The 144,179-nt window shown below is 37.8% G+C and overlaps 3 protein-coding genes across 16 annotated transcripts in view; 2 read left to right on the top strand and 1 right to left on the bottom strand.

Moving 5' to 3' along the window:
* Positions 1-21,630: 21,630 nt before the first annotated feature.
* On the top strand, positions 21,631-107,250 carry LOC127948646 (protocadherin Fat 1). Of its 10 annotated transcripts, XR_008152142.1 has the most exons (31): positions 21,680-21,917; positions 25,040-28,323; positions 46,169-46,483; positions 59,512-59,573; positions 66,893-67,222; positions 67,747-67,957; positions 68,351-68,419; positions 69,776-69,915; positions 78,067-78,342; positions 78,606-78,816; positions 79,515-83,585; positions 84,251-84,447; positions 84,897-85,050; positions 88,624-88,857; positions 89,962-90,351; positions 90,821-91,035; positions 91,422-91,559; positions 91,650-91,793; positions 92,793-92,990; positions 95,123-95,945; positions 96,036-96,167; positions 96,455-96,612; positions 97,196-97,652; positions 97,746-97,899; positions 98,776-98,886; positions 99,452-100,098; positions 100,216-100,353; positions 102,478-102,538; positions 104,040-104,099; positions 104,533-104,568; positions 105,571-105,619. XR_008152142.1 is itself a non-coding variant. In XM_052545231.1 (30 exons), the coding sequence occupies exons 2-30, from the start codon at positions 25,065-25,067 to the stop codon at positions 106,242-106,244; spliced, it is 14,004 nt and encodes a 4,667-aa protein (XP_052401191.1). In that variant the 5' UTR covers positions 21,681-21,917; positions 25,040-25,064; the 3' UTR covers positions 106,245-107,250. The 10 variants fall into 10 exon arrangements, 8 of the variants coding, with proteins under 8 accessions (XP_052401185.1, XP_052401190.1, XP_052401191.1 ...); XR_008152143.1 differs by lacking the exon at positions 104,040-104,099 and having other exon boundaries at positions 105,571-105,665; XM_052545231.1 differs by lacking the exon at positions 102,478-102,538 and having other exon boundaries at positions 21,681-21,917; positions 105,571-107,250.
* An 8,552-nt stretch (positions 107,251-115,802) lies between these two features.
* On the top strand, positions 115,803-123,236 carry LOC127949347 (caspase-3). Of its 2 annotated transcripts, none has more exons than XM_052546450.1 (7): positions 115,803-115,951; positions 116,510-116,728; positions 117,544-117,686; positions 118,390-118,518; positions 121,126-121,301; positions 121,440-121,548; positions 122,003-123,236. In XM_052546450.1, the coding sequence occupies exons 2-7, from the start codon at positions 116,685-116,687 to the stop codon at positions 122,230-122,232; spliced, it is 831 nt and encodes a 276-aa protein (XP_052402410.1). In that variant the 5' UTR covers positions 115,803-115,951; positions 116,510-116,684; the 3' UTR covers positions 122,233-123,236. The 2 variants fall into 2 exon arrangements, with proteins under 2 accessions (XP_052402410.1, XP_052402409.1); XM_052546449.1 differs by lacking the exon at positions 115,803-115,951 and adding an exon at positions 116,261-116,373.
* A 1,417-nt stretch (positions 123,237-124,653) lies between these two features.
* The window catches only part of LOC127949366 (long-chain-fatty-acid--CoA ligase 1), a 25,638-nt gene continuing 6,112 nt past the window's right edge, over positions 124,654-144,179 (bottom strand). For 2 of the 4 annotated variants that reach the window (XM_052546480.1, XM_052546479.1), the window contains 20 exons: positions 138,507-138,728; positions 136,155-136,269; positions 135,972-136,036; positions 135,708-135,809; positions 135,379-135,478; positions 134,457-134,632; positions 134,312-134,344; positions 134,121-134,172; positions 133,736-133,809; positions 133,236-133,313; positions 132,503-132,637; positions 132,266-132,400; positions 128,030-128,125; positions 127,837-127,909; positions 127,621-127,709; positions 127,423-127,539; positions 126,657-126,800; positions 126,323-126,424; positions 126,168-126,239; positions 124,654-125,654 (listed from right to left, as the gene is read on the bottom strand). In XM_052546480.1, coding sequence (XP_052402440.1) covers positions 125,514-125,654; positions 126,168-126,239; positions 126,323-126,424; positions 126,657-126,800; positions 127,423-127,539; positions 127,621-127,709; positions 127,837-127,909; positions 128,030-128,125; positions 132,266-132,400; positions 132,503-132,637; positions 133,236-133,313; positions 133,736-133,809; positions 134,121-134,172; positions 134,312-134,344; positions 134,457-134,632; positions 135,379-135,478; positions 135,708-135,809; positions 135,972-136,036; positions 136,155-136,269; positions 138,507-138,701 — 2,094 coding nt within the window. In that variant the 5' untranslated portion in view covers positions 138,702-138,728 and the 3' untranslated portion in view covers positions 124,654-125,513. Of the gene's footprint in view, positions 125,655-126,167; positions 126,240-126,322; positions 126,425-126,656; positions 126,801-127,422; positions 127,540-127,620; positions 127,710-127,836; positions 127,910-128,029; positions 128,126-132,265; positions 132,401-132,502; positions 132,638-133,235; positions 133,314-133,355; positions 133,434-133,735; positions 133,810-134,120; positions 134,173-134,311; positions 134,345-134,456; positions 134,633-135,378; positions 135,479-135,707; positions 135,810-135,971; positions 136,037-136,154; positions 136,270-138,317; positions 138,353-138,506; positions 138,729-144,179 lie in introns of those variants that run through there. The other 2 variants (XM_052546481.1, XM_052546482.1) reach the window with 2 other exon arrangements.

Below are 144,179 nucleotides of genomic sequence, written 5' to 3' on the forward strand. Positions count from 1 at the left end.
TGAAGAGCTAAAGTACCTATGGACTACTTCCATACTCATAAGAAATAAAATCCTCCTATATTTTATAGTGGTGGTCCCTTAGATCGTTTTATTGGAAAAATAATTTGTTAATGTCGTTAGCTATCCTACCCCTTTAGTTCAACCATCTGTTTGTTGATAGGGCTGACAGAAATTTGTATTTTTAAAGTGATGTAACCTAATATTAAAAAAGACTTACAAATTAATCTTGGTGAAAGTGAGTGTACAGAAACTAGCTTCATTTCCTAATATTTTTCACCATTGTCACATTTAAATAGAACTAATCAGGTTTTAACTGCATTAAAGATGCTTATTTAATGTCTCTAGTAATTCTGTGACTGATGCATCGTTAGATCAGGCAGCAACTTTTTCATTAGTGGCTGATTAATTTAAAGGACTAGTTCTGGAGCTTGCTATTAGAGACAATTAGAATAGACTATAGAGATGTGTCATTACAGACAATTCATCAGCAGGAAGAGCAAACACAACTGTGCTCTTGCAGTTTAGTTTAGTTTTTCACCAAAACAGAAAATACAGTTTATTTAACAATCAGTTATTTAAACCAATTATTTAACAATCAACCCTCAAAAATTGCACATACGACCTAAGTTTTAAGTTATAATGATAGTTACATTTATAATTTGTAATACTCCGATTTGTTGTTAATATATTTTTGCATTAAATAATGAACACAACAGGTTAATGAATATGCAATTTATTTTATTTATTGACATATAGTACATTTACTAAGGAAATATGGACAGTGAACACTGAGGGCCCTATTTGAACAATCTAAATGCAAAATTAAAACACACGGCGCAGGTGCACTCAGGGCGTGTCCAAATCTGCTTTTGCTATTTTAACGACGGAAAAACAATTGGCGCGCCTGGGCGCATGGTCTAAACGGGTTGTCCCTATTCTCTTAATGAGTAATGGGTGTTTTTTGGGCGTAACGTGCAATAAACCAATCAGAGTCTCATATTCCATTCCCTTTAAGGGCCTTTTGGTCATGTGCGAGCAAAGATAGCCTAATTCTTATACATGCGATGACTATTCATAATGACATGTAGGCATTTTTATATTTAATTAACCTACCAAAAAAATCTTATGCATTGCAATACTTTTTTTGTTTTTGTTTAATAAGCAGTGTGTATGCACGTTGCGGACCTGCCTATACTAACACACTCTTCAAATAACAAAGAAAAAACATTGTGCCAGACTTTAGACCAGGTTTGAGTTGGTCTATGGCGCAGTCTATTTTCAACTCCTTAAAATAGCAATGCACCTGAATACACCTCTTTTTTAGACCAGCACACCCATGGGTGCACAAATTGGCGCAAATGCAAATGCAATGAATTTGGCAAGTGCAAAGACAGAACATGTCTCCGAGATTGAAACGGAGCTGCTCGTGTGCGAGCAAAGATAGCCTAATTCTTATACATGCGATGACTATTCATAATGACATGTAGGCATTTTTATATTTAATTAACCTACAAAAAAAATCTTATGCATTGCAATACTTTTTTTGTTTTTGTTTAATAAGCAGTGTGTATGCGCGTTGCGGACCCGCCTATACTAACACACTCTTCAAATAACAAAGAAAAAACATTGTGCCAGACTTTAGACCAGCTTTGAGTTGGTCTATGGCGCAGTCTATTTTCAGCTCCTTAAAATAGCAATGCACCTGAATACACCTCTTTTTTAGACCAGCACACCTATGGGTGCACAAATTGGCACAAATGCATTTGCTAATTAAACGACGTGACGCTGGATGGGAAAATGCGAACAGCGCCGGACTGAAACTAGCAAACACACTTGCGCTGCGCCTTGTGACGTAATTACGCCGGATGTATGATAGGGCTCTGAATGTCTGAATTTGCGCAATCTGCCAATTGTGAATGAAATTTAAAAGCCCCAATATCCAATACCTTTTTTTAAGCTCAATTGAATAAAATACTAATAAAAAAGTCTCTTTTTCATGATGCTATCACAAACCAGACATGTTACAGATAATTTGTTTGTTTGTGAACTCCAATTTTATCCTTACACACAGAGGCATAAATACAATACCCACATCTGTCAGTTCATCTCAATGTTTCTTTACAGTAGCTAAGTGAGAATAAACAGATATGCCCTAGTTTTGTTTGTTCATCATCACAAATGACATATCATTGCTAACAAGGTCAGTGAACTGAAGCCCAGTGACCCCATCAGCACATGCTGTGAACCACAACAGGCTGCTGAGATTTCCAAGGAAGTGAATGCAAATTGACCAGTGTTTCAAAATTACTAAAGGATTAGTTGATGGAATCCTTAAGGAATGTTTCTGTGGAATCAGAACCAGAATGATTATGTTCGGATTCCCATTGTTATCGACAGAGCCCTTACTGAGGTGCATTTGGGGTGGTCTGCCATCCTAATTAAGGTTTAAACACCCCCCAAAGAGCTGAAACAAACGATTTTTAAAATTTGCATATTAAAAGTTTAAATTAACATTCCAAAAGTGTTTACAGTAACCAGAAAAAGGGTGGGCTAACCTGTAATCCATGAATTTGGAAACAGGGACCATGTTGTAGAAAAACAGAATATCACCCAAATGTATTCAAGGGTCTCTTTATGAACTCTTGACCTTCTCACCTCTGTGTTCTGTTTGTCGTCCTGTGGTCAGCTGTGTGAGAGTAAGGTCAGTCCAGTGGACACTGACTGTTTGTAAAAGGGCAGGAAGTGAGGTCAAATTTCCCCTGTTCGCATTAACTCAATGTCAATATATGCTAAAGAGTTCAAGTCTGGTGTGCAGAGCTACAGAGAATATTTTGTAGCTGAATTACATTATTGACTGAAATATGCATTCAGGTTTTGAGTACAAACACTGAATAATTCTCACATTTTATTTCTTTGCGTTGCTTAAAAATGTTTCCTGTGCATTTATTAAATACTGCATGTCCAAATCTTTGCATTACATAAACTTGATAATGTGCACCTTGGAGCAAACATGATCATGAAAGAAAAAATGTAAATAATAATACTTTTTTTTTTTTTTTTAGCATTTTCATCAGCTTCCTATATTGACATTCAGTTATTTAACTTTAATGGCATAGAAATGGACCTATACATTACCATTAAATTGAAATGCATGAACCTAAACATAGGAGCCATATAAAAATTATAATTTTAGAAGTAATTTTCAGATGCCACTTAGAGGCTTTTATGTTTTTGAAACTTTTTTATATTTTCATCTTTTTTCTGTTAAGTTGGCTACAGATCTATTGTATTAGCTATTCAATCTTCACAGTTCAGTTCCTGACCCATTTTCTCAATGTTGATTCAATTCAACAGCATTTGCTCATTGGCCTGTTATCTTAGCAACACCGACTAACACTCTGTTATTGGATGCTTATCCCACTCTTTCTCGTCTACATGTTTGCAGTAAAGAAACCTTCTCCCTCTTTTCTGTTCTGTAGTTCAACCTCTGTATTGGTAACACAAAGGTTCTGTGTGATAAACATACAGCCCACAAAGACAATAGTGCAATTTATTTTTCAGTCCACTGTCATGTTTTTCATGTTTATCTTATCAGCCGAGGGAGGATTTGTGAGCACTCAGGCAGGTTGTAGCTATGTGTGATGAGGAGGAGTCTCTATTCCCTGGGCATTTGATGTTGAATTGTCTTCACCCAGCATGCAGTGCCAAAGTCAATCACTTTACATCTTGACAAAACCACCCCCTACCTACTGACTGACCCCTACCTTTCTTCTCGTTGAGGCACTGGCTGATGACCTCCTGACCCAGCACTCAGTACAATGATGCTTTAGCCAATCAGAGATCAGACAGTTGAAACTATCATTGGTATAATGTGCTCCTAAACCTGAAATTCAAGATACACAAATGGCCTACATATTTCACACATATACACGCACACACACACACAGAGAGAGAGAGAGAGAGAAAGAGCATTAATATTAGTGCCGTTTTTAAAGGACATTTTAAAATGCACATGAACATCTTGTTCTTTCATTATTTTTTGGAATATCATATCAAATTTTCTGAGAGATTATCTTGTGAGTGATATTTTTATGAAGATTTTAAAATAGAAATTGAAATAGCACTTTTTTTGAGTTGTAGCCTAATTCATTGTACCTGCACCACCCGTTTAATATTAAAATACTCATAAATGATAACTGCTAACCAAATGCAGTCGAATGATGTGCTCACACTAATCAGTTATATCTAATTTGAGCTGTTGCTGTAAACAAACGTTTGTAAGCATAGTAACGCAACAGAATATTTCATGATGTTCCAGTGATGTTCACACTGTGGAGCCATAAAAGTTCATGCAGGACATAGAATTCATAATTTACTCACACTCATGTCGTTTCACACTGTGACTTTCTTCTTTGAAAAAAAGACGATAGAATATCAGAGCTGCTCTGTTGTAAATGTTGAATTTGAATGGTATGTATACAGTGTTGGGGAGTGACTACTGTAATTATGTAATGGAATTATGTAACTGACTTACAAAATAAATGTAACTGTAGCCTACATAATTTTTTTTATTGCTGTTACTTAACAGAATAAAATTTAAAAAGGGGGGGGGGGGGTAGTTACATCTCAATATTTTCACACACATACAGATTTGATTGATTTGTTGAGTGCTGAGTACTACTGTAAGGTTTAAAGGAAAATTCACCCAAGTATGAAAATTAATCCATGTTCTACTCACCCTCGAAGCATCCTCGGTGTATGTGACTTTCTTCTTTCAGGATAATCCAGTCAGAGACTTAAAAAATTGTTCTTGCTCTTCCAAGCCTTTCAATAGGGGTAAACGAGTGTTTGTTGTCAACAGTTCAGAGGACGTGAAATAAAGTGCTCGCATCTTTAATAAAACGTCACTCACAGAGCTACGGGGGGTGAATAAAGTCCCCCTGTAGCAAATCCATGTATTTTTGTAAGATAAATATCCAGATTTCAAACGTAAAAAACACTTTTTTTCTCACTTCTGCTGACTGTGAGGAAACGGAAGACATGCAGGCAGATTTCGTAGTTCGTCAGCGCTGCGTGGTTAGTGACGAGCGCGGAGAGAGAACAAAACAAAACACTGGTCATGAATTAGAAGCACAAAATGAGGATTTGTAAAGTAAAACGTTAGAGGATTTCGAAGTAAGCCATGAGGAGACTGGTTTTTCTTTGCTAAAGTATGGAGGCTTAGTTTCCTTTGCTCCTACATTTCACAGAGGAGTGACGCATACGTCTTCCATCGTCCGCGTCCCACAGTCAGCAGATGTCAGGAAAAAAAAGTGTTTATTACGTTTGAAATGTTGAACTTTTTTTAAATTTAGATTTTTTTCAAAAACGCATGCATTCACTACAGGGGGCTTTTATTCACATCCCCCCACCCCCCTCAAGACCGTGTGAGGGACTATTTATTACAGATGCGATAACTTTATTTCACATCCTCTGAACTGTTAAAAACAAACAACCACTTACTTCATTGAAAGGCTTGGAAGAGCAGGAACAATTTTTTATATAACTCTGAGTGTATTATTCTGAAAGAAGAAAATCACATACACCTAGGATGCTTCGAGGGTGAGCAGAACATGGACACATTTTCATTTTTGGGTGAACTAACCCTTTAACCCTGCCTACTTTAATGTTTCAAAATGATTAACAGTTGAAAACATTCATTAGAAATGTAGAAAAGTAATCAAATGTAATCGGTTACATTAATAAAGTAACTGAAACAGTTACACTACTTACAATTTAAATAGGGTACCTTGTAATCTGTAACCTATTACATTTCCAAAGTTACCTTCCCAACACTTCATATTTATTTTAAGGCTGTGCGATTAATTTAACCTTAGTTGATTCTTTACTATTTGATTCTCAGTAAAACCACTGACTTTTTGCATTGAAAAATTGCATTTGGAGCGGAGTGAATGAGACTAAATGATGAATATGTGTGTTTATGTGTGATCAAGCTATGCGTGTTCCAGATGTCTGCCCATTAAATACATCCTATTTATGTAAATGAATTAATATGGGAGTGTATGGATTAAAGGGCTCTTTATTGGTAAATTGCCACTCCATTTTCTTTAAGTATCATTGATTCATAAGAAAAGCAGTGGATTGTGCGTTTTATTGAACACTAAATTGCTGTTTTTTTTTTTTTTTTAAAAGCTGGTGGCAGGACTGTTCCTCAGAGAGCAGCTATGGGATTACTGCCCTGGAGCTGTGGGACTATCAAAACACACACACACACACACACACAGTGACAGAATTTATGACAGTTACTTCTGACCTCTGCTCTGTCTTCTCTCAGCCTGAGGTGGCGGAAGTGCCATGCTTATTTACCCTAAGACAGATCACTCACGCTCATTGATAATGCATCACCTGTGTGTGTGTGTTTTTGTATGTGCACCAGGAGACATTAAAAGAAGAGCAAGAGGAAGGCCATCTGGGTGGTCTACCACATCAATCTGACAACAGTGCATTTAACTTCTTCTATATTTAAACACAGACTAACAAATGAAGACCATGACAGTCACATCTTTCTTTCTTTCTCTCTGTCCTCTCTATGTTATTGAACGGTTTGGTTTCTTTTGACTTTCCATGCTGATACAGATGGGGTAGGGGACAAAGTGACTAAAGCCCCTTTCACTCTGAGATCTGTGTGTGCGTTCACACACAACCCAAAAGGTCTCGTAATGAAACGTGACATTAGGATATGACATATAATGTACGAGTCAAAAATCAATTCCCCGAACATGTTTGCGTTCACACAAAAAAGGCAGTCCAACAATTTTCTGGGACCAACGTGCAGTGTGAAAGAGGCTTAAGACTAAAAAAAAGAATACAAAATATTCAGGTCAAGTGTGGATTGTTGACACTTAGGTATTTCTTTAGACTGAGAGAGCACAGCAGGACTGAGAGTACTCAGTGTGTATTTGGAAATAACATGACTTGATAACAATGATTCAGTGAAACAGCATAAGCTAAAAGATGATAGCATTTCAATTCCATGTGATCAGCTACACCCATTACTAACAGGTACATCAAATCAAGCATAAAGCCATTCAATCTCTCACTAGAATGGGGCGTGCTAAAGAGCTCGGTGATTTTTAGTTTGTCATTGTCAAAATGATTTACGGAGTCTGGGGTGGAAGAACTTCCTGATCTCATTGGTATATTTACATGTATATGTTTCTCTATAAGCTGAAATGTACAATATAGGCATATTAACAGCATCTAAAACATAAAAGCATTTAAATATGCATACAAATTAAAAAATCTTTAAAAAATCTTTATGAAAGTTTATTTATGTAAGTTATTTACAATTCAGCTTCCCCGTGCAGTGTCTCCACATATCATATTCCATGTAATTAAAATATCACAAAATTAATATTATTAGGAATAGTGGTCTGAATCTTGTTAACATAATCTGAAAATATTAAACCTTTTATTCCGAGTTTATTTAAAAATCTAAATTCATTTTGATGGCTTTAATACAATCTGCTTTGCTTTTCATAGAAACTGTGATTTCTTTTTTCTTTTTCTTTTTTTTTCTGAATTAAAGTTCAAAAGATTTTCTTCTTTTTTTTTTTAATTTTTTTTTTTTTACTGACACTGCTGAATAAAAGCATGAACAAATATTAATAAAAATGTTACTGACCGCAAACTATTCAGTGGAAGTGTACAAACTAAACCTTAAACTACTCACTAAGAAATACTTGTTTATTGAACTGAACTGCTGTATAAAAGACACCAAAATGATACTGTGATTTCTCAGTTATTGTTTTATAGAAGGCAAAGTGCATATCACTTTCTGATAAAATATAATTGGTTGGAGGTGCTAGCGGACAATTTTTAAATGGGTACAAACTAGAGTAATCTCTGGGAGTGGACTGAGGAGAAAAGACCAGTTCTGAGAAGGCGGCAGTTTTAATTTCAGATTGTTATCAGTTCTGTTGGAACGTGATCATAATAGCCTGCTTTCTCTCTAACACAGAAGACAAAGTGGCCTGAACATGTAAGGGAAGAAATCTAGATTGACCTTGCCCTGTAAATAGATGACCAACAACAGCAGCAAATGAAGCTGTTTGTAGACGATGGGTCTGGAATGACTGGTCCATTTACTATAGTTGTACAAAGCTTCATATTGGTTTGATTTATTTGCTTCTTCATTTGTCTTCATAAGGTCAGTGGCAATTATTGAAGACAAGCTAACAGTAACCTTTATCATTTCCTGCCCCAGATATGCTGCACACACTGTATGTCAATGATAGAATAGTCTGATCCTCAGACGGCATATACCATCACAATCCATTTAGTGGTGATGCATACTGCACACAAAACCGCAATGCATTTTTATGATCTGGCAACCTGTAATCTGACTGGCTGGCGTTGGTCTATTTTATATGCCACTAAATGGCACTACTAATTTATACATTATTTTTGCAACTTATAGAAGTAGTATATACTTTTAATATAGGGTCTATCCACTGTATAGTCAAGAAACCTTTTCTAAATCTTACTTTGTGACATGGCATCATGGGAAAAAGGCTCTTTACCCAAATACTGATCTCAGACACACGCCAGCAGTCAGAGTGACAGGTACAAGGGAAAGAGGAGAGCAGCAAGCCCACTGACCTGCAGACTGGGGTCATGGAATCCTATTACTATCACACAGAGCTAAAGTGAGTATCAGAGCAATGCTGCAGTGGAGGCACATCATGCCAGTCAAGGTATTGTCATCTACACACAACAAAAGGGGTATGTTTGGTATTTAAATGCTCTTTTTAATAGTACCGCCAACAGGCAACCAGTTGAGGCACAGGGCCCACAGCCAATCTAAAGCGTCCAGATAGAAATTTGTCTATCTAAAGTATGCATAGTATGTTATATCTGATATCGTAAATATCTGATTGTGATTCATCAGATCAATACATTTTGGTATGTCAGTTAAAAAGACAAATGAAACAAACAAATAAGTACCAACCATATTACATTACACTGAACAAAATTATAAACACAACACTTTGGTTTTTGCCCCATTTTTCATGAGCTGAACTCCAAATATCTAATACTTTTTTCTAAGTACACAAAAGGCCTATTTCTATAAAATATTGTTCACAAATCTGTCTAAATCTGTGTCAGTGAGCACTTCTCCTTTGCCGAGATAATCCATCCACCTCACAGGGTGGCATATCAAGATGCAGATCCTTGCAACACACACCAATAGGCCTCAGGGTCTCATCATGATATCTCCGAGCATTCAGAATGGCATCAATAAAATGCACCTGTGTTCGTTGTCCATAACATACACCTGCCCATACTACATCCCCACCGCCACCATGGGCCACAATGTTGACATCAGCAAACCACTCACCCACACAAGCATGTCTGCCATCTGCCCTGTACATTGAAAACCAGGATTCATCCATGAAGACAACACCTCTCCAATGTGCCAGGCGTCATCGAATATGAGCATTTGCCCACTCAAGTCGGTTACGATAACGAACTGCAGTCAGGTCGAGACCCCAAACAAAAATGCATAAATTCGCTGCAAAAGGCCTTTATTCAATCTTTATTTAACAACTTTTGGACTGTTGAACAAAAACACCCACCCACTGCCATGATTATGCTTGGACAAGCCAGGACAATTTTTAATAAAACTCAGATTGGATTCATCTGAAAGAAGTCATATACATCTAGGATGCATCCAAGGTGAGTAAAACAAAGGTTAATTTTCAGTTTGGGTGAACTATCCCTGGATTCTCATGAATTCCATGTGCTTCACAAAACACTCAAAAAAAAAAAAAAAAGTTAAAAAGCTGTTACTGGGGCAATACTCTTTCAAAAGACACACATTTGTTTGCTTTATTTACCCATAAAGAGTGCATATAAGTACCTTAATAAAGGTGCATATTGCTTCATCAGTGGTCTCAAACTCTGTTTAGCGCTAACCAGCTCCAAATCACACCTGCTTGGAAGTTTCTAGTAATCCTGAAGACCTTGATTAGCTGGATCAGGTGTGTTTGATTAGGGTTGGAGCTAAACTGTGCAGAGCTGTAGCCCTCCAGGAATTTAGCTTGAGACCAATGACCTAAAGTGTATATATTAGTACCATAAAGATTCTACCCCAGGGACAGCGTTTGTACCTTTTTTCTGAGAATGAATAAATGTTTATTTATTTGTATATTTTATTTGTGTGTGTGTGTGTGTTTATGGAATGGCTTCACATGAACAGTGTTCCAAATCAAACTAAGTTTTATCTCAGTAAAATGTTGCCTTAGAAGTCAGCTGCTATATGTAGACAGCTTAGCTTTGGAACAGAGCCCATAACCTGCCTGTCAACTGACGGTTTCTCTGAGGAGTGACAGACAGCTGATGATTTCTGAGTCAGAATCTACATGTTTTGTTACAGCTCACCTCCAGAAAACAGTAACATCAGCAGAGATTCTGCTGAGACACAGTGACTTTTCCCTCTGCTTCTACTGGGAAATTTACAGCTGCACTGTCATTTACTACTTACTCCCTCTGTCTTTCTCAGAAACTCCTGTAAATAAATACACCGTTCTGTGCCGCTTTGGTCTGGGTTTTATGTCCCTCTGTTGACATTTCCTTTCTTTTAGGAAGCACTCAAAGTTACACCTGAGAGTAGAGCACAGGCAGTAGATTCATCACTGTTATCTGCTGCTGCCTGGAGGAGAAAAACAAAGAGATGTTTTGTCACAAGAACAAAAAAGCCTGCATATGTGTCTCCATATGTCTGTGCGTGTGTCTCACAGCATCTTAATGTGTACAGCATGCAGCCCTAAGAAAGGATTTACTCTCAAAACACAGGGATGCAAATATACAAAGCAGATATGAAAGTAAAAGAACTGCAGTTGCTAAACTGTATCTTGACGGAAAGGACTGCCCTGGCCCTGGATCAACATGAAGGACGCCTAGGACAGTTGATGGAATTGTCTCTTGTACCAGTGTTGCCCCATTACTATAGTTAATCATTTGCATATGTTTTTAATTATTGCCAACTTAAACACTCTATTGATTTTTAGCATTCAAGCGCAAGAGGATATGAAAGAGAATTTGTTCAATTCAGTACTGTACCCAATCACTGTATGATAGACGGTTTCCATATACTGACATTAAAATGCTTTTTCATTCTTTGTTAAGGGATAAAAAGAAGTTTGGAATATCTAAGCAGCAGTATTCTGTTTGCGAACATCTCAGCATCACCCATACATTTGGGAGTGGCATTTAGATGAATATGTAAATATGTGCTGCACGCTTTCCTCTCAATAACTAAATAACTAAAATGACAGTGGTGAGAAAACAGCAGTTTAAAAAGCATCTGATCATAGCGATGTGTATACGTTTTGCACAAGCTCTGCAATTCAACCCTCCAGCGAAATCATGTAATGTTTATTTATACAGCACTTTATTCAATAGATTGTTTTTAAGCAAGCAGATATACATTAAGCATGAAAAACTGTCCATATATATTTCAATACTGTTCTCCAGTGTGTTCATGTTTTTACAAAAGTGTTAACATCAATGAAAGCGATGCCCCAGAGCACACCTACTCAATTGCCATGGACCAATGGTGGTTCTAAAGAAATTAAACTCTAAGAAACGTCCAGGATTATATTTACAGCAGAAGATACTAAGCATTTGATCACACTGCACACAAATCTGATTTGTTTTCAGATCTGTTTTATAGAGATCATGTCACAAATCCTGAAATCTAATCTCTGTATTAGAAAGTGCAGTCAAATATCCAGTGGTGATCTAAGTCTTAGCCTGATGCCACAAGACGTTCACATACAACAGCTTTGACAAGAAAAGACTGAAATCTGCTGAGATGAATGTCATGAGAAATGTTACCCATTCATGCATAAAATGTGTTCAAACTTACTGATTTGATGATTTGATCACTCATATTATATGTATTGAATATAAATATATAAGAAAAAAAGAATGTAAAGTTGGTAAAATGAGTGTATTTGGACACTTCTTTAGACACTTGTGTGACGTTATATTCATATAATATGCTAAGACAGATACAAAGCATTTCCAAACCATTCTAGTTTGATTACAAAAGGTTCAAAGCCTCTCTCTCGCACTTTCCCACACATCTGTGCCATTTAAAGTGTTAAATACTTTCATCACTTTCATCTCTCCATCTCCTCAATGGCTGTTGCTGTTTTCCTTCTATGTTTTGGACACATTCTCTGTAAAACCAGAGCCAGGAGGAATTTCGCTTTGTAGAGACATGTTTGAACTCACTCCTGTCCTCTACAGGTCTTTGAATTCATGAGAGCAAGGGACTTTGAACTCCTGTTGGTTAAACACAGCAAAAGGCAAAGCAGGATTAGGACATTTGAGCTCAGGCATTAGAATGATGCATGCAAACAGGCCTTTGGGGAATTTTTTTATCTAATGGCATAAAGAGGGCCCAGCATAGTGTGATAGATTGTAGTAATCTGCTACATCCTCCACAACCAAGCACTGAGAACCGGCCTGCAAGTTTGGGAACTGCACCATGCAAATTATATTTAACACACATTTCGTGGGCCCATTTCTATTACTGGGCACTAAAACTAATGCTGTGGGAGTGTGCAAATACTGTAAATGGCACTAGATTCTGAGTGAATGCTCCCCTTAAAGGTGCAATTGGTTTTATGTAATAAAATATATAATAGCTTTATTCATATTTTTAGAAGGGGACTGCAAGGAGATCATCTCATTTTTGAATGACCTGAGGTTAAATATCAAGTGTTCAATGTTACAATGGCAATGACTTAAGTATCACCTCATGCAGGGTTAAAAGGTTTTTCACAGACATGCTAATAGGAATGTAATTATTACGGGACTCTTCCTTAAACCACTTTCCATCAATGCATAATGCATTATTTCTCACTATGTGGCATAGCTGTGCATGAAGTTACAAATCTGCAAAACTCCTTATGACAGTTAAATTGATTCTCATTTTTAACATCAACGAGTCCTTTTGAACCTGTCCACTTGTGACATGTGTGGTCTGAGTGACCTTTTAAAACATGCAATGATGATGGTCCATCATAAAGCAGACAGTGGTTTGTTACATTGTTGTGATGGAGTGATATTGATTGAGTTCATTTGACAAGGGCATAGCACCGGGAGACTGGAAACCTTGTAAAACCACTGAAGAGGATAGGTAGGATATTTTAATTTCACTCTGTCCTTTTTACACTTTCTCCCCACTCACTCGACCTCAATCACTCTTTTCTTATTGGTACCTTGCTATCCTTGTGTTTCGGACACAGCTCGGTGTCAGAAATAACAGACCTCCTAACATTCTTTGTGTGTTTGTCTTTTATTCAAGCAAATAGCTTTTCTGTTCAGCTGTCAGTCAAACTGCCTTGAAGATCCTGAGAGGACACACCATTTAAGTGCATCAAATCAGAGACAGATATAGAAATACAAAGCACTAGAGATAGTCCTGCTTGGACGGTTTTCTTGTTTGCAGTCCTAAATATAACAATCTATCTTCTGGGAAATGGGAAATAAGTTGGAAATGAACACTGTATCTAAAATATAAAATGAGCATAGCCTACATTTGCTGTCTTTGTTCACAGGTATTTACTCATTTAGAGCACTAAATTCAGTTTGAAGTATGACTGTATGTAATTTAGGTTGAAGAACAAAACGTGAAAGTGTCTTTAAGTAATGTAAACCACAGACCTTATGTACTTATGGATTGAAAACCACTATTTTAAAAAATATATATTCCCCAACGGGAGAACATGGTAAATTACTCTTCAAGGTTGACCTACAAATTGACATTATAATTAAACAGCTCTTTTTCACCAGTGGTAGAAAAATGCCTTATTACAGAAATAACACATTGATAAAGAGATATTTTTTCTTCTAAAAAATACACACATATATATAACCCCTAAAATATACATCCCAGGCATTTTTAACTGTTTATTTTATTTAATTGTTTTTTTGTAGAGGATAGTATTTTATCCTTTCATGTCCTTTCATTCACTGAAAAACAGTCACAGACAGCATTCACCTCATTCACAATTGTTAAAAAAGGATAACAAATAAAACTAAATAACAAAAACAAATGTGAAATGTACCATATCTTGTATAATTGTAATGCAAGTGTATTAAGAACACTTGTAAGCAAGTTTGTTAAACAAATGATTAAACTTTATATGTTGCATATTTGACAGTTATAAATGAAAAAGGTAAGAAGAATGTAAGATTTTTGTAATAGTACTAAATATATATACACAATTACCAGATTGATATATTTATAAATCCAATAAATCCAATTTGTTTGAGTTGATCTAACACATTTTAACTATTGCTTGCTCCACAGCTAGCCATATTTTAAACATGTTCATACTTTTAAACTTAATAATAGTGTTGTCGAACGATTAATCGGGATTAATCACATCCAAAATAAAAGTTTTTGTTTTTGTTTACATATATGTTTTTGTGCTGTGTATATTTATTATGTATATATAAATACACACAAATACAGCATTTATTTTGAAAACATTTTTTTTGACTAACAAATATGCATTACATTAGATTAATTAGTTTATGATACACTTTCTAATATAAATGGAAAATGCCATTAAAAAAAAAAATCCTACATTTAAGCCAAAGGATAAATGTTTTTTGAAGGCATAAATATATAGCAGTGGAAAACAACATATATTGATCTAAAACTGATCAAAATCTCTGCATATTGAAGAACAGGCGTTTTATGAAAGAAAACATTATGCCAGATCTAATATTGAGCATACAGTCTTTTGATGAGCTGTAGCAACTGACTGGTTCTTATTTGACTCAGTGCGCTGACATACTAATGGCTGCACATTCACGCTGATCTTCACTGCTCCCTGAATCTTCTACAGCAGGAACACTCAAATTACACTGCTCCAGGGCACTTTTAGAAAGCGCAGGGTGATCAGAGCTAGTGAATGAAATGACCTGGTCATCCTGCTAATATTTTTGATTTGTCTTTAAAATGTGCAGTGACCAAACTATGTCTTATAAGAGCCGCTAATGCTGCACCAGTTTTTTGGAAGACTTTTCTTATTCTCCAGTGAAACAAATGCAGTCTTGAAATTCATATGTTGCCTTTTTATAACCATCATCCCTATGCCAACAGCACCGGTGTGACATAATGGCGCAGAGTAAAAGTCGCTAGTGTGATGTTTGGTTGAGAGAGTGTGTTGGTGTGTGTATGTAACAGAAGGACAGGAGCTGTTCAGAGTTGAAGGATTTGAGCCCCAGTGGAAGCTTCTAGAATAGCTGAGAAGCATTTTATGTAAATAGATAAATACTTTGGTCTCTTAAGTGTCCCTGTGTTATTGCCCCTGAAGGTTAGCAAAAGATTTCTGAAAGGAAGAGCAACAGAGAGAGACTGAAGAGAGACTAAAGAAAGGGGTCAAAGGAGAGACACATTAGGAAAATTTTACAAGTGACTCTTGGTTAGCAGAGTAAAAGTGATGGACACAGTGGATTGTCATTATTCTGCCATAACAATGCAACTAGTTGAGAGGAATGCAAATGAGAGTAGTGTCAATGTGCATATTCTTCAGAATGTTAACAGGAACCTCAATGTCAAACAAAAAAGACAAAAGTGTCGTCTAGGTCCTCCACAGGGAAGTTGAGTCATCCTTTTTCCTTCTTTTGTATGATCTCAAATACATTAGCTGATTAACTAACAAGACTTAATGCTTTTGCTGTTGTTTATTATGTTGGCTTGTACTTGTGGCAACAATGTAAACAACAGTAAACTTTCTAATGCCATATTTCCATTAAGACGTTTCAATTAAAAATTTGTGCGAAGCAAAACATAAATTTAGTTTTAAATGATACAATACAATCAAAAGGATAGGTCACATCCAAATGAGAAAGAATTTGTAGAGTCATTGTTGAAGTGAAGTCCGTTTTATCAATAATTTTTATTTCAAATTAGCTTCAAAGAAAATGGTGCCTTTTAAAACTCAGGAATCAAGCTTAATTAATTATGATGTTAATATATATAAATATCTTTGTTCTATTGTTTCATTTTTTTCTATCACTTGTAATTTGTTTATTTTGTCCTTATTTTACTACTGTTTATTTTAAGTAATATTATATTTGTTTATTTAAGAGTACATTCTGTTGATTTACTTTTTATTTATTGAAGAGTGTGTTTAATATCATACAACTGTATACAGGACAATCATTTTATATAAAAGCAAAACTGACATCAGTTTATTCTGTGGTATATAGAATGATTGTATTTACTTATTTATTTTTAAGAGTGTTTTCAGTAACATATTCGTGTTTGCTGAGGTATATAGAAATTATATTTTTTATTATATTGATACTGACTTATATGTTCATATATTGTTGTGTTGATACACCTCTACTGTGGATGCATACAGTGACAAGAAGCTATTAATCTCCAATACAAAAATAGATCAATAAAAAAAGAAATAATAATAAGTTTTCATAAAAATAGTCAATTCCACTTGTGCACTTCAAGAGCCATATAGCAACTTTGTGGCTTTCATACTTAAGCATCTTCAGACCTGCCACTTCAAGACATGTTGCACCAGGTTTTACACCAGTGACGTCAGTCCCCATTGAATGTGGGAAGTATCCTTGCTGCTCTGGATGTGCCAGGTTTGAATGCACTCAAGTGTGAATGGGATTTGAGAGCTTCTGGGCCTATTTACAGCAAAATAATGAAATAATAACACACAAAGCTATCGTATGACTTTAACAGAACTGGAATTTAGCATGCTTCATGCTTTTTGGAGCATAAAAAAACCACTGGTCACTGCCTGCTTTTGATAGAGTAAATAGCAGAGGCATAAGGGTAGTATGGCATGTACTATTTCCATGGGATGCAAATATCTGAAATGTAGTAACTACCAGTTCTCCACATTTATATTTTATGGCAGTAACCTTGGCTCAAATTTACTACAATGACCCTAAGACCTTGAAAACACCTTGAATGATTCCCATGTGTTTGTAGGCCAAACACGTGGGCTTTGTACAATAATGCTTTGGTGAAACTCAACTCAGATGGGTATGCACAAAAATCCAGGGAGGTCACAGGGACCATAAGATCAATCATGAGTTCAATCCCACAAAATCTTAGACTGGGTATGTTTGCCTCTGATCCATTTCCTGTTCGCTATAAAAGCTTTGAGCTCTTTCCATGGCAGGGGTACGAGGAAATAGGCTCTTTGAGAATGCATCAGAGAAAACAACCAATACACACTTAAGGATAATTAAGAGCATAACTTCAGAGTGACAGACAGACAGTGATGGTTTACAAAGAATCTCCACATGGTTTTAATGTGTGTGTGTGTGTGGAAAACATATGCCTCAAGTACATGACTATACTAATCCAAGCATGCAAATCCAGGCAGAAAATGCTTATTTGGTGTGTAATCCAACACTATTTCCATGAGATTAGGGGCAATGCAGCTGGTGGAGAATAGAGAAAATAAGGGGTAAAACCAGCATGACAAGGGAAACACAAGCCTTTCAAAATAAGACTCTGACTCACATACCCTTCAGAGAATTTATCCCATAAATGTGCACCAGTTCAGATGCACACTCATATACCTTTACATTTATAAAAAATGTGTAGAGGATTTACTGCAGGGAACCGGAGTGGGTGATTGAGGATACATGCAAAACTGTAGATTTGATTTTTCATTATTATTATTATTATTTATGACATGAGAGTGAGTTAGTAAATTTCCACATAATTTTACATTTGTGGTCACACATTCTCTTCACACATTCTTTGTCAGAAATTTAGATTTAAAAAAGTATAAAATTAATGCAATAAATATTAAGACAACATAACATGTGACATAAAACTCTACCATACATAAATTATTACAAAATTCAACACAAATAAATTAAAATAAAAATAAAAATTACATACCATGGAAGTTAATGGCTACACACATTCTTTAAATATATATATATAGGTCTGAAAAAACATGAGAGAAAATAAAGATAGATTACATTTTCATGTAAACTATTTGGGTAGTTTTTACCGTAGCTTTCTTAGGCTGATGATACACGGGGCAACGTTTTGAGCAATTTTGCTGAGTAATTTTTGTTAATGTTGCCGTCAATCGGCAACCAGGTGCGACACAGGGCCCACGACTGATCTAAAGTATCCAGAAAGAAATATGTTACCCATTCTCATTAGAGAAGTGTCTAAGCAACATTGCTCAAAAGGTTGTCCTGTGTAGTCTTGTACCATTAAAACTGCAATTACAGTTTGCACAATTCTTTTCTTTTAAACCATATGCACTTTCCCTGACTATTTTCTTCCTGTGGTGTAATATTATGTTTTCACTTTTCATCAGAAATGCTTTCATGCTTACATAAATAATTGTACGTTGACAAGCTGCTGTTACATTAAATGAAACTCAACTCATAGCTGTTTAGTTTACACCCAGCTGTGTGGAAAATACGTGACACTTATTTTTTAAAAACAAACCAGCCTATTCAGATCATAGACACCATTCCTGTCATAAACAGCAAGACAAAAATCACAATATTTCTGAGACATTCATACAGGAAAACATGTCATTTTTGAATATGTCAATTACAATCATAATTACAGTGTGTCCGCTGTGGAAAAAGACTTGCAGTGCTGTGAAAACTATTGAGAAAGAGTTGATGTTACAAGGTATTACATCAGTTTTGGAAAGGACGCTCACTCACAAGATCTTTTAAATCAAATGATAGAGATTAGAGTAAACATCTCTTTGGTCTGTTTTATAGCTCCTAAAATGATCCTTGTATCTTAATCCCATACCTTGATAATCTGACCTAGATATTCGGAATGACGTCTGTTGTAGAGCTCAACTAGACATTCAGTCCTCATAATGTGAGCATGCATTCTGTGTTGTCTTTGAGGTTGTATCCATGTGTAATTCTCTCTGCAGCATTTATATATTTTGACATGGTCTATTGTCTCACTTTTCTTGCAGTACATCCTAAAAGCCTCTCGCACCATTACCCCCTCTCCGCCGACAGGGTGCTGATGCTCCAAACCAGGACCTGCACACCATGAGTGGCCTGAAGGATGGGATAATGTCCTCAAGTAAATGTTTCAGAAAAGCAGGAACTCAAAACAAAGGTAGATCGCTTCGGTTATAACCAACTAAACAGTCAACACTGCAAGTGCCTGACGTGGCACAATTAGTCATGGGACTAAGCTATTCCAGACACTTGAGTTTGTCTCTCTATCCTAAAACAGTTTGCAAATGTTTATTTATATATTTCATAGTCTATTGATTTTCTTATTCAACATGCTCTTCAAAACTGATATTATTAACAATGGAGTAAATAGTGTGACATAGTAGTGAGCAACATTTATGAGTGAAATAAAAATGCTAAATGTCAATCAGTTGGATCATGATGCATTCTATATTAGAATATAGGCAGACTATATGTGAAATTACAGAAAGAATGTGTAGATTAAAATATTGTCATTTAAGTATTGATCCACACATGCATCATATGAGCTTTTGCCGGACTATAGCTCTGAAGTCCAATGTAAGACAATTTAGTACTTGTACCACTGCGAGAACTAGCACAAGTAGCTAAAAATGCTTATAATATTGAGTGAGAAAGAGCTCTCTATTGCTGTAAAAATAAATAAATAAATAAATAAAACATCTTTAACCCTCTGAAAAGTGCCATGCTCAGGATGGCAAAACAGCAAATAAAACCAAGTGTAGTAAAAATCATCCATAATCTTCAAGGGTGTATTTAGTGAATAGATATCAAGTATGGGGTGTGGTACTGCAGTGGCAATTATACTGAGACTTTTAGCTTGAAGGATTTATGAAGCTGGCAGTCATTTTTATCTATGTGACTTTTGTGTCACATAAGTGTAACTGCATGTGTCCACTTGTATTTTAAGAGCAACTTCAATTAAAGATTTCTGTTTGTATGTTTTTTTTTTAAATATATAAATCGTTTAGATTACATTTAGTGATCAAATATTGCTGTGATCAAAATCTTTTTGGAATAAAGACACTGATATGAAGAAATTGGTAGAAAGTATGTGTCATACTCAATATCTTTAAAGGGATAGTCCAACTGAAAAAGACATTTCTGTCATTATTTACTCATCATCGTGTCATTAAAAACCTTGCAACCCTTCCATTCATTAATCGTTACTGAAGCGCAGGCCCCCTATCAAAAAAAAAGTGTCAACATAATTAAATCTTTTATATTCCCCATATTTTGAAAGTCAAAGCTCAAAACACACCAGATAGCTAAAATATGGTTCTCAGGTTGTTATATTGTAATCTCAGTTGGCATACAAGGATTTATCAGAAATATACAGAGGCACAATGATTTATTATTATATTATATTATTTATTTATTTATTAATTAATTTTTTACTAGGGCACCTTAGAAGGGAAACAAGTCCAATAGAATTTACAAATGGCCATGTCCATTTTTATGGGAAGAATAAGTTGGATACAATGGAAGTCAATAGAAACTGTTTGGTTACAAACATTCTTCAAAATATATTATTTTGTGTTCAACAGAAAGAAAGTCATACAGGTAAGGAACAATATAAGGATGGGTTTGATGACAGAATTTTCATTATTTATTTTTGGATAGACTAGCCTATCCCTTCGATCATTGCTGATGGTTATTTGATATTGCACTACATAAACCAATTAGTCTATATCTGTCCCAAAAGCTGAAATGAAAAATCCGCAGAAATCTAAAAGCCCTTCATGACCACTAATATGAAATGTCAAGTTAAAAAAATTGCTGAGACTTCCAGTAGCGTTTATTCTGTGCGCATACACACTTGGATGCATCTTCTCCATGCCGACTGTTCTCTCTCAGGGCCAGCACTCAACAAACTCCAGACCAGCAACTGAATGTCTCAGTGCTGGCACCTTCAAAAGCACCAGCCGGCTCTCTCACGTCACCTGATTGGAATCCAATTAAACCTTTATGGGGGGATCAGAGTGATGCAGTGTCTGCATGAGTGTGTAAAGAGGCACAAAGTTGGGGGTGACTGAATGATTTTGCATCTTGATAAATGGTCAGGGAAGGAGTGGGGCAACAAACACACACACACACACACACACACACACACACACACACACAAACACACACACACAAGGGACCTGATGTATCTCATTCACAGAGTCCCCAGGGCAAATGTTTTATGAGTCCAAACTTAATGAACATCAGGTGTTCTTATTTAAGCAGCATTCCACGTTTCGGCTATAATAAAGCTTCAAACACAAAGGTCAATAAATTAACTTTATACAATCAAGATGTTTACAATTCTGAGATTGGGCAGAAAACTAAACTATTAAACTGAATAAAAAGTCTAACTGTGGGGCAGGATGCTCTACTTCATTGATCCTAATGTAATGGATCGCCACTGACAGCTGGAGTCTAAAGTTACAAAGTTCCATTATGCTGATAATTCGATAAACAGCCTTCAATGTCAGTGCAAAACGTCAAAGCGTAAGGTAGAGGTGAGATCACAGACTCAAATGATCGACTCCCCCGGGAGAGCGGTGACGTCACAGCGGTGGAAAGCCAGCCAGGCATCCCGGAGGATCCGCGCGCCTCCTCTACTGCTTGAGCGCACGAGCGCTTAGTGAGTGTTGTGGATAGTCTCTGCCGCGTGGAATCCTGCTCACGAGGATTTTTGGATACGTAAGGAAATGTAGGAGCTACTACACCGTGAGCCGGATTTATTACGAGTTTTGACTTAATCTCCATGCGAAGATATGCTCACATACTCTTTTTGCCAACCCATCCTGGAGATCATTTAGACGCAACTTTGGAGCGGAGGCTGTTGCCCGCTGAATCTGGTGAGCCTCTTTCACAATAGCTTTTCAACGAATGCAACTACTTTTAGCACAAAATGCATTGTAGAAAAAAGGTAAAACAGCATTACTGCATCTACAACTGTTACTACAACCACTACTCCTTTACTTGTGCTACTTAACCAGCAATAAATATCACTGTTATTAACAACGTCATTATGCATAATAGGCGATTATATGGTCATGCATAGGCAATGGACACAAGCAACTGGATGTAAGCATTAAGAAGTGAGTTGCACAGATTGAGGTTTAGAGCACACAGCCTCGTGGATCGCTCGCCCTCTGGCACAGCAGTGAGACAGCGCCATCATTCGCGAGCAACAGAGTGCATGTGTGTGCTTGGGGCCACGCTTTAAAAAAGATTTTCCGTCTGGCGATACAACTTTTCCCCGGTTTCCATGTGGTATGAAACATTGCTTTAGAATTGTTTTTATTTTTATTTTTTTTTATTTATTAAATAATTACACCTCAACATGTAAAGAATGTATGGAGTATACCAGCACGGAAAGTGATACGATTCGCAACACAACAGCGAATATTAGCAATAACCAACTTCTTAATTAAGCAAATATTGTCTGACGTTCTGAAATAAATAAAGACATTGTGAACCAATAATAGAATAAGAAAAATGACAAGAAGTAGCAGAAAAAAAGACAATAGAACTAGGATTTCTTGATTTTAGTTTTTCAGGGTTCTTATAGCAATAGGCTTAATAATCAAGAAAATGGTAATTAAATGTTACTTTGATTTGAATAAGATATAGCATATGAGTTATTCGATTAAAAATTATGCTGACATGGTTTTCTCTTTTTTGTGTTTGGTACCGTCTGCAATTACACTGGACGATCGAATCTATAAATGTGAGGTTTTGACACATATTCACCTTTTATAATTATTAATAATTAATAATGGCGAAGTTTGAATGAGTTGTGTGTAGCTGTTTATTTGCGAATGACTTTAACAGAGTAGGCTACCCAGTCGCGTGAGTCGAAAAAAAAAAAAAAAACACTGCCATTGATGTATCTTTTTAATTTTTCTGTTGACTTGGTATGCTACCGAGATACCGTTGTTACTTTGATATCCTTATTGATAGGTCATGTATATGTACCTTGCGTGTAGGACTTTATCATCATGAGGATCTCAAATGCTAAAAGATATGGAGATAATTTATCTGCTTTGTTTTAAAAACGCGTGATTCAGCATATTTCTTCATTAGAGACACAGGTTTGGCACATAAAATATAACATCAAAGACTTCTCCCGTCCTACTGTGAGGGGAGAGCGACGGCCGTTTCATCTTCATGCCAATAGGAAGTAGATCCGTGCGCTGGGCAAGGAGCGCGGAGAGATACTAAGAGCGCTTTGTGTGTGTATGCGGATCTGATAGTTCAGTGAGCAGAGAGAGCGACTGAGAGTGTCGGTACCATGCAGAGATTCGGAACTTATAAACTTCATGAAAAGCCGCCAAACAAAGGACGTTAGGACTGAAATAGGTATGTAAGATTTCGAAAGTCTTAAAATTGCGCGAGGGCTTTTTGGACTTGTTCTAGTTTTTGGATATTTCAGAAATGCGTAAAAGTTTCAAGTCAGCTCGCGGTGTTAAGTTGCTGTTGGGAGTCCTTCACTGCTGTCCGTAGTGGAAATAGGGCAGCTTTGAAGTTGACCGTAGCTTGGCAAAGCTGTTGGAATATTCAGTGTGTTCAGTTGCAGTTGAATTATTTAAGATAAGCGGTCTAGAGTGGTCAGCTAATTGTTTTCAAATGGGAACAGTTCATACATCTGGCCAACGCATGTAGGCATCAGTGTGGCGACGTGAAATGAATAGGAACTGACGGACTGGGGGATGGGGATACACTTTAACAACGGAGCAGAAGCCCGTCTTTTGTTACTTTGGTATTTTGTTTCCATTCCATAGGCTAACTTGCCGTATATCTAGGAGAGTTAACACTGAGGTTCTTGTGATGTAAACAATTCATTTAGTAGGTTGTTTAGTATGGTCCTTTGGTGTCGCTGATAAAATTCAGTCATATTTATTTCATTTCTTAACTAAACGTCATTTTAACGACTGTGAGCGTATTGCTGTTTTTTATATGCTGGAGGGCACGAATAGTCGCGAGGAGATTTGGAAATCTCGAGCACGCTCTCGCGGAGTGTGAAGTCCTCTGTTGTAAAAAGCTTTGCACACAAACCCGCTTATTAAATGTTAAATGTTGTATGTTAGGAATTTAAACATTATTGCGTCGTCTTTCGTCGTCAAGCCAGAAGAAAACGTGCGTATTTTAGCAAATGCGAATCGATAAAACGAACGCTGAAAGTTTTCTAGAGATTTGTATAACATGGTTAGCCATGCAAATTGCACGTTCCTGATATGCAGCATAGCAGAAGATAGGATAAACAATATTACGAATGCTACGAACCACTATATTATGCCTGATGCATTTATTACCACTAATACATATGATTAAATAGGTAATAAGCATTTATTTATAATGTTTCAGGGAGTTCTGATAAATAATGCAGGTAAAAGCAGAGATAAAAATATTTTTTTGCGATTGATAAGCTTTTCATATTCATTGACTTACTTGTTAATGTTTTTCTACTTATGTTATGAACACTATTGAATACATAGCTCTGTACACATTGTATTGTTCTTTGCTGAATAAGTTGTATCACAGGATGGGAGGCTGTGAGAATAATGTATAATTTATTCAGGAGGCAGTGTAATGTGATTTGATGTGTATACACAAAAGGCACTTCCATCCTCACAGTGTTCACAACAATTCATCATTTGGCCTATCTGCTGTCATGGTGTCTATGGTGAAGTTGGAAATATAGACAAATAGTCAGCGGCTGTGTCTGTGGATGCAGATGCACTAATCATATTTGTTTTGAGTGATGATATGCCTTAAACGGATATTTAAAAGTTGTCTGTCAGTTTCTTATCTGCTTCCACCCATGAATACCTTCTTAATGATAATATAAGTAGTGCTAGATACAAAGTTGTCTAATGAATGATTCAGATCATTTAAATGTGTCCCAAATGTGCTAAATCTATTAAAAGTGGAGCAGTGTTATCTTAACTTTTTCTCTCTTTTTTTTTCTCTGCAGTTTCGGTGAGGAGTGTGCTGCAATCATGCAGAACCACGTGACTTCACTGCTGGTGGTTCTGCTGCTCCTGTGCAGCTGCATTGGGATCCAAAGCCTCGACACTGCCCCCGTCCCTCTGTTTACCCAGTCTGTTTACAATGCTACCATTTATGAGAACTCTGCTGCTAAGACCTATGTGGAAAGTCCTGTCAAAATGGGAATCTACATCACAGATCCTACCTGGGAAATACGGTACAAAATCGTGTCGGGAGACAATGAGAACCTGTTCAAAGCTGAGGACTATCAATTGGGAGACTTTAGTTTTTTGCGAATAAGGACCAAAGGAGGTAGCAGTGCCATTCTTAACCGGGAGGTTAGAGACCATTATATTCTCACAGTCAAAGCCATGGAAAAGAATTCAGATGCTGAGGCACGAACACGAGTCAGGATTCAGGTACTGGACACAAATGATCTTCGGCCACTGTTCTCCCCAACCGCTTACAGCATATCTTTACCAGAAAACACAGCTATCCGCACAAGTGTAGCCAAGGTGATGGCGACGGATGCTGATATCGGTACAAACGGAGAGTACTACTACAGCTTCAGAGAATGGACGGACATGTTTTCGGTTCACCCCACAAGTGGTGTAGTTACACTAACCGGAAAGCTGGACTACTCTGAGACAAAGCAGTATGAATTAGAGATTTTAGCAGTGGACCGAGGCATGAAACTGTATGGTAGCAGTGGATTTAGCAGCATGGCTAAGTTAACGGTACGAGTGGAGCAGGCCAATGAGCATGCTCCGGTCATCACTGCTGTAACCCTAGCACACTCAGACACTGACAAGGACCCTACTTATGCTGTTGTGACTGTGGAAGACAGTGACCAAGGTGCTAATGGTGAGATAGCTTCTCTCAGTGTGGTTGCGGGCGACCCTCTTCAGCAGTTTAAAGCCATGCGAACAAGTCCAGGGAGTAAAGAATATAAAATCAAAGCAGTTAAGCAAGTCGACTGGGATAGTCAGCCCTTTGGATACAATCTAACACTGCAAGCCAAAGACAAAGGAAGTCCACCCCAGTTTTCATCCGCAAAGGTCATCCATGTCATGTCCCCCCACTTTAAAACAGGGCCTCCTAAGTTCAGTCAAACTACTTACAGAGTCAATGTGAGTGAATTTGCACCACTGAACACACCTGTTGTAATGGTAACAGCTGTGCCAAAGTATCCTCAACTTAAGTATGCATTTAGACACAAATTGGATAAAAATCATTTTGCCATCAATGCAGATTCAGGCTTGATTACAACAGCTGGGCCCCTTCATGCAGACTCTGTGAACAGATATGAATTAGAAGTTATGACCAGCGACAAAAAAGCATCCGCAAAAGTAATTATCAATGTGATCGACGTGAACAACAACGGCCCAGAGTTCAAACAGACATCTTACAAAGGAAGCATTGATGAAAATATGCCCATAGGTACTAGTGTACTGACAGTGAAGGCCACTGATTTAGACAGTGGGGAAAATGGATATGTCACTTACAGCATTGCCAATGTGAATCCCCAGCCATTTGTCATTGACTACTTCTCTGGTGTCATCAGTAGTTCAGAGATTTTGAATTATGAACTGATGCCAAGGATTTATACCTTGAAAGTGCGGGCGTCAGATTGGGGTGCCCCTTTTCGACGTGAGGTGGAAACTCAGGTTACAGTCACACTTAACAACTTGAACGACAACAAGCCACTTTTTGAGAATGTGGATTGTGACGTAACTGTGCCAAGAGACCATGGTGTTAGTGAGCATATCACAACTGTGTCTGCTATCGATGCTGATGAGTTGCAGTTGGTGAGATACAGAATAAAAGCTGGGAATGACTTGAATTTGTTTGAAATAAATCCAAACTCAGGCGTTCTGTCCTTAAAGCAGACTTTGAGTGAGGGTGAGGCAGCAAAAGTGTCCTATCACAGTTTGCAGATCATAGCCAGTGATGGAGAACATGAAACGCAGCCCATGTTTTTGAACATTACTGTCGTTACGGCGCGTAAACCAGTCCAAGTGAAATGTGTTGATACTGGAGTTGCCAGCATGCTGGCAGAAAAGCTTCTGCAAGGAAGCAAGATCCACAGCCAAAACGAACCCGAAGACCACTTCCAAGACTTTCACTCTGTGAACCGCGCTGCGCCCCAGTTTGCAGAAACTTTTCCCAGTGTGATTGAGGTCAAGGAAGACTTGCCTGTTGGAGCAAGGATTGTCCATCTTAGTGCCACGGATTCTGACAGCAGTTTTAATGGAAAACTGGTTTATGTTGTCTCTGGGGGTGACGTTGAAAGTCGTTTTGTGATTGACATGGACAGCGGATGGCTCAAAGTGTACGCACCTCTTGATAGAGAAACAACTGATCACTATACATTGAACATTACTGTGTATGACCTTGGAATACCCCAGAAGTCATCTTCACGTCTGCTGGATGTAAAGATCCTGGATGCTAACGACATCAGCCCACAGTTTTTACAGGACACATACTCGGTGGACATCAGTGAGAGCACTCTGGTGGGCACAGAGATCATTCAAGTTGAAGCAAAAGATAAAGATCTTGGTGATAATGGTGTGGTCAGATACTCCATATTGGCAGACACAGATCAATTTGCTATTGATATTGAAACAGGGATCGTTACGGTGAAGAAGCCTCTAGACCGTGAAGTGCAATCCAGTTTTATTCTCAAGATAGCAGCTCGCGACCAGGCCACTGGTGAACCTCAACTTGTCTCGACTGTGCTGCTTAAAATCACACTGGAGGATGTAAACGACAACCCTCCCAAATTTATTCCACCGAATTATCAGGTGAGAGTACGTGAGGATCTGCCCATTGGTACTGTTATAATGTGGCTAGAAGCTCACGACCCAGATGTTGGGCCATCTAGCCAGGTACGATACAGCCTCGCTGACAACGGGGATGGGAAATTTGAAGTAGACAAATTGAGTGGTGCCGTACGAATCGTGCAGAATCTGGATTACGAGAAAAAGCAAGTGTACAGTCTCACAGCAAGGGCAAAGGACAAAGGGAAGCCGATATCTTTGTCCTCAAGTTGTCACATTGAGGTGGAGGTTGTGGACGTAAACGAGAATCTCTACAGGCCATTGTTCCCATCATTTGTGGATAAGGGATTTATCAAAGAGGATGTGCCCACTGGAACATCAGTGATGAAAATCACAGCTCAGGATGAGGATAAAGGAAGAGATGGAGAAATCCGTTACTCCATTCGGGATGGCTCGGGTCTGGGGATCTTTACTATTGATGAAGAAACTGGTAAGTTATCTTCCTTTTCCTTTTATCCGTTCATGACCGGGGCGGGCTAGCGGGGGATGTTTTGTCAGGTCATGAATTATTCAAGAAACAAATCTCCTATGCATAAAAGTGGCCAGTGATATGAACAGTGCAAATGTGAAAGGACTGCTGTATTAGAGGTGTTTTTTTGGGTGTACAGAAGGAGGGGTTCATATTATTTTGTGTGGCATCAGTTGGATACTTCAGTTTTGAGAGAGCTGATGAAGAGAATCCTGATTCTTTTCATTTTTGCACCGGAGGAGAGAGAACTGATGGGAGGAACAGATGGAGCAGCTGTCTCTCGGACCTGCTGTAGACATTCCACACTAGTTGCCGTGGTATTAAGAGGATTGCTCCCCACCCCGTACTTCAATGCACACATATTTTTGTACTTGATTCTTTCTCTCTGTCTATTTTTCTTTATAAATAATCAAATCAAGCTCCGGCTATTTCTCATTTATGGATTATTTTGTTATGTAGGCCATAGGGTACTTAACGTCTATGAATATGTGCCGCTGAGAGCCAGGGAATGGTGCTTTTTGAAGCAAACACATTTCAAAAGTCAACATCTGGCCTCATTATCTTTATACAAAGAATGTATTAATACCTCTCCCAGCTGCCCTGACCCCTCAAAGCACCTGTGCCAAAAGCTTAAAATAAGCAGACTGGAATTCTGGAAGTCTTTGACACAGTGCAACTATTGGCCACCCAGTAAAAAATGAAGGCCTCATATACCCAAAGCTCACAAGACTGTGAATATTAAGCGTTTTTCTTGAATTAAAGGGTTACTTAGGGCTGTGATGGTAAATGGACCAACTACCGCTGGTGGCACTTTCAGTTCAGATGTACTGTGTAGACACTCGGCAGACTTGACCTGTTGCGACACAGTGATGTTGCTTCTGGTGTAGACAGGGTTCACTGTTCCACCGCCATGCAAGCGGGTGAATTAACTCTCTTTGAAATAGGAATCGTTCCCACATTTCTTGTTAACATCTACCATTTATCGCTGTCTCGTTTGTATTTAGCCAGTTTGGAGAAAGCCTCACGAAACCTGACAAGCCAGGTGTTTGCGATCACGGGAAATTGAAGACACTTGAACAAACGCAGAAGAGTGACTTGAAAGGAGATGGCTCCAGATCGCCAATGTATTATTTGGTTTCCCAACAAGGCCCATCGTCCAACACAAAATTAATTTGCTGAAAGCAGAATAAACTGTATTTTCCTGCGCTCAAACCTGCCAATCTAAAGAAAACACTGTGTAATTTGCAACTATTACTGTTATTACACTTGCATACAAAACTTTGTATTATGCTTGTTATAGAGTGCATGACCTGCACTACTGCTGGTGGCAACCGACCACCACGGGCGGTGACCATCACAGCCCTAGGGTTACTCCACCCCAAAATGTACATTTTGTCATTAATTAATTACCCTTATGTTCTTCCAAACCCGTAATTCCTCCGTTCATCTTTGGAACACAAATTAAATATATTTTTGATGCATGCTGAGAGCTCCCTGACTCTCCCATAGACAGCAACATAAGTAGCACGATCAACAACCAGAAACGTAGCAACGAGATCTGTAAAATAAACCATGTGACATCAGAGGATCAACCGTAATTTTACAAATCTAAAATAATACTTTTTATATGCAAAGAAAATAAAAATATCAACTTCATTCAAAAATATGTCTCCTCCGAGTCAACGTAGCGCACTCTGTTTGCGTTCAGTGGATACTCTCCAAAATGGCGCTACGTTGACGTAACAGCAGCTCTCTTTGGAATGGAAAGATTAGAAGAGGGATGGGTAGGATGTGTTCAGGTTTGAGGTCACTACATGTGGGACGAATATCTCATTTTAAGGAAGGAGTCATTCTTTAAAGCAAGGCTAGAGGATAGTTATAAAGACCCATTTGTTGTTTTGCACTAAATAGGTATTTCAAGATTGTGGGGTCACCATTGGCCATGGGTGTACCTTTAGTCATGTTTTATGAGAATGAGCACCAAAAGAAAGCCTGAGATACATCTGTGCCATATTTGTTGCTTTGCACTATATTTACAATGTGTTTGTGTTGTCTGCAAATTTTATTCTCTACTTTTGCAGACTCCACAGGGGGGCAAGGAATGTGCAAATTAAATGTTTTCTGTTGTTCATTTCGCCTCAGCCCTACATGTTTGACTCCAGTAGTTCCGTCTTGTAGGAATATGAGGCTTCCGTCATATATCCCGTCTTCCCATAGATGTATTTTTGTTTGTCTGAGCGGAGCAAAATCTTCCCTCAAAAACCTCAGTTCTGAGAAACACAGTATGAATTAAACTATTACTGACACAATAAAACTCAAACACGATCCGATTAGTGATTTAAAATAGAACGGTTACTTGAGGTTGTGTGTCTTTTTTGGTGTGATTTGGTCTGCTTTTCCATCTCAGCAGTAAATAGCAAAGCTAGAACTCGGTCTGTAGAACCTCCTGCAGTGTTTACATGTGTGATTCTCACAAACATGTCAAGAGCAAAGGGCTATAATGGGCTCTGGTGAGTCCTTAATGCTCAAGTCAGGGACATTCTGCCATGTGTGTGTTTGTAAAGATGACACACACACACAAGCACAGATGCACAATTCATTGTGGTATGCGCTCAATTGATTGGTGTCACCAGAGCTGCTCAAAGAACCTTGTGCCTTTCTACCAAATTCTACCAAATCAACCAAAACATAAATAAACCAATCCATAAATATATTTTTACCTTGAAATGAAAGTCTGGTTTTGCTATTTTTAATGGGATCAATCAAAAACTTCTTTCAGGAAGCAGCTTATTAAAGGTGGTGCAAAGGAGCTCAAATTTTGAGCAGCTCTTAAATTCTGAGCATTGTATGCTCAATTAGGTTTAACCTTTCATTTTAATCCTAACACCTCCTGCTAAAGCACATTTTAAAGGAACACATCTTCCATGCAGTTTTCTCATTTGCGTTCTGAGAATTGTACAGTTCTGTTTTATATTATTAATTTGCTCCGTAACGAAAGCAGCTCAGATTGTTTGCCCAGCTGACCATGCAAGATGTGATATAGCAATTTACACCTCTTGCGAAAGTTTGCAGGGGTCACCTACATTGAGATGCCGAGTAGCCACATTTTTCAGATCATTAAATTTAAGAAAATGCCTCTGTACTTGATAAACAGTAGCCCGCATTGAATTTATTTCAGTATTATTATTATAACCTGTAATATCTGTATCTGTGCAGTTCCTTGTCATTAATACAGTTTACAAAAGGTAATGGGGGAGCAATCAGTTTCTCATCTGCTGTAAAGTTTTCTCGCCGTTCACCGCTCATCACACCACAGCTGTTTCCTCCAGCGAAAATCTAGCCCTTAACACATATGAATTCCTACTTTAATTATACTTATTTAAATATACTTAATCTAATTATACATACTTTATACATGCACTACTGTGCAAAAGTTTTAGGCACATTAGTATTTTCACCCAAAAGAATGGTGTTCAGCCAGTTATTTATATATTTTGCTGTAGTGTGTCAGTAGAAAATATCAGTTTACATTTCCAAACATTTATTTTGCCATTTATTTTAATAATCATCTAGCAATATTTTTGAATGCACAAGCAGTCTGACAACAGCCGGTGCTCCACAAAGAAATCTGCTTGTGCTTTCAAAAATATCACTAGATGATTATTGAAATTAATGGCAAAATGAATGTTTGGAAATGTAAACTGATATTTTCTACTGACACACTACGGTCATGCACAAAACTGCTTAAAGTCAATGACAGACAGCACTCATTTTAACTAAATATCAGAGTTATTGACAAAAATACAGTAGAAACATTGTGTGTGGTTTTGTATTAAACAATGACCCAGATCATGAAATACATTTATTTGCCTTAGCGTAAGGGAAGCTTGGGAAATGAGGGCATCCAAGGAGTGTGTGAAAGCTATGGATTTATTTAAAATATTTTGTAATGTTCTTTAATGTTATCCATAGTTTTTTGTGGCTTTTTTTCTCTCTCTAAGTGTCAGTTCAGGCACCGTTTAGGCACCGGTACCATTTAAGTATCGAAATGGCACCGGTATCGTAAAAAACCCAATCTATACCCAACCCTAGTTATTATTTAATATCCCAAAGTATAAGCCAAATAACCATCAAACAACTGGATCCACTTTTTGTTAAAATCACAGAGATCACCGTTTCTCAACTATGTGGAAAAAAAAAACAATAAAAACGTTTTTTTATTTTACATCCACATGCTGATGCCATGATCGGTAAAAAGTGTCCCAAATGATATACTCTACATTTTCAGTTATAAAAAGGTGCATCATCCAGACATTTGAAGTGTACTTCTTATTTGGATTTTTCAGTGTGAACAGACTGCTGACACTAGGGCTGCACGATATTGGGAAAAATTTACATTGCGATATTTAATTTTTCTGCGATATATATTGCGATATGAAATAAAAAAATATTCTTACAAACAAAAATGGGGTGAGCAAACTTACGTTCTCATTTTAAATGATTTAAACATCGACACCATCGTGTCAATTGATTAATATGCGCGAGGGAGAGAGAGCAAGTCAGCGCTCGTGTTGTTTGAAGACATTGAGCGTGCAGCCGGGGCTTTGCGCGCGCGCTCTCTCTCTCAGGCCGGTGACAGGTGCAATATAAATAGGCGTTAATGAATAACGGATCAACTACGACAGCCTACATCGCACATCCTGCGATGTGACTATCGTGGATTTGTACATCGCGATATCGATGCTTAAACAACACATCGTGCAGCCCTAGCTCACACTACTATAAAATAGCATGGAGTAGTACGAAAATTGGGACGTACCTACTCAGACATCGGGATACAGACATACCTGCTTGAGCCAGACACCATTAGGTCAGAGAGTGCCCCATAATGCTGAGCATGCAACCATGTCTAATCCCCCTGACTCGCTGCACAAAAATATCTGTTTGTGCATGAAGCAGCATAGAAAGCCAGTGACCATGTGACTGATGATCAGAAAATGTAGCCTGACTTGTAATACAACAATACTTTTATAAGATAGAACATTTACAACTTCTAGTTAGTTGTTTCAGAGATTGATTATTCACTAGTGAAAGCCAAAATCTTCAAACACTCAAGACTCTAAATGCATTTTAATTTATGTTCTTGGCCCCTCATTTTATTAACATAACTGTTAACATCTTTCACTCTTTTAAGTCCATATGCTCTGGCAAGCCTTTTTTGAATTCTCTTTGAAGACTCACAACCCCACTATCTTTTTAGTACATTTCAAAATGCACTTTTGTAGTAGCAAGTGCAGCATTTTTGAAAACTCTGTCCACTTGATACTTGCTAATGCAAATGAAGTACTCTGTTCATTAACTATACTTTTAGCACTTTTGGAGAAGAAATATTTGCAGAACAGAATTGCACTTCTAAGAACTGGCTCATAAGTGTCATTAGGTCAGGAATAAGACTTCAGTGGTTGGGCCGTATGTTTTGGCTTTTCCTGAAAAGACCCTGTAAGATTCATTGATTTTAGAATCCAACTACACTGCTCTGCCTGTTTTTAATTTCCCTAAAAAGAACCAGATCATAATTCATTGGTTTACGATTTGAACCTTAGTGGTCTTGTTGTATGCTTTGTAGATTCAGTAGTGGTTTTGTGGCTTCACTAAATAGTAATATAGGGCCCTATGATTTCCACCATGCAGAAAATGCGGACAGAATCACAGAATCCAGTCATAGAAACAAATTTAACCATTTAACACGGAATTAGAAAAATTTGGGATGTATACATCAAAAGTGGGTCAATACACTTAAATCAAAACATGATATGGACTAGTGTCTGTGAATATTAAGCCCCAAAATACATTTAAATATTAATTCTGCACGTTCTGCATGTCTCTGTGTGAATGAATGGTGCAGACACCATTTTCGTTTAACACACACATACTGAAGTATGCGTGATACTCGTGGAGTTTTCAGCCTCTGCTGTCTAAATATATTGTGTTTGAGTACACCAACACATGAACAAAATATCTACAACTATTCAGAGAATCACTTCATTTGACCATTTCTATCATCATATCATACACAAACAAAAACATGAAGGATTTTAAAGCAACTCATCAAAATAAAAGTTTGGTGGCAGAAATTTAATGATAGCACTACTGCTAATAATACAGTTTTTATTAAAACATTATTTTTAAAGGAACATTTAACAGATTTTTTTTTTAACCAAAATGTATTTATCAGAAAAATAAAACACATTTTGCAGGGCCTTAAAATGTATTTTTTGTTAAACTTTTAATAAATTGCTGTTAAATATTGTAAATTTCATGATTTCAATTAATTAGTCATACTTTTTGATGAATAAAAGTTAATTTAACTATTAAAACAGATGGCCCTATTTTAACGATCTAAACGCAAAGTGTAAAGCGCACGGCGCAGGTGCACTTAGGGCATTTCCAAATCCACTTTTGGTATTTTAAGTACGGAAAAACGGTCCGTGAGCCGGGGCGCATTTCTGGAATGGGTTGTCCCTGTTCTCTTAATATGTAATGGGCATAACGTTCAATAAACCAATCAGAGTGTCATCTTCCATTCCCTTTAAGAGTGAGATGCGCTCATGCCATGGCCGATCGCTATTTACATGGTGGAATTTTTTTGTGGAAAAGCTGAACGCTTTTTAAGTGAAGAAACTGATCTGATCATGTGCAAAGTTAAAGCTTGCAAGCAGATCATCTACAGGACAAGCAGGAATCCACAAAAGCTTCCTGAGGTGAAGAAAGCGTGGGATGAAGTAGCAGTGATTGTGTCCTCGTCTTCTGGCATCAGAAGAATGGCTTTACAATGCCGAAAAAGGTACAATGACGTCAGGAGACGGGGGAAACAAAAGCTCGCTGCTAATAAAAAAAAGCAGGTGGCCACGTGAGGAGGGCCATCTTCAGCCACCCCAGACCTAACGCCAGCGGAGGACATTGCTGCCTCTACCCTCAGTGCTCCATTTGGCTGAACAATTCGAAAATAAGTAACATTATAAAATACACTGACTTATTAAAAATTCAACGAGTGATGTTTTGCTGAAATTATCTGTTAAGTGGCCAGTCAATCTTTCAGTCATCTCCGTTGGATGCAGGCTTTCAAATAGCTCCGTGCGATGAGTCAGTTTTAATATATGTGTGTGTATTGGCATGATTGTTCAATTAATTTGCCAATTTCATTCATCATTCTAAGTAATTCTAATACACGCAATGACTAACCATCATTAAATTTGTATATTTATGTAGCCTTCAACGTGCACTGTGGAGCCGCCCAGAGGCACATTTTCTACCACATTTACTACCTCGCTCTTTAAGTAACAAAAAAATATTGTGCCATTGACTTTAGACTTTAGACCAGGTTTGAGTTGGTCCATGGCACAGTCTATTTTCAGCTCCTTAAAAGAGCAATGCACCTGAATACACCTCTTTTTTAGACCAGCACACCTATGGGCACACAAATGGGCGCAAATGCATTTGCTAATTAAACGACGTGGAGCTGGACTGGAAAATGCAAACGCCGCCGGACTGGAACTAGCAAACACACTGCGTCGCATTGCGCCGGGTGTATGATAGGACCCAGAGTCTAGAAAAATTCAAATGAAAAAAAAAAAAAGGTCTGAAAAATAACAATAAAAAAATGGAAAAACTATTTTTTAAAGAATTTTAGAAAAAACGAATTAAATGGATATCACAGGGCCCATACATTATATAGCCTAAGTGATATAGAAAACACTATTAGAGTAGTTTCGTACTAAAAAGTAGTTTTCAACCTATATTAAAAATGTTTCTCTTCTTGCTTGGAAGGTATTGGCTGCTGTTCCTTCAACTAGTGGAACAGCATTTTTTGAAGAAATGAATTAGTTTGATGTACAAAGCACTAGTATGAGAGTGTGCATGTGCTTCTCTTTGTGCTGTATCCCCTATATGCCCTTCCTGTGGGGAGAAAGGTTGGCTGATTCTTTCTGATGCCAGATAACAGAGGAATGTGCAGGCGGCTTTGTCTTCATGTTTGGCTACCTCTCGGTTGGCCTGGGCAGAGATAAGTGGAAAGGGGTTATCTGAATAAAAGTGGTCAGGTGTGAGTTTTTCTTTCTTATAATAATTCTGTTGCCCTATCTGGCTCATTTTGCTCTGGTTTTTTATTTTGCTCTTATGCATGTTGACCAAGTGTCAAAATATTGAGCCTATTGTGTGACTATTCTCTTCTGTTACCCATCTCGCCATCTCATCACCTTTTTCATCTTTTAGGAGTGTGACTACTACTTTTCCATTTTTTGCAGAGGGTATAAGACTGGCTGACTCCGTGTAGTCTCGGCTTGAGCCGTGTTGCTGGGGCAACCAGATTCTGGAATGCAGGATCAGGAGTTGATTGTAGGGTGCTAAATGAAAAGCACACTTTCCCTCGTTAAAAGTCGACTGCCGTCTCTGACTATCAGGTCCCATTTTTGGGAACTCATGCTCTTGTCATTTTAATGTTCCTCAAATAAAAGCCAGTTGAGTGAAAGAAGACTGGCTCATGCCAAAAATAAACCAGAAGTGGAGTGTTTTTGGTCTTCGAGATGTGCGCTACAGGATTGATGGTTTGACGTTAAGCCAGTATTTCATACTCTAATTCCATATGCCACGGTCCAGCTCTCAGCCATGCCAATTCCCATTACGGTGGGCGATGTTGCAACGCTCGCCGTTCCCCTGTGATGTCACCGATTTTTTACATAAATCCAAGGCGAGTGACAGCAGATGTAAACACAGCTCCGGTGGAAGCAGAGTGCGAAACCAGAGACGCTAACCACTGACGCGAGACAAACTGTATGATGCATGTGCTCCCAAAATGTATCTGACTGTGCGTCAAAGTTAACTGACGTTTTAGCATCACACATCCTGGGATTATGAATGTCACACCCACGGCTTTTCCACTCAGAGGTTAGAAATGAGAAATGAAGATGAATGCTTTTTATTTCACTGTTGGGCTTCTGAGCTTGATGGATAATCACAACAGCTTGCCACAAAGGCACAACGAATCATTGCATCATTGAGCGTTCAGCGAAACTGCAGTGCTTTTTGATATAAACTTGCACCTGTTTTGCAAACTACTAACAGCGTATAACTCTATTAGACAAATTGTGTGCATTTTGGCAGCACAGACCAACATTCGAAAAAAAGCATGACAAATCATTGCATCGTCCCATTACAAAGAGGTTGTCTGTTGTACAAAACAGCACCCTGGCTTTAAAACACAGTATCATGAGCTGTTAATATGTAAAAGAACAGTCCCACACTTCTCTCTGAAATGATCTGCTCGTATGTTTGTTTAATTACACTGTAGTCTTTGAAATCTGATAATTGGGCTATATTGTGATTTCGGCTTTAATTTAGTTTTTAGTTTTTTCATGCAGCCCCCAGTGTGTTTTGGTGTTAAACTTTTCAAATAGCAGGTAAAAACAGCATTAGGATAATGTATATTGCCTTTTTTTATGTTTTCTTTGCTGCAATCTGGCTTGCCTTGCTTTAACGCTTTGCACATTTTCAGGTTTGTAGTCATAAGATTGTTCATGTAAACTCCCTCAGAAACAACAAAGTAGAAACATACGCCTTCATTTAGACTGGTTCATTTGTTATGAACGGTCTAATGTAAACCAATATCACAGTGCCTGTGTTTGTTTTGGAATGTCGGTTGCACAGCTTTGCCCCTAGATAACGGTTAGGTATAAATTCGCGTTCGTAATGATATGTAAAGGTGTAATTAGGAGCCTAGTTAAGAGTCAAACATCTGGGGTTGGAACCAAATGACTTTTTTATTCCCTGTGTTTTACTGCCTCGCCAGACTCCTCCCTGCAATATTTTAAACGCCTTTGATCCTCGCCACACAGAAACACTCCAAGGAGAACACATTTATAAATAGAAAAGTGAGAGGGAAAAAAGAAGTGAGGCTTTCAAAATGTCAAGGCAGCACCCCATATGAAACATACTCTGACTTCATAGTCTTATCAGCCTTCCCAAAAGAGGAGAGAAAAGCTCTCCGGCATGAGCTGGGACGCTAATGCGGCAGCCTGGTGATAATGCCAGTGCCGACCATGTCACTGGGCAGCTATTTCATGCTTTGAAAAAATGTTGTTATAACGGAGGACAGACGTTCGTTATCAGGAAGGGCTCAGAGATTGGAGTCAATTCATGGGGGAAAGAGCATGCTTGAAGTACAAACATGATATTTAAATAAACAGGCAATGCTCACTGCCAGGCCTCTGCAAAAAAACAAGGTCTTCTGGACAATGGGATCTGTCTGGGCAAGGGTCAAAAGAAGCTCTCAGCTGGAATTAATGGGCTAAAGCAGGCAGGAAAAACTCCCCTGGTTTCTTTGACGAATTTCCTCTTCTTTTTCTTGCTCTCTTTTTGTGAGCAAGCTTAGCCATTTTTTTTCTCAGGATTGCAGTATATATTTTTATGTCATAACTGGTTTGTTTTGCAAATACAGTGATTTCCGATCACCCTCAGCTTTTAAGATGTTGAGATTGGTGTGATATGTAGAGCGAGAGAGCGAGCTATATTAAGTCGGTCAAATCATTGTGTTTCTCCTAAGTATGATTTTTCCCTCCAGCCGGATGTTAGTCAGGTTGATAGTTGCTTTCTTAGCCTGGACGATATAGTGAAGACGCAATGATGCGTAACACGGAAATAGAGGGTTTACTCAAGAGGCTGTGCTGTAATCAGTTGTCCAGGATGCCCTGCAGATAAGATGGCTTTTGTGTGCCAGTGTTTAAGTCATCAAGCACTCGTTCTTTAATTGCTTCCTCAATCCACTATTAAGAGGCCGATAACCTTGGCAGTGGCAGTCTCTTTTTTTTTTCTAAACTAGATCTGTGTTGGTTTCCAAAATAATTTTAGTATAGAATCAATCTTTTCCCACACATGCATTTATTGTTTTTTAAAATGTATAAAGTTCATACAGTACTCTGAATATTTAGGGCTCAACATTAAGGGTAGCCCACTGGACTACATTAATTTTTATGCATTGTAAACTGAAATATATAGTTTTTTTTTGTGGTTGCAAATACTACCCATCCACTGAAGTCATTAATGTCAAAAAAAAAAAAAAAATGATCATTTATTATATATATATTGGCAGTGGCACCAGTAAAAATGTTGGCAGGACAGTTCGAATAAAATAGTGGCCCAAATCCTTCTTCTGAGGCCAGATATTATTCATGGTTTTATGAAGTAATAATTGAGTTAATTTATAGTTCAAGTATTCTTTAAGGCCGCTTGCCTAAAGTGAAAATAAAGTGGGGTAGAGCCCTATTAAAGTCCCTGAAAAAAGTCTGGGAACCGAGAGCATGATATGATTGAAGTTGGGAAAGGAGGGGTGAGATAGAGTGATGGGAGCTTAGCCGAGGGTTCCCTCATAATACTCCTGGTTCTGACACTGGAATCTCAACTATTTCTCTGGAGTCTCAGGAAAGAAAAAGATTGAGAAAAGGGTAAAGCGGGAGGTGGAGAGAAAAATCGCTGAGAAAGTTTATATAAGCATGTGAGCAAGAGGCCTAAGAAGGCTGAGGAATGCAGGAACCAAGCAAACAGAATTAACCAAGCCAGTTCAAAAAGAAACGGACCACTTTTTAAAGTGCAGACCAGGGGAATACACGTCTTAAGCTGCCCTAACTTATTCTTCTGCTTCCACCACCTCCACTACGTATGTAAAGCAGTGTAGAGTCACTCTCTGAAGGTCAGAGAATTGCTCAGAGTTAGTCAGGCTTTGCTTTGATGATATTCACAGCAGTTCTGCGAACATCAACTGTGTTTACAGGAGCTGCGGTCTTCTGGCTTATTACGCATCCTCATCCAAAAAAAACCCAACAAAAACAACACCATGATATTGACAGTTTTTTTTAAGGCAACTTGTCTCTTTCTGAAAATGAGTACTAGGGATAAACAGGGTTTTACATATCATAATCCTCTATTTGACAACCCTGGTAATCCTTTTCTGGCTTTCTAATTTGGTGTAATTGGCAGCTTTTTATTCACATACCATTTGTAATTTCTCAAACTGAAACTGTGCCATGTGTTTGAATGTGTGCATAAAGAAGAAGCAAGTTCGACATTTTATAATGTTATTAAATATGGTTTATATTTTAAATAAATACTGTTCTTTTGAACTTTTTATCCTTAAAAAATATATTTTAAGAATACACATTTCTACTTTAAAATTTTAACATCATTGCTGTTTAATACTACATCATGCTGTTTTGGTGAGCATATCATCTTTTGAAAACAGCAAAATATCTTACAGACCCCAAACTTTTGAACTATATTGTTTTTAATTGCAGTAATTTAATTGCATTTTAATTGCATCATAGTGGTAGAACAGGCATTATTTTTTTGAAAAATACATATTCTGATTATTATAGTGTACATAATAATTTATAAGATAGTTAATATTTTTTATGACAGATATTTTTAAGATTTCAAGTGACAGTGAACTGGAAATGACCCAAGCTGGATTGGGTTGTATGACCATCAGCTCACAGCATTTTGGTGAACTCATACCAGGAACTCGAGCCATGTGTCCAACCAGACCCTTCTCTCTGACCCCCATTTTGGGAAAGTTGAGAAACAGAAGAGGAAAGGCTACATGGAGGCTGTGCTATTACCCAATCTACTTAACATTCCCATCATCATGGCCCTTGATACTCTCAACCAGCACCAAACTTTAACATGTCAAGTCAAGATCAGAAACCGTTCATGCTTGTGAACTCAGTGTGGAGATGGTGTAGTCATGGTTTTCTCATGATCTAATCAGTCACTGGGGATGTCGAACCAGTCTGAGAATGAAATTAGCTTCCTTTCTTTCTCTCTTTGCACACACAAATATGCACACACACACACCTATGTGCAAGGTCAGCCATGTTGAGTCAGTGCGAGCAGCTCTTGTTGTTCATTGAAGCACTCAGCTTGCTGTGAAATGTCTCGCTTCGGGGTGAAGAAATGAACAGAAAAAAGAAGTCAGAAAGAAAGACCTGCTGTATTTCCGTCATCATATTCTATAGCTTCGGGGCAGGTTTCACAACTTCCTCAACCACAGTGGAGGGAAAGGTGTGGCAGAATACCTCAGAAACAACTTTTATACACTGAGTGAATCATCACAATTACAGATTGTACGGATTGTGTTTGAATGCGCCAAGACGTTTGTGCGGAATTTCCAAATTCCAATTCTTGTTTGAACTAAACCAGGCTACCTCTGTTGCTAGTTTGTAGATAAAGGATTCAACATTGGGGAAATATTTTGGTAGATATGAAATATAAACTATAAAAATGTTGCACTGAAGACTGTACCAACATTTAAGCTTGAGCTTTAATGCTGATGAATGCCTGAAGCTTTTTTATTACAAAAGCTTCATCTTAGTAAGGTTGGTTAGTATTGTAAAATACTTGTGTTAATGAAATGGAATCCTGTTGGGAATGTTTACTGTTAGGTAAATACACGTCAATTCATATGCAGTTCACTCAACCAGACTTCTAGAAGACAATTGATGGGCAGTTCAGCTGGTAAATCCATGCTATTGGTATATTCATAAGTCAGAGTTCCATTATTTTATTAATTTTATTTTACGATAATATTTAAATATTAAAAAAAATGTAAATATGCAATGCTTTGGAGTCCAAACTCTTTTTGAATGTTTTTAATTAGATGGGATTTGTATTATCTAATATTTAATTAGATTATAGGTTAGTTTGAAATGTTTATACTTATAATTTCACACACACACAATTCGTATTAAAATGTATATACATTTTCTTTATAGAATGACAAGAAGTTTTGGCACCAGATTTGTCAGTATGAAGAAATGAACTGTAACTATTTAGTTTCTTCATTAGTTCACTTATTAGTTTCATCAGAAATGCTAAAAGTAGACAGTAAATTAGGGATGCACTGAAATTAAAATTCTGGGTCAAAACCGAAAATTCTGGATGCACTTGGCTTAAAACAGAAAACGAAAATGCATTGTATATACATATATATAAATAAAATATTTTTTGTGAGACTTTTTGATGTAACTCAGTAATTTGACATAAAATGATACTGAATAATAAAAAATAAAAAAATCTATAAATTTTTTATTGAAAATAGCGCAATAAAATTTGACGTAAAATATATTTAATTCATTATCATTTATTTATTTATATTTTTTGACTAATAATCAAAATAATGTATATTATCAGAGCATGTGAACAAGAGCATAGCGTCATGAGTGGGTAGCGTAAGTTTACCAGTGTGGCCATGTTACAGCACAGTAGCGCTATTGCACATACCACATATAACACATATAGAGATTTCCTGTTGCCGCGTTATCTGACATAGTTTTTCTGGTGAACATGAGCAAGCAGTACATGAGCAGAACGCACATTCATAGAGCGGAATGTTGAGCAGAGCATCACACCAAAAGTACCAAAAATTTAATTTTTTTTAGCTTTAATTTTTTTAGGGCAAAATTTCTGTGCATCCCTACAAAAAATATGAAGTGAATTTTAGCTTAGTATGGTCTTTCAGCATCAGGCGTCAGTAGGAGTGTGCTTGTGTGTTGAAGTCATTCTGTTGACTGCTTTTTCAGCAGCGGCCTTTTGAGTTTGGAGGAGCTGCTTTTCTTCTGTGTGTATCCCCCAGTCATCCAAATGAGCACTCAAGCATGGACAGTCGTTTGGCAGAGACAAAGCTCATTTTCTGTCTCACCCTATCTCTCTTCTGCTACCACCTCATTCTCGTCTGCATCTATCGTTATGCTCTTCTGACTCCATTTGACACATTCTCATACCCTGCTAGCCGCTCACAGAAACACACGCTCGTTCGTCTTCGTTATTTCTTTTTCTTCGTTATTTGTCCTTCTCAGCCAAATATCTACAGACATTTATTTTAAATAAATGTCTAAGATTTAAAGTCTTGCACAAACAATTTCTCAACGCACCCTCAGTTCAGTACACTTAAACCTCTCCACACGCTAAACGAATCTTTTACAAAGTTCAGTTTAACAACCTTAAAGATGATTTATGACACTGTCAAGACAAGAATTGCAATTACTATTGCTCGTACTTGTGGCAAGGGATTAAAACAAATCCCCGCCTAAGCATTAAAATTATATATGTAACTCATCCCTCATTATTTGTGCTACAACATGAATGATATCTCAGATCAAGTGACTTTTGAGAATGCTATTATCTTTTTAAGTTAAAACCTTTATGGCATGGTAAACATCAGAATCTGATTATGATCAGAGTTTCTTATAATCACTGAAGTGCCCCTATTATGGGTAATGAAAGGTTCATATTTTTGTTTTGGGTGTCACCAACAACAGGTTGACATGCATGTAAGGTCAAAAAATACTTTCATAGTCTTATAATGTGCATGCGATTGGTTCGATTGGTTTTATTTTAATTTCATCATGCCTGTAACGCCTGATAAAGCAGCTTTTGTGCAGGGCTGCTTTGTGTAAAGCGTTACCGGTTAAACCACTGTTTTTTCCACTCCAAAAGCGCCACCTAGTGGCAATGACTTATTTTGCATTTTCATTCAGACCAACACGGAAAAGAGCGCCAACTTGAAACGGCTTGGAATTCGTTTTAAAAACAAATTGCTTCAATGATTCAGACTTTTTCTTTTGAGAGACAATAACTTTATACAATGTGCACTTTCAGATTTAAAACTTTGCAGGATTTTTTCATTCACTTAGAGCTGTGTTACACACTGCATGAAAGGTCATTTTCAAAAATCCATAATTTACTTTAAACTTTTTTTTCACTTTAAAACTTTTTTGTTTTCGTTGTTAAAAAACAGTTGTGCTGCTAAGTATTTTTGTTGAAACAGTGACCCGTTTTCTTGATTCTGAAGAGAAAGTTCAAAAGAACAGCATTTATTTTAAATCTAAATCTTTTGTAACATTATGTGTTTTTATTGTCTGTTTATATTTAATGTGTCCTTGCTGAATAAAAGTATTCATTTCTTGAAAAAAAAAAAAATCTCACTGACTCCAAACTCTTTTGAAAATGTAAAAATCTAGTTAAAAAAACATCAACTAAGTCGTGCTTTATCTACTTGCCTAGTTTCTTATGCATGTTCTTTCTTTAAGAACTAACTGCAGAGCTTTTACAATGTTGAGTATATAACAGTGCTGATCTATGGGCCACCCTACACCGACAGCCATGGGCAATCTGAAGTGAGCTATCCATTTCCTTTCTCTCACCTCCTATATCGGAGCCTTAAGCTATCCAGCTAAAGTCAGGTGTTGCGGATCAATGATGAATGAAAAATAAGGCCAAGAAGGTCAAATAAAACAGCCCGAGCCTGTGAAAAGCAGTTTTTCCTTGTCTGTTTTTAAAGGAGTAAGTCTCTTCTTTCTCACGTGACACCCTTAAGGCTCCATGTAGTCCTGTGAGTTTGCTAAAGCCCAGCAGAGCAAGTTAAGAAGACAAAGAAGAACTGGCACTATGCACTGTGCAAAAAGTTTCTTCTGGAACAAATCGGATAACTTTGCTGCTTCCTTGCTTCTTATGTCCTTGTGCGACATACTTGTACTTTGCAACTAAACATGAATGCTTGAGTCAGCTTAAATGAAGTTGGAATGAATGGGGGTATTCTTTAAATGTTTGCAACCTGAATAAACACCAGATCTTAATTTCTGAACCAGCTAGGTATAATCTCAAAGTTCAAGGGCTCAAGTTTAATCGGATCGAGTTTTCAATGACAGGAGCCTCCCTGTTCTGGCAGGAGCAAACTTTGGCCAGGCAGTGTCTATCTAGCTCTCTTTCTTCATTCACACACCCCACCTGCCTGCCCTCAGTAACGATGAGATCACTCGGCTACTGATAACATTACAGGTCTTTTCAGGCAGCCCAATTCTTTATTGCACTTAACCAAGCATTCACTTTAGTCAGTATGATACAATAAAATCGAATGAATCATTCTGCAGCATATATAATGCCACACCTTTCTTACACTACCATGCATGGACTGGATAAACTTGGATATCACAGTCCAAGTGCTTCTTTTGCTTTTTTACTCTCTTGCCAGCCATCATATGTGATGGATTCGAGTGCTCTTTGTATGCAGACCTGCTGTTTGCTGACTGACGGCCTCCACCTCTTCTTCCTCCCCCATCTCATTCCTTTATGGCAGTGAAACAGAGAGTTTTGCCCGACTGAATAGGCTGTCTGTTGACACAGCTGACAGAAATGCAGCACACATGTGAAACGTCTCTAATGTTTTGTGATTGCTAGGTAGAGCGCTGAACATGTGACTCTGGCTCTAAGCAAGCAAGTTTGATAAAGGCATTCTACACTTAGAGGAGCAATAAGGCAATCCATAGGAGGTATTAGGTTCCCACTTGAATCTATCAAAGCCACTTATCTGCTTCTAAGGCTGCCATTATCATAGGCAAAGCATGATGGGTATAGGATGTTGTGGCTGTGAAATGTAGAAATGCTATTTAAGGGCTACTTTAGGCTTGACACCTACAGAAAGAAACATGCAGTATTTGTGAAGTGGTTTGCACTCATTTGTGATGAAAACTGGGGTTACTTGCATGTAATTAATTTTATTGTTATTATAATAGTAAGTACATGTAACTGGTAACAAGGTGTTCATTTGTTTTATGTAAGTAAATACACAACTAGTGATTAGTTTCTTCATTTTTACTTTTAAATGGCACTCCTAGACATACATAGCATACTTAAGTGTAACTAAAGAAAATGCCAGTTGATGTGTCTTAGAGATGACCCTATGGTTTGTTCATGTTCTCTTCAGGTGTGATCCGGACACAGGAACTGCTGGACCATGAGACCGTACCTCACTACTGGCTGACGGTCTATGCTACTGATCGTGGTGTGGTTCCGCTGTCTTCCTTCGTCGAGGTCTACATCGAAGTCCAGGATGTCAACGATAATGCCCCCCAGACCTCCGAACCTGTCTATTATCCATCCGTCATGGAGAACTCACCCAAAGATGTCTCCATCATCCAGATCGAGGCGTTTGACCCAGACACCAAATCTAGTGAAAAGCTTTCCTATAAGATCACTAGCGGGAATCCCCAGGGTTTCTTCAGCATCAACCCCAAGACTGGTAAGTGTTTTGTTTCTCTCTGTTTTCATCTGACTGTCCTTCTAGCAGTTGATTTGAAGGTGCAGAGGTTGACAGGAGTGGACTGAGAGTTTGAATTTATCAAATGTGGGTTCAACTGGACATAAGGCAGATTTATTTTTATTTTAAAAGATTCAGCACACATATTGGGCAACTGCAACACTTCAAACATGTTATATCTTATAAATGTTGTAAAGTACTAATTAATTAATTATATACCAGCATACATTTGGAAAAACCTGAAATTTCATTTTCAGTAGTAACTTTTTTACTTTTATTCAGCAGGGCACTAAAGACATGTATTATGATGATGAATTAACCTTCTATTTCTCAAATAATCTTGAAGAAGTTTCCATAAAATATTAAGCAGATAAAAATATCCAGTCTTATATTAAGGCAGTTGAAAATTCAGTTTTGCCATCTCCGAAATTAAGTACTTAAATGGAAACTTAAATGGAAATTAAGTAATTAAATGGAAACTGTTATTTTAAATTGCAGTAATATTTCACAGTATTTCAGTTTTTACTGTATTTTATATCAAATAAATGCGGCCTTGGTGAAGATTTGAAAGACGGTTGTCCATATTATAACTAACATCAATTCTGCTAATGATTTGTTCAGCTGACACACAACTCAGTGATTCACTTCCTAGTTAAGCATGGTTTGCAGAGCATATTCTGTTCGAAAGAGCCTTTACATGTCACATTGACCTATATAAGTACAGTGAAAATGGTCCATCAGAGAAGACATCCATCTACAGGATGCATACAAATAGTTCGAGATAGGTTAGCTGTGTCCTAATGCTCTTCTGAGATTCTTTGAGTGCCATCAGTCTCAAACCTCAGTTTTTTATGTAAATCTACTGAAGCATAAGGCTCAGTGAGTAAGTGTACGAAGGAGCATTCAGCTGCTCTCGGATCTACTCTGTGTTCTTGTTTTCTCACCATGTCTCTCTATCTCTGTCGCTTTCCTCTCTTTCTCACTCTCTTCATGGATCAGTGTGCACGCATATGGGGTTAGTTAAATGGACCCACACTGAATATTTTATGCAGCTATGGTTCCTCCTTCTTGTCCTATTCTTCTTCATAGTGTAGAACTTGATTTCTCAGGCATACCGAGGAGAATAGGCGTAAAAGGTGCAAACAGCAGATCCAGAGGCCCGGCAGCTGTAGAAAACCTTGAAATGATTCACACTTGAAGTTCAGGACTTTTTCTGAAACATGTTAGGTCAGATTACCTAGCGCCTGCAGTATCTCCACTATTGTTGTCTGAACATGTTTTAGTGCTTAGAACAAATAACTGAGGAAGATGGTGATAGCTAGCAGCTACAGTTCCATTGCTCCCACAATGTTTTAGATAAAAAGACATATACAAGCCAATCATTAAGACACACTACCATTCACACGTTTGTGGTCGGTCCGATTTTTTTAAATGTTTTTGTAGAATACCTTGTATGCGCACCAAAATGAAAACAGTAATATTGTAAAATATTATTACAATCAGTCTCATTACTGCCTAAAAGGAACATTTAAGATTATAAATAGTAGGGCTGCACGTTCTCAAGTTTTTCATTAACCGTTAACCGAGGCCCTTAGCGGTTAATACTCGTTTAACCATAGTGTGCCATAGTAACCATAACCATAGTAATTTCCGGACATTGGCCGAAAAAAAAGGAATGTCCGACAAAATTTAATCTCTCCGGTCAAATTGTCCTATTAAAACTGCCTAATAATTCCGCCCATTAACACAATCTGAATTTGAGAATAAGCCTAAAATGTATAAGGCAAAAGGTAACAAGCAGACTCCGCGGCCGCCTCGCTAAGGCTATGACTATGACTATGTTTGACACGTACAATATTTGAAAATCGATAATTATTTATTTATTTATTTAAATTACATTTATATCTGAATTTATGTCAACCTATAGACTTTCAAATATCAAAATGTCATGAATTAATATGTATTTTTGTACAAAATGACATATAAACATATTTTCCTATTATACTTTGCCTGGAAACGCTTCCAACAAGGCGTCGGTTCTATTTCTAGCATGCACGCGTCGAGCCGCGCCTGAGCCGCGCGTCTCACGCAGGCAGTCGACTCGGCAAGCTCTAACCTGTTAACATGGGAACCGAATTAAAAACAGACACGCCACGCAGCTGAGATGCTTTCGCCACGCATCCAGTGTGTCCTGACCGGCCTAATGATGCCCGGGTGTTGGCTGTTGAGATTATAACAACGAGGTTGTACTTGAATTATATCTAAGTACTGTATTGCAATACTTGCATTTTGCCCCGTCACTCGTATTAGCCCGCTTCATATTAGAAAAATGACTTCTTCTTGTGGACATTACAAATGTCTGGGAGCGCTCTGGCGGTCTCTGGTGGTGCAAAAATGTATTACAACTAAATTCAATGCACGCCATTGACGTCACTTAACCGAGCAAAATGTTTCACTCGGTTACACAATTTTTAACGGTTAATCGGTTAACCGGTTAACCATGGACACCCCTAATAAATAGATTTAATTTGTAATTTTTCTTTCCTGTGGGTACACATCTCTGAAATCCACAAGCTTTATGTGGATGAAGTGAGTATGTGCAAAAAAAAAAATGCCTTCTGAAGCATTGTTCAAATTTGTGAACCTGAAAGCAGTCAGTATGAGAAACTGGCCCTGAAGTTTTATTTGAGTTGAAGGTTTTGGCCAGTCAGTGAAAGCTGGTGGCCAGCCTCTCTCACAGTGTTTTACTGACTTGTGTGGTCTTTTTTCCCCATGCAGTTACATACACCAATGTCAAATAACAAAGTTTATTTTTGCTAGCAGTGACCAATGAGAGTTTTCAGACCACATAAGGGTTTTTCCTCCAGCAGACTGTGTTCTCTCAGTAACGTTTCCACACTTGGATTTGCTCCAGGGAAAGAAAGAAAGGAAAGGGAGGGGGAAAAGAGAGGAAAATTTAGGCTGTCTGGCTTTTTAGTAGAATATTAACCATACCAGGAGTGGCGGATAATGGGTGGGTTGTTAAAGAGCCTATTTGTGTGTGTTACCAAGACTAAGAGATAAGACTCTATTTAAGAAAAAAAAGTGCTTTTGCAACACTTAGTTAGTTTTAAGTCCGGAAGTTCTAAATTCGTAGTGATTAACCGAGATGGTTCACAGAAGTTCCTGAAATATTTTGTCATCTTGCAAGTGCATATCAGATCTCCAGAGGAAGGGCTCTGCAAAGCATAACTGACCTTGTATAACCATATCGGTATGCAATGTAGACAGTACATCTTTTGTCAAAAGCACAGGGTGCTCACCCACCCAAACACTACAGACTCAGACATAATATAATATAACTGGGAGTAATCAGGGATGGGTCCGTCTCTTCCTAGATAACATACAGTTGCACAGCGTACATGTCTGGCAATGAAGACAATTCATTGGAGGAGGTGTTTTCTGTACAGATGTTCCATTTACTTGAGCGATTTCTAAAAAGAAATAATAATAATAATAATAAAAAAACGATAGTGGTTTTCAGTCAGTAAAAAGATTACAATTCAGTCTCAAGGCACTTTTGCTTTTGTGAACTACAACTAAAACTATATTGTCTTTTGCGTTACTTAAGTAAACAAAATAGGATGTCTACAAATAATTAGAATTTTTTAAATAAGAAATGTGGCTTTTGGAACTAATTGAAATAATATTAATAATACTAATAAAAAAGAAAATGATTAAAACAAAAACTGAATGAATTTGTAAAACTAAAATGAAAACTGAAAATGTAAAAATAAAAGCTAATTTAAACTGTCAATAAACACTTGAATAGTATTGAAATACTAAATAGCATTGTCTCAAGGTTGATTGGTTTCGTCTGCTTGAATTTCCTTTAGTGCAGATTTACATTAGCTTATCATGGGTGATGAATGAACAAGATGATGTTCTCCCTGCTTTACTAAGCATTTCACAATAACCAGGAGTATAATCCATTAAATCATAATGACTTGCACTACTGTTTGAGCCCATAGGGGAAATGGGAGATTTCACTTATTAACTCAGAATGAAAATGAGGGGAAAACCACTAAACAGCCTCAGAATGAAAATGAAACATTTCGGTCACTATCTGTTTAGAAATAAGTGAAACATTTAAGTGACTGCCTCTAATAAATGAAAGTTTGGGTTCAGTGAGTGTCGTAAAAACAGTGGGAGATAAATCTAAACTAAACTCTGAGACGTGTCCCTTAGAATGCGTACTAAATCTTGATACATAAGTACTTCTGTGAAAGAGAAAGGGTGTGCAGACATTAACAATATACTACAAGTCATTTTAACAATTCATAACTTCTTTGCAACACTTAAAAGCACTTCATGCGCTTCTACGCAATCAAACAATTAACCCGTAACCTTTATCACAGGTTGTAATAACACCATAGCTACCTGCGTTGATTTTATTTGAACAAAGTTTCGTTGAATCTGGAGTTTAATTGTTATCACCGCTGACCTCTATTATTAGTTTTTCTTTTTTTTTGCCCAAAGCGTCACGCCTGACGATAAAGCAGTTAAATACAGCAGGCCAAACCTCAGTAATTACATGCTCAGAAACAGCAGAGCCCTGTGTTGGCGCGTCTACAAAGCTGCCCTGCAAAAAATAGGACCTGTGGGAAGAAGCAGAATAAACTTGTTTGTTGGTTCGCTGGTAGATCGGCGAAGAGCACATCTGCAGCCTTGGAGTTTGATTGTTTATTTCTCAGCTGACATTTTTGTCTGCTTGGTCACAAAAGCACCTTGGATGATATTGATTGGTTGGTGTAATTGTTTGTGTGTGTGTGTGGTAACTAAAGGCTTTGATGAGAGTTTTTTTTTTTTTTTTTTTTTGAGCAACAGTAAACAGGTCTTAGTGCTGCTTTTGTGTTTCATTGAAGGGAACATGTCATGGAAAACAGGATTTTCCTTGATATTTTGGAAAAAAAGAGTTTATTGTACTGTATAGACATACTCGAATGTGCGCAACACAAAGCCTCCACACCAGTACAATAAGAGCATTTCTAGAAAATAAGCTGCAAACAAAAATCAGACAACTATAACCTCTTTATTTGATATATAAGCACATTTACATAATGTGCACAATGCTATTTAATTTAAATTAGTTAATTTATCCATCCATCTGTTGGTTTATCTTATTTATGCCTGCATGTGTTATAGTATGTTGCTGGCTGGATGCATGGATGGATAGGTGAAAAAATATGATCTATAATAGGTAATTTATTGAAATGTCTATTTAAGTGTTTACCTCTCTCTCTCTATCTTTCATTCTCACACACACACACACATACATACATAGGACTTCAGGTAAAAGACAGTCAGGCAATAAAGAATATGCAGAAAACAGCTGCTTTAAAACCTCATAACATCTGAAGACTGTAATTTTCTCTGACACCTGTGTGCCACAGCCGTCCTCAGCAAAACCCACTAGAATTTTCCTGGGAAGATACCTGGCAGAGAAACAAGGATCCCTACTGAATTACTGTTTTGTCCTAGAGCTGCATTCAGAGATTTGTTCAGTGAGTGTAGCTGAGGATAATGACACGCACTGCAGGTGAACGGATTGTTCCCCTCTTTGAGTCAGCTCATGCAAAAGAGTCTGAGTCTAGTTAACCTGCTCATACTGACCTCAATCCCTGCTGCACAGGTCAGTTAAAGTGATAAAGTGAGTGTGTGGGTGTGAGCCTGCATAAATGTGGTGTGTATGTACGTACACGTGTGTGTTCCTGCATAAGCGTTCATGCATCAGCTTACATGGTTCCTTTGCCACACCATTCTTTCATACCATCATTTTCTCCCTTTCTCTGTATCTTTAAGGTCTTTCCCAGAGGCCTTTGCTTCGTGTGAGGTGTGTGGGTGGTTCGCCAGTCTTTTCCTTTGCCCTCCTGAAATGCTTTCTCTGAATGACTGCACTACGCTTTTGCTCAAGCGAATGTGTAAGAGAGATCCTTTTCATGCTCTACCTGTCGGTGAAGAGAAATTAACCTATCTGCCTGAAAGCTTCTTTCAGCCTGGTTTTCGAAAGCACCCCGCTGAGTTGGACTTCGAATGATGTGATAAAGGAAAAGGTTTTATGTGAGGCTGTGTATTTGCGCAAGTGAACGTGACTTCTCATTTCTCAGAGTGAAAGCGAATGTGTGGAGAGACAGGGATCAAATATCAGTGTATGCTTCACGACAAGAGCATTTTCAGCTTAAAGGGATAGTTCACCCAAATTTAAAAAATCTGTCATCATTTACTCAACCTCACGCTACTTCAAACTGGTGTGACTTTTGCTTTTGTGAAACATAAAATGTATTTTGAGAAATATTTCCATGTTTTTATCCCTACAATGGAAGTCAGTGGGCTGCAATGTTGTTTGGTTTCTAACATTTTGTGTTCTGCAGAAGAAAGTCAGTCATAGAGGTATGGAATGACAGAAGGGTTAATGGATGATTCTAAAATTTTCATTTTTAGCAGAACTATGACTTTAAAAGAACCCGAATATGACAAGTAAAAATTTGACACCTGGTGTATCACATGCTGCTCTTTTGTAGAAATGTTTATTATAATACATATTTATTGTAGTTATATTTGACTGGTTTACATGCCCGATAAAAATAAAAATGTAACCGTGTCAATTTTTTTGTGATATAATTGTAGATAATTTTGTCATTTTAGTCTTTATATTTTAATTTAATTTAATTTTAGTCAGTAAAGCATTTTAATTATACGTAATATGTAAAAAGAAAAAATCTTTTTTCAGTATGTTAAAATTGTTAAACATCATAATGCATTTTTTTTTGTCTTGTCTCACATTAACTATCGTGGACAAAACCTTTTTTGACAAATATTTTTGTCAGTAATTTGGTTGACTAGATTAAAACAGATTCAGTAACTCCATTTAACTTCACGAAAACCATTATTTACTATTATTCGCCATATGGTCACTGTTGTTATTATTACCTAAAACTATTAAAATCATTTTTAGTAATGTGAAATTAACCTGAAATAAAATGTAATAATAAATGGAAAAACTTTAAAAACCTAAAATAATGGATTTTTTTTTTCTTTTTTTTTTTAGTTCAAGTTCTGAAATTGCTAAAAGTAAACTGAAAAAGAAATTAAAGCTGTGTAGAAATATTTATATACATAAAACAACAATTAAAACACTAGAAATAAAATGAATTTGAATAAAAAATTTATAAAAATATAAAATAAACTACATGTGTTATAATAGTATATAAATAATAGTAAAATAACACTGCACATGTGGAGTGTTAATTTTGGATCATGAGTATGCTGGTAGTGTGAGTATGGGAATTATTTCTTTAGCTGGGAGGCACAAGCAGAAAGAATTGTGCTCACTACAATGCAGCCGGCTCTTGTTCTGGTATATAAACCACACACACACACACACACACACACACACACACACACATACACACACACGCACACACATTTCTGGAAATCTCAGATCTCTGGTGTAATACCTGATATCTGCATTAGCTTTCTCTTTGTCCTCTTACCAGAGTAGTTTTAGCTTGCTGTAACTGACAATATCAAGAGCACTGACTGCTGGGAAAGAAATCAGCTCAGGTAATTAGAAGTCTACGAGCCACCTCTGTGCCTTTGAGCTCTACTCTGCTTGTTTAATTGGAGTGAAAGGAGGATATAGCTGCAATGATTCACAAGGCCTCCTTTCCTCTCCTTTCTCCTCCTTTCCACCTTCCTATCAACTTTCAGCATGTTTTTTTTTTTTAAGAGGGGAAAAGTGTGGGTTGTTATTCAACAATGCCACACGCTCTTTTCAAAGGGTTCAACCCAAAGTAGGCAAAGCTTGAAAAGAAATGGATACTATGTCCAACGACTTCCTGTCATTTCCTATATTTTAGGCTCCCACAGTTGGCTCGAGGTACAAAAGGTTATTAAGGATGGAAAACTAAAACGAAGTGCAGGGGAAAAAAAAAACACATAAACACACAAATCACTCCCCCTCCCTCTCACTCATTCCTGTGGATAAAGTTGCAGGCTTTTAGAGGCTTGTGAAGCATATCCCCCAGCACACCTGTCCTGCTTGTTTACTGCTAACCTACGGATTTCACACACCAGAAATTTCCCTGATATTCAACCCAGCCAAGCAAACACGAGTCCATGAAAGCATTTGACCTCTGACAGAATCTTTGAATATGTTACACGAACAAATAATAAACAATGTGATTTGTCATCGTAAGAGAAGCTTATTAGAATATTAGTATGCATTTTACCCCTAAGTGCTAGGGTAATCTCTTCTATTCCAGTTAAACATGCAATTAGAAGTAAGCCATTTAAAGGCTGACTTTCACAATGGCTGTTTGATTGAATGACCAGACATGTCAACTTCTGATTGGTTCTCTTTCCAAAAAGGCAGTAAGATTTTTCCATTGATTTTTGGATTACTATAGAAAAAAAGCTTTTTAGGTTTATGATTCTTAAACATTTTGTTAATCAAGATCATTTTCTTACTTTTGGCTTTTGAAATCCACATATAATCAGAAGTAGTGAAAAGCTGATGCTAGGCTATACACAAACTCCACAATGATCAAATGACTTTAACATCACCCCCACTCAGCTTCCAACAACTCTTTCAGTGAAGTTTAAATAGCTAGCAAATGTGCGAGAACTAATGCAATGATACTGGAAAAACAAGCAAATACTAGTGAGTAGATGAGTTTTCCTGTTTGGCGTGATAATTAATTAGTCATTCATGATTCCCTTAAAACCTCTTTAGTCCCATTTAGCCACTTGTTAGTCACTGCCTTTTTCAAGCTTAAACCTTAAAACACACAAGTGGGATATTGTTGATGTATTTTATGTCATTGAAGAAAGTGTGAAAATATCTTGAAGCTTGTGTTAACCGTATACCGTATTACTGGCATTTAACCAAAATAAATAAATAAATAAATCTCATTCAAACAAAGCTGAACAAAAACTCCTGCAATTCTGTTTTTAGGACTCATTTGGTGCTTTCCACTGTATGGTACGACACGATCACTTTTGTGGGTTTTCCACTGGGTACAGAATCTTGTACTTTTTTCAGTACCACCAGCGATGTGGAATGAAAACGTTTTTCAGGATTCAGGTGGAGCAACTATAACGACATGTGAATAATCAATATTCGCCTACTCTAAAGCGTTATTAAACTGCAGTGGAAATGCAAACTGGGCCGTGCCGAGCCGAGCCGAGTCGTACCATGCCGTGGAAAAGTGCCAATCGATAGTTTTTGCAATTTCTTTTGCTGCCACTAGTAACACAAAAGCACTTCATCCTTAAAGGACAGGACAGATACATTTGTGGCAGTGTGCCATACCTTGTGATGTAGAAAAAAAAATCAATGATGAAGTCTTAATGCCAACATGACCTTGCACACATATGCTCACACAGAGGTTGGGAATGCGGTGATTTAGTGTTAAAAATCCAGGTCGCCCCCATGCATGAGTGAGCATTGAGCTCTGGAATACTCAAATCAAAAATAATGTTTTGAAAGAGACATTATCTGCCAGGGATTTGTCTCTTTATTCTTGTTCATTCTCTCTCTCTCTCTCTCTCTCTCTCTCTCTCTCTCTCTTTGTGACCCACACTCTAAATGGAGTTAATACACCAAATAGAACGAAAGTCTGAAAGCTCAGTGTTAGTAATCTCAGTCACTCTCAGATAGGAATTTCCTACCATCAGCTGCCCCATTTCCAGGGGCCTTTGGCGGCTAAATGTGGAGACTGAGCTGAAGCCACTCAACAAGACTGATGGGATTTATTCAGATTATTTCTGCTTTGTCCGCCGATGAGTTTGAGAGGATGCCTGGAGACATCGTCATTTAACTGACTACATTTGCATAACATATACTGTACACTCACAAAAACACAAAACTTGATTGTTGTTGTTTTATTTTAGTTTTTAACTTATATTTATTTTATTTAGGATTACTTAGCATGACTTAACAATAATGATCTTCAAATTAGCCAGAGTTTTAATACCGGTTTATCCCTAGTAGTTACTGCTGTTGCTTGTGTCATCTCCATTTGTGAACACTGATTAAAAATTAATTACTTTAGGTTACTTTTTAGCTACAGAACGCTGTCAGTGTAGAGGCCTTTTACTGGTAATTTTTACACTATTTAACGTGAATAATTATTGTGGAAAACAAATGAATAATAGACTAACTTGAATTCTTTGAGCATTTGCATGTTTTTGACTTCTCTGAGCACATATTTGTGTGTGCGAGTGTGGCAGTGTCTTTTTGATAGGCTCTATTGAGTGTTCTGCAGGAGGTTAATGGTGTAAGGCTAATGTGAGGCTCTTTCTGAGAGACACAAACCCAGCAAAGACTTCTTTCTCAACCTCAAGTGTTGCCCTTCTCTCTCTGTCTTTCCGCTCTGAAATGGCTGCTATTCACAAACGCAGTCTGTATTAGAATGGGGAGGAGGGTTAGGGTGCATTTGGGAACGTTGCCCAGGTCTGCCTACTGTAGTGCATGTCTTTGTGTGTGCGCTCATTTATCTATGTAGCTGTGGCGTGGACTGTTTTGTGCTTGTTAGTGGGCCTTAAGAGTGTTTTGTATGTACATTCATCTGCGCTGAAGAGAGGTGCATATGCATTTCGGTAAGAGTGTGTGCTTCAACATGTGTGCGAGACCCTTAATGAGGAATGTGGCGTCTCGGTCTCAGATACGAGGTGTTGCATTCCTGCCTGCTAAATGATACCTCTTCTAAAGTACATCAATGGCCTTCCGTCTAAGCGAGGGAGAGTTCATGAGAGCCAGAAAGAGAAAATAGCACTTCTTTTTTTTTCTTTTTCCTAAGCTAAAGTGTTTTAGAGGAAAGGGCAAAGTGTCATTTACCCAGACACTTGGATGCTCTTTTTTTCCACTGGTTTCTTTCTGGTTTTATCCTTTCCTTTTCTCCAGAGGCAGTGTGGCGGTGCTATCATTATATGCTAGATTTCACTATGTGTTTTCACTATGTGTTTCAGAGGCTATTTTAGGCAAACGTCACACGCTTGTGCTCAGCAAAACATGCTTGAGTTGTAAGTACCTCAGACTACGCGGACAGATCAAATAATGAAATCTTTTGGCAAAATTAATTTGCTTTCTCAGAAAAAATTAGGGAAAACATCATCTGATGGCTAATGAAATGAGATTCTTGCAAACAGGAGACGGTTCATCCCAGACCCCACTAGGCTACTTAACTAGCGTTCCTGGGTCGACTAACTTTATCTGGAAAAGTGATGTTGGCTGACCAAGCTATACCATACAGTATTAAAAATAAAGGTTCTTTATGGGCATAGATGGTTCCATGAAGAACCTTCAACATCCACGGACCTTTCTATTGCACTCTATAATTGAGAAATATTTCTAGATAAAAAAAAAAATTAGTGACACTAAGAAAAAAATGGTCCTTTTAAGAAAAGTACAGAAAGTTTCCAAAATGATTATTCTATTGCATCAATGTGCAAAACTTTTTTTTTTTTTTCGTGAAACCTTTTTAGGAGTGTAAACCAGTCTTAACCAGTATGAAAATATATGGTTTGCTTGGTTAATCCATCTTTTATTCCTTAGTTTGATGATTCTTTCTTTCTTTCTTTCTTTCACATTTGCTCTTGCATCTCCAAGCTCCAACGTTCTTGTTTTTCTTTTTCCAAAAATGGCTGAACTGTAATTTTCTTTGGCCATGCTTAGCCCGCAGTTCAGTAGACCACTGTTTTTTTGGCCAGGGAAGAAATGGATTGTGGGTACGAACACAGGCGTCTTTTTAGCAGCATGATCTTAAGGTCCATCCAGCAGCCGTACACCTCAGCATTACACTCACATGCTCGTGTGCAATGATAATTGTCATATCTGCGTATTCTGGACACCAAAACTTCAGGGAAACATTTAAAAGCTGCCTAACTTTGATTAATTTAGAATATCAGCTAAATATTATTACTTTTTAGCTTAACACTGAAAAAAAGTTCTTGTTAATTCCTATAAAACATGTCCCTATTTAAATATCCCTATTTAATGTCTTTTTCCATTCCAGTCAAGTTCTTGGTCTATAAATGTAGCTTTGCCTTTATTATAATGTTTTAACGTGCAGAGTTTTTGATGACTGCCCGCATTCAGAGTTTATTTTCATTCCTATGTATGACTGCAAAAGCATAGGAAAGCGAGAGATGGTTTGCAGCCTAGCACAATTTAGAGCAGGAGCAGGAGGCGAGTTGCGGCTGGGCTATTTCTGCTGCCTGCTTGAGCGCCATTGATGGCTTCTGGTTTCGGAAATCCTTTTTCTGCACGGTCGGCAGGCGTCTCTCGTGTGGCCGGGGCTGGCAACGTCTGCCGTGCTCTCTACCCCATCTAATGTACAATTATACTGACGGAGAAACACAAGTCTGCTTATTATATGCAACCGAGACGCTCTTTACAGAAATGTGTGCTCATTTGCATTGTTGTTCGATCTCTGTCTGCCTGTTTATACTCTCTTCACTGGGTTCGGCATTTAAATTCACTTCTAATTGGATTTCTGTTGTGCTCAGAACTTATTTTCCTGTAATGTAAAGCCCTTGAGAGAAATCTTCTAAAAACCCACCACAGAAGAAGCCACACCCAGAACAGTTTTGGGTAAATGCAGTGACGGTTGCATTGACATTTCCCTCATTATTTCAGTGCTTGAAGGTGTTTATTATCAGCATTGTGTGTTTGGTAGAAGTTAGTTTGTTAGGTGTATGTTGTCTGTTTCCAGGAAGTGTGAGTACATGTTTTAAGTGTGGTTGTTTGTTCAGCTTTAAAACATTTTTGACACAAGCACAACGCCCTTTCTGCAGTTCTTTGCAGCTGAATATGTAGTATTTAACATTTGTGTGTGTGTGTTTACTTGACAATATTGCAGCCAGAGGCTAAATAAATCGGACAAAACCCCTTTTGAGAATGTCTGGGTACAAGATTTTTAAGATGTTAAGTTTTAATGTGGTTACAAATTGTGTTCGTGTTTTTGCAGGCCTGGTCACCACCACGTCTCGGAAGCTGGACAGAGAACAACAGGATGAACATATTCTGGAGGTAAAACCACCTGAATACATCCACTGACCACAACACTCCTTAAAGCAGACAATCCTAGAAACTCATATTTAGAGAAGTCCTAAAAAGTCACCTTTTTCATCTGTTTTTTTTTTTCTTAAGGAATATTCTGGGTTAAAGTTAAGCTATTTGTATAGCTTTGGTGGTACTTTCCTTTCTTTCACCAAAAAAAAAGAGAGAGAAACAGAGGAAATGCATTATATAAAATGTAAAAACAACTGTATATGCTACCATTTAAAAGTTTGGGGTCTGTAAGATTTTTTAATGTTTTTAAAAGAAGCCTCTTATAACAACCAAGGCTGCATTTATTTGATCAAAAATACAGTTGAAAAAGTAATTTTGCAATTTAAAACAACTTTTGTCTGTTTTAATGTAATTTTACATGTAATTTATTCTTGTAATGACAAAGCTGAATATTCAGCAGCCATTACTCCAGTCATCAGTGTCACATGATTCTTCAGAAATCTTTCTAAATATGCTGATTTGGTGCTTGGGAAACATTTATAAATATTATCAGTGTTGAAAACAGTTCTGCTGGTTAATAATATTTGTGGAAACTGTGATATATATATATAAAATATATTTTTTTTGTCATTTTTAATCAGTTTAATGCATCCTTACTGAATAAAAGTGTTATTTCTTAAAACATTCTTACTGACCCCATATTAAAATATAATGTAATTAGAATTTTCTGGTTGAACTTGAGTAAAAGAAAAACTTTTTGCCTTGACTATTTAGACCAAAGGAACAAGCCACCAAACTAAACTGTGCACATGAGTGGACTGCATTCTTCCCCCTCCATTCCTTCTAAAGTGCTTCAGAGGGGATTTAGATATCCGGTGTGTGTGGAGGGTAGGTGTGTGTGTATGCATGTTGGGGTTTTCCTTTGTTCTCTCTCAGTGTACCGTCTCGGGATTAGGCAGGCCAGAACAGGAAGCGTCGCCCTGCCCAGCTAAAGTTTATACTTGTGGATTTTAATTGAGCTGGAAGCTTCTATCACCTTTTCTCTCTCCCTCTCTTTCTCAATAACTCTTTACCACCGGCTCTCTTCCTTTGGCAAAAACCCAACCGCAGTTTGCTGATGCTTTAGGTTGTGCACAGATTGATGCTCTTTTAATTATTTCATAGATTCAAATTCAGTTCAAACCCTGTGGCATCTCATTTAATTTGCACTGGCCTTTATTAGTTCTTTTATGCCCATTTTTGTGACCCTTATTGTATTGTAACTGACAGGAGGGATGCGGACAGGAAATAAAACCAGAGAGGATGGTACACCCTGCAGCATACGCTTAATCCAGTGTCTGTCCTCCCTTTCTCTCTCCATGCCTCAGTGATGTGAGGAGCTCCTCTTGACTTCAAAGCAAAGCCTGCTGACCGATAGAGAGTAGGCTTATAATTAGCTAATGCCAACAATTCAGCTAAATATTAGTAGTGCCAAGATCCCCTCAAGGTTAAATCTGTTCCTCTGGTTTTTAATTAACTAAGGTTTTTTTTTTTTTTACTGTTGAGATTGTAGTTTGGTGGTGCGTGTAGTTTCATTGGACTTGGATGAGCATATATTAGCTGTCTAGAGCTGTAAGGAATGCTTTTTTACCTGACATTGTCTTTTACCCTTTTAATTGCACTTGCAATGGTATCCAGCTCTAACTTTAAACCACATTTATTGTCTCCATGGGTTTAACCTTGCACTTGTCGCTTGAAATTGTCATTCGCTTCCAGTTTTTTTACCTGTACAAATGCAGTCCTTTATGGTGCTTGATAGTTTAATGTTTAAAGGGGTCAAATGACGATGCTAAAAATAACATTATTTGGTGTATTTGGTTTAATGCAATGTGTTTATGTGGTTTAAGGTAAAAAAACACATTGTTTTCTACATAGCGTACTTTCCCCTTCTTTCTGAAATACATTAATTTTATAAAGCTCATCGTTCTGAAAAGCGAGGTGTGCTCTGATTGGCCAGCTATCCAGTGCATTGTCATTGGACGAACACATCAACCATGTAATGGAAATGATATGCCATATTTGGAAACACCAGGTCTCCACGACATGGCAGCAACAGCAACAATACTACAGCAAGAATAAAAGTTATGCCTTCTCTCTTTGTGTTAACATTTGGGCGGTGTTTTGCAAATGTGGGAATCCTTGAACAAGTCATAACTTTTATAAAGAATATCTCTTTATTGTTTGGGACTTTTGTCTTTGTTACTTCATGCATCTTACTGTATATATGCATGAACAACATGTAACACTCCAAAGACAGAGGAAAACTTGAAATCGCGTCATGTGACCCCTTCCTAACCATCTTTCTCTACTAACTCTCAACTAACCATCTTCCAAGAAGTCTGGTGTTTGGGAACTATTCAGTCTTCCTGTTAAGTCAGCTTAGGATTTCAAGAGGTAGATTGAAAGGTAGCCTGATCAAAAAACAAAAAAAATATTTAACATTCACGATATTCACTCTATTTTTCAACGTGAAAGTAAGATATCCCCCAAGAATGCATAGGATTCTGAATCATTAGCTGCTATAGGTAAATAACTATAAAGTTCTGTAAACTCTAAAACTATTTGTGTAACAAACCAGTGCATTCATGAAAATATGATAGAACTTTCCATAGTAAAAGCAAATGACACTGGAAACCTTGATTACTCAAGTTAAAGATTACCCTGTCTGCTCTTAGGTAAAAATTAAAATAGATAGGCTTAGTTATTAGGCTAATCAAAAAAATGGTTAACAATATGCTATGCTAGTGTATTAAGTAACTAGCCTATAAAACATGAGACTGCTAACACAAAGAACATTTGTGAATAGGCCTGTAGCGATAGTCGATAAATCAATCGCGCAATAGAAAAAAAATGTGCTCGATAATATTTTTGGCCGCGATAATTTTTACAATTTTTATTTAAATAATGTAGCATGTCATGATACGATGTGGGGTTTGTCTGGAGCGCAGCCTGTGAGATTGAACAGCTTTGGAAGCACCTTTCATTTTCTTGTGGATGTTTGCGTCGCAAGTGATATTGCATTGTACTTGCACAACTGCTTTATTTTAATACAGTTTGTTTCAGCATATTTTGCAAGTAACTTCGTTGCCCTTTCTGTGAAAATGGCATTTGGCTCGCTCAACTAAATATGTCTGTAGGCGTGTGGTTGCGTGTGTCAACGCACCCAGTGAGTTCACACAGTAAAAATGTGTTTGGGTGCACCCCATTTTTCAAAAACAACGGGGAATTTCACACCGAAGGAAACTGATTGAGTTGGTTCTTGTCACATGACCTGGTGCGCTTGCGTCTTTCTGAAAAGCTGAGATGTTTTTAACTAGATGTGCTGCGGACGCGCCTGGAAAAACGAGCGCATTGTACCTCGTCGCTTCCATTATGAGCGTGCATACCGCATTTGAAATAACGAACTTGAGCACAAAAAAAGACGTGATATGTGAACGGTCCCTTCATCAGTCAAAATGTTTATTTTTGGTTAATGGTTAAACACATAATATAACATAAAAAAATAATTAGTTTTAAGCCACACAAAGTCAACATGTTGGTATTTCTTGCTCTGAAACTGCCATAAAATAAAAGTTTATTGATCTTTGAAAAGGTGTACCTGCGTTATTATTGAATTTATCATTATATTAGTTGAAACTGGTCTTAGAACGAAAATATTATCATTTATCGTGATAATTTCTTGGACAATTTATTGTACAGCAAAATGTGTTATCGTGACAGGCCTATTTGTGAACAAAAAGTTTTGTTTCAAAATCTATAGTTTTGCTTTCTATATTATTGTGTAATAAAACATATTAATGTTCATGATAACAGTTCAGACGGCATGGACCATGAAGTGATTTTGCAGTCATTTTTTTTTTTTGCAGTTTTGCAGAATCGCTTTCTGGTCCAAGGCGAACTCAACAGGCACACTGAATTGTTCATTACAGCGGCCCTAAATTTATCCTTACATCCCTGGCAGTAAAATAATCTGAAAATAAAATTAAAAACTCAGCAGGCTTACTAGAATAGTCGGATATCTAGTCCATAAAAACAGAAAGATCATACTGTGAATTTTGGATACATTTCTCACAACCTGTTTGAAGCAACTGTCTTCTTCTCTGTTTAAACACCTTCTGGGACTGTTATAATCTCATGCTTAATTTGATTACCGTGCCGCTTTAGACCGGCTGAGGGAAAGAATAATAAACAAATGACCATCAATCCAGTCACTGTTCACACGCATTCTTCTGGATCCTGTTTCTCCTTGTTTTTTTTCTCGCACGGCTCCGGTGGCCCACTGTAGTAGTCATGACAACCATAGCAATTTGCGTTTTAGGCCGATGTTTAGTCAAGGGGTCCAGCAGCAGGAAGTTCTTTATTGACATCTTCCCTCCAGGGGTCTTGTCTCACCCAGTCTCACACCCAGGATTCTTGCTGTCTCTCTCCCAGGGGCAGTACAGTCCTGCTGGGCACAGCACCGCATGAGACAGGGGAATGAGCTGGTGCTTGAGGCTCACTGAGGTTAGTTGGAGGTAGCACATGCTTGGGGGCAGGGAGAGGCAGTTTTACTGGGCCAGAGTGGGGGCATTTGAGTGTGTATGTGTATGTGTGAGAGATATATGGGAAAGCGCTCTGCAAACTTTCACACACACTTAAGAGCTGGGAAGGAAGGTGTAAGGTGCAAATGCTCCTAGAAGGGAAAGGGAGGAAAATTCAAGAAAATAAAGAACAGAGAGAGAGAGAGAGATAGAGAGAGAGAGAGAGAGCTACTCTGGAACATGTTGAGGCATGCACAGCACGCCAGAGAGTCTGCCCTGTTGCTCTTTGAACTTATAAAACCAAACAGGAAAATATGTCCACAATTCACTTAAGTTGATTTGCAAAGAAATGAAATTTATTTCTGGGAATACACCCTGAGCTTCTGAAGATGTTGGGCGTTGCTTTCCCTGTTTTCCAGGCATGTGAAATGTGTTACTGCTTTGGCTGCACCAAAAGCTCAAAACAGATTTTTAATGTTTAAAATGCTTGTACCTATTAGTGGTGATTTATTCCACTGACACTTTTGAATCTCACCTAAAGATTTGTTCAGATTTGGTCACTGATTCATTTACAGTACTATCTCCATTTCAGAGACAGACATTTTTTTAATATGCGTTTTATGACTCATTGAAGCATTCAACCAACACGTTTCGTTTTTCGTAACTCTGAACTCTGAACACATCCCCTTCTGTTTGTTCATTCGGTTAGCAGAACCTCTTTAACAAACATGGTTGGCTTGGTTACCAAGTTCATTTAGTTTTTTTAATGAATGACATGGTAAGACATTATCAGTGCATAGAAATCAAAGAGAATAGTTCACCTAAAAGATTTTTTCAAAAGCAAAAATTTGTCATGTAAGACGACAAATCGCTCGCTTTTTGCTGAGAAGAGATGTGCTGTAACTTAAAGCAGTCAAGCTCGATTTTCACCGTGTGGGCAATTTGACTCGAGCAATCACCACAGAAAAAGTAAAAATCTAGTTAAATAATTGATGTTCAAAGCAGACACTGTATTTTTTATTGAACTGGAAATTTAATTTCAACTGTCTGAATTCTTTCCATTTGCTGGAAGTGGTTTTTAAAAAAGCAGTGCATTGCAGGCACACAAACACATGCTCAACTCTGGAGAGTGGACTTTTGGAGCTGACAGAGTCCCTTGTCTTCCTGTTCAATTAAATCTGTTTGGCCAACAGTTGGATGGCACTGGACAGCTTTGAAAAGAAATACACATTATAGGTCTACTTGCTGTTCACACCAAAAGCTGGACTGCTTTTACAGAGTGTTGAACAGATGCGTTTAATGTCTGTGTTGGCCTGTTTTGTTGTTGTTGTTTTTTAGTTTTTCTTTTGCCATTGACTGCAGTAGTTTTGTATTTTGCATTCAATGGTACACAAGTCTGCTGAGTTCATTAGCAGGAAAGAGCGTCCATGTCTGCATCTCTGTGTGTGTTTGCATTCATCACCTTATGCACCAGCGTACCATTAAGCCGCCTCAAACGGGCATTTTCCGAGATTATCTGACGATATCCAGAGGAAATTAATGAGCTGGTTAACGGATACCAGCTGAGATTGGACACGGCGTTCTGAGTATGAGTATATGCTCAACAAACCACCAGCGTCTGCTTAATGCTGCTGTCTTCTGCTTGTTTGGAGCAGCTCCTGTACATATAACTGTTCATATTGTTTACAAAAGTGCTTTTCTATTAAAACTGGTGCGCATTTTTGTGAACTTTTGATCTATTCTTTTTTTAACTGAACTAAACTGATCTACCGTCTTTTTGAGGTAATCATTCCTAGGTCTGCAAACAGCACAGTCATATTAGCCGATTGGACCATATTTGAGAAAAATCTAAATCACATTTATTTTGAGGCTATGTAACCTGTCTGGTTATCGCATTCATGATCATATTTTTCATTAGATGTCATAAAAGAGAAATTATCTAGAAAAAAAAACCTCATTCCGCAATCATACGGAAAAATGCGTAACAGTCTGTTCTCACCCCCGGAAACCCTTCCCGCCTTGCTGCTCGTCTCTGAAAAGATTGCTTGACAGCTAAGCGCATGGGGAATTACTTCAATTTTGTCAGCCAATTGACTTAGATAGGAACACTTGCCCCCGTGTACTGAACAGGAGATTTTTCTTTACCTCTGAACGGCGATTGATTGAAGCTCTCGCTATAATGAAGGTTTTCAATCACTTGTGTCAGATATTCTTGAGTGTGTTCTATTATTGTCCTGTGCACCTCGCTTAGTACCGCTCGTTTTGTCACTCTAATTGAAAATGTTCATTATGACACCGGCTCTCTTGGGTTTTGGGGTTATTCGACATGAAAGGAAAGAAGAAAACTAGAACTGAGTGAATGAATCTTTCCGCCCCCTCGATTACGGGCTTTTCTATCAGCCCCCTGAAGCTTTCTCCCCAGACAAATCAAACTTTTAAGAAGGGCTGTGCAAAGGTACGTATTTTCAAAACCAACTAGTCTGGGGTTGTCTGAACAACTAGGCACCTAATTAGTCTAAAGAGTACGCTCTATAATCTGTCTATCTCTCTGTCTATTCATATCCATCTATCGTTTGATGTGGGATGTAGTTTGTAATATTTTGTGACAGTTTTTGAGTGAAAATAGTTTCAAGGAAACAGCGAGACCGAATTGAGCAATATTTTTAAGTAAAAAGACTAGGAAATAATATTTTGTTTTAAAGTATACTCAAATATTCTTATAATTACTAATTTGGAAAAGTTTTAAAATAATTTGCATTCAATATTCTTATGTTACAGATCACCGTATCTGACCAAGGCATTCCGGTTAAGTCCACCACTGTCCGTGTCATCGTCAAAGTCCTGGATGAGAACGACAACAAACCACAGTTTATGGAGAAAGTCTACAAAATCAAACTGCCCGAGCGTGAAAAGCCAGAGAAAGAGCGTGCACTGAGGAGAGATCCTGTGTACCGCGTTATCGCTTCAGATCGAGATGAAGGGCCAAACGCTGAGATTTCCTACAGCATTGAGGATGGAGACGAACAGGGAAAGTTCTTCATTGAGCCCAAAACTGGCATGGTGTCCTTTAAGAAGTTTTCTTCTGCTGGAGATTATGATATCTTAACGGTGAGGATGTTCACTTTTCTATACCACATACTCTGTAAGTTCGTATTTGCTCTTTTTGAAAGATTAGAAATTGGCAAATAGCAAGAAATGAAAAACTCGATGCTTTTTTATTGCGAATGTATTTGCTTACCAGCTTGAGTTTCAGGAGGCTGCTATTATGAGCTCTCAGATTTGACACACACTACATTTTTCCTGAATGTCCCTTTGATTGAAGTTTTACGAGTGTAAAGTCAACTTCCTGCCGGCCCATGTGGCCAGTGACATTTTTTGCCAGACCTCCCATTGTTTCATTGCCTAACATCTGTTGCCTTCCAAAGTCACAGTGACAGGTGTTCTGGTAACATTCTGTATTTCCCACATTTAGTAGTATCTCTCCCTGATTGGGCTTGAAGTGTGACTTTTGGTATCGCTGACAGATTTGCTCAAATTATTCTTTTCCCCAACCATGAATTCCGAAGCTGTACTGTAATTTACATTGCAGTTGTATTTGATTTAACCTATTCTTTTCAACATTTCTCCACCAGATCAAAGCAGTGGATAATGGTCGACCCCAGAAATCATCCACCTGCCGTCTACACATTGAATGGATCCCCAAACCGAAGCCGAGCGAAGTCCCTCTGGCATTTGACGAGCCATTTTACACCTTTTCTGTCATGGAGAGTGACCCCGTGGCACACATGGTCGGGGTCATCACTATGGAATCTGTGGAAACACCAGTCTGGTTTGAAATAACAGGTACGGTGGAAGTAGATTTTGAAAGTTGTGTTGGCTGGACTTGACATGCTTTACATGCTGTACACATAATTTAATATTTGTCTTTGTTAGTTCATAGATTTTTAACAATCTAAGATGATGAAATCTTCTAATGAATCTCTTTGGAGGAAGTTTCTTTGCATGAAATAACCTCTATCTTTGTGTTTATCTTCTCAATAGAACTGTCATAATACAACTTAATAGTTTGCATCCTCTTCCTGTCCCTTTATCTTTTAACCAAACTTTCACTGACAACTTTTACTTTCTCTCTCTCTCTTCTACTTCTTACTTTTGGAATGGTTTGGTCTCCTCTGCTTCTCTCCTCCCGCTTTCCTCCTCTTTTTTGTCCCTTGTTCCTCTTCTTGGCTTTGGAAGAGGACATGGCGGCTAAAGAGCAGTTTTACATCGTTCAGATGGCTTGCGACCTGAACTGCACTGCAGAAGGTATCTGCCGCAGATCTCCTAATTCTACTGTGCGTGGTCATTATGAGATCTGTCATGTGCTTTTGTACTCATGCTGTTGTGACTGTCTCACATTGGTTGCACCAGGTCCCAAGTGTTGTTTCTCTTTCAAGTGCTTATGAGCTGGCAATGAAAGAGTTACATTTAAGTCATTAAAGCTAAATTATTTGTCTCTGTCCACTCTAAGAGATAAATAAAGACTCACTTGTTTTCCTTGCCAGCCTATGCACTTAGTGTTGTTCACTTTGAAGGCCCAGTGCTCTCATTTTCTTTCATGTATGGTGTTTTTATTATCGTTATATTTGTGTTTGGTCATATAATCAGAAAAAAAGAAAGAAAAAAAACATACTGCTGGTGATTCAGTGGCTGCTGGCAAGATAAAAAAGAATGAAAGATGACTTATACATTTGTATATTACGAATTAATGATAGCAAATGCACACACAATTGCAGAAATCAAATGAACAGTGTTTTCATGGAAAATACAGAAAACACTCATTGGAAATACTGTTGTTGTTTTTAATGCCATGACGTTTCTCTTATCTAAAAAAGCCAAATAAAGATTTTAAATGCTGGTTAAGTCTGTATAGGTCAAAGATGCTGCATATTTATTTGCATATATTACTATATTTAATCTATTACTTTATTCCAGCTTTTACAATATCTTGAGCGCACCTCTATTATTACGATTTTTTTTATTTATTATTATTATTGAATGTATTTTATGTATTTTGGGGGACATGACTATTAGTTGTCTTTATAGAAATAACTTAAGGAAAGCTTTCTAGTTTTAGTCCTAATTTAAAGAAAAAATGAAAAAAAACGTCTGGTTTCTTGAAACGAAAGCTTCAGTAGTCTGACATAGTATTTAAATATTTTTTTCTTAAAATATGTTTAACAAGCCCTCTTCACCACCTACTAATATTGTCTAATAATTGCAAATTGCACAATATATATATATATATATATATATATATATATATATATATATATATATATATATATATATATATATATATTTTTTTTTTTTTTTTTTTTTTTTTTTTTTTACTACATTATTCAAATATTTTTTCTCATTTTTTTATTGTGGACCCTGTATTATCTTTTGGGTTTTCACACACTAAGGCAGCAGTATGGGAGAATGTATGCCAGTCAGCCATTATAGTAGCATAAACAAAAAGTGTGAAACAGTTGCTGCGGAACCACAAACGTGACACTCTGACATTTGCCACCTGTGCCGTTCTCTTTCTCTCTCTCCTGTCTTCAACTGCCTAACTTGTGATGATGGCCGTCTAATTTCCTGTCCATTTTGATTGTGGTGAAAACCTCCTCTCAACAGGTGGTAATTCTGACAGTCGATTTGAGGTGGGGAAGGCGAGTGGGACAGTGATTGTGGCCCAAGCGCTGGACGCAGAGCAGAAATCCCATTATAACCTGACGGTGGACGCAACAGATGGCAACAGATCTGTCAGCACGCAGGTAATTGAATTGCTAATGAAGTGTTTATGGAAGCAGAGCATTGTGTGTTCACCATAGAGGCCTGGGATTCTTTTTTGAGATCACTATGAGGGGCAAAAATGGCTTGGATTTTTTTGTACATGCATATTTCGCTGGTCGCAGGGAAGGAAAAGCAACCCAAGCATTTGCAACTTTCCAATTTGAGTTTCCTTCTATGGCTACACTGGCACTGTAGGTCCCAAAGGTCTTTCCTGAATAAACTTCAGGATTAAAAAAGGAGCACAACATCTTGCTATTCATTTGGATGAGTCAATCAAAAGTCATTAATCCAAATACATGTTTTGCAATGATTTTTTTGAGGTTTATTTGTAGATCCATTGTGCACAAGCTCTGTGTGTGCCAGGTTATAAGCTGTACTAGGAAAAAGGTTCAAACTAGCGAGCTTTAGGCAGTTTTTTCTGGTCAGATTCAGGTTAGCTATTGTAGACATTTTTTGATGTCTGAAGCGTCCCTAAATGTTCTTCAAAAACCTCACGTCACAACATGCTGGCAGACATTCCTTGGCCTGCCGGACGGAGAGTTTTTGGCCGGGGTTCCTGGAATCTTCCATTGTCTCATTCCTGGAGCGTGTGAGGAGGATGAAGCCGTCTGGCTCCCTGCATTTTCATTTAGGCTTTCTCTGACAGTCTGACTCTTTCTTTAATTCAGTTATATTTGTATCCCATGAGAACATTTACCACACCTTTCAATAATTATGAAGTTGATTCTGTAAGGTTTTCAGGCTTACTGTCAGTTTATTTCAAACTTTGCATTTGCTTTACTCAGCATATGGCAGAAAGTGTAAAACACATTGCCCCTGGTCGTCTCTACATCATTTTTTGCCATCTCCAAACAGGCTGCACTGTTTATGTGCTGATTTCCTGTTGGATCATGAATAAATCTTTTCATATGGTCCTAAAGAGGTCACTGAAGAGCAGGCTCTCTGGTTGAGGGCCGTGTTTGTGCCCTCCCTCTCTCGAACAGAGCCTGCATTGTGACCGGCTCCACAACCCTCCTCCCAGTATATGTTTAGGCAACACTGTCGGAACTCTCTTGTGATCAAGCAGACCACTGTGACCAATGATACCACCGCACACATACATTCCTCTATGCAAAATTAACCGCCACGAATATCCTGAGCCGAAGCCCCCACCATCCAACTCTCCCTCCCTCTTATTGACAAAATTTCCAAACACAAAGACAGTGACACGACACTGTGAGTCTTTGCGCTGCAGCTCTTCAAAGCCCCTCTCGATCAGCCCTGCTTAGCTAAAGCCATTGTTGGGCCCTAAAACCTTTCAAGTCAAATCAGTTACAGTTGTCACATTCACAGGGCACAGAGTGCAGATTTCAGTGCCCTGCATCTGGCTTTGGCCATTTTTGTGGTTGTTGACATTTTTGCGTTGGGTTTATCATGTGGATGTGTTAATAACCATTACTGCTTGAGGTTCAGTTGAATTTGTTGACCTTTGAAGACTGAGGCTTTGATGGGAAACATCAGTGTTCTAGATCAGTCAGCTGATCTACTCTTAGTCCCCCACAACAAAAACTGATATAAGATTTTTGTAAACAACAGATGAGCTTTTGGGTGAATATTAAAAAAGTATAGTTTTTGTTTCCCCCATAATCAAAGGGAGAGAATTTATCATTTTTGCACTAAAAAAAAAAAAAAAAAACATTCAGAAAATGTTATTACAGATTTAATTTCTGTGACCAGTTCTCAATATTAACTAACTATTAACTCTTACTTTTGCATTTAAACTCCTAATTGGCTGCTAATTAATAGTAAGTAAGCTAGTTGTTAAGTTTAGGAATGAGATAGGATCTTAAGGGATCTAAAGTATGGTCAATGAGAATAAGGCATTAATGTGTGCTTTGTAAGTGCTAATAAACAGCCAATATGTTAGTAATATGAATGATAATAAGCAACTATTTAATCGAGAGAATTGGTCCTTACAGTGACAGAAAAAGTATTTATTACTATAATGTCTGTAGTTATGTAATAGTATCATTCATAATAAATGAGATATATTTTTGTCAGATTCTTTGACATATCATTTTCTTTTTGTAAAATCTTAAATATTATTATAATACAAATTTAATTCAGAATATATATATATATATATATATATATATATATATATATATATATATATATATATATATATATATATATATATATATATATATAATTTTTTTTTTTTTAATTTGAATTTTATTTTTTGCAGTGAAACATGACCTGATCATTTTGTTCTAACTGATACTATAAATAAAGCTTCTATTACGTTTCAGAATTTATTGATTGTTTTAACATTTTCCAGGTGTCTCAGTACTGGTCTAATTATTCCTATAGACTAGGAAAGGCAGGTTGTTTTTCTTTTGCAGGCATCTTCACTACATTAGACCACCCTGACATGAGTTTTCAGTCTGTTGGCTAATTAGTAATGACAAAAGTCAGTTTATACTCAACACTTTCAAATACCTCTGTAAATGCTAAGGCAGGTGCTAGAAAGAAAACGAGGCAAAACGAACAAATCAGGCAAATATTTGCCCTTAACCCTTTTATATTTAAAAATATTTTAGCTCAGCCCCCAGTGTGAGGTTTGTTTTAGGCAACCGTTATTTTAGATTATAGATTACTGTTTCCATGGCGATGCGTCATGCTTGTATTGTTACAACGCAGCCTGTATAACACATGGATCGCTTTTATTTCATTTTCCTGTTTTATTCAAAATGTTCAGAAACATGCTCACTTTAATATGAAATATCTGATATTCCGATTCTGAAATATGTGCAAGTAAATATATTTGGTATTTTAAACTCTTTTATATCGACCGAGCTGTGGGATTTACAACACGCAAATTCATCCTCTCCCCCTGAAACACGTTACAGTAGGTCACCAGTATACTGGGAGAAGAGCCGTATCAAACTTTATAGTTACCGACACAATCTGTATATGATATCAATAAAAAGATGTCGTCAGATAATATTTGTAAGGATCATTATTGCCGTTTCCATAGACATCAGCATGTATTTTGCAAGCTGTAAATGTATGGTTTTGCTAGTACTTATGTGTATCTACCGTATTTTCCGCACTTTCAGGCGCACTTAAAAGCCTTTAATTTAAAAAAAAAACGACAGTGCACCTTATAATATGAAGCACCTTATATATGGATCAAGGCGCTCTGTCAAAATGTTTACATTCCCTTTAGCACAGCTCCATATAGGTGTGCCCTATATATGAGAACAGTTCTAAAATAGGCCATTCATTGAATGTGCGCCTTATAGTCCAGTGCGGATTATAGTGCGGAAAATACGGTAAATGTCTGAAACCTAAAATAAGCATTATATGGTTGAAAACACTGGATATTTGTTATAATATGACAAGCGCTCAGCGCGTCCGCAAGCAGATAATGCACTGAAAGTTCTAATCATGATCTTATGCTTCAGGAACCAGCCAAGACTGATCACACCAGTGTGATCGTACACGTTAAAGGGTTAAAACGTTAAAGAGATGATTTTAAGCGCACGCCTGCAGGCTTTCATCTGGCCTTACAAAGCAAGAGAAAGATAGATGGGGTAATATAACCTGTTTGAAACTTGTTTCATCTTTAATTTCTTCATTGACCAACTAATGAGTTTGGAACCTTGTTGTATTTTGATGCAGCTGTTCCAAAACAAGTGCTTCTCAAAGCCAAAGTCAATTTTAGCATGCGATCCAACGAGTATATCTGCAACAATGTCATGCGCCAGTTGTGTTTGAAAGAAAACACAGTCTTGAACAGATTATAGCTGACAAGGAGGGGATTTTATTTATTTGTATGAATTTGTTACCCTTGCAACCCGACTAACACACATTTTTAATCACAAATCTGAATTCAGGCTCTGCTTTTGCCTTTGTATGTCTAGTAACCCTCTCCTGAAGCGATTAGCTCTCTCCTCCTCGTGAAGCCGCATATCTTTGTTTAAATCAAAGTCATGTGTATTCCACATGGGCTTGCCAGACCTTCTCCATGCTCTATTTTCATTGTTTTTGCCATTTATCTCCACACTTTTTTTTTGTATCTCTCTTTCACCCCAATCTCAACAAAAGCACCACATTTCAGACAGGCAATGAGGGATTATGATTATTTTGGAAGGGAAGAAAAGAATGCAGAGGGGGAGGAAAATGTATGCTGGGTGTAATCCTATTTTAGGCCTTCTGGGAGAATGTGTGGCAACTCGATGTGTTTGCGACTGTGCCAAAGTCATTTTCCATAAGACATGTCACATACAAAGAAATATGGTGATCTGGGTGAACCGTGCCCATTTCTGCCTGTGATTTCTTTTGAGGGAGCGCGCTTGAGAACAATATCCATCATTTAGTTTTTCCTTAGCCGAAAAAGACTGGATAACTCAAAGCTCTACGTGAAAATCACTGTGCGAATGTGAACTTTTTTTGTTGTTGTTGTAACATTTTCAATTATTTTACTATGACTTTGGTCAATTTAACGCATCCTTGCTGAATAAAAGTATCAGTTTGCTGAAAAAAGTACTGACCCAATAACTGTGTACACCACACGTACCTAAGTCCCTGGCACAATAAAGATGTTAAATCCAATAAATAGTGTGCATGTAATTACATAAGAGAGTTTTCAAGGTATGTGCATGCTTGTGATTCAGTAAAACCCTGCTTGAGACAAACAAGGCATTGAGGCAGCCACGAGGGTCAAGTATTAGAGATCGGCTGAGCAAATTAGATTACAGCTGCAAAACGAAACAATTTTCAAAAAGCCTAAAATGTGACCAATTTGAAAATGCAATTAAAATTACATCTCTTGCTAAAAGTAGCACTTTGGTATGTTCCATGTTGCTGTTGCCCATATATATATATATATATATATATGTAAATATATTATTGCATCTGAGATGTTTTAACTCAGTCTATCGGATGTCCATGTGTGGGAGGTAATGTGTTTGCATGCCTAGTGTAAGTGGTAGGAGTTTATAGCAGGAATTTCTCTTCAATAATAGGCTGCTAGCTTCTGGAATAGCCCCCCTCAGGGATCATCTGATGTATGTGTATATATATATACATATCACCTTCACACATACAGAGCTCATTTTCATATAGTGTTACAGTCCTTTCTGCTTTTCTTGCTCTCTTGCTCTTGCTCCTTGTGCCTCACTTCTGTTCCTCATCTTTCTCCGTTTCTGTCTTTCACACGCGCATCCTTCTTCATCTGTCATTCACACTCTCTGATCTTTTGCTTTAATCACTCCCTCACTCACCACTTCCTCTCGAATCCCTCCATCTGTCCTTCTTCTCTGTGTGTGTTAGACATTAGTGAAGCTCCTTTGAGTTTTTTCCCATACATTTACATTACAGCCATGGAGCCTGTCGTGCTGATTCTAAAGCATCATCGAAAGCAGGCAGGATATAAACAAATACAAGCTACTAGCTTCATCTATATACACCGGTGCTTTCAGTTGACTGTCTGTGCTGGCATGAATTACAAAAAAAAAAAAAAAGCCAGGCTGCCAGGGCCAGGTGGCACGTCTCCAGGGTAAGGTGTGAGAAAGAAGGCAAGAGAAAAGAGAGAAAAAAAGGCAAAGATTTCTCTTCCCTGACCTTTGGCATTCGATAAAACCAAACATGTTCTTCAGGGACAGGGGACGTGCTGATGCTGTCAGGACAAGTGTGAGTGTTGCCCACACTCACACACCCACATGGGCTAATCTTGAGCTGAGAACAAGTGGCAGCTAACAGCTAAGATTTTTAAAAATGTTATTTTTGGCTGTATTTGTCTAACATGGTTGAGAAATATATGTTCCAAAGAGAAATAAGTTTTTGACAGCAATGATGTTTCATGAAGCATTTACAACTGTTATATATAAGACATCAAAAATACATTATTCTAATTTTTTATATATATATTTAAGTTTTTTTATATATATTTATAAGTCGGTCAGATAAAAAAAAAAGGTAAAAAAAAATATATACTTTTATTTCACAAGGATGCATTAAATTGATCAAAAGTGCCAGTCAAGGCTTTTTCATTGTTTAATATGTATATATATATATATATATATATATATATATATATATATATATATATATATATATATATATATATATAAAATAAAAAAAATCAGCACCAAATCATCATATTAAACCAATTTCTGAAGAATCATGTGACACGGAAAAATTCAGATTTGTCATCATAGAAATAAATTGCATTTGAAAACATTAAAACATGTACAACAGAGTGACCGCACTGAGAAATGCCAGAAGACCTGCTTATTTATAAGACCTGCTTTTTCTCTAATTGAGCCCTCAGAAATGTATTGAATATTATCAGTCAGGATTATGTGTACATGTATAATACATTAATAAGGTTTTAATGTTTTATATTTATTTGCATATGACACATAGGTGTAGCACAGTCACTCATCTCAAGTTTAGGGTATATGAGAAACTCGGATGTTTGTAAATAGGATGCAAATGTGATGCAAATAAAGTATAAGGCTTTCTAGATGATGCATATGTTATGGATGCTGCTAGGTAATTCATTCAGTCATAACTCTGTGATATACCAGAACTGTCCCACATATTCTCTCCCCGCCAATCACTTGAAAACATGTGTGACTAGTCTAGTGGGACACATATGTGGCCGATCCATTTGTGAGGATTCTGTTTTCAATCAGTGGATCCACGAAGCTGTAAGCGTTTGTTTGTTTTATATAAAACAGCGCCCCCTGATGGCATGCATGTCTAACTTTAACTATACAATCCATTTCACCCTCTTTGTTCTCTATCCTGGCTTTTTGAAAGCATGTCTGATCGTATGAAGACAGATTATTTAAGCACACACTCATTTTACACATCAATTCTAACTGCTTTGGTTGTGTTGAGTGTGAAGCTTCATGTCCACTCACTAATTCTCACCTAAAATATATATTATAAATGTATGAACAGGTGTTTTTTTTTAATCTCAGAATACAGCTCATAAATGATATTACCGCATCAGCCTATGCACGAGAAGTGTGTGTTTTGAGAATTGCTAAAGAGTCAAAACACTCATAAGTATGCAGTGGAATAACTTTGGCATTTCACTCACTGTAGGACTTATAAAGCACATCTTTGTGCATTCACAATACAATAATTTGTAACCAAAGAAAATGTCAACATGCAGTGTTATCAGAACTCATTTGAATCATGCTGGGTTTTTAACATTCATTGCTGATCATTTGCTGATATTGTCATAAGTAACCAGGCATTTAGATTATTACAGGTTTGATGTGGTTAATATCAAAGCAGCTGTGATACGAGATCTAAACCCCCGAGGTCTAAGATGACAAACATAAGTTCAGTGTCATGAAGTGCATTTTTTTTTTTTTTTTTTATTGACTAGTCTATGTATAGTCTGGTTAACACTTCAGTTAACATTGCACTCAACCATCACAGTCCTCACAAACAAACGGAGACCTGCAGATTATTCATAACCTTACTCACAGCAGGTTATCTGAAGTCAAGGAGTAATTGTCTAGAAATATATTGTTGAAAGCAATTCATTTGTTACAAAAGCAGTGCTTTGATGGCTCTGGCGGCGGAGCTTTAAAGAGAATGAATTTAGACACACAGCTTACCTGTGAGGGTTTACCTGAGCTGACAGGCAGAGAGATGTGAGGTTTTGTCTTTTAATTAATCCTTTTGAAATACTTTGCGGTAACGCATAACTAAATATAGACAAGCTCTCTAGTCAACCTCATTAATCACTAGATGGTTGTTAAACTGGCCTGTCCTTACTGACCTGCTGATCTTTGTAAATTAACAGTTATGTTCCAGAGTTTTACTAAGCAGGTTGTATGTGGGTGTTTTAATGGATCTTTTAAGAGCATTGATACGTTGATTTATTGATTCATTCTCTTGCTCTGTTTTCTTTTCTTTTTATTGTTATTAGCCAGATATTTTATTTGTTAAGTGTATGTTTTTAACCATTCATTATAGAATACCAATCATGTCATCATAGTAATACACTTACAATTTAACCTGAAACGTACTTGCTATAATTATTCATTTACAGAAATTGTCCCACTGTAACTAGATCATTAAACAAGGCCTTATTTGTTTACTTATTGTTGTTTTTACAGGTTCTTATTAAAGTGATAGACACCAACAATCATCGCCCCCAGTTCTCTAAGTCTAAGTATGAAGTGAATGTCCCTGAAGATACCCTGCCTGACACAGAGGTGTTACAGATTACAGCTACAGACCAGGATGAGAAGAACAAGCTAACCTACACCCTCCTCAGTAGCACTGACCCATTCAGTCTACGCAAGTTCAGACTAGATCCTGGAACTGGCGTGTTGTACACTGCAGAGAGACTAGACCATGAAACCATGCACCAACATACGCTAACCGTCATGGTAAGATCATGTGGTCTGCTACCTGCTTTACAGCATCATTGGTCCAATTGATTTTTATATCTGATTTGAAAATGTTAGCCATTCAGCCACCCTTCACCATAAACTATCCTGCCAGTTTGTTTTCTCTTTAATTCAATCGACACAGAGGTGAATCTCCTGAATGTAAAGTGTTTTATTTGTTTCATATAAGCTCATAACTAAAGTGTTGAAATTACTGGAGAATTGCTCTTTATATACCCCTTCCTCTGCCCTCCACACTGCAGGTACGAGATCAGGACATTCCTGTGAAGCGGAACCTGGTGCGTGTGATTGTAAATGTGCAAGACACCAATGACAATGCACCGTGGTTCTCCGGTTCACCGTATGTGGGTCGTGTGTTTGAGTCTGCTGCAATTGGCTCTGCAGTGCTTCAGGTCTCTGCTCTTGACAAAGACAAAGGGCAGAATGCTGAGATCATCTATAGCATCGAGTCAGGTAATCCATCTGATTGATTTGACTGCTCTCGACTTTTATCAGATTTGTCCAGGAAACTACATATTGCAGACATATGATGTATGAAATGTCTGAACATGGGAAAGCCAATAGTAATTAGAAACAGACAAAGTATATAAGCTTATCCTGTCTTTAGCTATTTCTTTTAACACGGGATATTGCTAAGAGTTCCACAAGAGTGGCAAATGCTGGCCACTTAGAGTTAAAAACGTGGGAGATATTGAATGTGGCAGCCAAGGGTCCTGCAGTCCACCAAACTGCGAGTTTTGAAAGCAGAATATAGCACAGATATGACGCCAAGTGGCCTTTTGAGAATGCACATATTTGAAATGTCTGAGATTACAGAAGCTAATTGAAATGTACAGTACTATGTGTGTGTGTGAGAGCGAGAGAGAGACAGCAAACATTGTTCAAGTCATACTGACTTGCACTTGAGCATCTGATTAGATGCTTACTGTCTTTGACAAACTCAAATGTTCATTATAGATAAAGCAAAACAAACAAAATGAATGTAATTTTTAACTTTAAGTAAATGCATCCATGATTTTCTTAAATTAAATTTATTCTTTAAAGCAGTTTGACACCAAATATTTAAATTAACAAGTTCTAAAGAGTTCTGAAATATAAAATCTAATCCTTTTAGCAAGTGTTTGATGTATATTTGTCATATTCCTTCCTAGGAAATGTGGCCAATACATTTGCTATTGATCCTATCCTGGGCACCATCACTGTGGCAAAGGAGCTGGACCGTAGCAGCAAGAACCGATTTGAGCTAACTGTGAAAGCCTCTGACAAAGGCACACCACCACTTAGTGCTACTGCTGCTGTGGACATAACTGTCACTATTTCTGACAATGCCATCCCTAAATTTGAAGAGAATGAGTTTTCTGCTGAAGTCAGCGAAACCGCTCTGCCTGGAGCCTTTGTGAGTCTAGTTAATGCCAACAGCCAATCATCTGTGTTCTATCAGATCAAAGACGGAAATCTGAATGGAGCATTTGACATTAACCCCAACTCTGGAGTGGTTGTGACCCATTCAGTTCTGGATTACGAGACTATTCCATCTTACAAACTAACCATTCAGGGAACCAACATGGCAGGTCTGGCTAGTAACACTACTCTACTGATTCACTTGAAGGATGAGAATGATAATGCACCTATATTTATTCAAGATGAGTTCACTGGAATGGTCAGCGAGTCTTCTCCAGTGAACAGTGTAGTCCTCACCAAAGACAGCACACCACTTGTCATCCGTGCTTTAGACACTGACCATGATGCTAACTCTAGACTGGTCTATCAGATTGTTGAGCCATTTGCCCATAATTACTTTGCCATAGACTCTAGTACTGGTGCAATCCGAACCATCAGTGAATTAGATTACGAGCAAAGATCTGTGTTTCGCTTTTCTGTCCAAGTCCACGACATGGGAATCCCCCGTCATTTTGCAGAGAAGGCTGCTAACGTGACTATTGAGATCCTGGACGTCAATGACTGCCCGCCTCAGTTCAACCAAGATCTATATGAAACCACAGTCTTAGTGCCAACTTACAAAGGAGTGGAAGTGATCACAGTCAATGCCACAGATGCAGACTCAGGGCCAAATTCAAGGCTCTTTTACTCTATTGTCGAAGGCAATATTGGAGAGAAGTTTCAAATGGACCCAGTCACAGGGGTTATCACTATTCAAAATGTCACTCAGCTTAGAAGCAGGTATGAGCTCAGAGTAAGGGTGTCTGATGGCAGGTTTTCTAAAACAGCTTTGGTAAAAATAAATGTCAGAGAGAATAAGGATAGTACTTTGAGGTTCACCCAAGAAACATACAAGGCCTCTGTACCAGAAAATTCCCTAGAGAAGAAGACTTTAGCTGTAATAGTTGCAGTGGGAAACCAAGTCAGTGAACCTTTGTTTTATACCATTCTGAACCCTGATAAGAGGTTCACAATAAGCCGTACTTCAGGAGTACTCTCCTCCACAGGCATACCCTTTGATCGAGAAGAGCAAGGCATATTTAACATTGTGGTGGAGGTGACCAGAGAGGACAAGTCAACTGACATATCCCATGTCATTGTAACAGTGGTAATCGAGGATGTCAATGACAACCCGCCGGTGTTTGTCAATTTACCCTATCAGGCACTGGTGCAGGTTGACACAGAAGTGGGTCACATCATCACAAAAGTGACTGCGGTTGATGCAGATGTTGACAGAAATGCTGAGATCAGCTACCATCTGCAGGAGCTAAATGAGTTTGTTCAGATCAGCATGGACGGTGAAATCTCACTAACAAAGAAGCTTGAGAGAGACTCCCTTGACACTGAATTTGTAATCACCATTGTAGCCAGAGATGGAGGTGAACCAGCACTTTCCTCATCTGTTGAAGTGCCAATAATGGTTGTAAACAAAGCAATGCCTGTGTTTGAGAAAGCCTTCTACAGTCTGGAGATCCCAGAGAACATACCATTACTGACACCTGTTGTACATATCCAGGCTAATGACTCTGAAGGCCCTAGAATAGTGTACACAATCACAGAGGGGGACCCTCTCAATCAGTTCTCCATCAACTTCAATACTGGCGTCATTCAGGTTGTAAAGCCTTTGGATTTCGAGACCCACCCAGCCTATAAACTCAGTGTAAGGGCCACCGACTCACTAACCGGTGCCAAAGCTGAAGTCTTTGTTGATGTAATCTTGGAAGACGTTAATGACAACCCACCTGTGTTCCACTGCAAACTGTACAATGCAAGTCTTTCAGAAGCATCAGTGATCGGCACGTCCGTATTACAACTATCAGCTACAGATGCTGATACTGGTAACAACCAAGTGCTCTTTTATCAGATTGTTGAAGATAAAGATAAGAGCTCTAATTACTTTAGCATTGATCGTGACACGGGCACGATCTGGACTACTCAGATGCTTGACCATGAAGAAAAACCTTCACATAAGCTGATAATTAGAGCAGTTGATGGTGGAGTACCTGCCCTTTCCACTGAGGTCATTGTGTTAATTGATGTAACAGATCTTAACGACAACACTCCAGTGTTCTCACAGAATGTCTATGAAGCTACGGTTAGTGAACTGGCACTTCGTGGCCACTTAGTCACCCAGGTTCAGGCTTCTGATGCTGACAACTCAGATAGTGGTAAACTTGAATTCTCAATTATATCTGGAAATGAGGGGCAAAACTTTGCAATGGATCCAAACACTGGGGCTATAGTCATATCAAACCACCGGAAACCCCATATGGAGTCCCTCTACAACTTCAATGTGTCTGTATCAGATGGTGTATTCAGAAGTTCAGCTATTGTCAAGGTCAATGTTATTAGTGCCAACTTCCACAATCCTACATTCAACCAGGTGGATTATGTGGTTGAGCTTCTGGAGAACTCACCAGTTGGAACTTTGGTAGCTGACGCTCAAGCAACAGATGAGGACTCTGGTGCATATGGAAGACTCACTTATCATATAGTCAATGACATTGCAAAAGACAAGTTCTCAGTCTCTGAAAATGGAGAGATCTTCACTTTGGAGAGTCTTGACCGAGAGAATGCACTGGAAAAAGTAATTCCAATTTCTTTGATTGCTAAAGATGGTGGTGGCAAAGTTGGCTTCTGCACTGTAAATGTGATCTTAACGGATATCAATGATAATGCCCCGCAGTTCAGAGCTGCTGATTATAGAGTTAATGTTGCTTCTGACCTGCCAAGAGGAACAGCCATTCTTAAGATTGCAGCTTCCGACATGGATGAAGGTAGTAATGCAGACATCACCTATTCTATTGAAGGAGATGCAGACAATGTTGAGGAGAATTTCGAAATCCACCAGTTTAGTGGTGTCATTGTAACAAAGGAAAGCCTCATTGGATTGGAGAACCAGCTCTACACATTTATTGTACGAGCAAAAGATGGCGGAAATCCTGCCAAGTCCTCTGTTGTTCCCGTTTATGTCAGAATTCTAGTTCCCGAGGTCCCGGTGCCAAAGTTCATAGAGTCCCACTACAGGTTTGCCATTGATGAAGATCTTCCTATTGGTTCAGAAATAGATGTAATTCAGGCCGAAAGTGATCAGCCAGTCTTTTACAGCCTGGTGAAAGGGAATACTCTTGAGAGCAACCAAGATGAGGTATTTGTGGTTGACCCCAGCTCAGGATCTTTGAAGCTAGAGAAGAAGCTTGACCATGAGAGCACCAAATGGTATCAGCTAACCCTACAAGCACAAAGCGAATATGATGGTAACAAAGTTGTCTCTGCTGTGGACATCAGTATCCAAGTCAAGGATGTCAATGATAATCGACCGCTCTTTGAGTCAAACCCTTATGAAGCCTTCGTTGTGGAGAATCTCCCAGGTGGCACCTCTGTTATACAGGTAAAGGCCACAGACTTGGACTCGGGCACTAATGGCCATGTGGTTTACAATCTTGATCCCAATCAAGAGACAAGAGACATTTCAGAATTGTTTGCCATTAACAGTGAAACTGGATGGATTACCACATTAAAGGAACTTGACCGTGAGAAGAAAAACAAGTATGCGGTTTCAGTCTTAGCCACTGACCGTGGAGACAAAGTCCAGCTGATTGCTAGTACCAAGGTGGATGTCACAGTGGTAGATGTGAATGACAACCCACCAAGGTTCACAGCAGAGATCTATAAGGGCACAGTAAGCGAAGATGACCCACCTGGCGGAGTCATTGCCATTCTTAGCACTACAGACCTGGACACAGAGGAAAGTAACAAGCAAATCAACTACTTTATCACAGGTAAGTCTTATGCTGATTTTGTACTTCTAGTTTAACTTCAGCTGTTACATGCCACCATTGTCATTTCAGTTGTATTTGATGGAATAGTTCAACTTCACATATTTATGATAGAATAATTTATAGTACCAACAATGAATATTTTTTTTGGGAAACCACTGACAGCTAAAGCAAAATATCCTATGATGTGCTATAAAATTGTCAAGAGATTATAAATAGGAAACTGGATAATTTTTCCAATGACACTTTTGAAACAAAGCAAGAATGTTTCAGCTCTGGTGATAATTAATTAACATGAACATTGATGCCAAGCGTGAGATGAGATGAGCACTTTCTGGCAGAGAACGGTCTCATTACATCCACTCGTCTTCGCCTGATCGTAGAGTGATGACAGAAATTGGCATAACAAGTCACACAGCCATTTATTTACATAGACGCTTTATGTTAATATTGTGTAGTCCAAGCAAACAAGAAGTAAAGCTTCATGAATGCCGTGGAGTATATATGGCACAGATATCTCACAATAACTTGTCAAATTTAAGCAGTTTTAAATTGAGCCGTTACTGTAGCTACTGCACTTACAACAGGAAACCACACAGATGAATTGTAATTTTCATCTGCCATTCACATTAGTTTGACTGACGTTTCTCATGTGTGCTTTCTTAAAGGTGGAGACCCGTTGGGGCAGTTTGGCATTGAGCATACTCAAGGCGAGTGGAAGGTCTCGGTGCGGAAGCCTCTCGACAGGGAGGAGAAGGACAATTACTTGCTGAACATTACGGCCACTGACGGGACCTTCACAGCCAAGGCTGTTGTTGAAGTCAAGGTCTTGGATGCCAATGACAACAGCCCAATTTGTGAGAAGGTATGAATGTTAGTTTTGTGTGTATGTGTGTGTGGGAAGTGCATTGCAGCAAAATGTCATGTAGTCTGATTCTGTCAGTTAAGGGGAAGGTGCAGCCTACCCGCTGTGCATGCTAAATGGGACGAGACTTGGAGAGAAAGAGAGAATGTCAGGAGGGATTTGAAAAGGTCCTTATGTGAAATGCAGCATTTAAGAAACAAAGAGAGTGATTTTGCGCTGTGAAGGGGTTTTGTGAGGGCTAATGTGCTTCTTTTACATATTGTGTTCCTTTTTGAATAATGTTAATTTAATAGAACTCCTGCGCTCCATGCACTTTTTTTCAATTTGGGGTCACAATTACCAACAATCTCCTTTCTCTTTACTTTCATTTCTCTCTTTTTTTTGGCCCTGTCATTGCATTTGTGAAGTCACTTCTACTTTTCACATGCCTCCCTTTCTGGTCTTTACAGACATTCTATATGGAAAGCATTCCAGAGGATTCCCCTGCTGGTAGGCTTATCCTGCAGGTCTCTGCCACAGATGCTGACATCCGTTCCAATGCACAGATCTCCTATGAGCTGCTCGGGGCCCGATCAGAGCACTTTAGCATCGACTCTGAGACAGGTACGCATTAGTATTTAGTATTTGTAAAGATATATATATTTTATATTAGTATATAGTATATAAAATAAAAGTTTCTGTTTACATAATATATGTGTGTAGTGTCTACATATATTATGTGTGTATATATATATATATATATATATATATATATATATATATATAATTCCAAAAATATTTGCTTGTATATTTATATTCATATAATACAATTTACATTATATAAATTTAAAATATAAACTTTTTTCTGAGATATATACATGCATGTGTGTGCATTTATATATACGTAATAAATATACACAGTACACACACATGTATTATGTAAACAAAACCTTTATTTTGGATGCAATGAATCGTTTGACAGCATTAATGCACACACAAACACTAATGTTGAACAGTTTGCAGTCAGAAAGATTAATTTATGCTGTTCAACACGAAATCATTAAATTGATCAAAACTGACAGTAAAAGCATTTATAATGTTTCAACTGATTTCTATTTAAAATAAATCATTTTCTTTTGAATTTTACATTCATTAAAGAATCCTGAAAGAAGATGTATCACTGTTTCCACAAAATATTGAAAGTATCTATCTACACTGATAATAAGAATTTTTTCTCAGTAATGGCTACTGAACAATTCGGCTTTGCCATTACATTTTAAAATGTATTAAAATAGAAAATCATTATTTCAATGTTTTAATAATATTTTGCTTTATTCACATTAATATTGCTGTTTCTACTAAATATTTTATGAAATAAATGCAAGCTTGATGATCATTCTTTCTAAAACATTGAACGGGCTAAGACCATTGTCTCAACAGCCAGACAAAAATATGCTTCATACAAACAGAACATTTTCAACATCATTTACTTTTGCCCGCAGTCAAACACACATCCCATTTAAAACCATAATGATTTTTAATTCAGTTACTTGTATAATTCCAGGGAAGCGTGTACAGCCTTGGGCTTTTATTACAGTTTTTACAGTGAATACCGTGGAATTCTGTTCCCAGTATTGTTCGTCTCATTTTTTTTTACTTGCCTGTTTTATTCACACAAAATATTTAATAAAGCATTTCAAGTGTTGCCCCACTTCAGCTATTAACTCAGATCATCTGTCTCTCAACTGTGTGAATTAAACATCAGTTCCAGGCGGAAAGAGAGCAGAAATCAATAGTGGGTTTGTGACAGCATCACACAGCTACAACACAAAAGCTATTGTAAAGGCGCTACTCACAAGTGTGACGGCAGGGAATTCTGGCTCGCAATCTGAAGGAGCACTACTGTTCTTCTGTGTGGGTTTAATGTGCACAGAGAATTTTTTCGCTTTGCTTTTTTTCCCTTTCGTTCCGTCATGGAAAAGAAGAGTTCCATTATTGCAAGTTAGCAATGCCAAGTGTGCTCTCGTGCGAGCCAGCCAGACCCCTGAAAGCTGGCGGCTGCTTTTCTTAGGGTGACTTTCCCTTTGCTTCTTTTCTCAGCTCACTCTCCATGCAGCCCACATGCCGACTGCATTTTATTCTCCTTTGCTATTTCTCTCATTTCTCACTAACCCTCTCCTCTTTAATCTTTTCAAAAAAATTTTAAAGCCGCTCAGCACAAGGATGAATTTAGATTCCCACGAGGGGGAAATTTTGGACACTCTGCATTCATTCCTCCTTGAGATGCGCTTCAGCTAAGAGGTCGACACCAAACAGCTGGCACACAAAATGGCAGTTTTAAATCAGTTACTGCTCCAATGAAACTTAGCTTATGCTTGCTGAAATTATTATTAGGTCAGATCATTTACAAGATGACTTTCTCGTTCTCTCGCTGTGCTTTTTTTTTTATTTTTTTTGAGGGCATATTTAGTGTCCTGTTGACTTGACTTGACTAGACTTGACAGATGAGATTGATTAAAGCGGAATTGGATTGTGTCTTGCTCATTAGTGCAGTGCCAGCTGATGTTCAAAGTGATTGATGGGGAGTGAATTTGGGACTTTTTAGAAAGCGACAACTGTAATAAATATACATAAAGAAGCTTTTCAGAAATGAAGAATGAGAGAGCAATAAACTGATTGTGTGTGCGGAAGAAGCATCAGGGATCCTTTGAAGTAGAGTTTACATACAATCACAGAAATTGCTAATTAATTAATGGGTTAGGCCTGGTTCACACGGGACGATTTTAAAATTGTCGGCCGATTTTCCAAACCTGAGAGACCCCACACACGACGATAAAAAATCACGGGTCTAACAGTTTTGGTCGTTCAGTGTGTGGTGTGCAGCCACACGGCAATATCAACACATCACACACGAACCGATTTGACTCCCGAGCATTCCCAGGTCAGACGGGAAATCTCGCGAAATCCCTTGAGATCAAACGTGACTTCAGAGTAAACAATCATGGTGGACGAAGAGGATGCAATGGCCATAGTTTGTGCTTTGTTTTTAACGGAAATAAAACATAAGAAAAACAAGAAAAGCGATGGTCAAAGAGATCATGGACTATACTCGAGCATGGACTATACTTGCTACATCATGATATGGAGTTAGTTGTTGTTTTATCTCATAGAAATGTTAATACGTACTACACAGATTAATATCCGTTGAAATAAACGTTCATATATTCGTTTCCATGTACTCTGGTGGTATGCAGTTGTGGATGTAGTTATGCCCATCGACTTTATTTGTATTTGTTATATTATATACGCCGGCTGTTTTGATTTTATTTCCCGGTACTTCCTCACCGCCTCGTCACCTCGCTTTCTGATTGGCTACACGCCACAGTCCACAGGCTGCGTGATTGTTTGTCCTCGGGGGACACCACACACGAGAAGATATCGGGCCAAATAAATCCAACATGTTGGATATCCCCGATTTGAGATCGGAGCGGTCCCAACGTTCTTCCGAGCAGAGGAGAGCGGTCTTAACACACCACACACGGCAGGAATATTTGATCAGATTATTTTTCGCTAATCGGAGCATCCTAAGATTGTCGTAAGGGGTGAATCGGGGCTAAAATCGGCCTAATTATCCTGCCGTGTGAACCAGCCTTTAGTTCACCTAAAATGGAAATTCTGCAAATTTTTCCAAGCCAGTTTTTACATATATTTCTAATAGAACCTGAGAGATTTTTTTGTCCATACAACCAAAATTTGGGATTTTAAAACTTTGAAAAAACTGTTTATTTAAATAAAAACATTGATCAATGCACATAGATAGTTCACATTAAGTTTAGTAAATCCTAAATAAAAATCTGAAATCTCTTGGGTTTCATAAAAAATATCTTAATTTATATTTCAAAGATGAATGTTTGTTTGTTTGTTTGTTGAATCATTGTTTGATGAAAATGGTTGCAAAGACACACACAAAAAACAAAGTTTTGTGAAGGTGACATTGTGTTGTGTGACCAAAAGTTTAGAAGGTTTTACCTTTAAATGCAAAGTGAAATACTTTTCACAATGGACAGGGCAACTCAGCATGTTACCATGGTCATAGCTTGTTTGAACAAAATCTCATTATTTACATGGAATAGCTGTTATCTCTTATGACATTCTTGTTAGGACGCAGTGTAAAGTGTTTTTTTTTTTTTTTATCAGGTGAATTAAAAACTCTGCTCCCTCTTGACCGTGAAGAAGAGGAGGCGCACAAGATGAAGGTGCGTGCTCTGGATGGAGGTGGACGCTATTGTGAAGCAGAAGTTGAAATCACAGTCGAAGATGTCAATGACAACGCTCCACAGTTCACCTCTGACCCATACACCTTCACTGTGTTCGAAAACACAGAGATGAACACACCTGTGGCTCGCCTGTATGCCTCAGACCTGGACACAGGTGAGATCTTCAGTATCCAGATAAATTATATATTTATTTAAAAATATATCAAAATAGAAATTGTGTTTGTATATAGGCCTATAGGTTTCCCTAGATATTTTGCAACACTATGGCCTGTAAAAATCCACTATGATTTTCATTTTCATGGATTCCTCTCTTATCATCCTTTGTTCTGCACTCCATATCCTCAAGCAGAAACATTTTGTGCTCTGTGTACGTTCCTATTTCACTTACTTTAAGTCTTGCCTTTCTTTTATTCTTACCTCACACAACCTTCGGATCACCAGTTACTTTTTGAAAGCTCCTAAAGTTGTGAAATACCAGTTCAACTCTATTGGCCGCTACTATGACATGCTTTTACCTGCAATTATAGTGGAGGTCTATGAGACTAGCCTACAACTAGCCAGCTGCATCATAGACTTGAAATGAAGTTGCCTTTAAATTGATCGGTAGACTTACACACATACTGAACTGCCATAAAACAGCTGCATTCCAGTAATTTGGTCTGACCGAAACTTTGTAGAACACAAGAGATTGTGTTAACTGGCTATAATGAGAGAGTGTGTCTTGATAGATAGGATTGTACTAGCAAGCCACAAATGAGGCTTACTCAAAAATGCATTAGAGGGATTAGTGTACTCTATCTTCGTCTTGTTTGTTGTGTGTGTGTTTTCCCCAATATAATAAGTGGGAGTTACTCACTTCTTAATATGCAGCTCAGGACCAGAGGTTTAACAACTGAATCTTTTGTGGGATGAATTTATAAGTCATTATAGTTAAGCAAATGAGACAAAGACACAGACACACTATAGGTTCTTGCAAATGATTATAACTGCTGGAGGCTTTGCCATTGATTCGAGAGCGTCTTAATCTGCAAATTGTATTGATTTGTTGGCAGTCTCTATGAATTGTTTGTCCTTTCTTATTAAAAAAAGATGACAACAGCAATAGAAGGTGAAAAAATTGCGAGTTTCAGTTGTGCATTAAATGAAGGAAATAATTAACAAATATTACTGATAGAGCAAGTGTTACTGTGAAGTTGTTCAGAAGTTTGGAGTTTGGTGTCTATATTAATGTCATTGTGCTTTGTGTGTGTGTGTTTAGGTTCTAACGCAGAGGTCCTCTATTCCCTGCTGGACTCTGCTGATGGTGTGTTCTCCATCGAGGAGGAGACGGGCGTCGTGCGTCTGGATCGTCCTCTGGACCGTGAGCTGCAGTCACTCTACACCCTCCGTGCTCGCGTCACTGACCGGGGGAGCCCGCGCCCTCTCTCCTCCCTCACCACTGTCAGTGTTTCCATCCTGGACATCAACGACAACCCTCCGGTGTTTGAGCGGCGCGAGTACACTGCCACCATCGCAGAAGACATTCCGGTGGGCACCCAGGTGCTGCAGGTACACGCAGCCAGCCGAGACACAGAAGCAGGCGCTGAGATCACATACTCCATTATCAATGGAAACGAGAGAGGAGCGTTCCGCGTCGACCCACATACAGGTAAACACAACAGCCTCGACAAACCTGTGGAGATCTCTGCAGTACTGACTCTCAGTTAAATTTCGAAGGTCTTATGCTTACATGAATGGCATTTTATAGCCTGGCTCCGGAATATTGGTCTCATCTTTTTCTACGTATGCACCTAAGATGTGGAACCTACTTTCAGATGAAATTGTGAAGCAAAACAATTTATATTTAAATATTTGTCAGTGCCAATAGCCTTGTGGGCCACACGCTGACATGGGTGTCCCTAGTTTGAATCCCAACTTGAGGACCTTTCCTGATCCCGCTCCCCCACCAACCTTATCTCTCTCTCTCTCAATTTACTTCCTGTCAGCTCTGATCTGTCCTATCATAACAAAGGTTTATTTGGTTATTTTATTCATTTCTTTACTTAAATGGGAAATAAATGCTTTATTATTTAGATATTTTCATGTTCCTTGACATCTCACTGATGTTTTCTTCCCAGGCGGTGTCTTCGTGATCGAGCCTTTGGACTATGAAACGGCACACGAGTTTTATCTAACAGTGGAGGCTACAGATGGAGGAACGCCACCGCTCAGCGACATGGCCACAGTGAACATTAACCTGACTGATGTGAACGACAACAGCCCCATCTTCAACCAAGATATTTACTCTGCTGTGATCAGCGAAGACGCAGAACTGGGAAAGACCGTGCTCACTGTGAGTCATCGGCTTCTCTCTCTTATTGTGTCCTGCTCGGGTCTCTGTGTTACATCATCTCCTAAAATCAACACAGCCCAATGTCAAACTAAAGCTCGGCGACCCACACCAGTCTTTAATCTGCAGTCTTCTATCTCGCTCTCACTCTGGTCATTTATTAGAGGTATTCTTGCCTTATCATGCTGAATATAAATTGTCAGTTTGAAGGTGAGGCTTTGATACCCAGCTCTGTTTCACTTGCGTGTCTTCTGATTTCCCTCGAGAGTCTCAGCCAATAGTTACTGACTCGCGAGGCAAGAAGGGCGAAAGGCGGGGGGTGTTGCATACCTGAGTCTGTGGTAATCTTTATCTTAACCAGGTGTGTGTGTGTGTCTCTGTGTGTCTAGGTCATGGCTGATGATGCAGATGGTCCATCCAGTAATCAGGTGCGCTTCTCCATCATTGATGGCAATCAAGGCAGTCCTTTCACCATCGACCCCATTAGAGGAGAGGTCAAGGTGGCCCGCCAGCTCGATAGAGAGAAGGTACAGAACACTCAGGTGTCTCGGCAGCAGGTACGTTGGCAGTCTGTTCCTGAAACCTAATGATGACGTTTTGTTTTGTTTGTTTTTTAGACTTCAGGTTACACTCTGACTATGATGGCCTCTGACAATGGAAGCCCGGCTCGTTCCAGCAGCGCTACAGTCAACATAGATGTCTCGGACATAAACGATAACCCACCTCTGTTCTCTCAGGCAAACTACAGCATCATTATACAGGTCTGATTCCTCAGAGGAGATGATACAGTGATTAATAGTCTCTCTCCAATGTTCTGGTTTAGAGTCTCTAGACACAAATGCATTGGCGTGTTCACATAGAATATGTTTTTGTATTCAAAATCAACTGCAAAAAGTAACAATTCTTAATATTGATGTGGCCTAACATGTGCCTTGTTATTGTTAAATATTGTATTAGCGTAATATTGTAAAATAGTTTTTCATAAAAAATTTATTAAACACCTAAGCTTTCAAATCTTTAGCTATTTTGTTTGTTGAAATAGTAAAAAAAACAAAAAAAAAAACATATATATATATATATATATATATATATACAACATTTTTAATTAGCTTTAATTTTTTTAGATCTTGAGTTTTCATTTTCATTTTAGTTTAAGTAATTTCACATGCTTATATATATATATATATATATATATATAAGCATGTGAAATTACTTAAACTAAAATGAAAATGAAAACTCAAGATCTAAAAAAATTAAAGCTAATTAAAAATGTATTTAATAAAATCACAGAAATAAGTAAAAAAATATATAAATAAACATTATAAAAATGTACATGAATTCACTAATTAATTTATCCTAATTTAAAAACATCAAGCAATAATCTATTCTACTTTTTATGATGCAAAAAATATAAGTAGATAATAAATGATAAAAAAAAGTCCTAGAAAATAGGAATAAATGACACCCTACATTATTTCCGACAGATTATTGTGTTTCACGCTGAAATTCATCATGAAATTTAAAAGCATTTTGATAACTGTTCCCACATGCCTTTTGAAACATTGCTCTAAGGAAAAATCATTATTAGTCACCATAAATGTCTGTGCTTGCTGGCTCATATTAAATATAATCATAGCTTCTCAATGTGAGCTGTAAAAATTGTTACATGCCAAATTCGCCTTAAGATGTAAAAAGAAAAAGTGTGAATGTTGTAGATCTAAATTATAAAACCTTTAACACGTTCTGCATATGTTGTATAGGAGAACCAGCCAGTCGGTACCAGTGTTCTCCAGCTGACCGTGTCTGACCGTGATGCCTCCCACAATGGACCTCCTTTCACATTTTCTATCATCAGTGGGAACGAGGGCGATGCCTTCCAAATCACTTCTCAGGGCATGCTGGTCTCTGCAGCAACTCTGAGCCGCCAGACCCAAGACTTCTACCTTCTGCAAGCCCAGGTGAGACCTCAATCTCCCCCTCTGATTCTCCAACTCCCACTGAAGCTGGTCAATAGAGTATGATGAAGGAGCAGCCAAGAAAATCATTACAGCTGTCTTATTCCCAGTCTCCTCTTCTATGCAATGGGCCACTTTTCAATTTTGATAGTAAATTCAATATCTTTAAGTCTTAAGGCATTTGACTTTTTTAAAGGACAGATGCCGTTATGTATATTTTTGATATATAAAACAGTTTATTATGGTAACAGGGGTCGATGTACTAAATTAGACCTCTAGTCATTGAATTAATACATTATCACAAATGTATATGTATATATCATACATTTTTTTACTTTGTCATTAATGTTTTATTAGGGCTACAGATTGCACCCATTTTGTAATTTTTTTTAAATTAATAGGGATTGTGAAATGGGAGGCAAAGTAATAGGTACAAGAGGAAGGAACAGAAGTAGATAACAAGAGCAGGCTCAAACTTGTGCAGCTGTCCATTGTTTCAAGAGTAAATCCAGGCCCGAGTGCTCCCTCTACTGACTCTGACTGGACGTTTTGCATGGAAAGGCTGAAAATAATTGCCAAAGTCGTTCTGCCCTCAATACTCAATTACACTTCAAACAGCTGACTTGATAATTTGGCACCATATGTTAGAAGACTTATAATCTATTGTTTTATTTAACAACATTTATGGTGCTTGCTGTTCCATGCTGTGAAGTGAAATATATCATAGGAGGTATGAAAACAAAACTGTGACTCCTTTATGAGTTCTGTCTTAGTTTACTACTCACATACCACGTGACAGCTGCTTTCTTTGCATGTGCTTTGAATGTGTGCGCTCATAAAAAACACATGAGAACTTTAAACTAATATGGTTTAAATCGCATAATAGACTTCAGAATCAAACTGTTTTTTTTTTTTAGCAGAGTATCTGAGTTCCTAGCTGCAAAGGCAACAGTCCTATTCTGGAAAAGGTGGCGGGGAGCTGCAGCTCATTTGCATTTAAAGAAACAAGCACAAAGACATGTTTCAGAATGATATAATAAATTATCTGTGGGGTATTTTGAACTGAAACTTCACAGATATATTCATTGGATACATGAGACTTATATTAAGTATTGTAAAAAGTAGGGATGCAACGATCATGATTTTTCATGGCCGATTCCCATTTTTTTACACGCAAACTGACCGATTCCGATTTCCTTTTTTTTTCTTTAAGCAACAAATAAGAATTTTGGAATTTGGTTTTAAATTAAAAAAACGTCTTTACCAGTGAGTCTAAATAAAAGTATGCTATATAAATAAATTATTCCAAAATGTTAAAATTAAATAGTGTTGGTGCGAATAAAACAAGACTCAAAGTGTTTCATTCGTCCAATTAAAAAAAAAAAAAAAAGCTAATGATTCACATCTGTATTTTTTACTTGACCCAATGAAAAATAATTAACTATTGTCTCGAATTAAAAAATATAGATGTGAATCATTGCCCTAAAATGATTTAATTGGATGAATGAAACACTTTTTTTCAGTGTGCTACAGTAGGTGATTTTTAAATCAAATTAAGTCTATGTAATTTTAAGGTAAAATAAAAAATAATCCTAAACAGAACTGATGTTTACTTCTGGCATTTCAAATGTGTATGCAAGTTCTAATTTACAAAAAAAAAAAAAAAAAAAAAACATTTCCGAGTTTAGTCCGTTTCATTTCTCATCCAACACGAGAGAAGTTGAGCTGAACATCCCTTCACTGTCTACACCTGTGTAGGGCGCGAACAGTTACAGTACGCTCGCACAACTTCAGTGAGCGCAGGAAAGGCTCTTATTTTGTGCAGTAGGCTGTTTGCTTCCTGCTATCATTTTATGACATGTAGCTCTGCACGTTCAGTGCTGAACGGCTGCCCGTGTCCTGCGCACAGATTGTCATGATAGCGAATGATTATACATTGTAATATGTGCATGTGGGCACACTTCTGGAAAAACCAGTGAATTTAAGCAAAAACGATTTATGGCCGGTCAACCGGTGCATCCCTAGTAAAAAGGTGCATAATAAGTCTTCTTGAAATCATAACACCTAAGTATAAAACTAGTGATTTCTAATTGTTGCATTTTTGTATCCCAAATCTCTTGGCTCTTTTGCTCTAGGTAACAGACAGCGGTCGGCCACCATTGGTCTCCACAGCATTTGTCAGTGTACGTTTGATTGAGGAGAGCATCTACCCTCCTGTCATTCTCCCCCTGGACATCTTTATCACCACGGCAACCGACGAATATTCAGGCGGGGTCTTGGGTAAAATCCATGCCACAGATCAGGATGTTTACGACACTCTTACCTACAGCCTCACACCCGATAGTTCCTCTACCTCCGAAAGCTCTGGCCTCTTCTCGGTCTCTCCTGCTGATGGGAAACTTGTAGCCCGTGGGAATCTGGATGCTGGTCAATACGTCCTTAACGTTACAGTGACAGATGGCCGTTTTGCTGCAGCTGCCCGAGTCAATATTCACGTTCGGCAGGCAACAGCACAAGCGCTCGATAACTCCATCGGCGTGCGATTCTCTGCAATAGCGCCCGAGGAGTTTATCGGAGATTATTGGCGTAACTTTTTACGGGCTTTACGGAACATCGCCGGTGTCAGACGCGGAGACGTGCAGTTAGTCAGCTTGCAACCTGCTGCCGATGCCTCCGGCGACCTTGAAGTACTTCTAGCTCTAGAAAGGTCAGGAGGTCCTTTCCAGCCCCAGGAGGTGGTGTACAGGAAGCTGAACGCCTCCGTTGGGGTAATCGAAGAGATGACTGGAGTCCGTATTGTACGAGTTGTGAAGAAACTCTGTGCTGGTTTGGACTGTCCTCTTAGTTACTGCCACGAAACCGTTTCACTGGAGACGGGAGCAGTGTCGGCCTACAGCACGGCTAGGATTAGTTTTGTCACGCCACGTCACATGCGCACTTCCAAATGTCTCTGTGAAGGTAACACGGATATACAGACACCCAAGTATTTTTAATATATATTTCATTTCCACTCTAGACTGATGATAACCCTTCTATATGTGATTATAGGAGCTGAGTGTCCTGTCCTGAGTAAACTCTGTGATGGAAGCCCCTGTCCTGATGGCATGGAGTGTGTAGAAGACCCCACACACACCAAATACAAATGCATCTGTCCTGAGGGGAAACAGGAAGAGTGCTCAGGTATGAACACACATATTAGTGCAACTCACACTCTATTAAAACACCATATTGACGTCCCATTCTTTTATTAGTGCTACTTGCTTAAAGTATCCATATTACTTGAGTTAAACTTGTCTTGCTGTATTTATAGTACAAAACAATAGATGTATATTAAATAAAGAGACAGTGAGATCAGTGTTCTTTTTGTATTGTTCATGAAATGGACATTTAGTTTTGCTGCATTAGAAATGTAGTGTTGGGTGTGAACATTATGATAACAGCACTTATACGTTTGCCCTCTGTTTTAGAGCGTCTGTCACTGACATTCAGCGGAAATGGATATGCACGGTACAGGCTGATGGAGAACGAGAATAAGGAAGAAATGAAGCTGTCCCTCAGACTGAGAACATTTTCCACCCACGCTACTGTCATGTATGCCAAAGGCACAGACTACAGCATACTGGAGGTGAGTGTGTACTCTTAACCCCCTCAATCCTTCCAAAAAAAAGAAGAGAAAACAGAATGAGAGTTATTCTGAGAGGGGAGCTCTTTATCACACCTTGCACTTTGCTGAGGGAAACCACACAGCTGACAAAAAGAGCAAAGGAGTCTGGGACTGAAATGCATGCATCTCTCTGCTCAGAATACTTTAATATCACACCTGAAGTACTTCACAGAGTCATCTTTTTGGCTGTTTAAAAATAACTAATAAACTGCATACTTAGACATAAATTCTTATAGGAACACATATTTGGCCGTCATAAGTTGACAGTAGTTGACACAGAATATGCCTGCGATGCCCAAAATGTGAAAAAATAAATAAAAATAGCATGCCCAAAAAACATTGTATTGGAGAGACCCTCCTTTATATATTTATGCATAAAACATACAACTTAATGGACATGTTTGCGTGAGCTGATATTTTATTTTAGAAATAGAAATATATAATGTCAATTGGCTAAATGTGGATTTGAGATACTAAATATTTGAATGGACTCCACGTGACAGGATGAAAAACTAAACTGTGAAAAAATCTGTGTGTGTTTCAGATTGTGAACGGCCGCCTGCAGTACAAGTTTGACTGCGGCAGTGGTCCTGGTGTGGTGTCTGTGCACAGTACCCAGGTCAGTGACGGACAGTGGCACACTGTCTCTCTTGAGGTAGACGGTAACTACGCTAGACTGGTTCTAGATCAGGTCCACGCTGCGTCTGGCACAGCTCCGGGGACTCTCCGCACCCTCAACCTGGACACCAGCATGTACTTCGGGGGTCATGCGCGGCCAGCATCTGGCTCAGGAAGACTTGTGGTAAATGGGCTGCGGGGTTGTCTGGAGGGGATTGTGTTTAATGGGAGGGAGCTGCCGTTATCTCAGGTTCGAGGAGTTCATTCAGTCTTGGAGGAGCTGGTTGAGGCGGCTCCCGGTTGCAGCTTGGCTCCTCCACTCCAGGGCTGCTCCAGTAACCCCTGTACCAACGGAGGCACATGTTCATCACTGCTTAATGGAGGTATGTGTGGCCATTTTTGTTAGGTTTTTGACTGGAGTCATTGCAGTTCAGTCAGATATAAGACTGACTAATATGCTGTATTGTGTGTTGTAGGGTATTTCTGTAAGTGCACCGCTGGATTCATGGGCACACACTGTGAAGTCACTATCAGCCCCTGCGCCTCTAATCCCTGCCTCTATGGAGGCACATGTATCCCACAAGGAGGAGACTTCTACTGCCAGTGCAGAGGACAGTACTCTGGCCAACGGTGAGAACATGTGCACCTGTGACCACAGAAGTTATTCTGACACTGAGCAATATTTCCATTATACCTGTAATCAGATGATGTGAAGTCTCTGTCATTTTTAGTATATGTAGGTACAAATTCAATCCATTATCTTTAGACATGCTTTTTTTTTTAGATATGTCTATAGATTTTTTTTAACCTTCAGGTACTTTTATATTATTTTTGAACATTAATATTTCATCTTTTTTGATAACTTGTGCTATCTTTGTTAAAAAAAAAAAAAAAAAAAAAAAATCATAGTTTATGCAATGACAATCAAACATTTTTAAGAGTGGTTTAAGTGTCCAGGTATTTTTAGGATAACTTTACACTGTCTGAATAAAGAAATATTTAATCATATCCATTATATGACATTTGTTCCTAATACTTTTAATTCAAATGTAAATTTTACACCGGCCTTATAGCATTACACCACATTCCTCTCTGTCTCATTATTTTAAAAGTTTGATATTTCATTAATTCAGTTCTTTTTCCATTTTAATGTCATTTTGTACACTCCATGTGTAGGCCAAATAAAAGTAAGCTCTGTCAATATTTTCATAAATTAAACTTCATTAATATGCATGGTGTGACTCAAACTAAAAAAGAAAACTTCAGAAGTCCATGTGGCATTCTCAGTAATTCCTATTAAATTGGAAATTTAATCAGAAGCTTTGGGAGGCGATGTGATTAATAATCAGATTTAATTCAGTAAGACAGAATCAATTTTCTCTTTGAGAAATTTCTACTGCAATTAAAAACTATCCAAACACAGTTCTTCCTATTTAAAGTTTATCTAAAGCTGTGCATGTGTGAAGTTTCTGAATGACATTTTGGCTCTTTGTAATTCTCTACCAGGTGTCAGCTGGGTCCATATTGCACAGATAACCCGTGTAAGAACAGTGGCAAGTGCATCGATAGCCTGGATGGTCCTGTGTGCGAATGTGAGCTGGGTTTCCAAGGAGACAGGTACATCTTTTGACCCATCGAATAATCCTTGATTGAATAAGTCAAACATATATTAAATTGGCACAATGAAAAGTTTCTTTATGAGATGCTACATCTGTTGAGATGATACCTAGATGAAACTTTTTAAATGAAAAAAATATATATTTTCTATTCAGCAAGTATACATTAAATTGATTAAAAGTGACAGATTTCCATTTGAAGTAAATTCTGTTCTGTTGAACTTTCTATTCATTGAAGAATCCTGAAAATCCTTTTTTTTTTTTTTGTAGAATTAGCATAGAGTGATTTCTCAACTTTCATGGGATAATAGCTGCTAAAAAATCTCCTTTGCATTACAGATGTAAATTAAATTTTAAAATATATTCAAATAGAAAACAGTTATTTAAAATTGTTATAATACTTCATAATAGTCCCATTTTTACTGTTTTTTAGTTAAAATAAACAGCCTTGGCAAGTATAAGAGATGTCTTTCAGAAACGTTACATAAATCTTACTTCAAACTTTTGAAAGTGTGGACTGAATATGCAGCTTTGTATTTATAGTGCGTGCTTTTATGTGTGTTAAGGTGTCTCAGTGATGTAGATGAGTGTCTGAAGAACCCTTGTGGCAATGGTGGTCAGTGCCAGAACACGTACGGCTCCTTCAACTGTAACTGCTCTGTGGGCTACAGTGGGCATCATTGTGAACTCCGTTCTGAGATCCGCAACGAATTTGTCTCCACCTCTTGGAACATCGGCTTGGAGGAAGTCATTGGAATTGTCGTCTTCGTTGCCAGCATCTTCATTCTGGTCCTACTCTTCGTTGTGGTTCGCAAGCGTATTTGCCGGCGCTCAAAGTCCAAATCTGATGATGACGACAAGCTTGGCGTAGGCACAGGAGCCTCGCATGCCTTCCTCCATCGGCCGTACTTTGACTCCAAACTAAACAAGACGTTTTACTCCGACATCCCGCCGCAGGTCCCTGTACGGCCCATCTCCTACACTCCCAGCATTCCAAGCGACTCCCGTAACAATCTGGACCGCAATTCGTTTGAGGGCTCAGCCATACCAGAGCACCCCGAATTCAGCACATTCAACCCCGATTCAGTGCACGGGCACAGGAAGACGGTGGCTGTCTGTAGTGTAGCACCTAACCTGCCTCCTCCACCACCCTCCAACTCCGTGTCTGACAGTGACTCCATACAGAAGCCCAGCTGGGATTACGACTACGATGGTATGTACAAAGACCCATCCGGAATCGAAATGTCATGCTTGTGACTTGAAAGACAATTGATTTTATGGGCTCCGAAAGTGAGGGAAAGTTTGTGTGACCGTTTTCTTCTCCTCACAGCTAAAGTAGTGGACTTGGATCCGTGTCTAAGTAAGAAACCGGTAGAGGACAGCGCCTGTCATCCTTACAACACCAGAGGTAGCATGTCTGAGGTCCACTCTCTCAGCTCCTTCCAGTCCGAGTCATGTGACGACAATGGTATGTATGGAATAGAATGCATTTGCTTTTACTCATCTTATAGATGAGCATAACCAACCAGTCAAACTACAGAATATTTGTGAAATACTTCGACATTTATACTGTGTGTTTCTCTGTAAACAAGATAAGAAAGAATAAGAAAAAATATTATTGAAAGAATACTTCTTTAGAAGACAAAAAAGGCTATGTTTGGAATGGAAACACCTAATGTACCTTATACTGTGATATATCCTGACATTATACAACAAATGGCGTATATTAATTTAAATAAAAAAAAATTGCGAAGAAACAGTTACTTCAGCTGCACCTACAAACACAAAAATTCAAAAGGATATTTATATTTCTACTACAGTTTGTTCTGGTTCTCAAATCTGATTTTGTACTGGTATCGCTACAGGAATACCCTCCTTCGCAATTTGTATCACTCCTCTTGCCATATTTCTCACAGTAAATGTCATGGCGGACATTCACGGAAGGTTTTTTAGGCGATAATGTACTTGTTTAGGCTTCATATATGTGGTTTGTTAATAATAATAGCATCTGTTTGAAAATTCGCTTCGACATTTTCTGAGAGTTGAGCTCCAGGGCGTCAGCGGCCATTTAGCGTTCATGAACCCAGTCAAGAGCATCCTCAAGTTGGCCAGATCTTCTGTAATTTGCCGCTGGCTCTGATGTCTCTTTAGTAGTTAAACATTAGATATAATTAGTTCTGGGTTATTCTAATGGGCAGTCATTGGTCTCATTTATCTATAATGTGTTCCAGAGCAAATAGTTTTGGCTGAGGGCAAAATCTCATCACGTTATATTTTATGTAAATTTAATGCTGTATATTAGAGCGCTTGATTTGTACTTTTGACTGAATTGGCTAGAAACTTAAGATGATGGCTGTTGTTATTGTTTGTTATTTAATAAATAATTTTTTATATACATAAGTAGTATTTAGTTTTGGGAAACAGTGTGTGTTCCTGACAGTGATTTTAGTGACATTGTTCTACAAGAGACTGTTTTACGAGTGAGCGGTAAAGACTTCAGACTGAAAGAGACTGAAATGGAAGTTATTTTAACTTTTAATAACAGCTTGTAAGACAGAGTTAACAAATGTGGTGAGTAGTGCTGTCAACAGAACTGCTTGTTCTAAAGTGACGTTTTTTTGAAAGACGCAATTTTTCGAATTTTTACACAGTCGTGTTGTCAAGCTGTTGTATAAACACAATATCACACTCTTAGACGTGAGATATGACTGTAAATCATATAAAAAGCCATATCGATATACAGCCAAATTTCTTGTATCAATCATATATTTCTGAAATGTAAAGCATATCATTTTATGAAAATATTAGTTTTTGTCAAAACGTTATTCTTATGAGGATAACATAGACATTACAGTTGTATTTTCCACCAGTACTATTCTGCACACTATTACATAATCTTCCTCAAGCTTGATTGATGTTTAGTTATCATCTCATAAATAAACCTGTATCTGGTAATATTTGTTTACCGTATTTTTCGGACTATAAGTCGCACCTGAGTATAAGTCGCATCAGTCCAAAATTACGTCATGATGAGGAAAAAAACATATATAAGTCGCATCGGACTATTAGTCACATTTATTTAGAACCAAGAACCAAGAGAGAACATTACAGTCTACAGCCACGAGAGGGCGCTCTATGTCTTCAGTGTAGACTACAGGAGCACTGAGCAGCATAGAGCGCCCTCTCGTGGCTGGAAAAGGCAATGTTTTCTCTTGGTTCATTTCTCTCGGTTCATGTCAAATTAATTTTGATAAATAAGTCACAGGACCAGACAAATTATGAAAAAAAGTGTAACTTATAGTCCGGAAAATACGGTATTCAACATTCTACACACTACTGCACAGTACTTACACAGTGTAGAAACTTCACCAGTATTCTATTCCAAACATAATCTTAATCTCTTGCTTATTCTTTTAGTTGACAGACCCCTGTACGTTTTTTCTTTTTTTCCTTTTTTTTTTTTTTTTGAACATCTGCTAACCCTGTCTGTCTTTATTTTACTGATGTAACCGAGTGTAAAGGGTGATATGTTTTTGGGTCATGTGTTATGTCATTTCTCTCTCTCTTCCTTATCGCTGCACTGGGGCTTCAGCTCCCATTTGGATCAAATCGCACCACAGACACCGAGCAAGGTTTTAAATAAAGGCCTGCTCGTAAGTGAACACTCGCCCACGGTGGAAGGAAGTGATCACTAAAGGCCCTGCAAAATTCTCAATGCATAAAAAGAAGAAAGCTTGTCTTCCCTCTAAGCCCCCTCGTCTTTTTCTTTTGCCATTGCCCAGAGCAACTTCTCATAAGTTTTTCATCATTTCAAGGCAACATCTGAGAATGTGCCATATATTATCTTTATTAATTCTCTGTGTGAAATTCATATTTTGGATTTTTTTCTCTTCTTTTTTTCCTCTTCCTTTCTTTGTGTCTCTTAATGAAGCCAATGGATGGTTGAAGACATCAGCACAGAGTGTAAAAGCAGGGTATGAAAAGTACACATGATGGGTCTCCAGCACACACAAAACAAGGTTTCGGTTGACCCTGATTACTGTGTCTGAAGGCCTTGTCACATGACTTATGACAGAACTGTGTGGAACAAACCGTCAAGCTATAGCATATCCATGCATGCACTATTTTGCGGTCATGTCAAACCTTGTAAGTTTCAGATTTTATTGGCTGATCAAAGCAACAAACGATAGTTGTGTTGAGAAATGTATTGAAACTAGGGATGGGTCAGGATGTTTTATTTTAGCATTATTTATGTTATTTATTAATATCATGAATTAGCTTTTACTTAATTTAAGCAGCATTAGTTTAATCTCTTGGTTTGTCCCATTTAAGCATCAACACTATAACCATTAAAAAAGACTACTTTTTATAAAAAAATTAACTTTTTAAACCTCATCTCAAATCATGTTGTTGCTCTCCAAACAATGAATGCATCAGCACCACTGAACAATCATGTCTGAACCTGCTAGATAATTTTTCAAAGGTCATTTGACCTTACATGAGTCATGTGAAGGGGACTGCAGTCATCTAACCATTGACTCTTGACCCTCATTTGACCTTTTCAACCCCTGACCTTGACCTAACAACTCCCCCACTGAATCTCTGATAAACACATTGAATAAATTATTAATATTTTCCAATATTTTCAGGCCATGTACCCGTTTTTCCCCTAAAGCTTGAACCCTGCTTCTTTCATTTTTCTCCTTCTGCTGGTTTTGGTTTGGGGCCAGAGAGTGTCTTTGTTCTCTTTTATCTTTGAGAATTTTCCTGATCTTTCCTTTCATCACTCTGTTAATGTGTGTAATCATGAGCACAGCATCAGCCGTCACTCCCACTGTCTTCACCAGAGCTCGACCCAGACGTGTGCCTTACCGACACAACCGAATCCCTCTGCCATTAACCCATCTCTTAGATCACCCCTTGGCAGAAGCCAAAATCCCATAAATCCTTTAGTGTCTGTTGTTCTGACAGTGCCAGTCAATCAGCTCAAATCCATCATCTTTGTCAGATGTCAGAATGCAGTGTCTCATCGTGAGAAACACTTTTGTCTCTGTTTCCTCTCTCCCTTGCAATCTTGTGTTCCAGTGTTTCTTTCCTGTCATGTTTACTTCTGAAAAATTAATGTTAGATTTCTCTTATCTGCCCTTTTACAAGCCTCCCTAGTGACAGTAATCCACCTTGTCAGCTCTGTTGTTGACTCGGTGGAGAAAGAAGGTAGTATTTTGCTGCTTCAGTGCTGATTATTGGGTATCTGTGTCGTTAGTGTTCGGTGGGTCTCCAAAATGCCATTTTCTTCACCTAAATTACATCTCCAAAACAAAAAATGTACAATTACTAATCACATCTTAAGAAATTCGATCAAATGCCTCATTAGCCAATGAGGTGCCTCATTTGATTTCAGTGGCACATGATTGTTCAGCTAATTTGAGGTGGAAAACTGCAATCTTACCAAGGCTGATTTCACCTTCCCACCACGTTTCTGTGCAAGCAAATGGCATGAAGATCATGTCATACTTTCATGGTTCCTACATTTGTATCCACCTTGGCCTGCACTCTTTTTTTCCCCACAGTGTTTTTTGATCTTGTAGTATTTGACATTTTCTCTAACTCTCTTTTCTCTGCAATTCTGTTTGCCTTTTATCTAAAGAATCTTTCTCGGCTCATGAACACAAGAACCCAAGAGGTGATTTATTTTTATTTTGTATAATTTGCCTGAAGCCTTTCAATTCGATTTTTTGGTTTAATTTTGGCTTGCTTACACCCTTCAGTATAACACAACTCTGCATGTCCACAAAATCTGTGACAAAAATAGTGTCAAATTAACTCTCCTTTTCAAATCAACTCACTACTTATGGTGTTTAGAAATTAATGGAGTTAGTGCAATTTTTGTCACAGCTTCATGTCATAAAGTTTTTGTGTGTGTGCTTGTGTGTGAGTGTGTTTCCAGTCTAACTTGGTGTCGTTTCCCAAAAATTCCCTCAAAATGGACAAATGGATCTTTGAAAGCATTGACTAACTGATATTGTGAATGTTGTCTTGTAAATCCACAAACAATAGACATATTCAGAGTTAAAAGTACATGTGTGAGGTGTATATTTGTGTGCACTCCTGTAATATTTGCTGTGCTGAATGATCTGTATTGTGTTGGTGTGATACTGACGTTGCATGCTGTTGGTTTTAAATGATTTGGCTGGTATTAACTGAGTGGTTTGAATTCAATACAACTTCAGTTCACAGAATAAATTGCAATTATAATTGTTTAGTATATAAACAAATGCATATTATTCTAAATAAAAACATCTTTATGATGTAACTTAACATTAGTGTAATAAAAGTTATGGCAGAAGCGTTAAAACAGTGGGTTGGTCGCTAGCATAATTTTACCAATTTCTTGCTCAACCTCTGTTTTTTTTTATACTACTAAATATTAGGTTGAAATAGGTTATGAATGCCATTCTCAAAATTAAAACTGACCTCTCTGAAGTTGAATTGACCCCAGCCTTTTTTTCAATGTGTATAACCTAATCTGATCTAATCATAATATATATATATATATATATATATATATATATATATATATATATATATATATATATATATATATATATTTTTTTTTTTTTTTTTTTTTTTTTTTTTTTTTTTTTTTTGTGGCACTGTGATATTTATTATTATTTTTGTCTGACAGGCTATCATTGGGACACATCTGACTGGATGCCGAGCGTTCAACTTCCTGGAATCCAGGAGTTTCCTCAGTATGAGGTAGTGGAAGCCCCACCCACCCTTTACACTGACCCCGCCCTGCTGGACACAGACTACTATCCCGGCGGATACGACATCGAAAACGACTTCCCTCCCCCACCCAATGACTTTCCTTCCCACGATGACCTGCCTCTTCCTCCACCCGTGCCGGAGTACGGCGAGCGCTACGACACATTGCAGCCCGGCACGCAAGCGTTAAACAGCGCCCCCTCTAGTCCTGGAGGGTCTGGAGTACGCCAACGCCCGCCCTTACCCCAGCTCTACAGCCTCACCCAATTCCTTCCCCACCACCATTACTCGTCAGACCCCGAACCCCAGACCAACCCCACCGACACCATCACATCGTCCTCCACTGGAGGATACCGACGCAGAGGATTCCCGCTGGGCTACGGCTGTGACTTCGATCCCCCTGCTGCCGATAACATGTCGCTGTCGCTCTACACGTCCACAGCGTCCTGCTCGGACATGTCTGCCTGCTGCGAGGAGTCAGAAGTGATGATGAGCGATTACGAGAGCGGTGGAGAGGAGGAGGGAGCGCAGTTTCAGAGGCTCGTCATACCGCCGCTGGACTCTCAACATCAACAGCATACTGAAGTCTGACACTGGATCCACAAAATCAAAAGTGCCTAAAAGAAACCCTGCTAGAGGAGACTTGACTGTGTGTTCAAACCATAACCACACCACATACACGGTACACTAACGTAGTCTTACACTTAAGGTTAATGCCAAACATCCAAACGCACACATTGTATACATCTGTATCTCACTCGAGAGAGAGGATTTGAAAAGACTTGCTTAAACATGACTTCTCTTCGCTAGCTCTTGTGGGCTGTTATTAATAATATTATTATTTAACAGTATTGGGGAGAGCATTAGACTTGGCTGTGCCAAATAATACGTTGATCATCATGCACAAGATCATGTTGAGATGTACAATTTACACAGAAAACATAACTGATATATTGTCATGGATATTGGGAGAAAAGCATCATTTCAAGCATCAAGGGGATATCTGTATTTGTATAGATATAACCATGCAAATTGATTTTTTTATACAAATCCTCATTCATTTGTAATGTAAATGTTCATGTACAGTTTTGATTTCAAGGTTTATTAGGTTTTTGTAGATATGTTATGCTTTTTTTTTTCAAAAAAGAAAGACAGGAAAAAGTAGTGTGCCAACTCAAATGGTGTGTCATTATCAGCCTTACTGTATGTTCATTGACAAGCAAAGAAAAAAACACGAGAATCTTAAAAAAATAATAATAATAAAAAAATGTCAAAGTTGTGAATGTGTGATCGTCACAACACGTTCATTTCTGAAAGGATGTCTACATATTCTTGTGATGTGTTATGTTTTCTTTTTTTTTTTTCTTTTTTTTGTTGTTGTTGTTGTTTGTAAATTGTGACTTTGAAACATCTTTATTTTTTGACCATGAAAATGGGACCCAGTATATTTATAGTGCGAGATTATTCACAGACATGTGACTTTTTCAGGGTCTGCGTGTGCGTGAGCAATGCTATGGTCTTGTTTTGTGATTTTTAATAAATACTGCCACTAGCTTAACTGCTTTACTACTGGCAATAAATTATTCTCTAAAATGGGTGATTGTCTCGCATGCATTTATTTACTTTTATACTTGTATACTTCACATTTATAAAGGGAGATCAATGAATCAATGTGTTGATCTGTGATTAGAGCATGCTGTGTTGATTACAATTTAGATGTATTATTCTTGTCAGCAACTGTGACAGCAACAAGAAGGGAAACACACCTCTTTAGAAACCCTTAGTTGTAGTGTATTTAATTTTCTACGGATTTTAACAGCTCCATTATGGCATGAAAATAATTCAATAAAAGCTGTTTAATGTTTTTGAAAGACATTTCTAATGCTCACCACATTTATTTGATCAAAATAATTTACCAAGATTTCCATTTCAAATAAATACTTGTCTTTCCAGAAAATATAACAAATATTAAACAGCAACAACCTTTTTCAAATTTTATAATGATAACCATTATGTAAAATTATTTCTAAAAAAAACCCACAGAAAACCAGAGTAGAACTGTTGCAAAACCAAACAACACAATGCTTCGTTTTCCTAGTTGATTCAATGACTGTTCATAAAGTCAATTGCTCATAAAGTCATAAATACTTTTCTAAGGAATTGGTAAAGTGATTCAAATATGATTCGTGCATAAAGATGGTCACTTGTCGCCACCATGTTTTCCATCACTTTGATGCCTTAAAAAAATAAATAATGAATGCCCACAGAGCAAAGCTGTTGAATAACACCCGATCTAAAGTTGTTCTGAAACGATTGCATGCAAATTCTCATTTATTGATTTAATTCATAATGCTTTTATCATAGAAGTCTAAACATTTCCTTAAAAGTCTGAAATGTGCATTGTTTTGGGGGGTCATTCTGACAAATACGTTCTGACAAACTGGTCTTCCTGTATTTTTTTTTTCTCTCTCTCTCTTGTGTATAATACTAACATCTATAAAAAGCCTACTGCTTGTTTTGATATACACTTTTGCCTGTTTGAAATAATAATAATGTGCTTTATTGCGCTATCAGTTGACAGACTCGTTGAGTTTGTTGTGCTTAATGACACAAATAGGCTAATAGTAGCTTATGACACTATGATCCTTCAGTATTTTTGGGGGGATTGTGGCAGCTTTACTTGGTCCTGCATGCACATTTATTGATTAGTCATCAACAAGTTTGAAGGGGGAAATGTGGTATTTTTCTTAGTTTTAATCGAATAAAACAGACCAGGACACAAATTCCATGGCCATATGTCATCATGATACAATGATATGTTCTAAGTCATTATGTTGCAAATCAGTTTAAAATTTCTGTTTAAGATTTTGTCTCAGTGTCTGTATTTAGACAAATGTGGCTGTCTGTGAGGAATTTTCAGGAAGGCTGATACATAAATCCCGAATTAATTATTATGATTTTTTAAAAATACTTGCGCACACAAATTATATTCTTCTTTATCTTAAAATACTCTTGATAATTATTAACGCGTAATAATCCTGCCGATCAATTCGACAAGTGTAAAGTGTTACCGATTTAACCGTTTACCTGTGCTCTAGTCTTACTTTAGTATTTTTACAAATAAAAGTAGCCTATAATAATTCCAACAATAAACTAAAAAGAAACTAAATAGAATACACTGTTAGCAATTGATATCATTTTTACAATAAATTTTACAACAATTCATTGTATTCATGTTTTTACTGTAAAAGCAAATGCATGATGGGAAATTGATGGACAGTCCTGTAATATTATTGAAACTACACCGTAGAAGCATTATTTTACAGCCACTGCATATGATAGCATTAAAATTGGTACACAGAATTGTGTTATAAGGACGTCCTCCAAACATTGAGTGTTGGTTCTGGGAACCTACATTTTTTTCCAGTTTTCTTGATGTTAGAGGAACGTTTTTAAAAGGTATGATGTTCCCCAAACATTCTTTCAACTTCATGTTAATTTAAAATTTAACAAATCTAGGAACGTTGATTCGTTACATTCCAAGAACATACAAATATCCAGTTTCCTTAATGTTAATAGAATGTTATTTAAAGGTTAGTATGATGTTTCTGAGAGATTCCTTCACTCATTCAAACACCTGCTGTGAACAAGCACTGAAAGAAAGAGAAATAAGAACACAAACTTCAGCCACAGCCTTAGATGAACTGAAGATAAAAGACATTAAATCTCTCAAGATCTTATCAATCAACTCCTAAATAAAAAAATTACCAGCTTCAGTTATTACTAAGCAAATTGACTTTCTTTGTGTCACACATCTACAGAAGTTCTAGTTGAGAATTCACAAAGGATTATATGTTGACGTCTTATTCTAAAATGTTTCGTTTGAGGTCACCATCATGGTGATAAGTATTTGCATTAGTTGGGCTCTTGAAGCTCGACTTTTCTTAAGTTGTTTCTTCTTGCAGTTGCTTTCAGAAAACATTTCTGCATTGATAAAGCAGTTGAACATACCTGGTTTAATAACAGTCTAATGACTGCATTAAATTGGTTTATATAACTCAGCTGACGTAAAATGAAATCTGAATGTTGATGTTTAGGAGTGTATAAATATTGTTATTGTTAATTTTATGTTTTAGACATCTTTTGTGTCATTAATACACTCACAGACATCAATATTCAGCATATGTAACAAAACAATGATGACATGCTTCATGCCAGCATACAAAACATTCATGGCTCCCAGCATGCATCGCTGCATTTTTCTTTCTTTCATTTTTTTTTTTATGTCACCATTGTTGAGAATTGAATGACAACAATACAAATACAGCATTTTACTGTGATAATGCTACTATAATCACAGTAACTGCTGTATAAATCAATAAATATATGCATTTAGCAGATGCTTTTATCAAAAGCAACTTACAGTGCATTCAGTCTAACATTTTTTACCTATCATGTGTTCCTCTGGGAATCAAACCCACAACCTTGTGCTGCTAATGCAATGCTCTACTACTTGAGCCACAGGAACAATATCAACACAGTGCTTTATTGTATTAATATTACAAAAAAAAATTACTTGAAAAGCCATAGCAATTAGTTCCCAGGAATTTCCTTTAAGATTACAGTAAATTTTTAACAGTGTTAACTAGACAACTATAAGTAAAAATTATATATATATATATATATATATATATATATATATATATATATATATATATATATATATATATATATATATATATATATATATGACGTGATATTCAGCCAAGTATGGTGACCCATACTCAGAATTTGTGCTCTGCATTTAACCCATCCGAAGTGCACACACACAGAGCAGTGAACAAACACACACACTGTGAACACACACCCAGAGCAGTGGGCAGCCATTTATGCTGCGGCGCCCGGGGAGCAGTTGGGGGTTCAGTGCCTTGCTCAAGGGCACCTAAGTCGTGATACTGAAGGTGGAGAGAGATCTGTACATCCACTCCCCCCACCCACAAATCCTGCCAGCCCGGGACTCAAACTCACAACCTTTCGATTGGGAGTCTGACTCTCTAACCATTAGGCCATGACTTCCTTTATACACACACACACACACACATACACATATACATATACATATACATATACATATACATATGCATATAAACATATATACACACACACACACACACATACATATACATATATACACACACATATATACAGTATTGTTCAAAATAATAGCAGTACAATGTGACTAACCAGAATAATCAAGGTTTTTCGTATATTTTTTTATTGCTACGTGGCAAACAAGTTACCAGTAGGTTCAGTAGATTCTCAGAAAACAAACGAGACCCAGCATTCATGATATGCACGCTCTTAAGGCTGTGCAATTGGGCAATTAGTTGAATTAGTTGAAAGGGGTGTGTTCAAAAAAATAGCAGTGTGGCATTCAATCACTGAGGTCATCAATTTTGTGAAGAAACAGGTGTGAATCAGGTGGCCCCTATTTAAGGATGAAGCCAACACTTGTTGAACATGCATTTGAAAGCTGAGGAAAATGGGTCGTTCAAGACATTGTTCAGAAGAACAGCGTACTTTGATTAAAAAGTTGATTAGAGAGGGGAAAACCTATAAAGAGGTGCAAAAAATGATAGGCTGTTCAGCTAAAATGATCTCCAATGCCTTAAAACGGAGAGCAAAACCAGAGAGACGTGGAAGAAAACGGAAGACAACCATCAAAATGGATAGAAGAATAACCAGATTGGCAAAGGCTCAGCCAATGATCACCTCCAGGATGATCAAAGACAGTCTGGAGTTACCTGTAAGTACTGTGACAGTTAGAAGACGTCTGTGTGAAGCTAATCTATTTTCAAGAATCCCCCGCAAAGTCCCTCTGTTAAAAAAAAGGCATGTGCAGAAGAGGTTACAATTTGCCAAAGAACACATCAACTGGCCTAAAGAGAAATGGAGGAACATTTTGTGGACTGATGAGAGTAAAATTGTTCTTTTTGGGTCCAAGGGCCACAGGCAGTTTGTGAGACGACCCCCAAACTCTGAATTCAAGCCACAGTACACAGTGAAGACAGTGAAGCATGGAGGTGCAAGCATCATGAGATGGGCATGTTTCTCCTACTATGGTGTTGGGCCTATTTATCGCATACCAGGGATCATGGATCAGTTTGCATATGTTAAAATACTTGAAGAGGTCATGTTGCCCTATGCTGAAGAGGACATGCCCTTGAAATGGTTGTTTCAACAAGACAATGACCCAAAACACACTAGTAAACGGGCAAAGTCTTGGTTCCAAACCAACAAAATTAATGTTATGGAGTGGCCAGCCCAATCTCCAGACCTTAATCCAATTGAGAACTTGTGGGGTGATATCAAAAATGCTGTTTCTGAAGCAAAACCAAGAAATGTGAATGAATTGTGGAATGTTGTTAAAGAATCATGGAGTGGAATAACAGCTGAGAGGTGCCACAAGTTGGTTGACTCCATGCCACACAGATGTCAAGCAGTTTTAAAAAACTGTGGTCATACAACTAAATATTAGTTTAGTGATTCACAGGATTGCTAAATCCCAGAAAAAAAAAAATGTTTGTACAAAATAGTTTTGAGTTTGTACAGTCAAAGGTAGACACTGCTATTTTTTTGAACACACCCCTTTCAACTAATTGCCCAATTGCACAGCCTTAAGAGCGTGCATATCATGAATGCTGGGTCTTGTTTGTTTTCTGACAATCTACTGAACCTACTGGTAACTTGTTTGCCACGTAGCAATAAAAAATATACTAAAAACCTTGATTATTCTGGTTAGTCACATTGTACTGCTATTATTTTGAACAATACTGTATATATATATATATATTATGTAGCTATTCTCACATTGTAGCCTACTTATACTCTAGGCATCAATGTTATGCACAAAGCCTATTTATATTTTATAGTTATGCATTTGTCAGACAATATTTTTATCCAAAGCAACATCAAATTCAAGGTAGCCTTTAGCCTACATTTTATTAGTTCATGCATTCCCTGGGAATCAAAGAAAGTGGCATTGTTAATGCCATTAACTACAACAATGCATTTATGCTTTTACAACTAAATTGATTACAATGTGTCAAATTAATATGAACTAAATATAAATCTTGTATAATGTGAATAATATAATATTTATTCCACTGTGTTTTATAAACAGCTAATTGCTGCACACTAATTGTTGCCTTTCAGAGATTTTTTTTTTCTGGATAACCTGTCTTACCACCACCAACCCTCTACACTCTACACAATAATGGAAGTGGAAGAAATGTTGTGCTCATCATCTAAGAAGAAAGAGTATGTAGACCTCACTCCAGTCATGGGGAATAGTGGAGGCCCCGCAAGGAGCACCTGTTACTCCTCAGTACCAACAGGGAGAGCTTGTGCCTGCCAGGACCCCTGAGGAAGACCAAGAGGAAGTACCTCTGCCAGGCTCATTCCCTGAAGCGGCACTAGTGTCCACCTTGGGCCAAGAGGAAGCACCAGTGCCTATCTTGTCCCCTGAGGAAGTGCTGGTGGCAGATGGGTCCCTGCATGGAGCACCGGTGCCTGCCAGGCAGCAACTGAAGGGAAAACTAAAAATGAGAAAACATGAGACTTTATCTAACAAGGGATGCCATCTTGACACCCTTGCCACTAAGGCCCCCAAAGGGACCACCAACAAGGCCTTACAATCTCCGAAAGGAGCACCAATCCCTGCTTAATCCCCTGGAGAAGCACCTGTTCCCATCAGGTCCCCAGAGGAAGCCCCGGTGCTCGCCTCAGCCCAAGTGGAAGCCACAGTGCCAAAAGAAACACCAGTGGCCTCCTCGCCTCTAGAGGAAGAATCTGTTTCCACCTCATCCCTTGAAAAAGCCCTCATAGCAGATGGGTGCCCACAGGGAGCACCTGTGCCTGCCAGACACCGATTTAGGGGGAAATGAACGTCTCAGAAAATATGAGACTTTTCTAAAAAGCGATGTCATCTTGACACCCTTGCCCCTAAGGCCCCCAAAGGGACCACCACCAAAGCCTGCTAAGACTCCAAAAGGAGCAGCAGTGCCTGCCTCATCCATGGGGGAAGTACCTGTGCTCTCCTTATCCCCAAAGAAAGGGCCTGTGCCTCATGCCAAGGGAACCACAAGTTGTCCACTGCAACTGCTGAAGAAGTACTTGTTCCTGCCAGGTCCTCAGAGAAAGCAGCGGTGCCTGCCTCGTCCCAGGAGGGAGCATCTCTGACCACTGCATCCTCAAAGGAAGCACCAATGCCTGCCATATCCCTCTAGAGATCACCAGGACTCTCTGTGTCTCTACAGGGAGCAACCAAATCCACTCTAAAGAGACCATGCCCATGGAGCACTGGAGATTTGGTAAGTTCCTCCCGTCTTTCATTTTTACTTTTCAGATACATTAAATAAATAAAGAACATCTCTATTTCAAATCCTTCTTATTAATTTTCATTAGAAATTGTGTTTCGATTTTGTCTCTCATTTCACCAACCCATTACAAGATGTTCTCCGTTCTTTCAACGGGACAATGCAGATGTTGCTCCGTACAAGAAAATCTAAAATAAATAAATAAATAATTTATATATATATATATATATATATATATATATATATATATATATATATATATATATATATATATATATATATATATATATACATACAGTACAGACCAAAAGTTTGGACACACCTTCTCATTCAAAGAGTTTTCTTTATTTTCATGACTATGAAGATTGTAGATTCACACTGAAGGCATCAAAACTATGAATTAACACATGTGGAATCATATATGGAATTATATACATAGAAAAAAGTGTGAAACAACTGAAAATATGTCATATTCTAGGTTCTTCAAAGTAGCCATCTTTTGCTTTGATTACTGCTTTGCACACTCTTGGCATTCTCTTGATGAGCTTCAAGAGGTGGTCACCTGAAATGGTCTTCCAACAGTCTTGAAGGAGTTCCCCGAGAGATGCTTAGCACTTGTTGGCCCTTTTGCCTTCAGTCTGCGGTCCAGCTCACCCCTAAACCATCTCGATTGGGTTCATTGACCCCATCTCTCTCCTTCTTGGTCAAATAGCCCTTGATGCCTTCAGTGTGTCTCTACAATTTTCATAGTCATGAAAATAAAGAACACTTTTTGAATGAGAAGGTGTGTCCAAACTTTTGGTCTGTACTGTATATATATATATATATATATATATATATATATATATATATATATATATATATATATATATATATATATATATATATATATATATATACATATATTAGGGGTGGCACGGTTCAACTTTTTCACGATTCGGTTTGTTTCACGGTTTTGGAGTCACGGTTTTCGGTACAGTTCGGTATGTGCTATGTTTATGGAAAAACTATACTTTAATAAGTACTATACTTTAATAAAAATAGAAGAAGAATATTCTATCCAACTACAAGCAACAGCACACATAAATACAATAGAGTAAAGAAACAAACAATAAACAGTGATTTTCAGTTTTGTTTTTTTTTTGGCAGGTCTAGCATAAGTTTTTAGGTACAGAAATTTAATAAAGTAGTCAAATGTAAAACAGCATTGCATTTTGGACTATATAAATTAAAGATAATTCTTTATTAAAGTTATAAAAGCTTTTTAATCAAGAGTGAATGGTTTGTCCAGGGTATTTTTTATTTATTTTTATTATTTATTTTTATCGCTATTGTTGTAATGTCTGGGAATCCAGAATGCGCATCCATCAGCAGAAACGTATATTAACTGCTATTTGTAGCAAACCACATTACAGATGCTTTGGATTTAAGTTGAACCGCGGTCCCAGCGCGTACCGAGTCGTTTGTGGTGAACCGAACCGTACGGTTTTTTTTTTCAGCGAACCATGCCACCCCCAATATATATATATATATATATATATATATATATATATATATATATATATATATATATATATATATATATATATATACACAGTTTTTGTGGTTCAGGGTCAAATTTCTAAAATGACAATGACGTGTTTCCAGAGCCATTGTCTTTTTTTTTAATGCAAACATCAAATGTTTGTTTGCCTTAGTGGGTAAATGAGTAAAAACTCTATTTCAAAGGCTCCTGTTGTTCATGTGTAGGAAGCCATTTATCCAGCAGAGGGCGATATTGTAGCGCAATAGACTAAAGGATTCGAGTTAATGTTTAGCCTGTTTAGTAACGTTACACTTCCTGGATGCTTAGTTACCGCTGTGTCATCGGAATCCTTTACATTGCAAGCTTCCACTAACAGGATATTTTTCACGAATTTGGTAAGCTTCGACTTTATTGTTTTCAAACGTTTAAGTTTTAAGTGTTGTGTTTTGTCAATCTTTACTTGTTGTCCGTTTTAAAAATTCATAAGCATACAAAGAAACGCCATGAAGACGGATGCATAGCTTTAATATTTTTTACAGATATTAAATTGACACTTTGCATTGCAATAAACACTTTAATTCACTTGTGCACTCGAGTAATTAATTAGATAAACATTCAGAGTTCTCAAATGTGTTACTGTGTTAATCCAGCATTAGCAGGGCACGTTAGAACTTGACCTTCCTTTACAGTGGCTGTGTTCTAAAACCTCTAGAGTCCACACCTAGAGTAGAGCGCGTGGCTGAGCGCTGTGTGTACTCGCTTGTTTGGAACACTATCTAGAAAGACTGCTCACGAGGTTTTGACACACAGCCATTATGTGAGTTATCTACAGCTGTAAGATGTCTTGCTGGTTCTCATTTTGCTCAACCAAGTCTTTTTTTTTTTCACAGCACAGCTGTTAAAGGGTGGCTATGACATAGTAATGTGTGGTGTGTTTTTCTCTTCTCGTGCAGCTTCTCATTGGCTCATCGACAACAACAGCAGAATCATCCATCCGGCGTGCGGGCGTGGTTATCATTCTGCCGCGAGCCTGTTATAACGCGCTATACGTCTCCAGTTACACTTCGAACAGCTCCCAAGAGAGACGATTTTCTTATCTTAAAAAGAGTCATCGTTAAACGTTTGGAGATGAACGGAGACTGTGTGGACGCGCGGCGCCAGGACACAACAGAGTAAGATGATCTTGACGACTGTTGCTATGCATCTTTCCAAAGTGATTGACAGTTCAGAACAGTATTCAGTTCACTATCACTTGCTTTTCTTTTTTTACCATGTTGTTAACATATGTAAACGCACTTGTTCCTGCTTGTTTATAGCATTTAAGCCTAATGACGTGAATTTAACCTTTATTATTTATATTAACATGTGTGACCTCGGACCACAAAGCCAGTCATGAAGGTCTTTTTTAATTATACATAATGTGAAAGCTGAATAAATAACTTTTCCGTTGATGTATAGTTTGTTTGGATAGGATACAATATTTGGCCAAATTAAGTCCTTAGCAATGCATATTACAGAACAAAAATAGTTTTGATACATTTTATATTCTAATGATTTTTGGCATTAAAAAAAAAAAAAAAAAATTACATTTAGACCCATAATTTGTTGGCTATTTCTACAAATATACTCATGCTTTTTTACACTGGTTTTGTGGTCCAGGGTCACACATTATATTTAGTCCATAAACTTCCATAAACATTACAGTCCAAAATTTAAAAATTAAAGAACAGGCCCACACAAATCGGTCTACCTATTAATCTGTCATATTAAATAGAGCTTAACCCTTTGATGCACAATATGGGTCTAAAATTACCCGACTAAGTTTATATTTTCTATATCTTCGCAAGAAATGTATTTCATCATTCAAAATTCCTCAATTAACTGTTATTTGGGCATCACAAATCATTATTTTTTTGATTTTTCACAAGGATTTTCATAACTTGTGAATCAAAGGGTTAATATTCCTGAATGTAATCTGTTTGTCCAGTCCTGGTAAGGATGGGGCATCAGGAGCACAGGCCATGGAGGTTGATGCTAAAGCCCAGTCACATGCCTTCAGATACAGTCTGAACTACCCCAGCATTGGACACTGCATCATCATCAATAACAAGAACTTTGATCACAGGACAGGTAACTCTTGTTTTGTGCTGTTGAAGGTGTTGTTTTTTTTAAAGTTGTCAGTTTGAATGCTCATCAAACTCAGATGATTGTTTAAATGCATTTACCTTATGAAACGAATGGTGATCAGAATAGACTCAGGGATGGCAGGGATGTACCAATATCAAAATTCTTGCTGATACAGATGATTGTTATTTTGATCATGGATTATAATTCTTAAATGGCCAGTATTAAATATTGTTGATTGAATCCAATAATAGCCTATAGCATAATAAATTCATAAGCATTTTTTTTGTAGGATAGTCATTTTTAACTGGAAGCACCACACATGTAACAAGGATGGTAAAAAAAGTACCATAATTCTCAAACATTTTGTATTTACACCCTTGGTGAGCAAAGTTTTAGAAAATGCAATAACATTATATAGCATTTGTGGGATTTAGAAAATACAGTCTGGGTTAAAAATGACCAGATCACAACAATATGATATAAAATAAATATTAATACATGATCCTGGTGAAGTGAAGTAACAGCATTATAATTGGAAGTATAAAAGACAGATATTAGTTTGGGGTCCTGCTATATCTATCTATTTTTTCACTAGTATCATTATGTCATGAAAATATTATGCAGTATTGTGCATATTTGTCATGCACATTTTTTAATGTGCTTTTTTTTCGTAGTCATGTAGTAACCTGTTCTTAACTTCTTTCAGGCATGAACCAACGGAACGGTACTGATGTAGATGCAGGAAATGTAATGAATGTGTTTCGGAAGCTGGGATACACTGTGAAAGTCTACAATGATCAGACAGTTGCACAGATTATGCAGGTTTTAACTGCAGGTATGGTGCTTTCAAATAAATTCTTGTATTTTGTTTCTTAGCACTTTGACGCCGTATCAGTCTATGAATCTTAAAGTGCCCCTATTATGGGTAATGAAAGGTTAAAATTTTGGTTTTGGGTGTCAATAAGAACAGTATTACTTGCTTGTAAGGTCAAAAAATATTTTTATAGTCTTATAATATGCATTTATGTTTACCTTACTTGCTCAATCACTCCCAAATGAATAACTAAATGGTTCATTTTTCCAACCCCCTTCTTTGCGTGACGCTACTCTGTGGTGATTGGTCCGATTGGTCTTATTTTCATTTCATCATCAGGGCTCGGCATTAATGTTTGTCCACTTGCCCGGGACAAGTGGATTTTGTGAAGGGGCAAGTGAAAGAGAATTTTATTTGCCCGACCGGACAAGTAACCTAATCAAAATGTTAATAACAAACAATAACTGGGGCAGCACCAAAACTTGGGCGAGAATGATTCTGATTTGATTACTTTCAGTGTAAACGGTCACTAATAACAGATAATGAATTGCCAGTATCGAGGTCGCGTCAGTTGAGGCTCATGCAGCCGGTCTGACTCGCGGAGAAATCAAATATTCTGTATAATATAGACAACATCACATGACCAGGAGTGACGGTTTCCCGACATTCAGCTTGATTGCAAATGTGATATTGATTTTATACAATTTTAGTTAAATAAACAAGTAATATTAACTGAATTATATTTTAGACACATTATGGATCATTTTTGCTTCATTTCAAACTAAATTTGTTTCTAAGCAAAGCCACAGCAGAACAGTTGCGCATCTCCGAGCAACACGCAACAGTCTTTCGTTACTAAATTATTCATTTTTGAATGAGTCAATGAATCAGTGAGCCATTTACTTGCTTTATTTATTGAATGAATCAGCCGTTTGAACGAATTGGTTGAACCAATGATTCACTCATTAAGACAGTAACTTGCCACCACTTACTGGTGGTTTAATTTAATATTTAAAAGTATCACTGCATTTTTCCAACATTTCAAATATCTGTCAAAAAGCAAAACATTAATCTAATAACATTATTTATGCATTTGGACAGACAAAATTTTGTTGATACTGATTTCATTTGAATAGTAACAACCATATAGTGTCTTATTATTCTAAGTTAATGTATTGATAAAATTTAAGAATTTGACGTAAATGGAGACATGTACATTTAATCAGTTTAGGTAAATATTGTCCTTCATAAAGTTAAAAAAGTGTAACAGCAGTCAATTTAAGTTAAATATCAAAAATATAATACCTGATAGAGCTCTGATGAGACCGCTTCAGAATAAATAAAATTTTTGCCAAAAAAAAAAAAATGTTCCCCCCTGGACAAGTAACTGTTTTACTCGGACAAGTGAAGGACTGATTTACTTGTCCGAAGGACAAGCTCCTGTCAAAGCATAATGTTGTGCCCTGATCATGTCTGTAATGCCTGATAAAGCTGTTTTTTGTGCAGGGCTGTATTGTGTACAGCTCGAGATTCATTTGAAAAATGACTCATTTCAATGATTCAGAATTGACTCTTTCTTTTGAGAGACAAAAACTTTATACAAATGCACTTTTTCAGATTTAAAACTTTGCAGGATGTTTTCATTGACTTAGAGCTGTGTTACACACTGCATGAAAGGAAATTTTCAAAAATCCATAATAGAGGCACTTTGAAATCCCCAAAATGCCTGTTGTTGAGATGAGGCCTTAAGTATGGGATAATGCACGGCTAGCTGTCTATTAAACAGTTTAATGCACAGCTAGCTGTGCATTATTCTGCTTATACCATGGTCATTATCCAGCATTGACAATTTAAAGCTGTTAATTATATTTTCAGCGCAATGTTTGACCAGAAAGGTAAAAATTACAGTTTTTTTTATATCTCGTTAGCTCTAGCATTCTGTCCACTTCAAATCAGACTGAGAGATGAATTAGTGCAGTAAGATCACGGTTATTTGAATTAATTATAGCATTTAATCTGTAATTATCAATCGATTGATTGAGAGAGAGTGTGTGTTACTTGCATCTATGCATCTTTCTACAAAAAAAGCTGTGTTTAGTCACTTCAGAAACAGTCATTTTACCTCCTTGTTGCTGAGGAGGTAGGATATAATGTAGCAATGTATTATCAAGGCTATTTTATTAAAGCCGTGAGGCAGTGTTGACAACAAGTGTGCGGCACGCAATCTGTGATCTCCCTCCAACCTCTCTTTCATTTAAAAAGGTCTTAAAAAGTCTTAAATTTAACTTCTCACATCTGTAGAAACCCTGCACTCTGTTTTTGTGTGGGTTTGGGTGCATCAATTAAAGCCACGCAATAATATAGAATGATGAATAAACTAACTTGGAACTACCTGTGCATTAAACGTTTTAATGCATACCTGCCAGCCAATCAGAATTTATTCAGACAGACCGTGGTATAAATAATTATTAAAGTTTAACTATGCCTGTTGATAATTAAAAACGGTCTGTTGGTTATAAATGAAATATTACCAAATTACACTGAATCAGTTGCCTGTACCCAGGTGTTATGGTAGTTCTTAATTATACTTTTTTTTTGTATACATGGCTGTTTGTTTTTCTATCCCAGTTGCCCATGATGACCACAGACGCTGTGCTTCGTTAGTGTGTGTAATGCTCAGTCATGGAGATGAGGGAGTGTTTTACGGCACTGATACTTCTGTGGAGCTCAAGACCTTAACCAGCCTTTTCAGAGGAGACCGCTGCCCATCACTAGTGGGAAAACCGAAACTTTTCTTCATACAGGTACATCCAGATTATCTGCTGCTGTTATATGTTTGTGCATTAAAATGAGTGAGTTTTTTTCTGGGTTGATGTTTATAACAAGCTGGCTTGGAGTGCTTGTTTCCACTCTTGAGATGTATGATGGTTTTGTTTATTTAGGCTTGTAGAGGTACAGAACTTGATCCTGGTGTGGAGGCTGACAGCTCCGATAGTTCTATGAGGATTCCTGTGGAGGCAGACTTCCTCTATGCCTACTCTACGGCACCAGGTACAGAACCATGCAAACCACACAAACACTTCCTGTGAATATCAAATAAAATAATCACGAAAAGTTTGAAGTCGTTAAGATAAAAAAAAAAAAAAAAGTCTGATACACTTATTCAGAAAGGACATTTTCAATTCACCAAAAGCAATAGTAAAAACTATTATAATGTTATAAAACTTTTCTTTTCCAAATAAAAGCTGTCTTGTTGAACTTTGTATCAATTAAAGAATCTGGAAAAAATGCATCACAGTTTCCACTAGGAGTGTGTGATATATATCGTCTTTGATAATAGCGTAATTTAGGGCATGCACGATTCTGGATGAATTGAGAATCACAATTTTTTTTTGGTCTCATATAGAGATGTGTGTTATTTACTGAGAAAATCCTAATGAAGATTATTTTAATACTTCACATGTCAAGTGAGGTTTTTTCTTAATGGGTTTCTTTCCTCTTTCAGGTTACTACTCCTGGAGAAACACCATGACTGGTTCTTGGTTCATTCAGTCCCTTTGTGAAATGATGACTAAGTATGGCAGAGAACTAGAGCTCATGCAGATCATGACCAGGGTCAACCATAAAGTGGCACTCGAATTTGAGTCAACCTCCAACCAGCCTGTCTTTGATGCTAAGAAACAAATCCCCTGCATTGTCTCGATGCTCACCAAAGAGATGTACTTCACTGCTTGAAGGGACAAGGGAACTATAAGCGATTCTTGTATTTCAGTTATTCTGTAAACGCAGCTATAGGATATAGATTTAGGGATGAGTTTAAGACTCTTTTTTTCACAGTAGCATTTGCTGGTCATGCTCACTTAGGAATTTCTCTGTCTCAGGAGTGGTGTTATGGTTCTTATTGGGATTTACAATACTGTATGTGAAAGCAGGTACTCAGGTTTTTATTTACCTTGTGACTAAATACCATTTTGCCTCTGGGTTTCTAATTAAAATATAATAATGAACGATCACCAGTGGCAGGAGAGGTTGGGATTTTTAAAAATTACATTAATCAGGGACTTTTATAGGCTATTGCACTAGTCTGACTGTTGAAATGGGAATCATAATTTGGCATTCAATTGTTGAGATTATCTTAATCGAAGCAAAGACAGTGTGCTAATTTAATGTGAAAAAGCAAAGAACAACAATCAGAACTATTCCCAAGTGCCTGTCAGTGAACCATGTGAACAGATTTTGGTGCTACTTCTGAAATGTCATGTGTAGGTTTCCATTAGGACACGAAGCATTTTTTTTTTTTTTTTTTTTTACTGTATTGGTGACATCTAGTCCATACCTAAAGAAAGAGAAAAAAGGAAAAAAAAATTGACAGCTATGGATTTACACTGAAGTCTAGGGGCTAAACAACAACAACAAAAAAAAAAAACACTTTTTTTTTTTTGTATTAGACATTAAATTATATTTAATCTGGACTGTCTCTTCAAGATGATTATGTAAAGCATGATAGCATTAGTCACCTGAGAAAAGTCACATAGAATTCTTTCGGTTAAGGTCATGCATGCATTGTGTGTTTAAGATGTTCCTAATGTACGCATAAAAAACAACAACAACATTGTTCACGTTTATTGTACAATCACGTTTACTATACATATATGCTTTTTTTGTGTATAAGCCAGTGCTCTTGTACGTATTTTAACAGCTCTGTAGTATTCTGTATGATAATACATATTTCACTGAGATTCTGAGTAGTTGTTTCATTAAGACTGAATATTGAGTATATATTTAACACACATTTAAGAACATTTTCTATTAATCGACTGATGATTGGAGACTATAAAAATGTATTTCCAGCGGATAGTTGCATCTATAATGGGTGTTTGTTGGTTACTATTATCATTAATATATTTAGGTAGGTTGGGAAATGTTTTCTATGACAAAAAAAAAAAAAAAGCGTTTAGAACACTGACTGCCAGTGAGACTAGTTTCTTGAATTTCAAGATGGGTGTTTGTATTTAGAAAGCTTGTTCAGGTGTATCAATATAGCCGTGGGGTGTATTCCAGAAAGTAGGGTTGACTTACCGTGAACTGAACCCTGAAGTCTCGGTTGATTAACCCCAAACCTTGCTTACTCGAGGTATGTGGTTCCAAAAACACGTCCGTGAGTAACTTAAGTTCATTTAACTCAGAGTATGTTCCTGGTTAAAATTCAAGACATTCTCAACAGACCGACGAGTCACTAATATAGAAACGGACACGAAGAAAAAACGCCCTAAGCTGTTTCTTTCTTCTTCTTTTGTTCATTAGTTGTTTACATACTTAGTGCATATCGCCACCTAATGGCTGTGCAATAATTTTTATTTTTTTTCCATTTAAAGCTGCAGTAGGTAACTTTTGTAAAAATATATTTTTTACATATTTGTTAAACCTGTCATTATGTCCTGACAGTAGAATATGAGACAGATAATCTGTGAAAAAATCAAGCTCATCTGGCTCCTCCCAGTGGTCCTATTGCCATTTGCAGAAAGCCATCCGCTCCCGGTAAGAAATCAACCAATCAGAGCTGCGGTCCGTAACTTTGTGTGTGTTCAAAATTGAGAAAAATTTTTATAATAAGCGAGTACACCATGAATCCATTTTCCAAACCGTGTTTTTAGCTTGTCCTGAATCACTAGGGTGCACCTATAATATAAGTGTTTATATTCGGACTATTTTAGATTGCTTCGGGGGTACCGCGGCGGAGTAACCCAGTACCTTTATAATTCTTCATAGACATAAACAGAGAGAAGTTGTTCCGGCCACGATGTTCTTCCACAAGATGCAAGCAGTTCTGTTTATTAACCGCTAGAGCGTCAAAAGTTACCTACCACAGCTTATTTTGACAACTTTCTGTTAAAGCTCTAATTGGTTTTCTTTTGGAAATATGATTCAAATTCATACTGAGTGCATTTATGGCTGTAAAGCATGTGTGTGTGTGTGTGTGTGTGAAAATCGTGCTTAAATTCGAAATCGCAAAATTGATCAAAGAAATCGCGATAGGTTTCTATTTCTACAAAATATAAACCAGAAATACTGCAAATCAGTTATGCAGTGCTCTTTTTTTTTAAATACAGGCACTGGGATCATTACCAAAGTTAATGAACAGGAACCCAAACACTATTAAGAGAATGCCATCGGTTTATTTCTCTCTTCAACAACTACATGCTACAAATAACTGTTTGCACAATTTACATGAACCAGAATACAATAAAGATGTACAAATATAAATAGATAACCTATATACACGTGTTAATCTTCAGAAGAGAGGCACATTTGAGATTTCAAAGTGCTGTTAGTGGAATCGGAGTATGACAGGAACTAATTTGTGTGAACCAATGTCATTTCACTGTCAATTTAAATGGAAATGATTAATTCAGATATGAAAAAAAAAATTATATATATATATATATGTATTTTTTTTTTATTTTTTATACACATGGTTAGGTTTACAATAACAAAAGCATTGTGACTTACAATCAAAAGCATACATTTAAATAGTAAACACTGATACATATCCATTACAGAAGTTTAATAGAAATAACTATATTTTAAATAAGTTTTAAGGAAATTATCTGCAATTGGATTAACAAATCAGAAACATGTCAGCACTTTGTGGCATATCAATATCAGCTGTCTCAGTCTGTTCTGTTGTATATGATCTTGCAGGTGTGCTCTCGGTTATTAGCATTCACTGACCTAAGGCATTGAGGTGGTTCACTTCCAGTTTTCTTGAACTGTCATTGCAGGTGAATAGCAGGGCTCATGACATGTTTGGTATGTGCATCGCTGGCAGGACTATACTTCACCTCTTTTGAGATGACTGTGGCACATGACAAAAGAACCAGATACAATGGTCCTTCTCCTTCTCTCCCCCTCACAACAACACGACAGAACTGGAGCACCCCTTTCATTATCATCACCACACCTCAAGTATGTTCTAGTTCAGCGACTCTCGGTGTAGATGGCGTCTCTCTACCGGTTCACATTTTGATTTTAGCATAGAGCTGGTCAATCTGCTGTCTGAAGTGGTTTCTCAGCTCGGCTCTCTTTGCTTTCAGTGTTGGTGTGAGAAGTCCATTCTGAACAGAGAACATTTCCATGTGCAGGACAATGTCTCTCACCTACACACACACACACAGAGATTTTAATAAAAAAAAAAAAAATACAATAATTTGTAGTATGTTAATACTATATAACATAGCTTAAATATTATAAGTATAATAATATAATATTGTTCTAAAATAATTGTAATATTTATTAATATATTATTTTTATAAGGTTATAGAACATATCAACAAATATATATATATATATATATATATATATATATATATATATATATATATATATATAAATTGAAATATCATGAACATTCCTGGTGTTATTTATGAGTTAACGGACCCCCTACTGTAAATTTAACGGACTCCCAGGGGTCCACAGACCCTGGTTGAAAAAAGACCCTTGCTCTAGTACTTCTGTATTTTGACATGTGGATCAGTATTCACAACAGATAAAACCAAATAAGAAGTTAACAGATAAATCGTGTAAAACATTTTTTTTTTTTTTTTTGATTGAAGGTTTGTGATTTGTGGTAGAGTTGTCAAGAAGTAAAAGAGTTGGTTTTGTACATGAACCTGTTCAAAGGACTTCAGTCCAGCTTCTTTCCCTAGCCGAATCATATCTTCCAGGATGGCATTTTTGAGTTCCTGGTTAAAACAATATCAGAAGTCAGGGATGGTACAAGTCCTCATATTTCATCAAATATGAATCCAAATCCAAAGTGTTGTACCTTGCTTTTGCACATTTCAATATAGGAGCCCTCAATGCCTCTTTTCTTTGCCCATCCGGGCAGAGAATCTGGATCAGGAACCACAATTCCCACTAAACAAGCCTACAAAGACACACAGGACGGGTTTACTCCAATGATCTATAATAGCACACACACACACACACACATATATATGTCAAACCAGACAGCAACATAGTGTTGGCCCAGATCCGGCCCGCATGAAATCCAGATGTGGGCCTGCTCTGGGCCGACACTGGCTGGTGTCTGGGAAAGCACATCCACACTCTGATTCACTGCTATGACGAAGCCACAGTCATTCAGTCCCGTCTCTCACCTGCAGACTGTCTCCATGTACAAAGACCTGAGCCACAGGGTCACTGCGGATGTAGATGTTCTCAATCTTCTCTGGAGCGATGTATTCACCCTGAGCCAGCTTAAAGATGTGTTTCTTCCTGTCTATAATCTTCAGAGTCCCATTCTAAAACAATAAATACTCAACTTCACTAACTAATTCAAAGAAGGGGGAAGGGTTCTGTTCTCTTAAAAGAGAATAAAGTATTAGTTTGAAAATATGTTCAAAATGTACAAAACTTAGATGCTTCACTTATCTACAGTTGTACTGACAGGAGCTTGTGAGGTTTCAAGTATGAGTTTCAGTGGACTCAAAAGCATTAATATGCACATTTTTAAAAATAATTCTAAAACAAATATCTTGGACATAATTTTTTTAGAATACATGGTAAGCACAAAATACAAGTAATACAATACAATACAAATAAGGCCCTTTCACTGAAAGAATGATAACCATAAAGGTAACTATAACAATAACTATATTAGCGTGTGTTTATGCTGCAGTTAGGAGAGCATAAGAGGCTTTTCGAAAGAAAACTGTAAAGGGTAAAATGAATACAAAATATGGTTAGTGAGTCAGTCACTGGGTTGATGTCAGTTCATTTTAAAATCTGATTCACTGAATCAAGTAGAAGACTTGCAGAAATAAGGACAATGATTAAATTGGTACTGAACTGGGAGACAAAAAAAAAAAAGTTACAAATGAGACTAAATAAGCAGCAGAACTGCTGAGAAGATGTGAAATTTACCGGAAGCCATTTGCCAACATCTCCAGTGTGCAGCCAGCCGTCTTTATCTATGGCTTCTGAGGTTCGCTCTGGGTCCTTCAGGTAACCTTGAAACACATTTGATCCTTTCACACACACCTGTGGAAAACACCAAAGAGCTTAACTTGTATTGAACCCAGAATATTCCTTTAAAATTCAATGTTTTAACTGTTGACAAACCTCTCCCTCTCCATTTGCTGCAAAATAATTCATCTCAGCCACATCCACAAGCTTGACGAAGTTACAGGGCAGTGGTGCTCCCACATGACCTGAGAGCAGAGACCAGGAAAGTGTGTGTTACTGCCCAGGTTGTTTATACTGTAGTGTACATCATCCAAGGTGTGTCTGTTTGGTTTTGTGTGTTAATATGTGTACAGTAAACTGACACTGTATTACCTGCTGTCCAATCTCCAGGAAGTGACATAGTGCAGCCTGCAGTACACTCTGTCTGCCCAAAACCCTCATAAAACTAAAAAAAGAATAATAATAAATAAAAAAAAACAATAACCTTAAAACCAGTTGTGTGAATCCTGATTAGCAGGAGAACAGAGATGTGTGTGTGTGTGTGTGTGTGTGTGTGTGTGTGTACCTGGCAGCCCAGCGCTGCTCGCAGGAAGGTGAGGACGGTGGGAGAGACCGGAGCGGATCCTGTGATCATAAGCCTCACACGTCCACCCAGACTGGCCTGCAGGGTCACAGGAGACAGATTTATGTATACAAAGTAGCAGAAAATAGTTGTCACAGTTCAGTTTGGAGTGTTATGTTAATAAAAGGTTGGTTCAATTACTAAAAGGTTAGTTCAATTAATTAACAATCGCATTTTATATCTGGGTGAGTGATCTGGACAAGCTATTGTAGATTCGACATAAGCAGAAAAACTCTGTAAGCTTCTTATATATATATTTTTTTAATCTATTTATAGCATGGCTTAATATTGTGGTATTTGGGTGGAAAAAAAAAAAACCTTCACATAAATGCTGTTCTTTTGAACTTTCTATAAATCAAAGAATCCAGAAGAACAATGAATCACCTCCCACAAAAATAATACACAATAGTACAATGGTTTTCATGAGAAAAAAATGTTTCCTGAGCTGAGCAGCAAATCAGCATGTTAGATTTCTGAAGGAGTGTGTGATTCTGAAGACTGGAGTAACAATGCTGAAAATTCAGCTCTGAATTTTATTATTTGAATAAATGACATTTTATGTGATCATTTATTATGTGAATAAATTACATTTTAAAATGTGTTCAAATAGAAAACAGTGATTTCAGTTATGATAATATTTCATAATCTAACTTTATTACTGATTAAACAAAAGCAGACTTGGTGAGCATTGGAACATTTTTCTTGACAAAATACCAAGAATGCTAACTGACAACTATGAATGTTACTATAAACAATATAATTTCCATTCCCACCAACACACTCTGCAGTTATGTCATCTGCCACTTTGAGTGCTTGGGTGAATTCTGATCATTCATCAGCTAAAAAGCTCATTCTGAAAAGGATTCCAACAATATTGTTCCTTTGCATCCATATTGTTATAGTTGTGGTGAGGACTTACACATATAGAGAAAAAAAGACTCATACGTCAGAATGCTTCATACAGTATTGTTCAAAATAATAGCAGTACAATGTGACTAACCAGAATAATCAAGGTTTTTAGTATATTTTTTATTGCTACGTGGCAAACAAGTTACCAGTAGGTTCAGTAGATTGTCAGAAAACAAATGAGACCCAGCATTCATGATATGCACGCTCTTAAGGCTGTGCGATTGGGCAATTACTTGAAAGGGGTGTGTTCAAAAAAATAGCAGTGTCTACCTTTGACTGTACAAACTCAAAACTATTTTGTACAAACATTTTTTTTTTCTGGGATTTAGCAATCCTGTGAATCACTAAACTAATATTTAGTTGTATGACCACAGTTTTTTAAAACTGCTTGACATCTGTGTGGCATGGAGTCAACCAACTTGTGGCACCTCTCAGCTGTTATTCCACTCCATGATTCTTTAACAACATTCCACAATTCATTCACATTTCTTGGTTTTGCTTCAGAAACAGCATTTTTGATATCACCCCACAAGTTCTCAATTGGATTAAGGTCTGGAGATTGGGCTGGCCACTCCATAACATTAATTTTGTTGGTTTGGAACCAAGACTTTGCCCGTTTACTAGTGTGTTTTGGGTCATTGTCTTGTTGAAACAACCATTTCAAGGGCATGTCCTCTTCAGCATAGGGCAACATGACCTCTTCAAGTATTTTAACATATGCAAACTGATCCATGATCCCTGGTATGCGATAAATAGGCCCAACACCATAGTAGGAGAAACATGCCCATATCATGATGCTTGCACCTCCATGCTTCACTGTCTTCACTGTGTACTGTGGCTTGAATTCAGAGTTTGGGGGTCGTCTCACAAACTGCCTGTGGCCCTTGGACCCAAAAAGAACAATTTTACTCTCATCAGTCCACAAAATGTTCCTCCATTTCTCTTTAGGCCAGTTGATGTGTTCTTTGGCAAATTGTAACCTCTTCTGCACATGCCTTTTTTTTAACAGAGGGACTTTGCGGAGGATTCTTGAAAATAGATTAGCTTCACACAGACGTCTTCTAACTGTCACAGTACTTACAGGTAACTCCAGACTGTCTTTGATCATCCTGGAGGTGATCATTGGCTGAGCCTTTGCCATTCTGGTTATTCTTCTATCCATTTTGATGGTTGTCTTCCATTTTCTTCCACGTCTCTCTGGTTTTGCTCTCCATTATAAGGCATTGGAGATAATTTTAGCTGAACAGCCTATCATTTTTTGCACCTCTTTATAGGTTTTCCCCTCTCTAATCAACTTTTTAATCAAAGTACGCTGTTCTTCTGAACAATGTCTTGAACGACCCATTTTCCTCAGCTTTCAAATGCATGTTCAACAAGTGTTGGCTTCATCCTTAAATAGGGGCCACCTGATTCACACCTGTTTCTTCACAAAATTGATGACCTCAGTGATTGAATGCCACACTGCTATTTTTTTGAACACATCCCTTTCAACTAATTCAACTAATTGCCCAATTGCACAGCCTTAAGAGCGTGCATATCATGAATGCTGGGTCTCATTTGTTTTCTGAAAATCTACTGAACCTACTGGTAACTTGTTTGCCACATAGCAATAAAAAAAATATACGAAAAACCTTGATTATTCTGGTTAGTCACATTGTACTGCTATTATTTTGAACAAAACTGTATATGTTCATAGACTTCAGTTCAGCTTTCAACACAATCATCCCTCAACAGCTCATTTACAAACTGATCCAGCTGGGGCTCAACACTTCGCTGTGCATCTGGCTGTTGGACTTTCTGACTGGAAGACCTCAGGCAGTACGGGTCGGCAACAACACATCCACCACCATCACACTCTCCTGTTCACTCTGCTGACCCACGACTGCACACCGTCACACAACTCCAACCTCTTCATTAAGTTTGTGGATGACACGACTGTGGTGGGTTTCATTAGCAACAAAGATGAGAAACTACAGGAGCGAGGTCAGCCGCCTGGCCGGATGGTGCAGTGACAACAATCTCTCTCTGAACGTGGAGAAGATGAAGGAGATTGTTGTTGACTTCAGGAGAGCGCACACTCAGCACGTTCCTCTGACCATCAACGGTGCGACTGTGGAGAGAGTGAGCAGCACCAAGTTCCTGGGTGTGCATATTACAGAGGACCTCTCCCTTTACTTCCTCCGCAAACTGAGAATAGCCAGAGGCCCACCCCCCATCATGTACACCTTCTACAGAGACACCATCGAGAGCATCCTGACGAGCTGCATCACTGTGGTATGGCGCCTGCAAGGCGTCCTGTCGAAACACTCTGCAACGCATAGTGAGAGCAGCTGAGAAGATCATTGGTGTCTCTCTCCCCTCCCTCCATGACATTTATGGAACCCGTCTCACACGTAAAGCCCTCTGCATCACAGTTCAGGACCAGCAGACTGAAGGACAGCTTCATCCATCAGGCTGAAGCTGAACTCGTTCCCGAACTTGCCCCCCACCTCTGCCCCAGGCACCACTGAACTATGAACCCCCCCCAGATCACACGTCCACAGGTCCTTACACTCCCCACCCCCTACATACGATTACATGCACCAGTCACTTTGTTCAGCATTGGTCTGCTCACTACCTCATTCACCACGGAACTGATGTCATTCAACTACCTCATCAGTCAGTTAAATAAAATAACTGCTGTTGAGCCCTTTGTCCATTCATCAGACTGAATAAGTTTCTTTCTTTGCACCAAAAATCTTTTATCTGCACTGTTTGTTCACTTCACTGATTTGCACTCTATCTGCCATGTGCCTTGCGCTGCTTTATTTAACTTTATTTTTAATTTTATTATGTCTTTTTTTTATATCCCTTATTCTTATATTTTATATTTGATCTAGATTTTTAGGCTCTACTGTTAATGTTATCTGTATGCACCAGGGGTCTGAGAGTAACACAATTTCGATTCTCTGTATGTATGTACTGTGGAAGAACTGACAATAAAGCAGACTTGACTTGACTTCCATGTTCTTATAGAATTAGAATGAGCTTTAAACTTCACATTCATAGTTATTGACCTTGATGTGAACGAGCCTTTGGATGAGACGTGATTTCTCTTGATTTGCTTTTGTTTGTTTTGTTTTTTTCTCCATAAATGTCAGACATTTGGATGCTGAGTATTTTGGAATTTGTGTGCTGCTAGGCAACAGAGTCTTTATAAGCGCTCTATGGTTTCATCTGATTGTTCTGTTCTTGGGCTCTACACACTCTTTCTCCATTTCATCTGGTTACCTGCACTTTGCTGAAGATCAGTTTGTCCCACATGCTATCCTTCCTGACAACTCCACTTTTAAGCTCCGCCTCTTTCCTGCTGGTGGCAAAATCCAGAAGCCATCTTTTAAGAGGAGTGTTCGCCTGTCCGAAGATCTTAATGCAAACACACAAATGTATAATGAGCAAAGATCATGGGTGTATTTAAGTACAGACTTCAATGCAAACAGTTTATGTGTGTAAACTTAACACAAATACCTTATCGAACATGCGGTTGAGTAGTCTGGGCACTACAGGGAATATAGTGGGCTTAAGAGTCTTCAAATCATCCATCAACAGACGGATATCACCCTGAAAATATCCAATCCTGGCCCCGTGGACCAGAAGCACACCCTACATACACAAAAATAAATTAAGCAACAAGAATATAATGCCAGTTCATTTCTATGTAGGCAGTCAAGAAATTACAATAACAGCTCTGTTTGTAAGAAACAAATCCATTTTCTGGCCAGAAGACAAGTACATAATACATAACACATCCTCCAGTGAAAAAGTTCATGTCTTCTCACATCAAATTCAACAAACATATTTGTTTAGAACTATTTTGGACAGTTTTTGACTGTAAATGCTGCATGATCTGTGCATGTTCTCCCCTGATTTAGAGGAGTTGACTCTTTCGCTGGAGGAAGCATTATGGATGGAAGACTCTGCCGGAGGCTTTTAAAAACTTCTTACAAACACACCACTTTTCACTTTACAGGACATTAATTGATGGATTGGAGTCATGTGGGTTACTTTTGGATTATTATGATGTTTTTTTTAGCTGTATGGGCTCTGAATCTGACGGCACTCATTTACTGAAGAGGATCCACTTGTGAGTAAGTTTTAGGTGAACTATCCCTTTAAGTACACTGCAAACTAAGTTTGTTACAAACTGTATAGAAAATATCGAAACAATTGTTTAATGACAGTGTGCATGCATAATACATACCTCGACCACTCTCTCAAACATGTGTGCTAGTGGCAGGTAAGAAATGTGAATGTCTGTCTGGTTGAGCATGCAGTGAACCTGTAAAACACACACACATGTGCAGTGTGAAATGCAGCGTACCTCTACTACTCTTTCAAACATATGCGCTAGCGGTAAGAAGGAGACAAGAACATCTTGAGGACTAGGTTTCAACAACCCCTAACCACACACACATACACAAATACATCAACACAAGACAGGAAACAGATAATTAAATTAGGAAATGAGGCACAAGAAGAGGTGAACATAACAGGAAGACAGAACTTGATTTGAAGAAAACATTTACTAACATGTCTTAAGTGATAAACAAAATTGAGGGAAGATGCTCCTAAAAACTTCCCAGATATGATCTGTCCCAGAAATCTCACTGGTTGTCATTTTTGCTCATTTTCCCAAAAATGTTTCACTACAATTTAGTTTTCGAATTTATAGCGCACGCCTTAAAAAAACTCTTGGCTTACCGCTGTAACTTTAATGAAAGCAGAACAATTGGAAACAACGTTTCCATGTGTGATCATTGCTCCCTTTGGACTTCCTGTTGGAAAAAAAAAAACACATTATTATTATTCTTCAGGTTGGAGCACTAAAATGACAAAATATTGCAAAATTCTTTCTTTTCCTGTGAATTTTTGAAGAAATGTATTAGTTTTTCTTTTTAAATTAATTAAAATGAATTTGGACTAGGGTTGTCAAACTCCAAAATGAAAAGCAAAACAAAAACATTGTCCTCTAAAGCCTTCTACAGGAATAGTAGTTATTCACTGAAAATCTTGAAATTATCAAAATAATTATGTCGATTTAATTACAATTAAATGCATATATAAATACATATATAAACCCTTTTACCTGTAGTTCCACTTGTGAAGCAAATCAGTGCAAGGTCCTCTGATTTAGGGGGCTAGAAATAAAATCAAAACTAAGATGCATTAAATTACCATTAAGCAAAACAGCAATAATAAAGCAAACAAATAATAAATTCACTATTCACATATAAAGTTACAAGTCTGTAAATGAATACAGCGCTCAGTTTTACTCACAATGGGTGTCTTGTAGTTCACTTTGCCAATAGCCTGCCAAAAGAAAGACTTCATTTAGTGAAGCACAAATACAAGATTAATGGGATCACTGCTTACCAAGGGCGTCTAAGTGTGTGTGTGTGTGTGTATGTGTGTTTAATCAAACCTCAAGCTCCTCGAGGCTCAGGATCTCAATGCCTTTCTGTTGTGCTTGTTCTGTCAGTTCACTGTCATAGTTTTCCATGACCACTATGGTTGTGATGCTGTGTTTCCGGCCAGACACACAGTCCAGGATCAGACGAGCCTTATCCGCGATGTCACAGATCACAGTGGAGATGGTGGCTACAACACAGGCTCTGTTACAAATCTCTCACATTTTCAACAACATGTCACAATGTCAACACAATTTCCAACTTCTTTCAAATCTCCAAATTAAATTAAAATGAGTTCTGGTGATTAATTAAATACTTCAATGGGATTAAATAGGAAGCATTTTAAAATTATTTATATAATATCAAGTTCAGGCTGAATGGCGCAAGGCTGATAGATTCTTTAGAAGCAATCTAATCCCATCAAGATTGTACATGTTTGGACTGACCTCTGCCGATTCAAACAGATTCGATTACCCAATCAGGTCGCTTGCTGAACTTTTAAATAGCCTGGTTCAGTGTTTGCTGTAAGCTGGCCCTGCAGCGTTCCTATCAGAGTTCCTCTAAACCCTCCACCTCCCCCAGCTCCACCTGTCTAGATCTGCTATAAGATGTATGCTCTGCAGTAGCAGCGTGAATAGTTGCTCTAGCCATCCAAGACCTAGTATATTCATTTTGTCATATTCATTATCATGGTAAAACTATTCCAAGAGTTCATTTGATTGAAATAGGATTACTAATGCTCTAATTAATAGGATTTTCTATTACAGTGAACAAAACACTTTTTTCTAAAGTGGGACACAGAATCGGCGCTACATACTATTTTGACTAAAATATTTTATTTTTTTCTAGTGTTTATTTGCAGAATTAAAAATGTATATAAGGGAAATTTTAAACTACTGCACAGAATTGGGACAAAAATGCTGTGTGCTGGCTTACCTTTGTCAATGATATAGCTGATGGCCTCTGTACCAAGTGTGTCATACAGTGGCACTGCCACCAGTGAATATGTGTAACATGCCAGCTCTGAAATCGTCCACTGCAGAAATGTGCAGAAAACTTAATCAGTTGTGGGATGTACATACTTGGTAATCTTATATTGAATTAAACAGACTTGCAAACTTGTATAAGCAAAGCAATCAATGTAGCAATCAAGCCTGTCCATCAATGTGTAATCGAGTAATTAATTACATGATATTTTGATCATCAAAACCATCATGTTAGAGGTTGACAACTTCAGAAATCTGTGTCTGTGTGCATGTGATTACCTCTGGCCTGTTCTGGGCAAAGATGCCAATGTATTTGTCTCCTGTTTGACTGTGACCTCTGTGGAGTAATGCTGAACCTGCGAACTCTGCCCTGTCTGCTACCTACACACATGAACAGCATACGAAAATACATAACTTACTCAAATGCACAGCCATATATGATAAATTGCAAACCAGACAGGGTTCAATAAACATCCACAGAAAAAAGGCTAAACTAGTTTTGGAATAAGGTTTCAAATCAATTTTGCTTTATAGAAATCTTACCTCTTTATATGAAAGCCATTTATATGGCTTGCCCGGTTTACGAGATCCCAAACAAGGACCATTATCTATAAAAATAGAACACAAAAGTGTAAAAGATTTTAAACATGATGACAAAAAAAGAGCTTCTTTTTTGGGTGAACTACTGATTTTTAAGGACTTGAGGCAAACAGCTTTTTGACTTACTTGACACTCGTAGTCCTCGTAAGAAAAATTCATACATCGTCTGAGCGTCTTTGTAGTAGTATGTCATGTATGTGTCACTGTCCTGTAGAATAGACCGACGAGCATATCCACTCCCCTGAAAAACAAAGCCAAAAATCTATGGTATTATGAACCAAACAATCAAATAACTCCTTACTCCGGGGAAAACCACTCCTGCTCGCTTCCCACCAGACAGCTAATCTGGAAAAGCATGAACAGAAACAGTGCAGCAAACAGTGGTTTTAAAATGTACATCAGAAATCTTGTAATGCCATAATGCCCATTAAATTTGAGGACCAGAACTAAACATTAATATCATTTATGCATAAACAATGCTTTCAGCAGAATTAGGTTTAGAATTTGTAAAAAAGAAAAAATTAACATCAGAGGGGGAAGGAAGACTTCATGCTAAAGGAATTTACAGATGATAGCTGTCCAGTGGATCTGACTGGCTTTATAGCTGCTGCCAACATGCTTCAGTGTGTTACCATAGCAAACATACAAGAAATGGTGAGAATACACAACTCTTTCAGGCAAAGACAGAGACAGAGATCAAGGACATGCATCTACAATTATACTTTTCTGGGTGAAAGAAGCTGTTATTATTTGTATCCAAAGCAAGGTTACAGTCTGTTCACTTAAACATATACACAAAAAACTGCTATACACTTAAAAAGTATGTGATGACAGAACATGACGTAGAGAAATGTGATACAAAAAAGACCACTCTAAAAATAACTGTACCTGGCTGTCCCAGTGTTTTCAACATGCATACACTACCATTCAACTGTTTTTAGCAAGTTAGCTTTTATGTTTTTTATAGTCTCTTTTGCTCACCAAGTCTGCATTTATTTGATGAAAATACAGTAACAACTGTAATATTACAAAATATTATTGTAATTTATTTTATTTTATTCCTGTGGCTCAAACAAGTATAGCATGGCACTAAACATGAGTTTGATTCCAAGAGAAAACAAGAACTGATAAAATGCAAACTAAAGTGATGTGACATTCAGCCAAGTATGGTGACACATACTCAGAATTCATGCTCTGCATTTAACCCATCCAAAGTGCACACACACAGCAGTGAACACACACACCATGAACACACACACCTGGAGCAGTGGGCAGCCATTTATACTGAGGTACCTGGGGAGCAGTTGGGGGTTCAGTACCTTGCTCAAGGGCACGTCAGTCGTGGTACTGCCGACCCAAGACTCGAACCCACAACCTGTAGGCCACAACTTCCCCATAACTATACCTTCAATGCAATGTCGCTTTGGATAAAAGTGTTGGCCAAAGGCATGAATATATATATATATATATATATATATATATATATATATATATATATATATATATATATATATATATATATATATATATTTATTAACAGTGTCACATGATGATTTAATGGTTAATCATCATCCGTTTTAAGAATGTTAAAAATAGTTGTGCTGCTTAATGTTTTTGTGGAAACCATTAAAACATATTTTGTATTATTATTATTATTATTAATTTAGTTATTTATTAGGGATTCTTTGATTTTGAAAGAAAGCTCAAAATAACAGCTTTTATAGAAATCTCTTTTTTTTTCTCCCCATAAATGTGCCTGCTGAATTAAAGTATTATTTTCAAATGGTAGTGTATACACTTTTTCAAGCTTTTCTAGTTGTTTCTATTGTTTTCATCAAGTCATTTTGGATAAAGGTGTCTGCTAAATGATTAAATGTAAAAATAAATGATAAAAAAAAACACAAAATGTCCTTGGTGGATTTGCAAGCCATGGCTGCTAAGTAACTGTTGGAAACCAGAATGCACTAGTTTTTTAATCAATCTTCAGGGAATCCATTTTTTTATTTTATTTTATTTTTTGTTTAATTTTTTTTAACCAGGTGGTCACAATGAGAATTTCCAGTGAAGAATTAGTCATTTGATTTCCAAAAGTTTCAATTTTGCGTCAAAACACATTCAACGGGTTAGTAACACTGAAACAAGATATCCTAAAGTGCAATGTGTATTTTGCTATTTTTGCCAAATGAAGGCATAATTAATGGTCAGTAATCTCAAAATAAAACAGTGACCACTTCATTGCATGTCAGAGTATTAATGTTATCATCTAAATGGTGTTTTTTTTTGTTTTACATGTAGATCATATGGGTCCTTCCGGTTTATGTGGCCTGGAAAAAGAAAAGTAAAATGTATTTTATACACATTTATAATTTTATACTATTCTACTATTTAGACTATTCCTACCCTGGATCATTTCACCTCACCATTGATTTTCATTGGTTTTGCGGTGTAAAACTTTTGAGAAAGCATTCTGACACTTACCTGTACCTCCACGGACTGCATGGCGAGGTCACAGGGTGGTTTAAGTGCTTTGGGACGGGTGGCCAGCCAGTATGTGGTGATGGCAGCGAAAACGCCCATGCCCATGAGGGTGTTGGTGGGTAAACTGCGCACATACTGCCTCAAATCGTCCAGCTCAGGTATCCGCAGGTGCCGGATCAGATCCTGGGCCTGCATGGCTCTGCCAATTCAGCTTACTCACGTCTGAAAGAAGAAAACACAGAAGGAGACTGTAGTTGAAGAATAATTGAATGAACATTTATTTTTTGATACAGTAGACTTCAAATTCACAATTATATATATGGTCGTGTTTCATTTTATCCTTGATTTCTCTGCCTTGATAGTGACAGCTCTATATGAGCAGAAAATGGGGCTATAATAAAAAAGGCAATAAATATTTCAGCTGCATCGGCCCATAGCCTCTAGCTGTGTTTCTCTGTACAGTCTCTCCTCATGGAAGTGGACCAATTACAGACAGGAAGAGGGTCCTTCATTCAGCTGAGACCTTAGAGACTTCTGCAGCTTGACCTCACTGCTCTAACAACAAAGTAGAAAATCTCCTCTAAAGGGTGGCAGCTTCTTTGTATCAGTGAAGTGTTTGCTGATAAGATATCTGAAACCACTTGTTCTTCACACTGAGGGTGAAATTAAGTGATAAATCCTGTGAGGAAAATTGTTAATGTGATGCAGATAACACCTTCAACTCAGAGGTCTGTGTGACATTGATGCACTGTTTCATATTCAGACCTCTCACATTTACACTTCAAGAAATATAGTAAAACAGTAATATTGTGAAATATTATTACAAATTATTTAACTCAAGTCTTTTTGAAAAGTAGTATATTACGGTTTACATCAACATTAAAACATTTGTACCAATATTGTTCTATTTGGCATTATATAATAGAGTCACGGTTGGTAAACCGTAGCCTCGGGTTTTGCACTATGTTGGTGGAGTGAGTGTGTGTCTTGCGTCAACACTGATTGTTTCCTGTGGGCGTCTCCATTTATTCTTCATTATCACCAGCTGCAACTCATTACCCATTCCCTACTTATTGCCCCGTCTTTCGTCTTGTGTTTGTCAGAGCGTTGCATGCAGTCCCAAGTGTTACTTCCTGATTCTCTAGTTCTCTCGTTCAACCGCATGGATCAGCAGCTGGAGAGCATAGTCAACACCGGATGCACGGTCCAAGCGCTGGTGACACAGGTGTCTGAGCTCACCCAGCAAATCCATCAGTTGACCACTTCCGCTGCGCCACCCGCACCGTCCGTTCCCCGGGACATCCCCGAGAACCACTCATTCCACTCCCTCTCTGAGGGATGAAGAGGGTGTTCGACCGGGCCGTGGCCGGCAAGGAAGCGGCCTGTGAGCTCGCGGATCTCAAGCAAGGAAATGACTCTGTGGCTGACTATTCCATCAAGTTTCGCACCTTGGCATCTGCATGCAAGTGGAACGAGGAGGTTCAGAGGAATATATTCCTGCATGGGTTGGCTGACCGTGTTCACAAGGAGATCTACCTCTTCGAGTTGCCAACCAGCTTCAACGGATTCATCAACTTGGCACTCCATGTGGACGCTCGGATTGACCGTCTGGGGGCAAAGACCAGTCACACACGACTTCTCAGTCACACACGCCTTCTAAGTACCCCGGAGGGTGGCAACTCGAGCCAAGAGAACATGGTCAGTCCCGTTGTCGATCACGAACCCATGCAGGTGGGTAGAGCTCAACTGTCCCGGAAGGAGAGAGAGAGGCGGAGGTGCCGAGGACTGTGTCTCTACTGCGGTGGCTCTGGACATCTTCTGCTCACATGTCCGGTAAAAGAGTCCGCCCGTTTGAGGCTACTATCGGGTGGGATCTCTGTCGGGAAGTCCTCAACATCTTCAACTCTCCTTCCGGTGAAATTGCGGTGGGCCAAAAACACTCACACCTGTCACGCCCTTCTGGATTCAGGAGCCGAAGGTAATTTAATTGACACTAGCCTTACACATCACCTGAAACTTCCTATCCTTCCCCGGTCACGTCAGATACGCATTGTCCCTATGACTGTGCCATAGAGTTAGTCCCTGGTAAGTCCCCGCCTTAAGGCAAACTCTACTCTCTTTCCATTCTGGACAGGGAGGCCATGGAGAAATATATTTCTGATTCTCTGGCATCGAGGTTCATCCACCCTTCCTCTTCTCCAGCGGGGGCGGGATTCTTTTTTTGTTGGTAAGAAGGATGGTTCCCTGCAACCTTGTATTGATTACCGATTGCTGAACAACATCACGGTAAAGAATACCTATCCTTTGCCATTGATGTTTTCAGCATTCGAGAGGTTACAGGGAGCATCCGTCTTCACAAAACTGGATTTACGTAACGCTTATTATTTAGTCCACATCAGGAAGGGGGATGAGTGGAAAACCACCTTTAACACCCCTAGAGGGCACTTTGAATTCTTGGTGATGAAGTTTGGGCTCTCCAACTCACCAGGGGTTTTCCAAGCACTCATGAATGACATGTTGAGAGACATGGTAGATCAGTTTATATATGTTTACCTGGATGAAATACAGATTTTTTTCCTCATCTATCCAGGAACACCTGCAACAGGTCTGACAATTGATCCAGAGATTACTAGAGAATGGGCTTTTGTCAAGGCGGGAGAAATGCGTATTCCATGCAGTCTGTTCCCTTCCTAGGGTACATCGTCTTGTCTGAGGGAATACCTATGGATCCTGACAAGATTAAGGCTGTAATAGATTGGCCAAGTCCAGATTCCCGTAAAGCCCTACAGCGGTTTCTGGGGTTTGCCAATATTTATCGGCGTTATATTCACAATTCCAGCCAACTAGTCTCACCTCTGACTGCCTTGACCTCCCCCAGTACTGTGTACTAGGGCTGTTTATTGTTCAAAATCTTTTGATCCGGTGCCAATTTTGATACCTCAGTTTCGATACCGGTTCCTAACGATACTTTTTTCGATACCATATGTTTTAAAATCCATTTCAACATCAGCACAAATACATTAAACACAAAACTTTTATTTTTCACCTTAATTAAAACAAATTCTGGTAACACTTCACACTCAGGATAACATTATTAATACAACTGGGTGTTTTTTTGGATAGGGGTGTGCCATTCAGCAGCGGACTGGGACCAAAAAGTTGCCCAGGCTTTCTGGCCCACAGCAGCCCACCACATCATAACACAAACGCCCCTGTTTTTATGTCATTTATTAATTTTATATTTAAGTAAACAGTTTGGGGATTTTAACCAATAGGGCAACTGATCCTCCGTTGAAAAAAAAAAAGGAAAAACAGCTGTTCATTTAGCGACTCCTAGTGAGCAATACATGCTCATCAAGGCACAAACATTCTTCTAGAACTCACACTTTGCATTCAGTTAGCAGATCCATACGAGTCATGCAAGAAATAGAAGTTTATAAACTCAAATGATAGCTTTATGTGCTTTACAGATGAACTTGAAGTCTTTATTCAATCGAGATGTTCAATAATAGATAATCGGCTCGGTAATACAAGTTCATGATCCGATTAGTGAACAGATTATTCTTTTGAGTCAATCTTTTAAAATAATAATTTATTATTTTAGAAACCAGTGTGGAAACCAGTGTTTCACAAACTGGATAGATCTGAGGTGCAGGGCTCGCAAAATCGCTATCCTGACGTCCCGGGGCTATGTGTTTTCCAGTCCGATGGGCTACCGTGAATAGTGATGTAAAATTCCTAACTTCACTTGCTTCACGTTGTTCACTCGCTTGAAGGGGTGAAACGGATCATAGCCGATCGTTTGCATTTGTTTCTAAATATTGCTGATTCAAGCTTTTTAAACAATTCCTGTGCGTTCGGAGCTTGTGCTCACTCAATCAAAGCATGCGCTGTGAGCAGCATTTCAGACAATGCGCGTACAGAGAATGAATTCATCTTTCGAGTATCATAACTTTTGAATGAACACACACACACAATTATATCAAAATAATTGTCTCTGCAAGTGTACTCATAAACACAGTCGGTTATGTTTTAAGTGAACGTATACAGTGGACTACTGCTTAAAGAAATTCGCTGTACCGGATAAATCTTTCTCTCTCTGTTTTTTAGACGACGTGAAAGGGGGCGTGTTTCAAGATACGCAATAGAGTCCCGTCACGACACGTGGTGGTGGACAGCCAATCACGGCGAATTTGGGTCCTTACATGCACGTAATATGCTACAAGCTCACACAGACACAGCCGTTTGGCAAAAAAAAAAAAACGTTGAAAAAAAAGAGAACGTTGCGATGTTTAGTCTCCAAGAATCCTTCTTCCTGGTGCCAACAACTCTCTATGATTGAGTACGCTCATAACTCGTTACCAGTGTCAGCCACAGGCCTCTCTCCATTTCAGTGTAGCGTTGGTTACCAGCCACCTGTTTTTCCTAGTCTGGAATCTGAAGTCGCGGTGAGAAAGAAGACCTAAGACAGTTGAGCAACTAGAAGCCTGTATTAGATAAGAATGGGGCAACATTCCTATTCCTAAACTTGAGGAACTTGTCTCCTCAGTCCCCAGATTTGTGCAGACTGTTATAAAAAGAAGAGGGGATGCCACACAGTGGTAAACATGGCCTTGTCCCAATTTTTTGAGATGTGTTGATGCCATGAAATTTTAAATCAACTTATTTTCCCCTTAAAATTATAAATTTTCTCAGTTTAAACATTTGATATGTCACCTATGTTGTATTGTGAATAAATATTGAAATTTGAAACTTCCAAATCATAGCATTCAGTTTTTATTCACAATTTGTACAGTGTCCCAACTTTTTAATAATCGGGTTTGTATTTACAACACTGTTCCTGAACAGTTCAACCCAAATATTTGAGTGTTTGCAGCACATTTTATGGAGGATTTTTTTCCTGATCCTGGGAGTGTAGACTACAATGCCAGCTGTTCTGACTCACAGTCTGAAAGTATGTTTAAAGGAGTTGTGCTTGTTGTTTGTCGTTTCTTCAATCAAAAATGCAGACATGGTTTTATGTTTACGCGGTGTGATGCAACGTAACGCATAAAAAGACAAGTCATTATAATCTGTAATTATTCCCCCACTGGAAGCAATAAATGGCTTGTTTGTAATGGGTTTTATTGTTTTTGTCTTGCCCTTACGAAAATTAACCATGGTTTTACTACAAATAAAACCAAAAAACCATGGTTACTATAGTTAATCCATGGTAACCACAAATTAACCATGGTTTTGCTAAATTAACCATAGTATAACCATGGTATTTGTAGTATATCTGTGGTTATACAAATGGTAGTCAACATGCCAAAAAAAACATGGGTTACTTCAGTTTTACTATAATAAAACCATGGTTATTTTTCGTGAGGATGTCGCACTGGTGTTCTGACCAGGACACACATCACAGTATGGTAAGGGACGTAACATTTCGGTCACATGCTTGAGACATTCGGTCAATCACAACGAACTGGATAGCTGGCCAATCAGAGCTCACATCGCTTTTCAAACCGATGAGCTTTGTAAGAAAAAATTATGCATTTCAACAAACCGGGGCATAGGGGAGAAACAATTAAGTACAGTATGTGGAAAATAATGTTTTTTTAAACCTTAAACCACATAAACATTTCATTATACCAAATTCACAAAATAATGTTCTTTTTAGCTACATCATAT

The sequence above is a fragment of the Carassius gibelio genome, chromosome B1 (assembly GCF_023724105.1).
Source record: "Carassius gibelio isolate Cgi1373 ecotype wild population from Czech Republic chromosome B1, carGib1.2-hapl.c, whole genome shotgun sequence".
NCBI lineage: Eukaryota > Metazoa > Chordata > Actinopteri > Cypriniformes > Cyprinidae > Carassius > Carassius gibelio.

Coding starts and splice junctions, on each gene's coding strand:
- LOC127948646 (XM_052545231.1), top strand. CDS start 25,065: ATGCAGAACCACGTGACTTCACTGCTGGTGGTTCTGCTGCTCCTGTGC. Junction 85,051..88,623: donor TAGCATCGACTCTGAGACAG/GTACGCATTAGT, acceptor TTTTTTTATCAG/GTGAATTAAAAACTCTGCTC. Junction 104,569..105,570: donor TGAACACAAGAACCCAAGAG/GTGATTTATTTT, acceptor TTTGTCTGACAG/GCTATCATTGGGACACATCT.
- LOC127949347 (XM_052546450.1), top strand. CDS start 116,685: ATGAACGGAGACTGTGTGGACGCGCGGCGCCAGGACACAACAGA. Junction 116,729..117,543: donor CGGCGCCAGGACACAACAGA/GTAAGATGATCT, acceptor CTGTTTGTCCAG/TCCTGGTAAGGATGGGGCAT. Junction 121,549..122,002: donor TGCCTACTCTACGGCACCAG/GTACAGAACCAT, acceptor TTCCTCTTTCAG/GTTACTACTCCTGGAGAAAC.